The 144,179-nt window shown below is 43.5% G+C and overlaps 5 protein-coding genes across 14 annotated transcripts in view; 3 read left to right on the plus strand and 2 right to left on the minus strand.

The window, feature by feature from the left end:
- Positions 1-6,884: 6,884 nt before the first annotated feature.
- Positions 6,885-8,029, minus strand: dctpp1 (dCTP pyrophosphatase 1). Its single transcript, XM_035418852.1, has one exon. It carries the CDS (start codon positions 7,895-7,897, stop codon positions 7,373-7,375), a length of 525 nt encoding a protein of 174 aa, XP_035274743.1. The 5' UTR covers positions 7,898-8,029; the 3' UTR covers positions 6,885-7,372.
- A 16-nt stretch (positions 8,030-8,045) lies between these two features.
- On the plus strand, positions 8,046-27,548 carry gatb (glutamyl-tRNA(Gln) amidotransferase, subunit B). Of its 2 annotated transcripts, none has more exons than XM_035418850.1 (13): positions 8,046-8,340; positions 8,494-8,650; positions 10,952-11,065; positions 14,403-14,601; positions 15,079-15,201; positions 16,945-17,058; positions 18,131-18,215; positions 20,159-20,203; positions 21,469-21,664; positions 22,906-23,039; positions 24,442-24,520; positions 24,988-25,122; positions 26,745-27,548. In XM_035418850.1, exons 1-13 carry the CDS (start codon positions 8,171-8,173, stop codon positions 26,868-26,870), a joined length of 1,677 nt encoding a protein of 558 aa, XP_035274741.1. In that variant the 5' UTR covers positions 8,046-8,170; the 3' UTR covers positions 26,871-27,548. The 2 variants fall into 2 exon arrangements, with proteins under 2 accessions (XP_035274741.1, XP_035274742.1); XM_035418851.1 differs by having other exon boundaries at positions 8,497-8,650.
- Positions 27,549-30,132: 2,584 nt separating this feature from the next.
- Positions 30,133-63,264, minus strand: fam160a1a (family with sequence similarity 160 member A1a). Of its 4 annotated transcripts, none has more exons than XM_035418846.1 (13): positions 62,815-63,264; positions 49,114-49,219; positions 46,540-46,746; positions 44,793-45,473; positions 43,108-43,266; positions 42,640-42,726; positions 41,857-42,024; positions 39,397-39,476; positions 38,793-38,995; positions 36,442-37,419; positions 35,598-35,776; positions 33,728-33,848; positions 30,133-32,552 (listed from the first exon to the last, which is right to left on the minus strand). In XM_035418846.1, the coding sequence occupies exons 3-13, from the start codon at positions 46,645-46,647 to the stop codon at positions 32,317-32,319; spliced, it is 3,000 nt and encodes a 999-aa protein (XP_035274737.1). In that variant the 5' UTR covers positions 46,648-46,746; positions 49,114-49,219; positions 62,815-63,264; the 3' UTR covers positions 30,133-32,316. The 4 variants fall into 4 exon arrangements, with proteins under 4 accessions (XP_035274737.1, XP_035274739.1, XP_035274738.1 ...); XM_035418848.1 differs by lacking the exon at positions 49,114-49,219 and adding an exon at positions 60,968-61,063; XM_035418847.1 differs by lacking the exon at positions 49,114-49,219.
- Positions 63,265-65,963: 2,699 nt separating this feature from the next.
- On the plus strand, positions 65,964-89,342 carry sh3d19 (SH3 domain containing 19). 2 transcript variants are annotated; one of them, XM_035416443.1, is made up of 21 exons: positions 65,964-66,749; positions 74,055-74,091; positions 76,598-76,638; positions 76,807-76,852; positions 77,706-77,841; positions 77,984-78,134; positions 78,391-79,947; positions 80,042-80,137; positions 80,689-80,813; positions 81,807-81,874; positions 82,736-82,958; positions 83,447-83,515; positions 84,176-84,319; positions 84,515-84,587; positions 85,123-85,253; positions 85,423-85,481; positions 85,609-85,838; positions 86,742-86,788; positions 87,225-87,417; positions 88,305-88,405; positions 88,732-89,342. In XM_035416443.1, exons 1-21 carry the CDS (start codon positions 66,653-66,655, stop codon positions 88,837-88,839), a joined length of 3,732 nt encoding a protein of 1,243 aa, XP_035272334.1. In that variant the 5' UTR covers positions 65,964-66,652; the 3' UTR covers positions 88,840-89,342. The 2 variants fall into 2 exon arrangements, with proteins under 2 accessions (XP_035272334.1, XP_035272333.1); XM_035416442.1 differs by having other exon boundaries at positions 65,965-66,749; positions 77,963-78,134.
- A 4,715-nt stretch (positions 89,343-94,057) lies between these two features.
- Positions 94,058-144,179, plus strand: part of LOC118226887 (lipopolysaccharide-responsive and beige-like anchor protein) — a 212,269-nt gene continuing 162,147 nt past the window's right edge. For 3 of the 5 annotated variants that reach the window (XM_035416849.1, XM_035416853.1, XM_035416854.1), the window contains exons 1-22: positions 94,058-94,517; positions 95,075-95,323; positions 121,337-121,568; positions 124,158-124,258; positions 124,635-124,730; positions 126,094-126,215; positions 127,172-127,298; positions 128,142-128,261; positions 130,085-130,231; positions 130,795-130,992; positions 133,470-133,603; positions 133,806-133,914; positions 134,758-134,910; positions 135,228-135,396; positions 136,169-136,248; positions 136,832-136,894; positions 138,083-138,180; positions 139,164-139,256; positions 140,380-140,488; positions 140,941-141,022; positions 142,447-142,570; positions 143,063-143,255. In XM_035416849.1, the coding sequence (XP_035272740.1) occupies positions 95,135-95,323; positions 121,337-121,568; positions 124,158-124,258; positions 124,635-124,730; positions 126,094-126,215; positions 127,172-127,298; positions 128,142-128,261; positions 130,085-130,231; positions 130,795-130,992; positions 133,470-133,603; positions 133,806-133,914; positions 134,758-134,910; positions 135,228-135,396; positions 136,169-136,248; positions 136,832-136,894; positions 138,083-138,180; positions 139,164-139,256; positions 140,380-140,488; positions 140,941-141,022; positions 142,447-142,570; positions 143,063-143,255 (2,739 nt within the window). In that variant the 5' untranslated portion in view covers positions 94,058-94,517; positions 95,075-95,134. The other 2 variants (XM_035416850.1, XM_035416852.1) reach the window with 2 other exon arrangements.

Here is a 144,179-nt window from a genome sequence, read left to right on the forward strand (position 1 = left end):
CACCCCACCCCCCTCCTCCATGCACAAAAGTTTTGTGCATGTTCATTGGATACCCATACCAGTATGATATGGGAGAAATACCAAGAACATTTGTCCCAGAACCTTGAATTACTGCTATCCATCTTGTCTGATTTTCAGTGACAGTCTCCATTGTTTTATTAAACGAACATGTGCATTGAAGAGAGAGAGAGCTCCTCCTTGTGGTGGCATTTCAAAGGCTTGCTGAGGAGGTGCTAAACACAGCTATGCCGCCAGCCTCTTCCATAGCAACGTCCCTACATAGCAACAACATCCTTGAATACAAGGTTGCTAATGTATAGCTTGCCTCTTTCAAGAGAAATTGATCTGTCTTTCTCACTGAAGGACCAAGCGTGAGGTTAAGACTGAAACTGTTGAATTGCTAAAAACACTCAATTCAGCACTGTTTCATAACTACATTTACAAATGTTTCTACATTGTTGTCATGTCAGTTTCTTAATCAACAGACTGTTGTATTCTTCATGTGAAATCATCATAATGACAAAGAGAGGGGGAAATACTCATAACAGAAACACAACAGTGCAACAACTTTCAGAGCACATTGCATTTTTATATCTGCATAACAAGCTCACCCAATCCCCCCCCCCCCCCCCCCCCCCATGTTATCATTTCAGAGCCTGATCCGTGAGCTGAATCTCTCCCCGCGCTTCGTCAGGGAGCAACCGGGAAAGATTCAAAATCCAAAAGAGCTGAGGGAAATCCTATCACAAGGCACAGGTCCATTGCGAGCCTGATGCAATCAAATTCTGATCAAGCTGTACACTCCGTCTGAAGCAGATACCCATTTGGCCAGCCTCCGCATCTTCATAGAGAGACAGTTTGGGGAAAGCTGGTATGAAACATGGCAGATATGGCTGATTTTGTCAGATTGTATACATGCTACACAGTGCACTGTGTATTTAGCCACAGTCACATTTGCATGAAAACTGATAGATGAAGATATGGAGTTCAGCCAGTAAAATGCTGTTGATTTGATAAATATTGTGGGCACTCCATCAGTCGAGAAGTCTTGGTTTCAGACCCAGCTGTAGCCTTTATCTTAAACTAGGAGCCCCTGGCTTGTTATAGAAAGATAGATAGGTACTTTACTTTCCTCCAAAAGGATATTGTTTCTGCAGCTGTTATAGGTAACCTGATTACAACAGATTCACTTCATGCAACAGATGCACATGAAATACTTTTGGATTTATTTATTCATTTATGTATGTATTTATTAATTTATTTGGATCTGGTTTAGTCACACCTGCTCTTGTGATATTTCAGGAGATGACTCTGGAGAATGACTACAGAAGAGCAATACCAGCATCTCAGTGTACAGAATGTGCCTCCATGTGGTTATGGTGTAATGGAGACAAAGGCAGTCACTGAGGATCTCCAGGGGGCATTTTCAAAAGACAAAATGTGGGAGCCCTTCCTGACACTCGGTGGAAATACTATGGTTGATTTAATTCTGTGGCTACAGCCACAGGAATCAACTGGCACTTATATTTGTGACCAGGATATTGGAAAATCAACTTTAAAACCTGACGTCTCTTTTTTTGTGAGGGGGGTGGGGGTCAGGTGGCTGTGCACCTCCCCTCTCACAAAACCCCATCCATTTTTGAAGTGAAATGATTTACAATGAGCACTTTTGGAATGGAGTTTGACATAAAAGTAATGTCATAGCCGTTGATGCATAGAATGTAGCTCCAAAGAAATTAGGTTGGCGTGTCATACTCCAGTCCTGAAGGGCCACAGTGTCGGTTGGTTTTCTGTGTATTTCAGCAGTAGAGATTCATTGAAGTCTTTCATTGGCCAAAACCAGCACTTCTCCAGGACTAGGGTTACGGACCAATGCTCCAGCCTCTGTACTGCGGCTGCCATCAGACCATCCCATTTCCTATTAAAACGGCAAACGGCAAAACAAAACATGCTCATTAATGACAGGCATCTCACAGCAGGTGTTTCAAACAATTTCACTCTTCTCCCTGGTGGATTTCGATTCTGTCTGACAGACCCCTGCGTGAAAAAGTCTTGTTTTGCGTTTCTCTGTCGATGCCGTCCTGAATTCACTTATGAAACCAGAGGAAGCACATATCCTAGTGGTACATCTATTTGTGATAAACAAACATCTTAATCATACCTTTAATTTCCACAGTTCCATCAACATTTTACACTTGTCAGCAAGATAATTAGAATAATCTGTCAATATATGCAGTAAGGTTGTGATAGTTTTAGAAAATGTAAGTATCACAACCTTACCGCATAAAAACAGTTTTCAAGCATACATTTATCTCAGCAGCTTTTTTCCCTGAATGCAGTCGAAGCGTTGACACGTAAACAATACCATAGTCATAATCTCTGAGATAGACATAAATATAACTCAAGCAGTGTTGGTCTATAGTGAGCGATCACTGATATTATTGCTTGTCTGAAGAGACCATGATGCATTGGTCTGGTGGTGTAAACCTGTGTCTGGGCTTCTGTTCAGGGCCAGCTCTGACTGCAGTGTTTCTATGGTGTGCGAACATTCCATCAGTTGTACAATAATGTGCATCTACAGTAAGCTCCATAATGTCTGGGATAAAGAATTTTTATTTTTTTGGCTCTGCACTCTGCAATTTTAGATTTGTAATCAAACAATTCACATGTGGTAAAGTGCAGTTTATTAAAGAGTATTTTTAGTTTTGGTTCATTTTAGTGCTGCAATTTCTACATGGTGAAACCAAAGGGTATAAAAACACTCTTACATAAAAGCTAAGACTGTGCGCTTTAACCTCAAGTGAATTGTTTGATTACAAATTTAAAATTGCGGAGTACAGAGCCAAAGCAAGAAAAATATGTCTTTGTTCCATACATTATGGAGCTCACTAAGCACACACACACACACACACATACACACACACATATATGTATGTATATATTCTTGCACTGATTTTGTATGGATTATTTACGGATATATAAAGCAGAAAGGTAATGTATAATCGTGCAAGTAGGTCCTATGTACTGATCATTCTAAATCCACCAAAATATCTGCACATATAGCTTTCTTTTCTTATTTTAAACATTTTTAAAATGTGTTTGCATCTAACAAACCAAATTTCAACTTTTTCTATAAACCCTCCCAAAGCTATTTTCTGAGTAAACAGCTTCAAAATGGATGTTCTGCAGCAAATCATCACAAATTGCTGGAAACTAAACTGAGCCTCCAAAGGGCGTTTACCGAGGTGTATTGAGAGAGAGAGAGAGAGAGAGAAATGTATATAAATGTGTACATATTTATTGATTCACTTCTGTTGTTGTTGAAGCTGTTATTGTTGTTATTGTTCTATATTATTACATTTTTCATTATTATTTTAATATCATTATTATTTTACATATTATTTATATATTTGCTTTGGGAATAATTACATTTGTATTTCATGCCAATAAATAGCAACTTGAATTTAATTGAATTGAGAGGGAGAGAGAGAGCAAGTAAAATGGGCCAATTAAATTCTCCAGAATTAGTCAGGAAGAGCTTCCAGGCTGGCAGGTTCAAACAGCACTACACTTACAAAGGAAAGGAACTTACCAGTGTGTTCTTTGGAGACCCCAGGGAGTCACAGCATGGACGCGAAGGCCACTAATGCAATGTCAACTGAGCATTTCATCAGCGACTTCAACTGTATTTTGGAAGACTCAATAAATAATCTAGATCTCAGATTAAGATATTTATGCTTTACAGTACATCCAGGCAAAGTTCTGGACTGAAGCTACTGCACAAAAAACATTATATACAGACAGGAAATCACTTCAATGTACCAATAGTTCTCTTTTTTATCGGAAAGTATCGAGTACAAAGAAGGCTGCATTGTTAGCATGAATAGCAATGAACTTCATTTGGTTGGCTGAACATCTTTTTCGAATCAGCAGTGACACCAGCTGTCTTTCAGCTGTGAAAGACTGATTCCACATTGCCTCCGGGGTATTTACAAATAAAATTTCATAGGGATAACTCAGCATGGGCACTGGAACGAGGAGTTAAGTTGGCTGTGCGTAATAAGAACATAAAGAAAAACTCAGCTGCACACAGCTCCACTTAATGAGACGTGCTGCAATTAATGCACATACAAAAAAATAATTACAAATTGCCCTCATGCCACGGAAACTGGCAATGATTGGTTAATTCTGTGTAATTAGACTATACATTTAGGAACAAAGTCGCGTGAGTGTGTGTCGGGGGAAGGGGGGGCGTGCGAGCCAGCCAGACAGACAGAGGGGGAAGTGGGGGTGGGGAGAGCGTGGGGGCAGAGACAGTTGTCACGGGTGAATCCATGAATATTTTTCGAATTCATTATGCAAACCCGAGTGACGTGCCATTGCTAATTTTCTGAATTCTTACAATAATTATGCCAAGATGTTAATTTCACAGACAGTAAAGCAAACCTGACCTTTATGTTAATGCATTCCCTGGGTAGGCCAACTGTGTCACATTCATAGGCTAATTAACACACCCCAGTCTCCGACACCACTAGACTGGGTCTCTGAAAGAATGGTTTACAAGGATGAATGAGTGCTTGTCAGTAGAGAAATATGGAGCATAATGCACAGAACGCTCTGATTGGCGTGCTCATAATTCAGCATAACCTCTGCCCATGCCGTTTCTTCGGGTTGTTTTTTAACCACAGGGATCAGCATCGCTACACAGATGTTACATTACCATAAAAGAGGAGCTTTTCAATGAACGGGCCCACATCTTTGTAACACAGCTGTCAGTGTGTCCAGCCTGAATGATCCATTCACCCATTCATTCCACAAATTTTAGCCCCACGCCTTGACCTATATACAATCAGTTTACAATTATTAATGTATTTTGAGATGTCACAATTTGACTGCCCGATCTTGTGTAACACAACAAGAACTCTGAGGTAGTAGCCAATCAGGCACCGATTCAAGAAAACAATAGGGTGTGTTTTTCAGAAAATGGGTCTTTTGTTTGAGTGTTGTGGTTCAAATGACAGAGGAAAAAACCATAGTCAAAGCCACAGAGATGGCAGCACAATGGAATCAAAGAACAAGACACCATCTCATTTCCACCTTTTTATTTTTTGGCCAATCACTACTGATTTATTTATTTATTTTATCTTAATTTACATCGCAAGATATGGGCACATTTAAAATCACATTAGCATTAGCCACATTAGCATTACAGGCACAGATGCACCTTCATCATAATGGCAAACATCATCTCCTTGTACCGTCTCTCTGTCTCAAGAACAGCTGCGCAACGCACCAGCTCCGAGCGGCACGCGGCCCTCCTACGGCTGACTGCGGCGGCGCCTGTACCGTCCCGCTGTTTCCACACGGCCCACTGCGTTTCCTCTTCACCGCCGTGCATCGGCAGCACAGGCACAGGTAACCGAGGTCGAATCAGACACGCTCTCCGGTGGTGAGCTCCCAATGCACCCGCTGTGAGGTAATCCGGCAGGTAAAACCCAAAATATTCAAAATGCAAAAAGTTTTCACTGTTTAACATAAACGCTTTCACTCAGTTATCACTACTCTTCCGTACGCTTGTTGAGAGAGTTGGGTTCATCTCTGGAGATGGTGGTTGCAGTGTGACTGTGTGACGCCTGATCAATAAACCAACGTAGCTGCTGGTGACACTCACCTGTCTTATAACCGCATTGTACATAGACCTAGAAATTGAAGATCAAAACAAAAAGCCGTGTCTTCATAAAAAAATCTGAACGGCTTGGAAAATACTTTTAAAGCCTTGTCCCAGTATAACATGACATTTATGAAATCCCTTTTGTGGATAGGATTAAGTTCCAAAACAATAGATAAGCCTTCAGCAACTGTCACAAACACCTTCTGTTTAGTCAATCTTAACATCAGACAATCCAACCAGTGCAAACTAGGCAATCTATTTTTGCAGATCATGTGAATGTGTGACTACAATGGTTTCAGTATTTATTCCCTTATAATGTTTAATGTTGGTTTAACCTAAAATTACTTGAATATCAGAGAGCAGTAAAGTATGTTGTGACAAGAAGTAGGCCTATCGTGATTTACTACCAGTTCCTGCCAGGACTGAAGACATTGAAGTTCAATGTATTGATCCAGGATCGTGGAGCTTTGTGTGGTGACTCGGACATCTGTTAAACCTGTACAAGTGTTGTCTACCTTTTACCCATCTCCAAAAGTAGTTTCTCTCATCCTCTTGATTACATCTTCAACAGAATTTTATTAATACAGGAATCCAACCCACCAAATTAAAATTCCATGAAATGAACAGGTTTTATGACTAAATCAGTGACAGCTGCAAATAGTCCAAGACAAAGCCACAACCCAATTCCCAAAAATGAAAAACTGCAACTGCAGAAAGCTTTGCTTTCTTATACAAATCCTTGTGTATTATGGGGGGGGGCATCTTGTCATTTGACTGACTTGTCCTCAAACCATATTATTTGATAAAAGTGCCTTTAATTTACCAAAAAGGGCATGTTGTAGAAAAGCAACACCTCCACTGTATTTGAATACCAGGTCAGCTTTGCTTTCTAATACAAATACTTGTGTGTATGTAGTTAAACGAGGTGGCCCCACTCCCCCAGGAACACATGATGCTGAAATAATTTGAGGGGTAGCCTAACTCAAATCACTGTCCAAAGATCTAGACTAATAGGTGGTGTGCATGTAAGGCGACTCATAGCATTAGATTATATATAATATTATAAAATATTAGTCCCATTAGTCCAATTAAAACATTTTAAAGATGTGAAATACCCACACACACAAATACCACACACATCGAACTTTTAAAAAACATGGTTTATGTTCTTGTACAGCCGCAAAAGGGGGCGGGGGGGGGGGGGGGGGGGGGGGAACAAACAAGTTAGTTAACTGTTTTATGCTGTGTAACAAATTCTGACTGGAAGTATTACAAGCTAGATCAAGGAAACGGATGGCTTTGAAAATTAATCGATTAATCGAAATCCATTCTGACTGTACATTCCGTCAACTGGTGTGCTAAACCATATAGCCTAAAATCTTGTCAAGTAGATAGAACTGACTCATCTGTTAAAGACGGCTTTAGATTAAAAAATAAAAACAAACCAGCTTCGAGCATTACCAACACAGCTCGGGAAAAAAATATTGGGCTAGCTATAAGTGCACTCCTGTTGAAAATCAAATTACATTAAAATTAAAAACTAAATGGTGGTTGTATCGCTTGTTAAAGTGGTGCGATGAAGTCATGTACATTTCGCATATATCACTAACGTCAGCTGGAGAATCAAACCTTAGAACAGAGAAACCGTGTCTTTGGCTAATAATAAAAAATATATCCAGCGCGGGCCGTTTGCTGGGTATTTCAGTCTTGGTACTCCGTGTATTTCTTCGCCGAACCGTGCACTTTGCTGGCCGGGTACTTGAGTCGGTTAAGGGCCATTTTCTTCAGTACCGCTTGCGGGAGGTCAACGTGGCATTTCTCCGCCAGCTCCAGCAGGTAAATCAACACATCACTAAGTTCATGGGACAGGTGTTCGCGCTCTGTCTCAGTCCAGTCAGGAAGACCCTCCGCCACCTCCCCTCTCCACTGGAACAACTCGGACACCTCTCCGACCTCTCCCACCATGGCTAGCAGCAAGTTCCTGGGCTGGTGGAACTGGTTCCAGCCCCTTTCATCCGTAAACTCCGCCTGCAGCCGTCGGATATCTTCCATGGTCGGTTCCGCGCTGAATGAAAATCGTTGCGGAGGTTTCAGACCGTTTTGCGGAGGACAGGTGTCTTGGCCCCCGTGCTTTGTGTCAGCACCTTTGGGAGTACCGTTAGCCAATCTAGACGGGGCTGTCACAATGCCGCACAAGTCTTCCATTTCTTCCCTGCTCACAGCCATCTCTGAAAATGATGTAAAGCTGGCGAAAACCTCCTCCACGACAACTTGTTTTTCCTCAAGAAACTATGCCTGTATGCACACGCGGTAAACTCCCGCCACTAACCAAGACCTCAGGAAAGATTTTACTTTTAACCCCGGAAATGAGCACAGTCGTAACACATATATCGCTCACTTTGGGACTTGTAGTGTATACATTTCAACCAGTGTTAACATCCAGGCAGAAATCGAAATGCTAGAACTACACATCCCACAATACCGTGGGCTACAGCAGTCATGGCTGCGTCCTCAGCGGGAATGTGTACTGTTGTGTGCAATTTAAACAGACAATTTGCAGTATATTTTCAGAGGATAAACACTCTAAATATTGGTAATAATACATGCAATAGGAATTTGTGGATCTCTGTTCTTCGTTACCATAGTCAGCCACAAATAAAAAAGAAAAGGTATGCGTTTATCATTCCGTGACGAGCTGAATGTCATTTTGGTCAGACAGCTTTGCAAACAAGCAAATAAGCTCGCTGAAATTGCAATTGAATGTCACCCTAATGCCACTGTTAACTGAATACTGATGAACTTGCCGTGTGTCTGTGTGTTAGTAGTGCTGTCCAGGAGCTGGTCGGGGTTGTTGGTTTGGAGATCCACGCGCAAATCAACTCCAGCACGAAATTGTTCTCGGGCTCCCAGGTCGGGTTCTCTGCTCCTCCAAACTCACAGGTGTCCTTCTTCGATGCCTCGCTGCCCGGCACTTTACCGGTAAAGTCAACTGGGTTCCTCCCCTCAATTCTACAGTTATGTAAATGGTTTGGAAGGGCTCATTTTAAAATTCCATTGTGCCTAGGTCTCAGTGACCTGTCTCTATTCTCATGCTGTGTAGGCTATATGTGTCTGTGAATGTTACCTGATCTTCAAAAATAACAGTCAACTTTATATTCAGTTGCAACTATTTCCTTTTGCTGAAGCAATCTGACACTGTTGTGATGAAGCTGTGTTACGGCTTCCTATGTGAACATTACTACAACCAGGCATCCTTGAGCATGAAGCATTTTCCCCTGTTTGAGAACTGAGAAGGAATAAGTAGTGGCATAATATAGAAACTGATATTTATGCTTATAATTGTAAATAAACAATAAAATGTATTTATTCACATGTAAAGCATCTGGAAACTTAATGTTGCTGTACAGGTTGCTTTTTGGAGTTAGTTGAAATATTTTTCTTTTTTTTCTTTAAACCACCATGCTAAAATCTTTATCATTGCAAAGCCAGGTGGTCTTCCAAAACTTCTGTACGTGTCAAATATGTATTTCATTGCATGTAAAAACTATGTGGGCCGACTGAAAATGTGCACTCAAATGATATCAGGAATCCCCAGAAATTGAACTGTCAATTTAACATAACAAAAAATAAATGCATTGCAATTTGCAAGTAGTAGCCTAAGTACTATATTTACGATTTAAATTTGGGTTATGATTGATGGGACAGCTGGTTAGCTCTGCTGTTTATCCTTAACCACTTCACATGTGATGAGTGTGCCTGGTCACATAGCCGTATTTAGTCTAATTCTTATTCAGTTAGCTGTCAAACTGTGCTCAGACTAACTGTTACTATTTAAGTGAGCTGCAATAATCTAACCAAAACATTTCCTGCTATTTTTTTATTGACTTTTTTCCTGCCCCCTTGTGGTGAAATAGTGAATATTAATTAATTCACTCATTCAATGCTTATTCAAGTGAGGTGTGCCTGACAATGGAGATTATCAATTGATCTGGTTTAGAGGGGGCTCTTGTGCACAGTAACTTCCAGTGCACAAAATTGATAATTTACACGTTATAAAGCACCAAAGCCAATGGAATGACCCTGTCAATAAGTAAGGTAATCAGGCGGCTGTGTAGTACAATGGGTAAGGAACTGGTCTTGTGACCAGATTCGATTCCCGTTTGGGACACTACCGTTGTACCCTGAGCACGGCACTGAACCTGCATTGCTTCAGTATATATCCAGCTGTATAAGTGGATGCAATGTAAATGCTATATAGAAGTTGTGTAACTCGCTCTGGATAAGAGCATCTGCTAAAAATGCCTGTGGCGTATTGTAAGTTTAAAGAATGATGTGGGTTATGGGTATGACCCAGGAAGTTCTCAGCCGTGATTTCCTTCATTTTCTCAGGGTGATGGACAATTTTGATTTCTTCTAGCCTATACATGAAAAATTTTCATCTGAATGCAGATGATCCTGTGGGGGAAAATGCATGTGATAAACAAAACCTTTCATGCTTAATTATACTTAATTACTTCCTGCTTGAAAGGTAAAGGAACATTTCAACCCATGATAGGTCTCCATCAGCATGATCCGTTAACCACAAACCACCATTTGGTGGAAAAAAATATATATCATCACTTAATTTTTGGAGAATAAGTAAGTGTGCAGGTTATCATTCTATATTTACAATATAGTTAAATTGCAAATAGCATCCTATTTGGAGGTTGTCTGTTTAGTATATTATGGAAAAACTGATACTGCCATAAGTCTGCACTGTAGGGGCATCAGTTGCTCTATAATACCAGAGCATGTGTAAGCTAAAGATGCCGTCTTCATTAGCCTTTTAGAGGAAAGCACAGTGCCTTTTCCAATAAAGCCAGAGTACTTCAGCGACATATCCCCAATCAGGTTGTAAGGCAGGCATTGCGGCCTCTCGAGTAATTTCAATACGAGTGGTTCCCATGCTCCTTGAAACTCTTTGAAAATATTTATATCTTGGAAAGTAATTGGAATCTCACAGTAAGTGTTGAAATATTCCGACTGAAGTGGGACAAACCTTAAAAAAATGTAATTTATTCTCCCTCTCTGCAAGCAGTAAAATGTATCCATCTTTTTTGTTTCGTTTTTTTGTTTTTGCTAGCAGCCATTGCCTACAGATCGACTGGTTTGCAGGCTTTCGTTTCACCCTTGTGGCTCTACTTTCAAACTCGCACGCTTTGCCAAAAACCAAGCGTGCCTAGCTTGGAGTTCCGTCCGTGATGTCGGTGAGATCTGGTCCGTTGTTCCGTCCCTCTTCAGGTGCTGAACAGAAGATGCGTGGAGGCGGCGGTGATGACGGGTCTGGCGCTCGACTGCACCATCAACAGGAAGTCGCTGTTCGACAGGAAGCACTACTTCTACGCCGACCTCCCCGTGAGTCATCGGATAAGTTGCATTACAAGCACGCCATCACCAGAAACCAAGCGGGCTGCAGTTTTGGGTTTGTTTACTTAGACTGCGGATGAATTTATTACATTCCGCCAGTTTATTTAGAAAAATGTCTATCTTTGGTGGAGCTGTAATTGAGCTATGATTACAAATCTTGTCGACCAGACAGGCGTGCATATATATTGCGTATTAATGGCACCCTGGCTAATACCAGTGGCAGTCAAATGACGGGCTCTGCTTGTAAGTGCTGCTTGCAGCCCAATTAAAGGCCGAGTCATTTTCACCCTGCCGTGGGGAGACGGCTCATAATGGAGGCAAGCTCTGTCTCCATTTTGCATTGCTCAGTGCTCCCAGGGTCATTTAATGGCAATCAATGGCAGCTTTTTGCTGTGTGACAAATTGACACGCTGGAAACAGACTCATAGAGCCGAGACTCCAGCTGTCCTACCAGTCCTTCACCACCAGCAAATAAAGAGAGGTTTTTACAGTGCATTACAGTCACTTGGCAGACTCCCCTATCCAGATGAGCTTACAAACGTGGACAACATCAGTGTTAGTGTCAGGTATACAAAGAGGTGACATCACCAAGAAGGCACAGAACAGGAATTATTGTAAGGCTCACTGATAATTAATAAGTGTGCAGCCCAATGCTATTGTGAACAAAAGGTAAAGTGAAAATTCCCAGAACAAAGAGCATATATATCATGCTGCAATCCTTTTTTCAACCTCAGTAATGTACCAGAGTTGAGAGAAGAGGCAGGAACAGAATGCTTTACTGCTGTGTCAGCATGTAGCCCCTCATTGTTTTTCCGTCTGGTTGGGCTTTATTTTAGGAAGCCAGAGCCTAGTTTGGACCACTCCCAGTCACTTCATGTACGTTAGCGTGACACCCGCTTTAAGGTTCCCACTTAAGACTGGAGCTATCCTCATTATATGTAAATATTGCGGGGATGCCACCTATGGGACTGGCAGCAATGCAGAAAGGACACAGGAACGGTTCTGATCTGTTCTGAAGTCTGCGTTGTCCTCGCTGGCCTCTTAGCGTCCCTCGGTTCTCGGCTCAAGCGGCTAACGCGAGGCTGCTCTTCCCCGCGGCCTGGGTTCATCTTCAATGTGCCGCGCCGCTGCGCCGCGGGCTAGCGCTGTTTGGTCTGATGGATATCGGCTTGCTTTTAACCGCCTGCCTGATTGGCGAGGGGCTACTCGGAACCCGGCGGGCGCAGTGCACTCCGTGATGGAAGAGGATTTTCTTTTGTACCTCGGAAATGGATGTCTGCGAAATCCCAGCTGCAGGCAAATGGATTACTTAGCGGTGTGAGCTGGCTTGGTACATAGTAGGCTACTATTTGCTGTGGCCTCTAGGGGTGATGCTCTCTCCCTCTCCCTCTCTCTCTCTGTCTCTCTTGGTTTCTCTCTGTTTCTTTCTCTCTCCTCTCTCTCTCTCTGTTTTCTCTGTTCTCTCTCTCTTTCCCCATCTCTTTCGAGGAAGCGCAACATTAAACCGAACATAGCAATGTTCTTTACCCACCTCCCACCAGATGAATATAAATTAAACCATAAGACATTTACCTGCTTGTAATTAGGAATTCATAGAGACAGGTTCAGTAGTGCTCTGGTGAAATAGCTGAGGCTGGAATTTCTGCATACACAGGAGCAATTTGATTGGGGCTCATAGAGAATTGGAGCTTCATGACAAGGTCATGATGAGCTGTCAGATTGTGTACATTAAGGTATGCTATGCAGGATTTTTTATCCTTGCTGTGGTCTTGTGTTTACGATCAAAGATGTCTTCTCCTCCTTTCTCTGCAACACTGCCCACTCACCCTGAGTACCTCACCTGACGTACCTTGCTGGATAGCTGGGCCTCTGGCAAGAAAAGGGGAATACTAGTTCAAAAAATTGATTTTTCCCGTATCAACACTCGATTAAAAAAACCCCTCCAAGTTCATCCTGTTAAATAAACACCTCCATTATCCAATTCAGTACTTCATGCTTCTGTCCGGACCGGCGTTTCTCATCTGAATTAAAATGTCTGCTGCCTTCAGTATTTTAACGGCTGCGCCGAACGCCATGCCTAGCCAGCTCTGAGCTAATCTGAAATCGGCGGCTCGCGATGGGGCTGTGCTTGAGAAACGGGATTTTCAGCAGGCCGCGCGAGTTCGACGCGTGTGACGGGCGTATTGATTTCTCGGTGGTACCATGGTTTCAGGGAGAAGCCAGGGAACTCGTACAGGCGAAAGGGAGGAGAAGTCACAAGAAAAATAGCGCCCGTGCCACCACCAAGGAGAACAGGTTGGCGATGGCAAAGCCACGGTTTTCTGTAATGGAATGCCATTTATTCAGCCTGTGTATTATGTATTTACTTATTTTGAGCGCGGACGGAATCCGTCCCTCGGTGAAGAAGTCGTGCGACCGGAACGGCTTTTGGAGCCCCTCTTATCTGGCAGCGGCCTTCAGCTGTTGGAGAGAGAGGCTAGAGCGGGTGACGCGTGCGGCGCCTGCGTTTCCAAGACCCCCGCTAAAATGAGCCGTCTTCCGCGCCTGTTGTATTTGCTTTTGCTCCCATGATGAATTAGCTGATCAGGTACAACACGCAGATGGCAACGTTTAATTGCTTTTTTTTTTTTTTTTTTGGTGCGCCATGCCAATAACTGTGATTAATGTTTTGTCTCCTCTGGTTTCCATTGCCATGGCAACACACAAAGTTCTAGGGCTACTTACTTAGAGTGGGCTCTGTAAATTAGAAGTAATGAAATATGTATGGGTTGCTTGTGTAATTTTGAACTGTGAAGAAATGTCAATATTTTAAGGGTAGATTAATTGGTACAAACATTGCATTTGTCCCAATGAAGCTAATTGGTTTTCTTTGGCATATAAATGAAGTGTCACTTCCATTCTCATAATAATATTTTACCTTTTTTTCCTCTCTGGAAGTGTTGCAGTTCAGTTTGAGGTCATTGGAACGGTAATTTATTGCTGGTAGTTCATTTGAAGTTTGTTTTGTTAGTGACCCTGTACCATTTCATGGAGACCTTCATTAATGTGATATCATGTGCACTAATGATCATATAGATATGGAGTGTTGTGGGGCTGCTGGGTGTCTTGTCCTCTGACCCCTGACATGATGTCATATACTAAATGCAGACTTGGCAGACAGAGTGTAGAGAGGCAGTGATTGGCAGTGATTGGCTGAGGTTAGCATGGCCTGGCCTGTTACTGGTGGAGTATATAATGTGACACAGGACCGCAGATAAGATAAGGTATTCCAAGATTCGGAGACTTGGTTTAAAACGGCATGCTGTGGACTGTGTGTATACTGCAGGCAGGCTACCAGATCACCCAGCAACGGCTGCCCATTGCAGTGGGCGGGACACTCCGGTACAGCCACCTGATTGGGCACAAGCAGGGTCAAGTGGTGACTAAGAGCGTCCGGATCAAGCAGATCCAGCTGGAGCAGGACAGTGGGAAGAGCCTGCACGATGAGAGGCGGAGCCAGACCTTCATTGACCTCAACAGAGCCGGTCAGTGTGTGTGTACGGCTGTGTATAAATGATATGTGTGTGTGGGTGAATGTGTGTGTATAAATGATGTGTGTGTGTGCAGGCGTGGGGCTGATGGAGCTGGTGTGTGTGTGTGTGCGCGCATGAGTGTGTGTGTGTTTGTGTGTAAATGATGTGTGTGTGTGTGTGTGTGTGTGTGTGTGTGTGTGTGTGTGTATATATATGTGTGAGTAAATGATGTGTGTGTGTGTGCGCAGGCGTGGGGCTGATGGAGCTGGTGTGTGTGTGTGTGTGTGTGTGTATATGTGTGAGTAAATGATGTGTGTGTGTGTGCGCAGGCGTGGGGCTGATGGAGCTGGTGTGTGTGTGTGTGTGTGTGTGTATATGTGTGAGTAAATGATGTGTGTGTGTGTGCGCAGGCGTGGGGCTGATGGAGCTGGTGTGTGTGTGTGTGTGTGTGTGTATATGTGTGAGTAAATGATGTGTGTGTGTGCGCAGGCGTGGGGCTGATGGAGCTGGTGATGGAGCCGGATATGCATTGTGGGGAGGAGGCAGCGGCTGCAGTGAGAGAGCTCCAGCTCATCCTGCAGACCCTGGGGACCTGCCAGGGCAACATGGCGGGTGAGTATCGGCCTGACGGGCAGCAGACAGTCACAGACCCCGCACCATTACACGCTTCGCAGCCATAGGCCCCTTCACATATCCAATTAGCACACCTGTCAACAGATCTTGCACCCATCATCTACGTCACTGACCGCACACCTGTCAGCTCCGTCACTGATCCCACACCATAACACTAGAGGCCACATGAAATGCTGGGGGGGACATTACTTCTGTTGGTTGGGTATTTATATGTCAGCCAATCATAAGCACGGCCATGCAGCATGATGAACATAAACCCATCACGTGATCACATGGAAGCTGCATAAGCAGAGATATAGTTTTTTCCCCAGAAGCATTTCATGGGGACTCTAGAATTTGGAGGCATGCATAAACAAACAAATAAATAAATACTTAAGAATGCAAAACATCATAATTGGCCTTCGGGTGATAACTGGAGCTGGGCAGAGAACCACAACCTTAAAGGACCCCCAATTATTTGTTTCAGGTTTTTTTTTAAATGCACAGTGGCTTGTGTTGTATCACATATCCCAGTTGGTAAAATAGGAAATCTGTAAAACATGACACATCACCATCATTTGCGATTGGCGCCAAGAAAAAAAATCACAAAACAAGCCAGTTAAATTTGGCTCCAGATCCGACAGAGTCTGGATTTCAATTGAAGCAGCCAATCATATTTGATCTATTATTTGCATAAACGCTCCCACACGGTACATTGCCTTCCAAAAGAGGAGAGTGTAAGGAGCGGCTGGCTGCAATTTGTATTTGAGGGACACATGCGGGCAAAAATGAGCCCCCATTTGCTGGTGTACTCCACTCATTTAGCCACCGAGCGCTATCAAACCAAAGCACAGTACAATGCTGGCTTTGCAGCAGGGCTGGGGCTCTGACTCAGGCTGGAACATGTATAGTATGCTTTAATGCCTGCTGGGTAATTTACGGACACTATGTTCACTTCCAGAGCAGGAGTTGTGTGCTCAGGAGGTGGGAGGGGCGCTTCTGTCATTCCAAGTCAGATAACCAATCAGGGCAGCGCATATGAAAAAAAACATGCAAAACCCACCCAGCCTGCTCAGCTCAACAGGAGAGGAACTCAGTGGATATATGTATACATGTACTGTATATATGTATCATCTAAAAAAAATGTGTTTGTATTTTTTTTTTAAACCTTATCAACTTTTTTGGTAGACATTGTAGAATACTAAGAAAATTGCCATAAAATGGAATAATTGGGGACCTTTAAGCCTGCCACAGATGACATGCCCCAAAACGCCCATCTGCCCATTATTCTGAACACCCACCGCAAACCTGTTAGCTACTTAAACAGAGACGGCCCACATATAATTGGCGACAACATACAGAGACAACCATTATGTTACAGAGATACATCCACTCACATCTTCCTCCTGACATCTGACTAGAGAAGTATAGTCCCTTGCAGAAATCACTAACAGGAACTGAGTGTTGTTCATTGGGTTTATATCACTGATGTCACCGGAGAATGAAAGCAGTAAGACAACACGCTTCAATTAAAACTCAGGCACTTAACGAGGGAGCGCACAAGCAAGATTCTTTTCCTCTATTAAAAACAAATTGATTTTTAAAAGTGTACCTGAGCCACATGTGACAGTGTGTGGAGTGCACTTGAGAACTGCTTTCAAAAATGCATGCAAATTTCAGAATCAGCATGCGCATTTATGCACAGTTTGGCATGCGTTATCTCTCCTGTGTTCCCGCTGACAGAGGGTCAGCTGCGGGTCGACGCCAACGTCTCGGTGCATCGCCCGGGGGAGCCGCTGGGCGTGAGGACGGAGGTGAAGAACATAAACAGCGCGCGCTTCCTGGCCAGGGCCATAGGTGAGAGCCGGGGGGTCCCCTGGTGGCAGGTCCCTGAACTGCAGGCTATTTCTGAGCCGGGCGCCTTCGCCAGCGGCCATCACGGGGAAATAACCTCATTGACATTCCTCGGTGGTGAGGTGCATTGTGGGTGCACTGAAGTGGAAAGTGTGCTCCAGAGAGTCTGGAGGGAATCGGTTGGCTGCTCTGGGTTACTCTGAGCAGTGTGTGGGAGCACACCTGCGCACACACACACACACACACACACGTTTCCTTTTCCTTGTCATCGGGTTTCTTAAACAGTCACCCTGAAACAATCAGCAAACCTGTCTGCCGGTGTGTAATTATCCATGGGCTCCAAGTTCAGCTGTAAGCTAAAGATAAGACCTGTGCACAATGAAGCATTTCTGCCACTTTGACAAATATTAATCTCTGTCTTGCTCGGTTGAGTTATAAGCTGGGAAAGTCCTGAAATCTTCTATATCTCTTGCGACAGGGGCTAAGTAGTTTGGCAGCATGAGATTTATTCCTGTGGTTTATCCTGGAAGACTTTCCTTTTTAAAAAAAAAAAACACCTTGAGTGTAAAAGTCTGATTTACTAAGACCTTTAGATTTACTAAACCTTTTAGCACTTGCAAAACCAATAATATGACCAGTGATTGGCCATGGTATTTGTTTTGTACCAATCATTGGTGGTGTTACTAGTTTTTCATGTGCTAAAAGTTTTTTTGCACGGTACTGGTTTTAGTAAATCAGGACCTAATTTTTCATTTGGAAATAAAGCAACAGTTTTTAAAAAGGGAAACAACTGTTGTTTGTATGCATCCTCTATTATTGGATGAAGGTGTGAGTTCATAATTTGACTTTAAAACTAGAAAACAATTTAATGACAATGGAAGTTAAAGGGCTCCAAAATAAATGGTGGGCCAGTCAATCCAAATAGTACAACCTTTTTAGAGCCCAAACATTCAGCGACCCTGCAGTCTTTAGAAGTCGTTGTGATGTGGCAGATGGTAGCTTCTAAACAGAGAGAACTGTATGCTGATTGGCCACCCGGCCGCCTGTGACGCTGCTGGTGAAATGTGTTCCGCAGACTACGAGATTGAGAGGCAGATGGAGTTGCTCGGGAGCGGTGGGACGGTGCTGAACGAGACCCGGGCCTTCGATTTCAAATCTGGGTGAGAGCCACAAGCCGTCCGAAACGTTCCCCCGGGCGCAAACGCGTCCGCAGGCTCCAGTCGAGCACTTTAATAAAAGGCCTCCATACTGAATCTTCGGTTTCGACCGCCTGCCTGCCTGCCCCAAAACAAACACGCACACACACACACACACACGTGCACACAGTAGTGCTACTCAGGACACATCCCCCAGTTCAGAAGTCCATGAAATGGGCTGGTTTGTGGGCAGCTGCAGCTACAGCCTAGCCGTGTGCGGAGCCGTTTCAGCCTCTAAGTGACTGAGCACGGCAGCCGCCTGGCCCCAAGTGGGCTTCGTCTGACATGTGGCCCCAATAAAGCATGTAATGGACTGTGGCCTCCCAATGACACGCGTGTCGTACTGTGGAGAATGTGTGAGACTGTTACTGTGTGTGGCGACTACTGGCAAGGGACTGTTGGGGGAGGAAAAATAAATAATTTAGATATATATATATATATATATATATATATATATATATATAGGTTTTATAGAATAAATAAAAGCATACTGAAACAAAAAACCGCAATCTGTTGGAGTGAAATGATTTTGAAATTGAACAGAATTTCATCTTTGTATTTCTTCATTATTGTGCAGAAAAGGGGCTTCTAAACTGAATTATGTCTGCGGCTGTAACTGTGAGCTGTGGAGTTATTGTGCTTATGAAAAATTGATGACGGCCTGCCCGAGCATTTGCTTCTGTGAAGGCGGTAATCTAATCGAAGACAAATGCGGGCAGGGGGATTGCACCACGTTCGAAAATGGAAAGCAAGATGATGGAGATTTATAAACGGAGCAAAACAACAGTGCAGGGTTGTTTAAGTCCAATGCGCGCTGTGCACTGAGGTGCAGATAAGAATGTATGTCTTAATGTTCAGTGAACAGAACACCATTAGTACAGCTGTTGCTATCCTAAACCCTAGAATTTAATAAGAGGAGTAAGTAGTATTAGTGTTAGTATAACACAGCCTCCTGCAGGCTGTTTATTGGTGGTTTCTGAAGAGGGAAATGTAACTTCTCTTCCATAAGCAAAATAACACTGCAGATAATTACAACAGTCAACAGCGGTTAATCACATTCATGGCCAGCTCGTAAGCTGTGCCCAAACAGTCGAGGTTACTTTGGTAGGTACCAAGTTAATTGATCCGTACCTGTGTTCGTAAAGCTTCTTGGCGTAGGAGCGCAGTTGTAAGATCACGTATTGCCTGGTCTTATCAAAGCCTTGTTCATTACGAACTGAAACGTTGGTTCCCAAGCCCTCCAGGCCCACGGCCCTCTTGACGAGCAAATTACACTTTCAGTGACTGATTAAACGGTAGCGACCGCACGCTAAGCGTTTTTGCACACGGTTGTCAAAACAGCCGCACGTACGCTGCAACTCGGGTAGCGCCTGTAACAGATACGGTGTTTATCTGCGTGAGCGACTGTGGAGAATGTGTGATTTAATGTGAGATGTGTTTTCGGTACATATCTCACGACCAGCCTGAAACCTTCTTACAAAGCGCTTCCTCTTAAAGACAGAAATGATCCTGTATCAGTGCTCCTAGCGCCCGTGTCCAAGGATGTGTGTGCGGGTGTGACAGAAGCTCATTTGTCATTTTACTGTTCACTTCCTGAATTTGGATCGGTGTTCACTCATCCCTAATATGTGCTAAATTAATAGAGTTCAGGATTTCTGTTGAATTCTGATTCTGGCTCGTATATGCACAGCATGCTGGGAGTGGTGGTGGGGGTGGGGGGGAGGGTGTTGTATATTTATGTGTTTTCCTGAAACGGTACCTGCTCAAGGGAAATAAATACCGGGACCCACTGAACTGAAAAACATTTAGAATCACAACCGACAACTTCTGAGTTGCAAGCCAATTTCCCCAAACCCGTATACCAGACTGCCAGCCAATCAAATGTCTTTTACTGTGTCTGCTCTCAGGCAAACAATTCCAATGAGGGACAAGGAGGGTCTGCAGGACTACAGGTGAGCTTCCAGCTCTAGAACAGTGACTTCTGAAAGTGCAATATCATTGTGTTAATGGTACCATCTGCTAGCCTGTCTTACTGCTGATTGTTTTTGGAATAGATAGGTAGAAGAAAACGTCAGAGATTTGTGCAAATAACCTGCCCCTGTCCCTTTTAAAAAGGCTTTTAGTCCCTGTTATTATGATATTACCTAATAGAATTGATCAAATATATTATATTAATATATTCTTATTTACTATATTTAATTGAATTTTTATCGCACTATAGCATGTTTTTAACTTGCGTAATTCGATTATTTCCCATTGTTATTATTTTATTACAGTCATTTTATCGCTCTCTACTCCATCTTATCTATACTTTGTATTATTTTGTTTGGTAGTTGCTGGATAATTGTTTAATTAAAGCACTTCCGTGAACTTTTAATTACTGTGGTGGTCTGGGGGCTTTGTGCTTCAGAAAGGCTGAATGAAAGGCTAGATGGCCATAGTAAATTAAGCTCATAACACCAGCTTAGACAAGACAACAATAACCATATCTCAGGACTGTGATAGTGTCAGGCTTGAGACACGAACGTGCTTTTTATAGGGCGAGTGAGAGCCCTGGAGAACTGAAGGAGGAGTGGCCAATAAAGAGGGTAGTCTGTAATGTGGACTATAGAGAGCCATGTCAAGACGTTATATATACTGGGAGGCAGCAGAATATTGCTGTTGATCCTGCAGTTTAAATTAACATATTTATTTTTACCCCCGATAGTTTTCAACTGGGATCTCTGTTTAATGAGCTTTTTAAGTCTTTTTCTCTCTCACTGTTGCTCTCTCTCTTGCCCTCGCTCCCTCTCTCTCTTGCTCTCACTCTCTGCCTCACTGCTGCTCACTCTCTCACTGTTGCTTTCTCTCTCTCTCTCTTTCTCTCTCTCTCTCTCTCTCTCTCACTGTTGCTCTCTCTCTTACTCTCTCTCACTGCTGCTCAATCTCTTACTCTCTCTCTCTCTCTCTGTTGCTCTCTCTCTTACTGTCTCTCACTGCTGCTCAATCTCTTACTCTCTCTCTCTCTCTCTCTCTCTCTCTCTGTTGCTCACTCTCTTACTCTCTCTCACTGCTGCTCAATCTCTTACTCTCTCTCTCTCTGTTGCTCTCTCTCTTACTCTCTCTCTCACTGCTGCTCAATCTCTTACTCTCTCTCTCTCTCTCTCTCTCTCTGTTGCTCGCTCTCTTACTCTCTCTCACTGCCGCTCGCTCTCTCACTCGGTTTTCCCCTGTGAAGGTTTATGCCGGAGCCCAACCTGCCCCCTCTCGTGGTGTACGACAGTCAGACGGCCCCCCCGCCCCCGGGGACAGACCCGGGACAGGTGGTGCTCATCGACGCCGTGCGGGACCGCATCCCCGAGCTGCCCAGCGCCAGGAGGGCGCGGCTGGTGCACGTTTTCGGGATCCGACCCGAGCACAGCCTCACCCTGGTGGTGAGCGTGGGAATCAGGGGACACTCTGTACCTGCAATAAACCAAACACGGTCAACTTTAAACATTTATCCAAGGCCTACCAATAAGCACTTGAGGAAACATAAGTTCCACAAGTATGCTGATTTCCATGTTCCTGAGCTCACAAGCACTAACTACAAGATTATCAAAGTGACTGCACAATAAACAAAAGCTTATTTCCGTGATTGACAACCCTTCGAGCCAATAAGAGTTATTTAATAGGTGCTAATCGGATGTTGACCCTGCAATTTTGAACATCGATTGCCCCCCAAAGAAATTATTAATGTTGCATCGACACAGATCTCATAATCATTGCTTGTGAGCCATGAAACGCGTAAATCTGCATATCCCTAGGATTCTTTCATCTCTGGCGTGTGTGCACCTGTCATCCAGAGGAGAAGAGAAGCTGTGGTACCATAGAGGAAGTGCTTTTTACTAGAGGGCCATTCAGCACGGATAAGGAACAAACGCTCGTACAAAACCTCACACAGGTGTTGAACAATACAGTTCATTCACAATAGATTATATAATTCTCTAGATGACCATTGTGTATTGCCACTGTGGCTCTCGTCCGACCTGATAAACCTAGGCGCTGCCTATCATGTTCATTGAAGCTGCCTTGGCTAGCAGTACCATAAATAGTCCATGTGAAAGATGCCCTAGCCAGGACTTGGTTATGTATTCAAACAGGCCTCCACTGAAATGGCGGAGAGGGATTTGGGATAATGGAAGACTGCAGACAGACCTTCCCCTCCCCACAGACTGGGGGTCTGTTGTCCTCTGACAGCAATCCTTGTTAGTGCCTGTAAGTGCGCGTTTTAGAAGCACTAAATTGAGTTGGTATCAGACTTGGGTCACTCTGTATCCCTGCAATCTGAGAGGTCGCCGGGGGGTCGTGAGGAAAGGAATGTGCCTGTCTGCCGCACTTCAACCTCGATCCAGCAGAGGGCAGCAGAGGTCAGAGGTGATGGTCTGCCATTTGTGGCAAGGCTATGTCATTATCAAAGGGGCATGGGAGCCACACGCAGGCACAGTGACATGGTTTTTAACGCCGTCTTTAACTATTGCACTATTAAAGCTCAGCAATCTAGATGCACACTGGTGAACCATATAACATTTTGCAAGGGCATTAACTTGGCTGATTTTGTGTCTATTTAAAAGTACAGTGGGAAGTAATGTGCCCATGTGAAGTGCTACTGTGCATAAAATGTCTGCCATTTCAGAATGAAGACGGGCTGACTGAGTACTTTGAGGGCGTGGCCAGAATGACCAGGGCGGAGCCAAAGAAGGCAATTGGCTGGGTAATTAAAGACGTGTTGGGCCTCCTGAAGCAGCTGGGACTGAGTGTGAGCCAGAGGTGAGCAAGTCAGACTGACTGAACCCCTCAACACCTCGACCCTTCCTCCTACACCACTCCCCCTTCCTCCTACACCCCTCCTCTTCCTCCTACACTCCTCCCCATTTACCTTACAGTCCTCCCCCTTCTTCCTACACCCCCCCCCCCTTCCTCCTCCTCCTTCCCCACCAACTCCACCAACCAGTTCCTCTCAAGGTCATCCAAACTAGTTTTGAAGGGCGGCGAGACCGCATCGCACCCATGTTGAATTTTAAAGGACGATCTCGACTTGCCGTAATTTCACACTTTTATCTCTGCCACACTGCAGTCTGGGAGATGTAATGGGGGGTGTAACTCAGGGTCTTAAAAGCTTTCTGGGGTGCTGAGGCAGTATGTGTGGTCTTTACCTCGTATTCTGTTACACCCTTTCGGTTTTTAGGGCCATTCGAGCCATTTAGCCTACGGCTCAGCAGGTATTGCCTTGGTTGCGGTGTAATTGGGTGTACCACCTCCAAAATCTTTACATAGTGGCAGCCAGCATTCCCTAGCTAAATTACTCTGAACATTATGCAGTTACCCATCCAAGACTTCTCTTTGATGTGTGTGCATTTGTTAAATTCATTTCCTGCTTAAACCACCAACCAGCTGAAGTCAAAATAAAATCTGTTTCATGAAATGGCATCTTTCATGTGTTTAAATACTTCATCGTTTACTGGGCAAAGCCTGGTATCCATAAATTCTTTCTTGGAATCATATTTACAGTCTTAACACACAAGCGCATATAAATGAATGTTTTCTGTGTTTAAATGACCTTTTCCTACTGTTATAAGGCCATTTTCAAAATATAAAGATAATAGATAATTCACATTTAGTCCTTGTGATTATGCATGATGGACACTGGAAAGCCGAGTGTTAGAATTGGGTAGATTTTTCAAGTTAATGCTTTAATGAAAACTGTGGTAATACATTCAGTGTTGTTTCAAATCAGTGTTTGTGTATTTAAAAGTAACTGTCTAAAATCTCTGACCAGCTGAATTCAAAATAAAAGATATGAAATGGCACCCTTCAACCTTCAATCCTATTTAAATCTTTCATAATTCTTGGGGCACCCATAAAAGTTTAATATTCATTAATCATATTTACGGTGTAACACACAAGCACATATATTTTTGATTTGCATAGTGTTCTTTGAGTTTTGAGTGAGTCTGCCGTAAAGAGGTAGATAGCTTCTCCATTTGTGCTGAGGACACCCGGTGGAGCTGCTCTGGTCCTCAGCGCACTAGCATGGCCAGTTAGCGCTTTCCCGCTCCGCGCGGTGACTCTGAACAGGTGTGAGGAATGGGCCTGTCTGGCTGGTGCGGGGCTCCGGCCAGGCCCCCTGGTCTGACGGCTCTAATGGGCCCCGCGATGCCCTGTCTTTCAGCCCCGTTTCCCCTCGAGCCCTGGCCGAGCTGCTGGATCTGCTGGAGGATGGACGCGTTTCTTCCTCCGCGGCCAAGACGGTAAGAGACGCACATTCACCCGCTCATATCACTCGTTCACTCTGTCATATCCGCCATTTTGTGCGCCTGTGTTAGACTCTGAACGCTGAAGGCTGAGCTGATGAGGCTTTTTGTCTCCGCTCCACCAACAGAGAAAACAACTTGATTTCTGCGGCTTGTTGCGTTAACCCGTATTAAATGGTTCTAATCAAACTGGATGATTACTGATTGTGTGATGTTTTCAGTGAATACACTGTGTGTGTGGGTCTGTGTGTGTGTGTGTGTGTGTGTGTGTTGTGTGTCTCTGTGTTTCTGTGTGTCTGTCTGTCTCTGTCTGTGTGTGTGTGTCTGTGTTTCTGTGTGTGTCTTCTCCTCTGTGTGTGTGTCTGTCTCTGTCTGTGTGTGTGTGTCTGTGTGTCTTCTCCTCTGTGTGTGTGTCTGTCTCTGTCTGTGTGTGTGTGTGTGTGTGTGTGTACATGTGTGCGCAGGTGTTCCAGGAGCTTTGGAAGGGAACTGGGAGGAGTCCTGCTCAAATCGTGAAGGAGCTGGACTTGGGCCTCGTGGACGACGGTGATGAGATCCAGCGGATCTGTCAGAGTGTCATCGACTCGCACCCAGAGGAGGTGAGGGCGCGGGGGCAGAGGTCAAGGCTGAGCTCATGCAGGTAGCCATGGGGTCTTAGGCTTCACCTCATACAGGTAATAATGGTTCTTAGGCTGACTTAATACAGGTAATCATGGCTTCTAATCCTGACCTCATACAGGTAATCATGGGTTCTTAGGCTGACCTCATACAGGTAGTCATGGGTTCTAAGGGTGACCTCATGCATTATGAGTTTTGACCTTGTACAGGTAATTGTGGGTTCTAAGGCTGAGCTCAAACTGGTCATCATGGGTTCTAGGTTGAGCTCTTACAGGTAATTATAGGTTTTGACTTTATACAGGTAACCATGGGTTCTGACTTCATTCAGGTAATCATGGGCTCTAAGGCTGAGCTCACATAGGTATTCACAGGCTGTAGGGCCGACCTCAAGCTGAAAAGGGAAGGGTTTGATTGACAGTCATATTTGAGCGCTGGCAGTAAATGTACTGCATTGCTGAGCTGCAGCTGCTCTCTGAATAGAGACGGAGATTTGAGCGGAACCGAGACTCTGCTGCTAATGTAATGAGTTCCAACAACAGCCGCGTGGAAACGCAGCTCTTAGTTTAATGCAGACCCAGGGCTGGGGGAGAACCGTGACAGCACAAGGTCTTTCCAGCCGTCCCTGTTGCTCGTCACTTTGGATTATTGCGCTAAATGCAACACAGGCTGTATTTCTGTTTTGCGATCACAATCGCAGACTTCGGTCCATTGACCATATTTACTGGGTGTAGTACTATGTGTCTGTTCTAGCCCCACGGTGGTGGAATGACCTTCCTGTGCAAGTCAGAACAGCAGAGACCCTGGCCGTCTTCAAACGTAGACTGAAGACTCACCTCTTCAAGCTACATCTCACCTCATCACCCCCCACTACCCTCTAACATTTTTTTTTCTAAAAAAAAAAAAAAAAAAAAAAAAAAAAAAAAAAAAAAAAATTAGGGTGTACAATTCACACTTATACCTAAGCAAAGTTATACCTATTGTAGCTCTCTTGCAGGAATGTTGTAAAGCACTTGTCTCTGAGTTTTGTAATGCACTTGTTGTAAGTCGCTCTGGATAAGAGCGTCTGCTAAGAACCTATAATATAATAATATAATATATAATATAATAATATATAATATATATATATAATATATATATAATATATATATAATATAGTACTAGATTTACTAATTTACTTTAATAGGACTCGCTGGGCAGTTTTACTTTAGCCAGTTGATTTTTGTGGTACATATATCAGTGAAGAACCTTACCCATTCTGATGACTCTGTGCCTCACCCCAACAAATTACCACAGTACTGTCAAAGCTAATCATGATAGAAACAAGTGTGGATAATGCTGTATCTGGAATAAACACGGTCGCAGTGTGTTTCAGTAACTTGCACACTGTGAGAGGGGATACATTTTAATGGCTCCCGCTATGAATAATTTGCATGAAAGCAGGTGGCAGCAGAAATAATTGGGGCTGGGAGTGATGAATGGGTGGGTGCGTCCCTACAGCGGAGCTGAAGAACACGTGGGAGGGCCACTGTCGGCCCAGCGCAGGCAGGCCCCCCGGTCCAGGGTTCAGCTGACTGACCCCTCCGTTGGTCTCTGTGCCCTGCAGGTGCGCGCGATCCGCGCGGGCAACCGGAAGGTTCTGAACAAGCTGATCGGCCTGGTGCAGAAGCAGACCAAAGGCCGAGCCGACCCCGTCAGGGTCAAAGCCATGCTGGAGGAGGGGACTTCCTGAAAGCTGCCCTGCGATTGGAGCGGGAGAGGGAGAAGGAGAAGGGGCGGGACCGAGAACCAAAGCAGGAGTGAGAGCGGGAGCTCCGTGTGACAGGCAGCTAAATTTACAGCACTTAGAACACTGCAGCAAATCTTCCAGTGTTAAATCAAATCAGAGTTCATTTGAGTTCAGTGGGGACCACTTGTGTGCTATTAGAGTAAAAGGCGCTCTTTTGGAAGTGGATTTTACTGGGAACATTTCGCTGTGCTGTAGTGTGTTGGACTGCTTTGGGAACTGTGAGAGGTTACGGTTTCGGTTCCTCAGGGAGACACTGCGGATGCGTGCGTAAGCAAGGCGCTTACAAGGGATCACTTCAATGGGCTTATCTCGGATTTGGGTGTTTGTTGAGAATATTAAAGAATGATGAAAATGCAGTACTCCATTATTAAGGAAGCAACAGTTATCCAAGCAAATCTGAATCAATCTGCGGGCCTTGTCATTGTGTAAACCCAGCTCGACTGCAGGACCTAGTCCCGCCAATCACTGTGTATCGCTATGGGAATTCGCTGGCTTTGCAACGTCGCTCGACGTGATTTTTGCACTTCGAACTTGGCTTGTCAACACCGGTCAGTGTATGTTATGCGATTAAAAGTAAATGAATGAAGTTTCTGCTGGAGTAATTGGTTCAGCAAAGCTCCACTTTTCTGCTTGGGGGTGAATTTGTGGCCTTGGATTTAATACGCGGTCAAACTAATCTGAACATTATGGATTCCTATGACACGTCCTTCACCGAAAGGATTTGTAATTAAAACGGGCTGAGGCCAGCAGGCCTGTGGAATAATGCGCGGTGTCCTTCACCGCCGTAGTCAAAATAATAAGAGAATAATGTGAGATAGGGGAGTTATCCGCTGTTCCTTTATGCCACAGCGTTCCGATCGAGCGCAACCCCCCCTTTCCTCATGTAGCTGTCCCATTGGTGCAGAGGCCTTTGTTGTCATGGGCAACTTGGTAATTAGTGCATTTGGGGAGGTGCCAGGTGCCCTCAACAGCTTAGACACCATTGAACAAATCGCTGCTCCTTAATTGATGGCCGGCCCATTACGGGGGCCTTTTGAATCACCGATAGCTCGCTCCGGCGATGTTATTGGTCCGTTCTGCTTCGGGACTCCATCAAAAGAGTGACAAATGGGAAGAAGAACAGCATGCGATGCATCTTAAACAGTTTGCACTTTAAAGCAGGGCTGTTTTTCTTCTTGTCCTGTTACTGGGCGGAGTACCCCCTCCTGTGGCCAGAATAGGTTACTGCAGTCAGGGACGGAGGGAATTTTATTGCCTGCTCTGAGAATTTCCTGCAAAACAAGTGGGTAACCAAAGGATTTCAAAGTATTTCAAATAATTGTTTGACCCAAGTCTGTGTGAGTTGTGCATGCGTGACTAAGCTGACCAGAACAAAGCAGCAGCTCATTACTGAATGTGTCAGAGCCGTATGGAATATGAGTAATGCAAGGACGTGAACAGATTCAGTGCTGACAGACTTCTCATTCCACAGTGTGCTTGTTTCACCACTGTGAGAGTCTGCATCTAATCAGCTGCAGTAGGAGACCCTTCTTTACAGGGGCGGCAGCGTAGTATAATCGGTAAGGCACTGGTCTTGTAGCCTAAAGGACACAGGTTCGATTCCCGGGTAGGACACCGTCGTTGTACCCTTCAGCAAGGTGCTTAACCTGCATTACTTCAGTATATATCCAGCAGTATAAATGGATCCAATGTAAATGATGTGTGAGTCACTCTGGATAAGAGTGTCTGCTAAATGCCTGTAATGTAACAATTTTAACATGGCAGTGAGGCTTTTTTATTTCCCGAAGGTAAAAGAAGTAGTTCTTTTATTATTGGTGCTGTAAATACTGTGGATGTGAACTTATTTTGTGCTGTTGTCAAAGCTTTTGATGAAACCTCACCCCATGGGTGTATTACAGTACCAATTTCACATATCAGTCATCCTTTACCTGTGTAAAGGCACTTCAGTTGTATTTTTATGTCTCTCGCTCTCTCTCCTACACACTCTGCTTTCTTCATTCTAACATTCAAGCATTTCTTTTTTCATTCAGTTCTTTTATTTTTTTTTACTCTCAAGCACCCCTCCCCCAGATATCAAGAGAACATATTTCTTTCATTAGGCAGCGTAGGATACAGTACCTTTCTGCAGTGACCTTGTTTGCAGTGAAATTAATCATCTTTGTCCCTCTCCACCAACCCGTTCCTTAATCACCCTGTTTCTTTCACACACCATATCCCATGGTAAATGTGTGGGCATAGGGTAACAGGCATCCTGGATGTACAGTGACAGAATAGATCTGAACACAGAGAAACCGGAGCCCTTGTGACCTGCTGTAGCGTTAGCCAATGTCCCCCAGGCATACCTAGATCTCAATAAAAAATAAAAAATTAACATGAAAACCTGCCAAAAAAAAAAGAAATTGCGGGAAGGCCAAGTGGAGAGGGTGGAGGGAAAGATGGTGCTGGTTCAAGTGTTTCATCTACGTTTTCTTTTCCAGTTTATTATTTTTGGCCTATTTTGGACTTTAATATTATTTTATATTCACTGCCCTCAGTGGCTTTCAGTTTTGTTTTCTTTTTTGAGGGAAAGAAAATTAACACTGGCAGCAACTTATTTGGAGCAATATGTCTTTATAAACTGCACCACTCTCTATGTTGTGATGGTTGAACGACGTTATGATCACACATTTGGAAACTGTCAGGTCTTCAGTTAACGTTTGCTCTGGGAGTTTGTTGGGGTGACGACCGTAGAAACCAGCACAGCCAATCACAGGTTGTGATTGGTTAAATTTCTCGTCTTCCTCAGTCGACGGGAAACGTACAGACAGTTGCTCCTCGTTAGCAGCAAAGGAGGAAAGCAATTAAAAAGCAGTTTGCCGCCGGAAGATGCGGGAGCATTAGCCATATAGCACAGCGTTATTTATCTTTCCACGGCACCTTCTCTTCCTCCTCCGCGGTGCCGAAGACAGCAGGTTACAGCGCGAGCGCATCCAAATTCACCGGGCAGATGCAAGAGGCGGGCAACAATAATACATTAAATTCCAGGCGCGAGTTTGTTCAGTGTTTTTAATCAATCGCATTTTAGGTAGCAGTGCCACTTCAACAGGACAGATAGCAAAATGTCATGTAGCAAAATTATCTCGTAGGAAATTGGAACATTTTTATTTTATGAAAGATATTTTTTAAATGTTAATTAAAGGCAAGGCAAACCGTTTTGTTTCGCCGGAGCACGTTTTTACATGCTTTGCATAAACAGCTGTTGTTGACACGAAAGGGCCGGAGTCGCCAGACCCCTCCCTCTCCCCTTCCCATTAACACCCCTTCAGCGTTTCACCCAACACTGAACATTGACCCTCCCATTAGTCCCGGAGCAGTGCTTGCATACAGTGTACATGCACTCCATGATCCAATCAAACGAAAGAAGTAAAGTAACATATCAGGTTCAAGTAAAAACGTGTAAAAATATGGCAATCAAATTACTCTCTACAAAACATTACATTAAGTTTAAATACCCTCCCCCTTATGAAAAAATGAAAATTCTCTCCCCAAATATTGAATAATAACAATAAAGATCTGCATAGCATTTCCAGTTTCTTTAAACCTTTAATGTGCATTTAGTGAAGGGCACTTAAGTAAGGCTTAATCGGAGTATCGCAACCCGAGAACTGTTTGATCCACACAACTGTCACCAGGGAGATTGTGTCTTTTTCACTGGTAAAACTAGCTTGAGACATTTGTGTGAAGCTATTATGGCTTCCAGCAGATTAACTGAAGGTTGTTAGGTCCATCGCATGTGCTTTCATGAACAGTAGCTGGTAAAGGCTGTGAATAACCCGAACAGTAACAGTATACCCCCCTTGTATTATTCTCTTTGGAGTCAAGATGTATAATTACCATTCAAATGAATATTTTAGGATACATGTCTGGATGATTTTTTTCTCACCGTAGCCAAATTCTCTGAAACTTGGAATGTATAAGGATGTAACTGAGAGGCAGATATGCCTTCCAAATATTTTATGTGAAACACATTCTTTCGGCCGAAACTGCCAGTTAGGAACAAATTCTGGGATTGGGCTTAATGTGCAAACCGGTTTGTTGGCAACATCAATGCAATGACATCGCTTAGACTTGACAGTAAATGACATTCAAGTTGGTGAGCAAGAAAGATAAACGCAGATCACTAGCTTTGAAAGAAAAAAATAAGAATGAACTAAAGGATTGTTTCTCTTTCCTCTTTCTTGTTTCTTTTTCTTTCTTTTTTTTTTGACCTGGCCAATTTTCCAGTGTCTCTTCAACTTTTCAGAGATGCAAATATTTTTCAAGGACTGTGGGAACTCCTCTGCGATGCTCGTTCTCTGCTCCTTGTTGTGGAACTACAATGTGCAGAAGCCAGTGGCCCCTCGGAGTTCAGTAGAGTTTAATGCTCTTGTGCTTTTCAGTCGTGAACGGATCTCGCCATGGCCTCAGCTGGAAACCACTGTACTGCTGTACTGTACAATGACTGTAGGCTGTTCTTTTTTAGACAATAGCATGCTGCTATCTTGTAAAACGTCCTGTGGACATACAGTAACCAGCATGGATAACCCTGTGTGGGAGATGGAACTGACCGACGCCATATTGCATCCGATATCCAGAATTTTCCACTCAGAGTCCAGCAGCCCCTGGGCGACGTGTGCATGGTGCATGTAGGTCACATGCTGGATTCTTTATACACAGCCATTTGTACAGTATAAGGCCTCAAAATTAGGGTCAGTTGGAACACATGGTGCCCATCACTAGAGAAGCTGAGCTCTGCTGGGCTTTGTGTATGAGGGCAAAAAGGTCCACAGATGTGCTCCTTTATATGGTCAGATGAAGGCATTATGTACCACATTGCTTGACATCCTGTGCTCTGTTTCTCCTCCAGTCTTTGGTCAGTGAGCCTCTGGCTCAGTATCATATCCTGATCTGGTGCATTATTAACTGGTACAGGATTTCCCGAGACAGCCGACAACTAGGTCATGCTCTCTGGAGTGGCTAATCAAGTCCTCGTCAGAGCGCTTGCAAAAAATAAAAAACAACGACGTTTTCGACCAATCCTGACGCAGCAGCCCAAGCCAGTCTGGCTAACTGGGAAATTTGGGAAGAAGTGTGCTTGTATACGACATGTTATGTCATATCAAGTCCTGCCGTGCGAGGAAGGAATGGTCACAGCAGTTATGAAAACATACTTCCTGAACAACCCTAAGCAAAATCTCAGGAAAAAGGGCATAAATCCATTAACGCGAGGTATCTCATTTATCAGGTAGTACCAGGAGGAGATAAAAAATGTTTACTTCAGTAAGTGCCTCAAATGTGTAAAATATTGCAGTAAGGGCTACTCTGTTGTGTGCGAGAAGATTGAGCAGCGTTATTGCAGATGGTGAGAAGGCTACTCCTCCATTGGTGTGTGAGATAAGATGGAGTGTTCCTGTGAAATGGCCGCCAGTTCTTTGAGGAATTCAGAGAATAGAACCGTGGCCAGGACCATGTTCCTGTCCTCGGGCGCCAGCTTTGGATTGGCTGCTGGGTTTTTTGGGAGCCTCTCGGGAATGAGTTGATTTCTGACAACCTCTGCATTTGAAGGCCAGTCTCCATTCTCCACCCCATGAGAGTCCAGAAGCGGATCTGAAAGAAGATTGGACAGACAGGTGAGCTAAAAAAAACAAATGCTGCCTTTCACCACAGCACTGATCAGTTTGGCAAGGCCTGCTCAATCCTGTTCCTGGCGATCTACAGCCCTGTAGGTTTTCATTCCAACTCTAAAAAGGCACACACCATTCAACAGCCAGAGATATCATTGAGCTGCCAATTAGTAGACTCAGTTGTGCCAAATCAGGGTTGAAATGAAATCCTACAGGACGGTAGATCTCCAGGAACAAGACTGAGCAGCTCTGATTCAGGCATTTAGAAGCCAGAGCAACTTCTACAGTCTACATTCCTTTTTACGTACAAATCCGTCGCTAGACAAAGATAAATAATACCACAGAGCCCAGTGTATACCCCCACATCTCAACCTCTGCCCATATAATATACTCAGTGGAGACCTGAGCCCAGAGAACAACTCTCAGATAAGATGGCAGGAACAGCAGTGGGCCTTTTTCCTCAACATACAATCGCATTCATTACCAAGCCAGGTGAAGGAGGATCTTCCATGACTATTAAACTGACACTGGACAGAAAAGCAATGGTGAGAAGCAGTGCTGGACCATGAGACTGAAATGGTGAGGAATATAATCTCACTTTTTGACTACTCTAAACCCATTTTATTTCACTAGATTATTCCCTATTAACTATTTGGGAAATTCTCTAGGCAATATCTGACCCCTGTTAGGTAATTCCATTTTATATAATTGTATCTCATGGAAGTAGTCTGCAATATTGGTGGATTTAAACGATAAGATGGAGCTCAATTCAGCAAAATCTATTCAATTATCCGAAGAAAAAAAAAACACTTAAAGTGCTTATTATCTTCGCCTTGCAGCTTGGATCTTTGAGTATACAGATCAAGCAAATCAAATAGAAAATGACTGAATTTGCATGTGATTCTACAAACTACAATTTGCATCAATATACACTGGTTGGCACAAAGAGTGAAGCACAAATGCTGCAAAATTTAGTGAATTAATCTAGATAACTGAGCTCAGTAAAACCCAAAACAGCTCTTTTTACTTCAGTCCATGTTCCAGGTGTAGAGCATTCCGGGTTTTACTCAGTGCTGTTATCCAGCTAATTCTGTAATCCTGCTTTGTGAAACAGGGCCCTGGTTGTGAGTAAAGCTCTGGCCCCACGCTGTATCTCACCGCGGGCCATCTGGACCGTCTCTCTGGACAGCAGGCAGTGCTGTGCCTCCGTGAGCAGCTCTGGGAAGTCCTTCCTCGCTGAGACGTTCCGCTCGATCTGATTCTTCACCGACGCCAGTACCTGATGACAAAACACAGAGTTTATCAGAAACTGCAGGGAGACTACCCACACTAGTTGGATCGCTGCATTTAGATATTTAGCTGCCGCACACATTTTGGTGGGATTTATGTTTAACTTCTGTCAGTAGCCTTCTGGATCCACCTAATGACCTGCCTCCCAGTCGTATACGCTATGAGGACCTAATGAGACAATCACGGATGTCATAAATGAAGTAAAAATTAATTGAGACATAACGAAAAGTGTTATGTCATAAGTACAGTCTCACCTGACAATGAATCCATCTCCTGTGATAAAGGACGGACCAGTTATTGCAATAACCTTTAAATGTTTTAATGATATCTGTTTGACTGGCACATCTACTATAATTAACTGAACGCTCAGGAAAATGTTGCTGAGGGCACATTTTTCTATTGCGGCAATTTTAAAAAAACCATTTGATTGAGCCGCAATGTGTATTCACACTTTTATTAAATCACTTATCCTCGATTTGCCACGTGGGGCAGTAGCATACAGTTCCACAAGTTTATAAATAATTGTCCAAAGGCCTTGACAGGAAGCTCATTTCCATTCCTGATGACAGATAGTAACATGCTCAGGTAGGCCTGCGATCAATAAAGTTACCGCTGAGAGATTTGGCACACCCAGGGACAACACTGAGGCATTAAGTGTTTTAAAAATGAAGTTTCTGTGATTGCCGTTGTGCATTACTGTGGGTTCCTGTTTTAAAAAAAATAAATATACTTTTTCAAGCGGCTTCCTCTTGAATATTAAATTTTTCCTTCAAACAATTGGCTCACTTGATTCAATTTACTTGTTTACCTGTTTCCTGTTCAATTATGCATGAATACGCCACAAAAGCGCTGCTTTGTAATGCTCGCTAGGGAATTGTTTACTGCCTGTAAAGAATTCTGCTTTGCCTTCACGTTTGTAGCGCAGCTTATGCCCGTATGGAATTATGTTCACAACTGATAGTTTATTCGTTGTTTCATGACTCTCCCAGGAGTTGTACAGTTTAGAGCAATAATGAGTAAACAAACTTTAGGGTTTTCAGCCTTAATGGTTACAAATCAGTGGCAGAGGGAGAGAGAGTGAGAGAAAGAGAGACGGAGTGAGAGAGAGCGAGAGAGAGAAATATAGTGAGAGAGGAGAGCAAGGACAGCATGTGCAATACTGCTGCATGCTTCAATCCTGTTGGATAGCACCTCACAAAACAAATGACTCAGCCTGGAAAAGTTGATAGTTTGGGGAAAACAGAATCACACACCAGTGCTGTACTTAGTAGAGGGGACAGTGAGTGTGAATCTCACACAGTTCTGTACCTGGTAGAGGGGACAGTGAGTGTGAATCACACAGTTCTGTACCTGGTAGAGGGGACAGTGAGTGTGAATCACACACAGTGCTATACCTAGTAGAGGGGACAGTGAGTGTGAATCACACAGTGCAGTATCTGGTAGAGGGGACAGTGAGTGTAAATCACACAGTTCTGTACCTGGTAGAGGGGACAGTGAGTATGAATCACACACAGTTCTGTACCTGGTAGAGGGGACAGTGAGTGTGAATCACACAGTGCTGTACCTGGTAGAGGGGACAGTGAGTGTAAATCACACAGTTCTGTACCTGGTAGAGGGGACAGTGAGTGTGAATCACACACAGTTCTGTACCTGGTAGAGGGGACAGTGAGTGTGAATCACACACAGTTCTGTACCTGGTAGAGGGGACTGTGAGTGTGAATCACACACAGTTCTGTACCTGGTAGAGGGAGCGCACGCTGGGCTGGAAGACCATGTTGGTGTTGAGCAGGAAGGAGCGTAGCAGAGGCTGGGGATAGGAAGCCATCTGGGCCAGGATGTCAGTCAGGAGAAGGTTTATGTGGAGGGAGTTCTGCAGCATGTTCTCCAGCCGCGACAGCAGCACACTAATGAATGGCCCTGTGGAGCAGGAGGCCAGCATTAGCCTCAGCATCATCACCAGCGTCAATGAATTCTACAATCAATCAATCAATCAACCAATCAATCAATCAATCAACCAATCAAATTTTATTTATAAAGCACAGCGGGTGCAACTCAATGTGCTGTACATAAAAAGACAAGCTTTACGGGCTTTACCAACACATGATAGTCAATGTAGTTCTACACGCTTTACCAACATACTGTATAACAGTCTTCTTCAAGTCCAGCCAAAGCATCATGAGTATATTCATATTATTGTTGTTATTATCATAATTATATCATTTACATTCGATTCTGCAGGCTTTAATGAAAACATGAAAATCGTTGGCAAAGCAATATAATAATAACAAAAGGTATATGTTAACAGCGGGGCCAGCCCTACAAATGCGAATGTCTGTGACTGAGTGACTGAGTGATGAAGTTACACCATTTGTCGGCCGGATCACATGTGTAGGTCCAGCCATATACTAGGTTTTAACCTGGTCTTGTTATTAGTTGTAGCAGTGCTGTATTTTAATTCAATTCTTCAGTCTTTACTGACATGGCAATGTACCAAAGTCAAATATTGCCAAAGCAATAACATTATGCACAACGCCATTATAAAGAAATATTTGGCAGTGAGAGGGGGGAGAGTACTGGCTCACCTGTGAAGGGAACCTCATGGACTCTGGTTCCCCCAGGGCCTTTTGGCCCAAGGGGCGAGGGGACTTTCTCTGTCTCCGGAGTGTCAGCTGTGAAGGAGGAGAAATCCACCTCGTCCTCGTCCACAGGGGTGATGGGACTCCGGAACTCCGCCCCCGCTTTCACGGGACTCCCCGAATCCGCCCCCAGCGTCCGGATCAGCTCCTCATATTGGGCCACCAGGTCGTCCTGGGTGCCCTGGTCCGGCTTTGCCCCGTCACTGCTGCCCTCCGCCCCGCCTAGCCCCTCCGCTGCGATTGGCTGCGGGGCGGGGCTCAGGCCGTTGCTGATTGGTGGCTGGGGCTCCTCCTGAGGTACCTCCTGCACAGCGGGGGCGGAGTCTGGGCCGGGTGACGTTGCCTCCGCCTCCGTCCTCCCCTCCTTCGCCTGAGGGTCGTTGGCTGCACTCTTGGCGTCCTTCTGCGCTACGAGGTCGTACACCATGACGTCGTCCTGGAAGTCGGACTCCTCGATGTAGGAGCCCTTGATGAGCAAGGTGGCGTTCCTCCTCATCTCCTGGATGTGTGGGGGGGGCTCGGCCGGTACAGGGGGCTGGCCGTCGCCTCCCTCAGCTCCGTCACTTTTGTCGGGGGACAGGGCGGTGTCGTAGCTGTTGTCCCACTCAAGCTCCAGCTGATTGGGCCGCTCCCCAGCGGGGCCCAGGTCCACGGACTGGCGAGGCTGCTGCGGGCCCCTGGGCTGCGGCCGAACCGGCCGGGACTTCCCGGGGTCCTCCCCGGGAACGCTGGGGTGGTACTCCTCCGGGGGAGGGTCCTCGCCGTCGTAGGGGGCTGACCACACCCGGCACGCCCGGATGCAGCAGGTTATCCTGCGACGGGCGTCGCACAGGTAGTGCACATAGCTGATGTCCATGACAACCTCTGACCCCATGACACGAGAGTGCTCGGCTCCACCCCCTTCTGACAGAGACCCATCCATTTCTGAAATACAGACAAGAGGTGACCATACCTAATTGAGTGATGTGAAAAAAGAAAGTATACCCCTCTATATCCAATAGAAAGTATTCATTTCTACGGTTCTACATACTAGGACATAACTAACCCTAGTCCAGTCCTCACGAGTCCTAACTGTAGATATATCTAACCTCCAGAGGTCAGGTGGTTTATTTTTTGTTGAAAAAATAATGACCAAGTAAAATTTGTTATACGTTATTTGTCACATGGGGCAAGATTTATCGACTGTAAAGCAGCTGCCTTCTTAAAATATACAGATATCACATTATAATGTCACTAGTAGGGGGTACTAATAATAGCTTAATTTATATATGCTGACAGTGCGCAGATGTTGGCCTGGACATGGGCAGAATTTATGAATGCATTTTCCCCTCCTCAGTGATCAAAGGGCCAAGAGTCTGTCTAATACTCTGGAGGGCTACATTAGGCCCCAAGGCCGGCAGTTGAATAGGCCTGCTCTAGGGTTCAGGCAACATGAAGCCTGTTACAAAGGAATGCCTTTGAACATTAATCACCATCTTTATCCGCAGATTTATTTAAAAACAGAAATTCTAACAGTCGGAATTAGCATATTTTCATGAATAAATCTCTGCATAAAAGACCTAAATAAACATCCATTCAACTGTCCAGATGGCAATTATGCATATCATTCTAAAATTAGAAAATGCATTCATTGTGTGATATTGCAATGCTATAATGGTAAAATATGCCTGTGTGAATCACATTTAACCAGGACTGCAGTTTTAACAGCATAACCGATGTGGCAGATCTGAGATGGCCATAATGTTTCCATTGCAGTGGCTTGCATGGGTGGCTTACTGGTGAGCAGGCGGGTGGGAATTGAATAATTAAAAGCGCCACTCAATGTTGAGATGTGGCGCTTTTAATTATTCAATTGTGGCTGTGTTATGGCAAAGTTTGCACCATGGACTGCAACTTTGTGATTCGTCAGATTTCTGCACTCATACATTCTAATAAATCAATAAGTAGCCTATTTTATTATAAATATCACAACTGGGTGTCTCATTGTGGTTCCAGTGCCTTTGGTTTTCCATCTCTCCAGTGATATATCCCTAAAAATCATTTGCAAAATCAGTTACAAGAACAAAATGATGTTTGATGCCATGGCAAAATTTTCTCAAAGCAGTAATTTGATCTTACATGTGAGAGAGCCCCCAAGCTCCCATGTGACCAAATGCATTTTCCTGCGCCGCGTCCAAATCAGCGACACTTGCATACTAATGAGTTTATAAGTATATAAGTTTTATATAACTTGTATACTCAAAAGAAGGCAAGTGCACGGATTCAGACACAGTCCTGTTCTTTCCCAGGGCCCCTACCCTTGTTTCCTGGGTGTGACCTGTCCGTGCCCTTTGACCAGACGATGTAATCCAGCTGCTGTCTGAGGGGAGGCGGCCGGGGCTCCATGGAACAGCAGGAGGGTGTGAGAGACAGGAGCTTGGCTGCAGAGACGGAGTAGCAGTCCCTCTCTCGCACCACCCAGCGCTGACTCAGCATCATGTGATTACAGGGAATCAGGTACCTGGCGAAGCAGAGCAGCCAATCATGTTAGGGTGGGGGAGGGGGCTGTGGGAGAGGAAAGGGGTGGGGTTTACAGGTCACAGACAGGCAGTGTCAGTGCTGAGGTGTCAATCATTATTTCCCTCATCACTTACTAATGTGTGTACCTGTGCTCCATGATAAATAATGCCAAAATACTTTCAATTAAAATTTCAATTCACATGTTTTGACTATTTTGGCAGTATTTAATGATGACACAATGTGAGGAAATGCGGGACTAGTATAGTTGAGGTACATTAGACTGAGCTCAAGTGGTATCAAACATTAACTACTTTCTTTATGTCCGGTACCAAAAAAGTGGAGCTGTCACGCTCTCTGTAAACCCTGTTGTACTAACCCTGAGGAGAATGAGGAAGTAGGTACCTTAGGATTAGCTGCAGCATGACGTCTTCACAGTGTAAACCAATCAGAGTATGGAACAGTGCCAGGGATACAGTGCCCAGCTGGAACAACACCAGGTCAAAGGTCAATATGAGAGCTTCACGGGAACAGTGAATAAGGCTAAAGTGTGGCCTTTACTCAAAGTAATAGTTTACATAAACAATAATTGTAACCTAGAATGTCAGAACAGCAATTAAAATAATCCATGAAATGCTTTCCCTTTCATTTTTATTGTATTTCATTGATGCTTCTACTGCTGGAAGCTTAAAAAGACAGTGGGCCTCATTCACGAAACATGCGTACGATCATATCTGATCGTAAACTGTGTGTAAGAACGTTTCCACAAACAATGTGGCATTCATTTCTTATCTGTATTTATTCAAGGCTGTTTCCTTATGCTAATCACATGAACAGGATTGTGCATAAAATTTAGCCAGCATTCTCTTACACCTGGGATATGCATAAAAGATCTGCACGTGTCATGAATTCCATATTGTTTTTTAATAGGAACATTTTTAAGAACAAAAGTAAGGATAATTTAAGAAAAGTTTTGTGAATGAGGCCCAATATCTTTTGTAGTTGTGCTTGCCTAGACATCTTAGTCAACACAACCTGCACCCAAAACATGCCCAGGTACGATTCAACCATGCATCACAATTACAATGAGAGTGGGTGTGACTATACTGGTGGTACAAAATGTCGCATTCGAGAAGATTATTCCAGGAAGGGACATGACTATCTAGAAGATATATTGTAAATGTCGAAACTGTTTACCAGAGCATTCGTGGGCAGATTGGATTTGCCATTAAAAATTGATTTTAGGGTGAAGTTCCCCATTTTTGTTCCTCTTTACCTACTGCTGGTGAATGAAGCATTACAGCCTGTGATAGGCAGACAACATAAACGCTTTTCAAGCCGAAAGAACCAGCAGTTACGAGCAGTCGGAAATGTCCGTCTGCATGAAATGTCAGCCGACTAACAGGATGTTTTGGGATAGCCTCTTTGAGTCTTCCTGTTTTAGCAGCAGATAGCATTGGGCGTGGCATCCTGTTGTCCACAGCAGTGGTTCTCAAACTCGGTCCTGGGGGGCCACTGTGCATGCTCGTTTTCATTCCAACCACAATTGCAATCCCAGCATTTTAACAAGCTGTTAATTTTTTTAATTAGGTGCTTTTCATGTTTTAGAGCTGGGGTCCCCTGTCATATCCAGAAATGGCCAGTGTGGGTGCACACACCTGATTCTACTAATCAACCACTAGAGTCTTTGCTAAGCAACTTGATTAGTAGAATCAGGTGTGTGCACCCACACTGGCCGATTATGCAATGAGAGAATTCCTACAGCAGCATTTGAAAGGAAAGGATCACTGGGGCCTCCATGCCACAGGCAAAAAAAAGGCACATTCCAGCAAAATGGTGTTTGCTACAGCACCCCCCACTACTGCCATGCAACTTTCTCCTGACTTTTTGTGAGTTCAGTTACAGTCCCCGGTGATTTCTATTCTACTCAGGCAGAGCAACCGACAAACCAGCTGTGAATCTGCTGGCTTGGTAGGATTTTGTGTACGCTCATATAACGTGAAAATTGCTGTTACCTTAATTACATTTTGGAAGGGGGACTTGCAGGTTGACAAAAATGAGTTTCTGTTTTATTAATTGATAACAGTTTTCTGACAACAGAACTGGAATAGTGGCAGGTGCTTGCAGCGCTTAAGAATCCAACAACACTTTAAGGAGCATTTGAGCCACTATAAGCCGCACATGAAGGGAAAGTAGTTGAGCATGAAACGTTTTTATCAATGGTCGCTTTTTGGTGTTGACAGTCCTGAAGCATTAAAATGGATGATGCAATGTACACATTGGCAACTGAAAAACCTCTCTTATCAGCCTCTTTGACTAATTGGATCATGACAGCAATTTGCCATGACAACCATTTCCTTTTTTTTGACATTGACAGCTTACATAATTAGAAATAATTCCCTAAGGATAGAATATTTATCTTCCAAGCTAATTTAAAGTAAAGTTTACTTCTGTGTGTGATTTCAGCATACAGGCTATGACTATGGCAGGGATTTGCAAGAAATGAATAGTGTAGTTTTGTTCACCAGTACTGCAGTGTATAATACAATGTCAATCAAACAGTTTCTCCCCAATGATGTCCAGGCTGGACACTGACAATATCCTGCCAATTTCTCTTTCAGCCGTACATGCCTATATTTGTAGAAGGGCTGTATTATCAATGTTTGAGCAACTGTGTGATTTGGAAATTCATTATGTGAGCAAAGTAAAGGGTGCAGACAACATTATAAGGTTTCCATAACCAAGAAAATAAATGCACCACCCAGAACAGGAGAGAAAACACTTAATTTCCCGCAATAAAGTCATTTTACTTAACGACACATCTGTGTATATTAGAGGCTATGCGAGCACATGGGCGGGGCTAACCTGGAAGGGCGTGTTGATGCGGCTGACAAGCGTGTCCAGGATGTGCACCTTCTCGTACTGGTGCATCAGGATGAAGCTGAGGAAGGTCTGCAGCAGGGCGGGCTCGGTCACGTTGCGCAGGAACAGGTCCAGGTACGCCGTGGTGGTCATCACCTCCTCCAACGTCAGCTGAGAACAACAGGGATTCAGGCTTGTACACTGTAGCACAGAGATCTATGACTCCAGTCCGTCCTGAAGCCATGTCTGCTGGTTTTTTTGCCATGTTTCAAGAACACACAAGCTTTATGTATGTCTTTGATTGGCCTGTTTTACAAGGCATTCCATTGGCTGTTGTTTCAAATGAAACCACAAAAGCCTGCAGATACTGTGATACCTGCTGTAGGATCTTTTCCTGGTTCAGCAAGCACTAATATGTAACTGCCAACTGGGTGAGGCATGGCAGCCATTTTGATTTAGAACTTTCAATGCACACACCTTACATCAGCTCATATGGGAGTTGTTTGCTTAGCTGATTTAACTTTGTGGTGTCACCAGGGGAACTCCCTATTGATTTGCAGAATATGCAACGGGAGCTTTAATGATCACAGTCAGGCCCTTTCTCCGGTTTTACTGTTTTCAGTAGATCATTGATACAATGGACATGATGAATGATTGGCAAAGACGTGCAATAAAATTTTGACTCAATGTACCCGGTTGCCATTGATTATGTGCTTTGATTTGATTCATATTTGAGAGATCAAAGGCCTGCTAGAAAACACTCCTGGGTGTGAGGAGGCGACTCACTTTGTGTAGAGCAGGGGCGAGGACGGGCACTAGGAAGCCATTGTAGATGTACCCGACCAGCTGGTCTCTGATGGTAGGATGAGCTACCTAAGGAAAGAGTCAGACTTTATAAAATACAAAATATGTGGTACGATCAGTTGCCTACTCGATGTAATCAGTTAAAGGATCTTTTGGATTGTGAGAAGTCTTTTGATTTGTCCCTTCTTTACATGTTAGTGATTGACAGCATATAATCTATGACAATTATAGTATTTGCAAGGCACAGGCATTGTAAATAGTTTTCAACAATCTTGATTGTATCCAAAACATCAAGTCTGTGATGTGGCAAGACAGACGTGCATGTTTGTTTAAAAAATACAAGAAGGATCCTGCAGGATCTTGGTGGCTTTTACGTGATTTTTTTAGTTCAGGAATATGTTGAAGGGCGCTAATGGACTGTGCTTGGTTTACCGGCGTTGGCAGCCTCACCTGGATGACAGCATTGCAGAACTCCAGGGAGTTGAGGAACTGGACGAGGGTGGGCACCTGCTGCCATTCTTCCCTCTGCAGGCAGTGCCAGTCCTCGCTCTGCACCTCCAGCCGGGTGGGCAGGGAGGAGTACAGGCCACTCAGCCCCGTCGCCAGCACCTGGGAAACAACAAAACATGCTCACAGCGCCGCCTAGAGGCTCCTCGGCTCACTACAGGTAGATTCAGTCAAGGGTCCATACAGGGACTGCAGATGTTAGTTAGCAAGCATGATGCTGATGTGTCAGAAAGCATTTTTGAACAATAATAATGAGATTAATTTTTTATTTATAGATCTCCTAAAGGATTTGCTAAGTGAATATGTACAAGTATGGCTGATGAAAATGCTGGGAAATTCATATTGAAAAACGCAGGAACCTAATCAGATCCACAGACACAATCTATTCACCGTGGCAACCATAGGCCAGCCCTTAATATCAACATTCCACCAGCCATTTAAATAATTTCTGTTTGTCTGTAACACAGCCCATAAATCAGATCTGGGTCAAATATGTATTTGTTTTGGATTCAAATACTTCTCTACGCTTTACTCATCTTGTCTGGTGTATTGGAGCCAATTAAATACTCTCTCAAAGTGCAAACCCCGCCTTCTGGTCATACTGGCAGGCTTAATTACACCAGACTAGATCAACAGAGCACAGGAAATTATTTGAATCCAAAACAAATACGTGACCCAGGTCTGCCATAAATACAGGTGGAGTATTTCTTATTGGGCCAAGGTAATAAACTTTCCCAAGGCTCAAAATGCCTGAGAGAGTTAACCTTCACAGCTTAATTAACGATTAGCCACAAAACTGCTGTGAAATTTATTTCCCCATTTTTTAAGAGCGGTTTAGTACATTGTCCTTGCACTGTGCTCGGACTTTAATGAGGCATTGTAATCTGGATTTATTCAAATGACATAACTCTAAACAACTTTACCAGCTTAGAAAAAACCATGTGAAATAAATGCAGACATTGGGAATTTTGCCTTATAGCCACTGTTTCATGTACAATACAAATTAGATTAGGAAAAACAACTAATTTGACAACTGTCCCAATACTTTTGCATATGGCACATGTAAACAAAAATGTGCACACATAAAGTACTTTGAAGCACATGCACACTGCAGTTCCTTTATGAAAGGAAAATGCTCACCAAAAATGGTTTGAACATCATTTTGAGCTGAAAAACCTTCGTTTATAATGCAAAAGAAGAACCAACTGGTATTTCAGTAAGACATGAGCTGCTTTCAAATTAAATAATCACCAAGTTGACACATGCTGTGGAAGCCTAGACAAAGAAAAAGGAATATATGAGGGGAGGAATGAAAAAAGAGAGGGGGGAAGTAGAGGAAGACAGAAATGAAATGACAGCAGTGCAGAGAGAATAGAAGAGGAGCTAGAAGGCTGGACAGAGAACAAGAGACATACTGTAAGAGGGGAGGAGATAAGGAAAGAGAGAGAGAAGTGGAAGGAACACAGGAAGGAATGACAGCAGAAGAGATAGAGATAGAGAGAGAGCCATACATGTAAGTGTGCATGTCCTAACATCAAAAAGAGAAGACCTGTTCTCCACAGATGCTATATTTGAACTATACATTCTCCAGACAGCTCAAGTGTGAGGAGAGAGAGCGTGCGGCTCACCGGGCAGAAGTAGGTGTTCTGGGCGATGTGCTCGGCCACGGTGCGGTTCTCGGCCGACAGGGACATGATGAGGAGCAGGGCGTCGCGGGCCTGCTGCCCCACCCGGCCCTCGCGGTGGATGAAGGGGATGAGCAGGGAGAAGATGAGGAAGTTGGCGGCGCCCTGGTCCTCGCTGGTGTGGAAGAAGAGCTCCAGGACCGAGGGGTCCTTGGCCAGGATGGAGCAGAGCTGGTTGAGCAGGAGCACCAGCTCGGCCTCCACGGCGGGGGCCCCGGCCCCGGCGCAGGAGCCCAGGAGCATCATGAGGGGCCGCAGGATGGGCTTGTGGTGCAGGAGGGGCTGCCGGGACTGGCCCACCAGCATCTCGTACACCTTGAGCTGCTCCACCTTCATGTCGTCGGTGAACTCTCGCCTCAGGCTCCAGAGGAAGAGCTGCTCCATCACGTTCTCCGTCACCACGAACTCCAGGATGGGACCCATGGCGCCCTCCTGCCCGCTGTCCTCCTCCATCAGGAGGAAGAGCATGTGCTCCACGTAGTTCTGCACCGCGCTGGCCTCGTCCCCCGGGATGGGCCCGAAACGCAGCCCCGCCCCCGCGGTACCGCCCCCAAGTAGGCCGCCGCCCAGCAGCCCACCGCCGCCGGTCCGCAGGGGGTCATGCTTCTCAAGAATCTTCGCCACCTTGGAGGAGGGGAGAGACAAACATCATGACATCATGGAGAGAGCGAGGAACAGTGAGAGAGAGAGAGAGAGAGAGAGAGAGAGAGAGAGAGAGAGAAACATGGATGTCAGAGTGGGTATGTTCTAACATCAAAAAAAGAAGGCTTGGTCTCCAAAGATATTATGCTTAGTGTGTTAACATATGTCTCTATATGAACAACTACACAATTCAAGTGTATGTGTTTCTTTGAGTTATGTCGTTCAAATATTTTAAATGACAACAGTGATGCTTTCGTATCTTATGTTACCCAGTCCATGTCACTGGGAATTAATTTATTCATTTTTCCATTTCCCTTGTTTCATCTTTACGCTCAGATAAAATGTCCTCTTTGTAGACACTGGGTATCTGGTTCCCTTTCTTAATTCCCTCCACAGCTCAGTGTCTCGGGCTGGCCTGTCGTCATGGTAATGGAGTCCACAGAGAGACAGGTAAACAGGCTGTGCACACAGGTGACTGATTGGGGTATGATAACAATGTGTACATGTACAAAAACCAAGGCTGTATTTCCACCTCTATGTTCTCTGTTTCTACAACATGACTATGTATCAGACATATATATATAAGTATATATTCTGAGTTTCTCAGCCATGTTTGCCTGCAGACTGCCATGCATAACATGAAAGTCAGCTCCTTTCACATATTACACCAAACATTTAATGCACTCCTCTCAGATTTATTTTTTCATTACTCTAATTTTGGCATGTTACCAAAGCCCAGCATTCAGTTCAGGCTTAAGCTTCACTGTCTGGTGCCAAAACAGAGTGTGTGTGTGCGCGTGTGTGTGTATATGTGTGCGTGTGTGTGTGTGCGTGTCCAGCTTTCAGCTCCATGAGGAGAAGACCTCAAATGGCACTGGCTCTAATGTTTTATGCAGTAATCACCCAATATGAGAGCAGCACTGTCTGCCAAATTTTACAAGGGGAAGAGAGGACAAGTGCAGACGGCTGGCAGGGCCGACCGCTCAAGCGATCACCAACAAATGACCGCTAAGAGCTCAGCCATCTGAGTAGGGCTGGGGGACCTTACCTGAGCCCAGTGGTTCTTAAACACAATCATGCATGTTTCTGGATCCACCCCTTTCAGATTCAGGGACGGCGCATCATCGTTTCCGCTGGCAACCATGGAGGCCATCATCCTGACTGCTGGTTGGCTAGACCATGGTGGGAGGGGACAATCCTCTCTGGGTTGCTATTGGTCACAGTTCACGCAGGGGCATGTCTGAACGTCGGCGACCTGTGGGCACACAAGAAGAGACATCTGGTAAATACTACAGCTATATACTAGTAGAATCGTCAGCAGTACCTGCCCAGAAAAACAGTCTGATATTCTATCAGTTACACCTTACAGTCTTGTTCAGGTAGAGGAGTTATAAAGGCACTGATACACTTGGCACACCTGTTCCATGTTGCACATAGATGTACTTTTGTAGTTTGTTTAATTGAATGTTTAATTCGAATCCACCAAAATGCACATTCAACTTAAGCTTAAGAAAAAAACTTAAGTTTAAGAAAACAGGTAGTGTAGAATCAATCTGGAAATTGTCTTTTGCTTTAGAGCTACAAGCCATTAAAAAATGCTAATTTTATTTAGACTTTAGAGTACACTATATCTGGCTGCATTACAACCTGGAAATAACAACTCTCATGATACCTTAAATGGGTAAGCGTATTTTTGCCTCAAGCCATGCAATGCAGTTATCATGACTTGTGGAAAATGTGCATTTTATCTTCTAATTGATATGCAACGACAGGATTTGTTGAAAAACACACATTTCTCACATCTATCCATGGCACTGGCAATTTGGGATTTAATTTGGCTCGTTTGCAGGTAATACAGCAGATAGGAGTACAATAATGGCGGTTGTTTGCGGTGCTTGTTTAAAGTACATTCCCCTGATTGTTCACACAGTATAAATAGTCATACTCTTTCATGCCCTTATAGAAACACTGCTCAGACCTCATGTGCAAAGGCTTTGGTCCAAGAACAGACACACAGTATAACGTACATTTATTTTCAATTAAATAAGATACATGAACACATAATAGGTCAGTGACAGTTGTAGCACAGCACAGGAAGTCAACACCGCACTGTGACTCATCTGTGTTAGAGAAGAATAGAAATAGAGGTGGGGCCCTCTTCACCTCTCTCTCTATTCTTCACCAGAGGGCCAAAATAAGAGCCAAAAATACTCCACAAAAACGATTGACCAAGAAAGCACACATTACCGACGACACAAGACTACATGCAGCAGCTTCATCGAAAAAAAACACTGATTCACTTCCTACAAAAGCTTTATGAAGGAAATCAGATGATTCCTTTATAAAAGAAATCAGTGATTCAATCCACACAAGAAGTTAATCAGGAAAATGTTGATTCACTCCCCCGAAAGAGCTTCATCAGGAAATACTGGTTTGGTTCCCTCAAAAGCTTCATCAGGGAAACCCAGATTCACTGCACAGACTTTGCCAGCTTGTGGAAAGTGGCAGGTCTGGTATATAAAAAGCACAGGGGAAACATGTAGTCCCTCACCATTCCCGGACGTCCGTTACTCAAGGGACAGAATGTGGGGTCCTGTGTCATCATACAGTACATGCTGATGTCACTGGTCATGGTCTGCATTCTTTTATGTTAAATGAGAAAAATCTGCCAAACTGTGAGTTTCTGCATGCATACAGCATACATTCATTTAGTTACATTAAAACTACTGTATTTCTAATTCATATTACACTCCATTCGTAAGTCACATATTCAGTTCTGTTTGCATCCTAAAGTTTTTAGGACTATACTGTATTACGTCAGACCTTGCTTCGAAGGAAAGTTCATATTCAGTTGATATTGATATTTCAGTTTTAGCATATGTGTTTGATTGGCCCAGACAGGATTGATGTGCGATGAAGGACATTTCTGACGACCAGTCAACTCTACACTGGCTGGCATAGGGCATAGCATATATCTGCCATTATAAAGCCGGAAAGTCATCAGAATCTTCCAAATATTGAAAATATATCCTTCATCTCACAAAAACTGCCTGGGCCAAACATAAAACTGAAGTCAGCAACAGATTCTGTATAAATCCAGTTGGCCTTTACTTTCCAATGATCATTGATTTTCACAATGCTCATTAAAAAAAGAACTTCCACCTTCATTTTGTCCACCCTTGAGGCTGAGACAATAACAAAATGCTTACATAATCAGCTGAGTACCAGCTATTTTATGGCTCTGAAATATGTATCATTAATGTAATGGACAAATAAAACAATTGCTAACTTTTTTCTTTCTTTTTTACAATGCCAATGTATTACACACACTTCAGGACAACTGAACTGAAAATCACTGCAGCTGCACATACTGTAAAGGCATCCAATAAGAATTTGACCTCTTGTCCCTTCCCTCACATGAGTAACATCTCTCTACCAATCACAGGCATCCCCTTCATGTTGCAAGAGCAGACACTACTCACACACTGAAGTCCACAAAGGAAAAAAAGGAAATGTCTTGGGAGTCAAAAAGAAACATTTGTTTCACTCGCATCTGTTTTTGGTTTAGAAACCGCGCGCTCTGACGACTGCGAGAATGCTCGGGTTAGGTTAAAATTCCTACCTCTGCGGGACCTTAGCCACTGTTCAGTCTCAGTTTCCAGGCAGTGTTTCACCCAGTCAGTTAGAATCGCCTTCCTCTACAGACCCAGCTTCCAGAGGCCGAGCCCCTGTCGAGAGAAACGCAACCACGGTGAGGCCATTTAGCGAAACGCCGGTAATACGGTCCGAGCGCAAGTCGCACTCGCTGTCTCTGACAGAACACTCTGTACGCCCTCCTTCTCAGAGGGGTGACAGAGCAGAGCTCTGGGGGTGTGCTGCAGAAGTATTTTGGAGAGGAAATGAATGTATGGGGCCAGGGGACATGATTAAGAGGGTCAGAATGCTCCAGGCTGGCTGAATAGACTCTACGCAGAACACAGCCAAACACAGAGCCGGGATACTGTGCCCACTCTACGCAGTACACAGTCAAAGACAGAGCCGAAATACTGTGCCCATTCAACGCAGTACACAGTCAAAGACAGAGCTGGGACACTGTGCCCACTCTACGCAGTACACAGCCAAACACAGAGCCGGGATACTGTGCCCATTCAACGCAGTACAGACATAGTAAAACAGAGACCTGGGAAACAGTATGACAGCCCACACCAAGTCACAACGTTGCAAGACAGGAGAAGAGAATCTCTCTGAATGAATGTGTGCCTCAAACTGTAAATCCAAAAATCTCAGCTGAGCTTTATTCCACTGCAAACTAAATACTCTAACAGTATAACGTCTAGAAGTCTGTGTAGAAAATGAGCACTCAAAACTATACTCTCACAATATACCTTCTAGCAATTATTGCAGTAAAATCATCCCTCACAGAAACATTTAAGGAAAATGTTATTGAAATTCTGTGGAAAGGGAAAGGCATGTTTGTAGTTCCATCAGAGAACCAGGGCAATGATTCTTACACATGATCAGTGCTCAGTATTCCCACAATGCAACAGTGCAGAGAAAAGGAAACTGATCAGGAGATATAATGGTTAAGCGCCTTCTTCAAACTGCCAGTTTTTCCAAGTCATCATTCAGATTACCACAGTATGTGCTTTATATAAACATCATCACTGACTCAGGATATTAACGCTAACCTCACATGACCATGAACTTGCAAAAGTGCCCAGCTTTCTCAGAGTCACAACAAAAACAGAATGCATCATTGATTACGATTACACTCCAGGTTACATGGTAAACATACACCTCTTACTTGCTAGAAAAACTTCCAAAATGAAGCATTTAAATTGACTAATTGTTCTACCTCACAAAATTAATTAATGTGGTAACAGGGTAGGGGGAGAAGGTTGGATCTCAGTCATACAGGAAATGACCAATTAATGACACTCTCTTTAAAAACACATTACCATGAATAAATGTAATAGAGCATGTCTAGCAGATCATCTGCTCCAGTGTTCTCCCATTTACTGTAACTTACTGCAGCCCAAAATCCATGCAATCCATGCAGAAACATATGCTTTTTCTGTCAATTTGGACAGCAACGCACACACATACTAACAAGAGACTTCACCGCTTAGGTATAAAACTCACATCAAATACAATCATCCTAGAGTACAGAGAGGTGTGAAAGATCCCCTTGAAGGCAAATTAACTGAAACCCTACTGGAGAAAAGATGCTCTACTTCCTCAAAATAGACCACAGCAATGTTCAGTAAGTAGGGCGTGCACTGCGTGGAGACCGTTTCTCCTGAGAGACCAGTGGCAGGGCTCTCAAAAAGTACACTTTTTCATTCCTTCATCTGAGGTGACAACGCGACCAAATTCGATTCATCCCTTATGCCTCTTTTAATCAATAGTATCATATTGTCATCGCAGTAATGATACCTGATAAGATAGACATAAGATACTGAGATAAACATAAATTAGTACACTCAATATTATGTTTGAGCATGAGAACGTTAGGCAGTCAGACATAAAAGTGTCTGTTTCAACAGGTGTGTGTGTGTTTGTATGCACGTGTGTCCATTCCGATCTGTGTACATGTGGTCTTCATAAATGGAGGAAAATACTCTCAAGTGCAGAGTATTTAATCTATCGCAGTTCAGTAGAACCTTTAGCCCTCAATCCTTGTTATTGCATAAAAGATTCATCTGACAGTTGATTTTTGTTGCTTGTGTCATCACCCAAACAGATATATTGATTTATGTCAAGAAAATGGATTGTGATGAATAGGGTGCACTCTGTTTGGTTTAATAAGCAAGCCCTTTAACTTATCAATCTGTCTCCTAGGCTGAGATGCCAGTTCTTTGATGAACCAGCAGGCATGGCAACACAGGGGGAAGGCCTTCTATGTGAGTTTGGCCATGAGAGGGCACACGTCTCAAACAAATGGCTCTGCCCAATGTGGAGAGGTAACAGGAAGAAATCCCCACTCCCTCACTGACACCATCACAACAGCATTACATCATGGAGAGAGGGGGCCTGGCTCATCTTGCAGTACCTTTATCAAAGAGCAGAACAGTGGTGGGTGGGGAGCAAATCCCCAGGGGAAATACAGAGAAAAGGATCCCTTTAGAAGATGAAAGGGTGAAAAGATACAGGCCTGAATGATGTGTTTGTCAGAAGAGATACAAAAAACTGCTTTGAGAGAAGAGCAAACACAGTATTAGCTTTTTTATTAGGCTGGTACCTCCCCAGGAATGTCACGCCCTTGGGCGAGGCCAACATAACCCAGAGTTTACCAGGCTTGCCTCTGTAAGGAAGACAGAGCTTGTGGGAGCCAGATATAAATGCCTACAATTCCCAGAATTCTACTCTGCACACAAAGTACACATACCATTCTATTTTCACAACATGCCAGGGTTGATAATATTCCGTTGTTCAAATACAGGACAAACAGCGAGCATGTGAATGCTAGGGGGAGGCACTATGTATAAATTCACTATATGTACTATTGGTTTTTCAGTCATCTGCTTTGTTTTTCAAAGTGTGTCATAGTAATGTATTACTACAAACCATTTATGATTGTTGGTTGTTATCCAGGATTGTTGACAACCCTTCTGCTCACACACTACAATATTCCATGCAGGGCTCAGCATTAACATATATGCACATAATATACACTGTACACACACTACAAGCAGTGTTGTACACTGACACACATACATAACTACAAGCAGTGCTCTACACCCACAGTACGCATACCACATGCAAAGCTATACATTCCCTCTGCGCACACCACAATTCTCATACTGATGACACACACCACATGGCATACTAACTGGACATATCAGTGTTCCACAGTCTCTGAACACATACCACACAAACATGGCAAGGCATGTTTGAATATGAACAGCACAGGCCTCATTTTCTTCTCTTGTATGAGTGATGGCTAGTTCTTTAGCACAGCTCTGGAGCAGGGTCTCGGAGGTCTAACCATTTTTCCTCCACAGAGAATCAGAGGCAGCATGTGGGTCACCATGGTGATGGGGTCATGCACTGGCCATTAAAGTGCCAGCAGCCCCTGAAATATATCCAGGTGCAGCAAGAGGAGACCAGATAACCTTGGCCATTTATAGGCGAGAACGACTCTGACATTTACAACAAAATCAAAGCCGCACATGACCGCAGACAACACCTATTCTTGCCCACCAGTTCTATCGATGACAAACAGCTGTTTCTCCTGGCCTCTGCCTGGGAAATATACTGGGTAGGCCTACACCACTGCAAGGCATAACCTCAGAGGAACTAGTGATAATGTTCCTTCAGCCATTTCCTAAGCCTTTTCTGTGGTATCAGGAGGCCTTGTATGAGGCTAACTTCTTAAGACTACGTCTGACTCATCAACCACCAGAGGAAAACCAAGAGTCAATACTGTACTTTCATTTTTTAAAACATAATTGTGAAGCAGATTTGTATTATTTCCCAAATAGCTAGCTAGTAAATATATTTGCTTCCTTTCAAATTTCCTCATAACTTACACGTTTGTGAGATGTTGGACAATGCAAGTTTCAGAACAATACAGAGTCAGTCCTTGTAGCAAAATGCTGCATTTTGCCTGTTCTTGGGTAAGTAATACTCTGCTCAGGTAGGATCCAGCACGACTGAGGGCCCAGTATTCATGTTTTTTAAAAGACAAGGGAAAAAAATACTGGGCCTTCCTGATTTCCTGTTAAAGTTTACAAATCGATAAGAAGCCCTGTTGACCTGTAGGATTGTTAACCTGCTTAGGGATACAGAACAAGTGACTTTATATCTTACAATTTTGGTTTTCTTTAAAATGGTAAGATGTAAAACACTGGCAAAAGACCATTAAAACCATTTTGTAAAATGATATTTTTTTGTCCAATAATCCAATGAAAATGATTTGAAATCAAACAAAACATGTAACTTATCGTCAGGGTCAAACATCACCTGGAGACCCCTGAGAATAAACGCCGTTGGCTTAGCAGGCTTCAGACAAATCGGACACTAAACCTGATTATGAAATGCTAGACTGTGAAAGCTATGCTGCGGTACTTCAACTGAACTTCATATTCAGACTGTTGTGAAAGCTATATTATAGAATGCGATAATGGAAGACTTTGGTAGTAGATTGAAACTGATATTTAAAATTAGACTGGGGCCCTGACGGTACACCCTAATAGAACACAAATATGATATAATAATAGATTCATAATATATTACACTGTACAGCAATTATTTCAACTTCAAGAGATATGTTTGAATATAAACAAAGGAATTCCATTGAGCAAAAATATATTGGCATGTGTTAAAAAAAAACATTTTAGTGTACATCAAGTGTACTAGTCTTATTATAGTATTACAATGAATTACAGTATATTTTTAATATATGACAATATATTTTTCTTGCATAAGGGAGGGAACTGAGACACAGATGATGACTGTGATACATTCTCTCCTTATGGAAATTAAATACACAGAAAATATATTGGAATAATATGGCAAGATATTGCAACAATATATAGGCAAATATACAAATTATTTCCATAGCAATATTTTATTTTTTAAACACAGTGCTGTGAAACATACATTATTTATCATGACATTTTCAGAAAACTCTACATATACTGCAATATATCCCATTTCTGTTAGGGTCCTGTGAGAAAATAAACACTCAGGGCTATTTTTGCATGACTCCAGGCTCATTTGCATGTTCAGACACAACCTGGCTTCTTTAACTAAAGGAACCTCTGAGGCATTGAGGTGACGGGCGCCCATAACAACATGTCAGCCAATACAGTAGTTCCAGCCCCGCCCCACAGCACAAGCACACACCCTCCTGGCTTCAGTGCCTGTCAGCAGGACTGACAGGCAAGGTGTGGTTGGGATTCAAACCAGACAGACCAGATTGGCAGAGTTTAGCACATTCCTTCGGCCATGACTGCATATCCCGACTTGCTGTTATGCTGAATAATCCAAACTAACTTCTAAGCAATAATTCCTAGTCGGTTCTTCATTTAAAGGCATGGCAGATTTGACAAAGTGCAGGCTGTTTGAATGTGCTGTGAATGTTTGAATGATTGAATGTACTATGAGTTAATGCTAGAAGTTATCTTGATTCAATTGTAGCTACATCATCATTGTACATCCACTTTAAAATATAAATTATTTGAGCTATCCACATTAAGATATACATTATTTGAAATAACTGTCTTTACTGAGCACATTTCCTAAAGGCAATGTAAATATGTAAATGCTGGGGCTTTTATTATTATTGTCATTATTAGTAGTAGTAGCAGTAGTAGTAGTAGTAGTAGTAGTAGTAGTAGTAGTAGTAGTAGTAGTACCACATAATATTATGTCTCATATGAAGTGCATTTCAGAATAATATCAAGAGCAAGGTCAAGGGCACAGAATAACACATAAGTGATTGGACACCAAACTGAAAATAGTGCTAACATGCAATCACACTCGTAATTGTTTCAGCATACATGTAGTGCCAACGAGAAAAAGGCAATATATCATACAGTATATTTGTCTATAAATGTCTACAGCAGTCATTTGTACTATGTGTCTATGCAATGCAAATAGAGCCATGAATCCATCCTTTTCTTTCCAATAATTGAAACCTGAAGTTCTGGCCTGCAGAGATAAGTGTGGCTCGTGAGAGGAAGGCCTTTCTGAACAGTGATAGATGAGAGTAAAAAAAGAGATCCTGCAAATGTGTTTATCTTCCCCGCTGCTTCCTCCCGTGAGCTCTGTGTCAGTGGGAAGGGCGTGTCTCTGTATTTGTTTACAAGCCCTGAACAGGTGGAGCAGGGAAACCACACGGCCATTGACTTATTTCAATAGACCTATTTACAGGCGGAGTTGCCAAGAACAAGTGCATAGCAACCAACCACCTGGGTATCGCGGAAAAAGGAAAGCTACAGTGCCAGGCTTGAGGTCTTAGCTGCTGTGCTGCTTACCCTACAGGTTTCAGTAAATGTATGCAATGGAAAGTCTCAAGGAGAAGAAATGTACACCCATAGCTCGCCTGTGCCGACAAAGCACAAAGCCGCCATTTTAAAACAGCAGTGACAAAGTGACTGCGGCACAGAGAACCCTAAACAGCAGACAATAGGCACATTCACGGCAGAGGTTTGGCGAAGGCAGCTCTATCACTGCTTCCTTGGTGGCCTGTTTGCACACCGCACCGCCGAGCTTGCGGAGAGATAAAAGGCCATCTGGGTTTGCATGAGCAATGCGATCTCACCACGCCGAGTTTCGGAGAGGCACTATCACAGGAAGTAGATCTCCGGGCTGCGATACCTCTTCCACGCCGTCGTCCTCCCACAGTAATTACTCAATCAGATTGGACCGATGTAGGACCACCGGACTCCGAACTAACCGCTCACTCCTCCAAAGCCAGCAGGAGGCGAGATACTGATCTCTAATCCCAACAGTTCTTTCATATTCAACACAACAGACAGAACCAAAAGACATTCTCAACATGAAAACAAATAAGTAGATTCAAGCAGTTGAACTATCTGAAAACAAACTAAGCAGATTCAAACATAACTTAAGAAGTTTGTTCTCTCTCTGATGTTTTCAGATATCAATAGGTCCCTCTCTAGGTTTTTTGGGATTCCCAGAAGAAGTTCATTTCCTGTTTTAGACTTGAGGTGCCCACACCGCTGTTTGCCATGTGACTCCAAAATGCTCCTCAGAGCTGCAAATTATAGCCAGATAAAGAGCTTCTTTGGGTCACATTCCTAGTGGCCTTGCAGTGGACTTCCCTGTAATCGCATTACTCCGTCCAAAACAAAGTCATTCTGGAAGCAGGGTCACTGCAGACAGCTGAACTCAACTGAACAGAACTTAGTGCTGTAAATAGCCTTATTCATATCCAGAGGTGGAAAATCCAGGTTCAGAAAGTGAAGGTCCTCGTCGGTATTTTGTTCCGGTCACCTGGATTTGCTAATTAGCACAATTCTTCAGCCAGGAGGTAGAACTAATTAGTGAAATTAAGCTGGTTGAGTTCATGGGTAGAAAAAGACAGGGCAGGAAGAAAGGCAGGACTTTTACTTGCTGACCCTTGGACATTTCTACCTCTGTACTTATTAGTTATCTACTGTGATTTACTTACTGTATAAAGAGGTTGCACAGTGATGGCCAATGTGTTTCAGGATTTCTTAATTATTCAATTAGCCACCAATCATTTATTCAATCTGATGGTTTTTGTGAAAGTCATGATCAACATCTATAGACTGCACATTCCTTTGGTGCAAATGTCTAGTAAAAAACATGGTGTCTTCTCTAACTCTGTTGACTAAGACAAAAACGTTCTCTCCCTGTCTTAGATTACAGCACATATTTCCACTGCACACAACCAATTTTCATACAATAAAACAGGTCTCTGAAATGCAGTGGATTAAAAGACTAAAATGACTAAACTGGAATCGGCTGGGAGAATATTTCGCAGGGCAGTGAGTTCACAGGGAGGGGGGGAAGACCAGTCCACCTTGTTTTCACCCAAAATGACCGAATGTAGCATGTAAATAACTTGCAACATAACATGTACAGTGCACAGGGCCGCATAAATCCAGGAAAGCCTCCTTGTAATCAATTCTGTCACCACTAGCGGTTTGTTTGCCTCTGTTGAGTGGAGCTAGCTATCCTGGGGGCTTTCAGAGTGAATTCCACATGCCAGCAATTTTTGACAGCATGTGGAGACTGAAATCAAGGTCCTTAGGTGGTAGAAGTCCCAAAATAACGGTACAACTTCAACAGCAGTTTATTTATTTACACAGTACTTCTCCAAACAAATGTATCCAAAAGCCACGAAAAAATAAAAGAGTAAAGGAAATGTATGCATGCCCCTGTAATGCATAATTTATGTGAATTAGATTATAGCCGAAATCACATAGATAATTATTTTCTCTGTTCATGCTCAATCCTTTCTAAAATATCTTCTTGGGGTTCTGTAAAAATAAGATAAGAAATAAAATCTTTAAAGGAAATACAATATACACTGAGTATTGAATGACGGAAGATGATTTCAATACACAGGGTACATAATTTATGGTACTTAAACAAAGCCCTCAGCTGTGCAAACTGTATCATATGCAAACAGGTACACGTTATGCGCATGTAAATATTATGAGCCCTCCTTCATCTGTGCTATGAAAGGCTTAGGACAGTGATCTCAGACGCAAATCCTGGAGGACCGCAGTGTCTGCTGGTTTTTGATGTTTCAGCACTTGATTGCTTGGCTAAAGCATCAACACATCTTGTTTCCCAGGCTCAAACTTGCTGCTGAACCTACAGACACTGTGGCCCTCCAGGACTGGAATTTCAGATCCCTGCCTTTGAAAACGTTCCCCTCGTCCCTTGCCCCCCCCCCCCCCCCCCATCCCCCCCTGAAATCCCCACCACACCAGTCACCGTTCTGTTCCGTGCAACGATAGCTCAGCTCCTGCTTGGCAATGATTGTCTCACAGAGATGCTGTTTACAAAAATCTAACAGCTAATAACTCATGCAAAACTGCCCCCGACCCCATATCTTCCCTGGGTTGAGTGACACTGTGGGTCACCTGAGGAGGGTTTATCCCACGCGTGGGGCTGGGGTTCCGGCAGGGCCGGCAGCTGTCACTCAAACACAGATCAGCATAGCACCTCGATCCTGCTCCAGTCACCCTGCTTTGTTTCTCAGCCCCAGGGATCATTCTCTCAATGCAAACACCAGCAAATTAGTATTTACATGCTGCAGTAGATAAACTTCAGTACGGGCGACCATTTTGTTCTTAACCAGAGCTCGGACTCATGCGCACAATGAAGTTTGTTACACTCTGCCCCCTCCGCAGGACTGCAGGAAACCGGAGCTGTTAAATCTAGTCTCAGGTGTCCAGGTTTCCATGACGCCCCCGTAACCGATAAGGTCTGAGCAGGGATCAAACCTGCAGTCTTTGCGAACATCACGGAACTATTCAATTGACAGGATTAGTTTTTTTTAAAACCTGGACACCACAGGGGACTAAGCAAGCCTCCCCTAGGGTGGGCAAAGATGGCCATATCTGTTTCTGCATTTCAACGCAACTCCTACTCTTATATATTTAATTAACCCAGCCATTTCTGTGATCTCACAATTCAGATAAATTCCTTCCTAAGGTCATGAATGGCAAGAACATCCCCACATGAAATTTAACTGCGATATAGTGTATTTGTGAATTTGTATTCATGTGTACTTCTAATTAGCAGTTAGCATTTGGATTGTTATAGACTTATTTTTAAGGTCAGTCTGCAAAACAACACAGACACAAAAACAGATATGAGGTAGTATTATTTCTTCATCCATATCTTACATCAATAATCCCATTGGCAAAAGTGCAAACTGGATGTTATGTACTTTCTACTAAGAACATTAAGTACCGATTGACCCAAAACAATTGACAACAATACTATTGTTCCTCTTCTCAAATTTTCCAAACATTTAACTTCATATGGCATACTTTACCAGCTGGCCATGGTAAATGTTGTTATTCATCCACATTTTCATTTAAGTATACTATTCAATTCAAAAATGATTCTGGTGTTATGTAAAACCAAAAAAAGGAAACTTTATGTTTGCAAAAAGTGACCAGTGACATTGTTATGTGATGTCATATGTCACATTTCTGCTTGGTTCCATTACCTATCAAATGAATCCCTCTTTATGCTACACAACAGGCTCTCTGCTGGCCGTACCACGGTGAGCATAGGCAGCGTGTTTATTGAGAAACGCGCGGAACCCTCTCCGAACACAGCCTGCCACTGTGGGCCGAGCCGGGGCGGCGGTATTTGATTAAGCCGCCCCGTCCCTCTGCGTGCCAGAGTCCGGTCACACGGTGCGACACCTTCCCCCCGCGCAGTCATGCGGTGCGGCTCGCCAGAGGCCGGAGCGGGCCCTGAGAGCGCTAGGTGTGTAATGCCGGGGCTGACCTTCTTTTCCACGGAGGGCCGCTCCGGGGAACAAAGCCGCGTTCTCAGGGAGCTGTAATCCCTCCCGATACGCCTCACAAAAGGCCAGGCATTACACCGAGTCTGGTGCACCACCTTTAACCGATTCAGTTCCTTTTTAAACCAGGGCTATTCAACTAGAAACCTGGAGGCCAAATAAGGCCAGTCGCAGACTTACATTTCACCCTTTGATTATTGAAAAGGGGGGGAAAAGCATTGTCCAGATGCATCAAAAATGGTGAGCAGTACTGCATCTGCATAGTGTTGGCATACCTCCCACAAGACACAGAATAATCAGAAGTAGTTATGCATATTTTAAGAAGGCATATACTTTGTTTGTGCATACAATATACAGTATTCATAATACCCTTGTAAATTGTATGTGGAAAATGTTTGGCCTGTATCCAACAGTTTGAAAAGAATATGGCCCATGGGAAGAGGTACAGTGCTACTGCAGTTGAAGTACCCTGCTGTAAACCGTCCCTATAGCATCGCAACATGTCATTTAAATGTGCTCTGCACAATCATTTAAGAAACAAATGCTGGTCAATTCAACAATTTATCTACACCAGATACATGGAAGCGCAAAGCTTAAACCATAGATGTCTTAGGTCAATTAGAATGGTTCAGAAACAAGGTACACAAATGGACATGGTTTAAACCAGAGGCATTAGACCAATCACTCCCCTAGGGTTCAGTGAGTTCCTTTGGCTCCTCCTCACTGATTGTCCTAGCATCTTTCACTCCAATCGACCATATCAGCGGAAATCTGATACTACAATCATACTACTTTTGCGTAGTCAGAAGACAGCCAACTGACTGATAAGAATCCATAGAGAACATATGGCTAAGTTTCATCTAGCCTTGGAGCCGGCCCCAAATGAGGCGCTATCATTAGCCGCCATGATGCCGACGATAGAGCCGGGATGTAGGAAGGCAGGCCTCAAAGTCATGCGTGTGGCCTCCAGTACAGCGACAAAGATTGCCTAACTAAACGTTTCCTGAGATCCACTTCTTCAAAGGGCCTTTCTGCTTCGAGAGCTGGAGGGTTCGCACGAGCCAAGATCATTTTCCGCACGGATGCAGGACCTAAAGAGGCTAACCCGTGACATCAGTGCCCCACGAGAACGGCTTCGAAAAGACAATGTACGAAGGACCCGAAACAAATGTCCCGTCATGTACAATGACAGACTAGAACTGAGATTTATGGTGTTTAAAAGATTTCATATGCTCACAGGTTCAAGCAGTTTAATCATGGTTCTAATATTGTGAAAGCTCTTATCACATGGGGAAGATTGGAGTTACTGTTTATTCAACCTTGCTTTCTTGTCCTTGTGCTGAGATGTTAAAGCAGGGGCTGTTATTTAAGATACCATAACAGGAGTTGACTGTGGACAATCTGGCTAATGGCTGTTCTATTGGTTATTTTCTGTATGGTGTGGAAGTCTGTAAGCTTGGCTCAATACTTGTGGTGCAGTCATTACCTGGACAGGCAGGTACAGCATCTTGCCATCTTGCTAGGCAGGTATATCATCTTGCCATTCACCTTTCTGTGGCGTAATCAGCCTGGCTCTGATTTGCTGCTGGCAGACAATGTTGTGCATTAACCTCTACTGGCACATGGTGTACATCTAATGGGAATCTGGTCAAAAGATAATATAACATGAAATAAAGGTTGGGTTCATCCAACAGATATCACCAAGGCAATCTAATACAAGTGCTGAATTCATCACAGAAACCTGAGCTGTGCTATCCAAATCCTATGCAAATGATAGGTTCGGTTTCTCTGCGTATTAGCTTTCAACTACAGGAGCAGATGTCTGTGTGCTCCAAGGGATTTTTCTTGGGCAAGCAAACGTTAGTTAATCCGGTGAATCACTTCTTCCTCACTCGGATCACGCCTGAGCATAGTGCGATATATCACCAAGGCTTAGTATCCCACACCAGCATGCCATGCCTCTCAGAGCGCGTTTACGTCACGGTCCGCCTGAACACGCGGCAGACCGGCGGAAAGACTGTTTACGCTGAGAACTCTTCCGCAGCTCAGGGAATTGAATCACCTATCCGTCCTCATGACAACCAGCTCGAGAAACAGGAACGTGGTGTGAAACCAATCACATACACGATGCACACACATGCATGTGCACACAAGCAATCGCACAAGGACGATTTGATCTCACTTGACCGAAGTTTTTCTTAAACCATCTGAATAGCATTTTTACGGATGGCTTTAGAGATTAAAATGTCTCTGATGTCTCTTCAACTCAAGTCAGAGACTGACAACTGCTGTCAACTGACATCCAATACTAAATGTTATTTCGAGTGTGTACTCTAATTTGTTCGGCTTCCTGGTTTGGTGATTCTTCTCGCCGGAGCCTGACTGCTTCTAGGCAGCTCCTTCAGTTTATGTTCAACACTGAAATGCTCACACCGTAGTTTGACAATTACAACGGGATGAATATGCACCTGTGACAGTTATTTTGTCCCACGATGTATCCCCATTGTCAGAACTTAAAGGTATACAATGTGAAAGATTTTACTCCTTTTTTAACTTTTATACTTCTTAAGCAGGTTTTATTTTAAAAAAAATCACATTTGGCCTGGTACCTTACGGAAATTGGTATTGGGACCATTACGTACTGAGACCATTATTTATTTTTTATAAACAGGCTGCCTGAAAAAAAAAACCCGCCTAGGCTACTGTAAGTTGTCACTGTATTTCCCTCTGAGGGCAAGTATTGCCTCGGGATCCCCAGAAAAGCCTATACGGTCTGAAAAAGCTGTAGGTTAGTTTTTAGACAAACTTACAACTACAAAATACGTGAATAATCACATATATGTATAATCATATGTGTGTCAGGACAAAAATATCTGTTTACATTGTACAGTTTTAATAAAACTGAATGCACTGGGAGAAGAACATAATTCTACATGGCAGTTGCAGAGTACAAAGTTACCTTGAAGTAGGGTGACGCATCAGCAGCTAAAAGTCATGGAGAGAGGGATAGCCTATCGCACGTCCAGGATGACGAATGTGAAATAAGGAAATATATGTAAAATTGCATTGTATGTAAAATTAAAATTAAAAAATTTAACAAATAAATAAAATGAATCAGAAACTTAAATCACATTAATAATTCGAATACTGAAAGTTTGCCTTTTCGCCAACTAATTCTGCACAAGAAGCCACAAATGTGGAGCCTACTTTTCTCCGTTTCGTTCGCACTAATATGCACTGGTTGTCATTTAGCATAAACACAAACAAATCAAAACAAAACACAACGACGACTACAAACGAAAACATTTCGAACAAAAAAGAAATTATTCTTACTCTTGAATGAAGTTTCCATGAGGACTTTGATGTAGCGACCGATTAGACCGAAGGGGTTAAAATATTCCAGGGGTTAAAAAATGTCAAATTAGAAACGATATCCTTGAATCAGCCACAAAAGTACTTTGCCTGCTGTGTCACCCTCAGTATAAAACTGTAGCCCAAGTCCAATATAATGTATTAATCTCGAATTTAGAGGGAAAAAACTGCTTGTTTTCTTTGGATGTTATACGAGCTTCCTTTCTTCCAATGGGAGTCGGTAACCTGGTATTCACTGAAAGAAAGGTGAGCTCCGAAACTACCGCTTCGCTCCTCCCTCCTCTTTCAACTGCTTGGTGTGAAGGACTCTCCGTTGAGCGCGGTCGAAACATGTCATAATGGCTTCACCCACATTGCCAGAAAGCTGCATATTCCCACTGTTGGTAACATCGTCCTTCTCGCAGTGAATTACCCATCTCCATTCTCACCAAGTAAACATTACGCGCGTTTCCTGTGTCATCGTGAGTAACTGTACATGAAACTTAGGAGGTCTATAAGTCTATAAGTGCTAAAGCGTAGCATACACACTATGCGACTTTTCGTTGTTGGACATTAAAGTTTGCTGGGAAACGTTATTTAACCATCGTTAAATCTTTCCGGGAATTTATTTTTTAGTTCATATCCAGAAGTTTGAAAAGACTTGTAATTTGTCTTCTGCACTCAGAACTATTCAGACTTGTAGCTGAGGTTGCCAAAGTTTCAATTGTTTGCTTGGTACAGTGCATCCAAATAAACGTGCACAATATTTACTTATTTTAAAGATGTATTTATCATGCAGCACAGTATTACAAAACAGGTTGCCAAAGTTTCAATTGTTTGCTTGGTGCAGTACAGCCAAATAAACATGCACAATATTTACTTGCTTAAAGGATGTATTTATAATGCAACACAGTATTACAAAACATTTGTTTTAGAATGACACAACATGAAATCTCATCCTCTTCTTGGAGTTTTTGAAAGGCTAGCTGATTATTTATTTTATTTTATTGTTTTTTTAACAGAAAACTAAATCCATCTCAAGTTACAACAGATAATATTTCTGGGACTGTTTGAATCTCTCCTGACGAGACATTGCAGCCATTTCTCGCAACACAAATTACAGACAATTCTATAGCTACTCTGTGCAAAGCATCACCACTGTACTCTAGTAAAGTACAGGTGTGGGTAATGGGGTGGTAATGCATTTTCATGAATTTAAAACAGAACAATAATATATTATTTTTTAATACAAGCTACATGCGGTGTTCATAAGTACCTGCATTTTAGCTATAAGTACTACAGAAACATTCACAGAAAACATATGCTGTGTAAAACAGACTGGCACATCGTGGTGTGCTGGTATGTTATTGTAATGTCCCTGATGATCTGGATGATGATGCAGCAAACACTAGTATGTGTATAAACACGGGTATTATTTGGCTTACGCATTTCATCAATGTGTATGTCATGCTTGTAAAAGGCTTATTCAGTTACAATGCATGGCAGCGGTTCTGCAATGCCCTCTCAAAAAGATGCCTTTCATTCTTTGTAACTGCTAGACTATAGCCTACGGGTTATTTATCAACAATGATAGAAAAAATCCCTCCATTAATGTACAGACACAAGCAAGCAGGTCAGTGATTGACTTTCGAGTTAGGAGTTGGCAGAACAAATGTCAAGGCATAGAGTGACATCTAGTGTTATGAAAATGAAATAGACTCTCATTGACTTTTGAGACATTTGAACACACACTTCTCTGCTCATAACAGGGACCAGCAGAACAGTTTTGGGAATGAGTGTTCATGTAACCTTAAAATCGCTATAATTAGTACATTATTTCATGTGAAAGTCCCTGCTGAATAAAACAGCATCAGTAAAGATGGATATGCTGTTGACCAGCATGCTGGAACCAGCTAGTCTAGAGTGACCAAATTGATCTACCAGCATGACCGTCATATTTACCTGCTTGACTATTTTCACTATCAGCTTGACTCAACTGGTCAACCGGCTTAGCTAACATAGGGACTTATTCTGGTCTATGCTGTTTTGGCAGCAGGTGGTTTTTGACTGTGCACATTAACAAAACAGCAAACAGTGGCAAGCATATAGGCAGAAGTGTATTAGTGTGAAGTGGCAAATCCAATGCTTGGTAGTTCACCAGTTTTGAACTGCATCTTCTGCACATAATTGTCCAGGCCACAATAAGGAATGTGTAGGTTAAAGGGTATCTCACCTTAAAGGCAGTGTTGACAGACAAGTCTCAGCTGTCATTCAGCACAACTCTGATTCATCATCAGATTTAAAACAAAACCCCAGAAGCATCATAGTGGGGAGGAAAGTGAAACTGATTACCCAGGGTCCCATGGTTGGGTTGGGGTGGGGGGGTCTCTAAAGGCCTGGACCAAAAAGTTTTTGTTGTGTCCCACAGAGACTGCATATGAACAGGGCCCACAATTCCACGCTAAACCCCTGCAAATACCTATAGTGTCATTACCGCCTTATCTTATATTGCATCGCCATATCTTGTGGAATAACCTATACATTGAAAATCTATCAAGCTAACTCCCTTGCGACTAATTTAGAAGAATTCATCATTTTAACCGGCAAAATCAGTGTCACCTATGATATAATTAGTTATACAAATATAATTAACAAATAACAGAAAGATACATCAGAAGAACATGCATCAGCTTGTAGCCAACATTTAACACCACTAAAGATCCAGTTGAGTTCCAAGCCACTTGCATAATTAGAAGTGTTCAGTGTTTCTGTAGGTAGCCTATAATAGTACAGTAAAACTCCACTCTCACTCCCTGTTTCCCCTTTAGAATGGCTGGTGTAATTGTGGTGAAAAAGATCATGCTGCATAGCAGTATTAAGAATCGTTTTGAGATTGGATTCTCTAAGATATTGGCCTGTTTTTAATTATTTTTAGATTGTATTATTCATAAATTGGCAGTCTGTGAGTAGTTCTATGGTAGTGCTACACTCTTAAAACAGATGTGTTAAAACAACATTATATTTTATTTTAACACACTTCTCTGTCTAGATTAACAAAAATATTTTTTCCTTTAGTTTTAATACAAGCTGAGTTCAAAAGTCTCCCTTCGTAACATATAAATTGTAGATTTGTAACACAAACATAGTAACTTTGACACAAAATGTATTGAAAGTAACAAAAAAGTAGGAACACAAAATGTGTGTTGGATATCAACACATCGTTTTTGCGTGTAATTACCATGCGAGTTCGAATAATACAGCATACAGAAAGGTAGGGAAAACGACCGTTCTATACCCTTTAACATTTAATTAAAAGTAAATGTACTGCCAGTAATAAATTGTATCCTCTGTCCACAAGCTTAAGCGAGCAGACCCATTATTAGGCCTACCCCTTTATTACCCTAGACACACATTAACAGTCCTTTTGCAGTCTTCTGGTCAGTAAATTCCTCTGTGTTCGGACTAGGCACCACCTCCATTTGTTGAACGAAAACCCTGGGTTTCCTGTTGACGTCGGAATATCTCGACCCTGGAAAAGTAGACTAGTTCTAGTTTTTTTCGCTATTACTGACATAGCTGTCATGTGGGAAAACTAGAAGCAATGCCGCTAAGCTCTGAAGTACATTTGTATGGATGTTAAGTTTTAACAATTTAGGCGCTGTTATTTGTAGCTTGCAGCTCCGCCTGACCGTACACAGTGCGTTTCCACGGCAATTGAGACCATTTGCTGGGTCAGCAGATAAGCGAGCAAGGCTAGTTAGCAACAGGTTTGATTTTCTGTTAATTAACGCAACAGGTTCCTCACTGTTTTAAGTCCCTGATGGCAGAAGCTAGGCTTGAAGCGGAGGAGGAGCCGAGAGAGTTCAGGGAACTCGTAATTTTGCGGAACCGAAGAGGACAGTCAAACCCAGCAACAGGTAAATGAAAAGAAAAACACTAACAAAAAAGAAGTGAATACAGCAAGCTAACTAGAGATCTTATAAGATTTTCTCCAGTGTCTCCGTTTGGCTTACATGGTGCTGTCATTTGAATCACGGCTTTCAATTCGTTACAATTAATGTCGCAATTGAAAGTACCAGAATAGACAGACACACTGTTATTGTAATCATGCACCTAATTGCTTTGTTTACGATTTGACCAAAACAATTATTCTACTGTTATCACTTTTTTTTATTAAGCTCTACAGCACTGCAGTCTCATGCTCGAAATATTTGGTATGCAAGGCTGCTTTCTAAAGAATGAATCACGGTTTCACAATATTCAGCTATGCTGCATAGCATGTCCATCATAGTAACCTGTAGAGTCCAAGTCTTTTACAAGTGTCATGCTCTAAAGTAGACTAATCTAAATAGTAATCTAAAAATATTCATTTACAGTGATGTAACTGCCTCATTCATACATTTCAAGACTTAAAAAAAGACGAAAAGTCTTGGTGACAGAAATAACAGTGATTTTAAAAAAAAAGTGTTTTCTTCCACTGCGAAAATGATATTCCTGTTTTGGAAATGTGTCCACTCGACAGGTTTACAAACCTGATGAAACCAGCCAAGCCTGTTACAGAAACTTCTGTTTTCACGGAATGACCATTCTGTCTTTCGCTTCACTTTAAGTTGTCAGTAATGTTTATTTTGATTTATTTTTCTGGATACACAGATGATATGATAAGTGCATGCATTCATATATAATCCATGAGAAATAGTGTTGGGTTGTATGTAAGAAACCCACCACAGAGTTAAAGGTTTGTTTTGTTTAGTGAAAAGACAGGATTATTGAGGTAGTAATCAATTTGAGCTGAAATGTCATGTTTATGTTAGAGGAAAGTTATATTAATGTTTGCACTGTTTATCGCATAGCTCAGATTGCACTGCACTGTGAAAGTTTTGTTTTTATTCGCCTCTATGTACTGCTACATGGACCCATGATAACAGATCTGAAGTGACTGTGGCTCTTATAGCACCTTCCCAATGACTACAGTGAAGACTCTTGCCTGGAAGTCTTAATCTCTTAATCTGAGTCTCCCAAATTATTCTACCGGTTTATCAATCTAGTGCCACTCATTACCTGTTCATCCAAACACACATATTTCCGCTGGGTGTCTCGCCATCCAGGGGTGCTGCTTTCTCCTGACAATTTTGGCAATTTAATCAGAACAAGTTTCAGAACTATTTTACAGTGGGAAACATACATTTCTTACTTGAGTGAGAGCTACATGTTTATTAGTTGTTTCCATTCAGACATTGGGCTGTTGACTAGTTCTAAACTAGTTTTGTTGATGTTTGGAGCTTGGAGGACAGAAAATGCCTGTGGAAAGTGTTTTTTTAATTGAATCAAAAGGCAGAAGAGCTTTCGAATAACACAGAGTAGAATCACAGAAATTTGTTTAGTCAGAGCTGGAATTTTTTTGCACAAGAGAATGTATTGACACCTGATCAGCTGCAGATTTACTTATTTTCTTTAAATAAAACTTAATTTGTTTCTCTCTGTGTGTTGAATGGGCAAGCCTGTTCACTCGAAAGCACAAAACCCTCTATCGCTGATTCACCGTTGCTGGCGTTTACTTAGATATATATGCAGCTATCCCACCATGTTTTTTTCCCCGAAGCGTCAATGCTTTTGTGAACCCTCTGATCTCAGTGAAACCTGATGCTGAGAGGGCTGGAGCCCATTTCATCCCACGCGATCAGACAGGTGCGACGCTCGCAGCTGTTTTAGATTGCGGCCCCCCTGCTGTCTCTACCTCGCAGGTGGGCTAGGGTTTGATCGCAGCAGCAGCATCGGTCTCTGTCAAAGAGCAGTGCAGTCCTTCAGTTGTTATCCACTTTGCAGTTAAGCTCATTTTTTGGAAGATTTTTTTTTTGTTTAATCTGTGAAAAATGTTTCAGATTATGCAGAGTAACAGTAGTTATGCTGCCATATACTGTAAACATGTATATAATATCCTTTAATCTCCAAAAAATTAAATCAAAATGAGAAATAACTTTTCTCCTGGGTCTCCAAATATGACAGCTACAGGCGCTGTTTGCTTCTTCTTCACAAGTGTTAATGATCAATGTTAGCTAGTAATTACTGTAGTGTAATGTTATTTTAGCATTTTATCTGCAGTTGGAGTGCACCTTTCTGCAGGACAATGGTACTTTGACAGTAAATCCTTTGAAAGTGATGCTCTACCTCCAGTCAAGTAGATTCACGTTATCTGTTCCATTAATTTTAGCCTCTTTCTTTCAAATATGAATCATTTTCATATTCACATTTCCACATGCATATCCGGCCATATTGTTAGTTGGTTGATTCATTTACAATGTATTTTAACTGTTGGGCTGATGTGGAGGGAGGAGGAGTTAAGTAGCTGTTCAAACAATCATTGTTTGAACAATCATAACTTTGAATTTGGATAACTGTCATCCTTCACCTAAACATTTAATGAACATTCAGTTCTAATGTATCTTTTTTATCACAGGAAGTATTGCCAATTTAATTTCACAATTGAATTGGTTTGCTTTTAATGTAGTCAAAAGAAACCCCAGTGTTTGTTTACACTCATTTAAATAGTCATTTAATAGTAATTTAATCATGAGGCATGGTTATTGCTTTGTGATATGATCTTGTAAATATTTTTGTACGCCATTTTATCACCCAGAGAGAGAAAGAAAAGCACAGTGGGACACACAGAAAATTGCCTCTGTTCCTTTTACTATAAAGAGTGTCTTCAAGCTGCACTAATCTTACGAAGAAGCAATTCTTCAGATAGTTTTTTTTCCCCCATTTGTGAAAACCAGGCTGTGTTTCTGTGTGTGGAACTCAAGAATGTAGAGGTCAGGGAAGCTTGTTGAGGCTGACATTTTTAAACTCAGTGTGAGAAATACTAAACTCGCTGTATCTGGGACACTCAGTGAAGCTAATCTAAATCCTTGATTTGGCTGGACCAGAAACAGCTGTTGCTCACCCTGATACTCCTCCTGCCCCTTCCTACCCCCCCTCCCATTACATTACATTACATTACTCTCCCCCCCATATTCTGTAATGTGTTGGCTTTGGCTTGCCTCTGACTCCACGGTTTGAAGCCCGGCCATGACGAAGGAGAGGGTGATGTTTCTGTGAATACTCCCACTTTCACCTCCTCCATGAACACGTCCTTCCTGTATGATGAATGTGAGCATGTGCGGAGGCCGTGCTGGGGAGTTAGAGGTTGTGGTTGGGTAAACCAGTTGCGATGGTGTGGTGCTGTTGGGTTAGTGCTGTGGTCAGGGTGTGGTGCTGTTGGGTAGTTCAGTGGCAAGGGCATGGTGCTGTTGGGTAGTTCAGTGCTGAGGTTGTGATGGTGTTGCGTAGTTCAGTGGCTGTGGTGGTGTTGGGTAGTGCAGTGACTTACATGTGATGCTGTTGGGTAGTGCAGTGGTGACGGTGTGGTTGCATTAGATATTGCAGTGTAGAGGTTGTAGTCATGTTGGGTTGCTGGTTCAGGTCTGGTCCCCTGGATGTGAGAGCGGTAGTCAGGGTATGGCTTTGTGTTGCATGTGTATTTTGGGTTACTCTGTCACTCACGCCAGTGGGAGTGGGAAGTGACAGTACAGCATGACGTCCGCTGTCTGAGGGTGTGCTCAGCCTCACAAACAAACACTGTCCATCAAAAAACCTGGAAACTTCTCCAATTAAGAAATGGACAACACGGAAGTGGACAGAGGGGCACAGCGATGAAGAGATTTAGGGGGATTAGTGCTGCTACAGTATTACAAAGTAAGGAGAGGTCTTTTTTCAAGAGAGATGATATGAAATTAAATCCTTGCTGAGACAAAAAAAGCCTTCATTAATGAGGATAAAGCTAACTAAACAAACCAACAATTAGTACCATAAACAAAAGTAAATCCCACTTTTACTTTTTTTAAAAGAACTTTACAAGTAACTGCCCTTACATAGTTTTATCTAGAACATTATTCCAAAGAGAAATTTAAAAAGAAAGAAGGAGGGAGAAACAAATCAGTAAAACTTGGAATAGCACACAAATTTGTTTTTTTATTTTCGATTCCGACCGATTTTATTGTTCGTGGCGTTTGCTGGCAGTGTAAACAGCCGCAGTTTCCTGTCATGTTCTGTTGACCTTCTGCTTTTGAAAGAACAGGAGTGTGACTGAAAACAGGTGAGAACTTCCTGAATGGTCACATTCCAGTGAATCTGATTGGCTGGAGTCAAGGGCCCTTCCCAGATGCTGTTGTCATCTGTGACCGCGGTTCTGTGTTTCGCCACATGCCACACGATAGAGATGGAACATAAGGAAAGTGGCACATTGACTATGGAAAAGCTTTGGATATTAACTTAACTTATCAGGTAGGATATGTTTTCTGTGCTGTGGAGTTTTATTATGGACTACTGCAACATAAATGACTTGATGTGAACTCTGTCAGTTTTGTCAAAGCATCCAAATTCTAAATTCAGCATAATAGCTTCTGAGTTCACGGTCACTGTATAGAAGATTGCATGGGTGGACTGGCATGTCAAAATGGCTACCTTTTTCAAAGTAGTTTCTCTCCATGTAGTAAGATTGGCTTTTCAGGTGATTGTGTTGAGATGCGTACTTAACCAGTCAGTTAATGAGCTGGCGGGGAGAAGAAAGCTGAACTTTCCACAGTATAAGTAATAATAGGTGTGGTGTGAATCTGTGAACTGTGCTGTAGGTTGTACAGTAACACAATCAGGGCACCGCTGCAGGCAAAACATCGGTCTGTAAGAAGGCCTGTCCTGCCTGACAAAAGGCTTCCTTGGCAGCACTTAGACCACAGCTCTGAAAAAGCTGGCCTGGTTTACAGATCTTGCTGCCAGGTCTGGTTTCAACACTGAATATTATATTTTCTCTGTTGGGAGCCAGCTTTAACATGGGTGAGAGCGGGTCATACAGACGAGCTGATGAGGTTTACAAGGAAGGCCTGTGGCTTTGCTTGAGTGTTTTCTTTTTCCTCCGGGGAGTTATTGTTTGACCTCACATACTGTTTTATGTTGGAGGAACAGGCCCACTCTTTTCTAACTATTTTGTATAAAGCATTTTTTGTGACAGTGTCTTTGTAAACAGTTCTGTACAAATTAAATTGAATTGTTCTGCTGTCATTTGGGGTAGCTTGATGAAGCATCTGTGTGTGTGCGTGCATTTGTATATGTGCGTAATATATACACGCATATATGCTGTTGATGAAGATATGAATATGTGGCTGTATTGCAAGGAATGTGCTTGAAAACATCTGAAAGCTCGGTTAAAGCGTGATTCAGTGTTTGGTCATTTATTTACAGCATGCTGGCAGTGTGATGATGGGGCATGTATTGTATTGTTCATTAAAAACCAATCTCACGAGTCATTCCGGTGCTGTGACAAAACATCCGCGCCAGTAAATTCCAGCAAATTCAGGTCAGGCGACAGTGACACAGAACTGAGCGGAATGTGGCCTGTTCATGGTTTCAGATGCAAAGTGTTTGGAATAGCAGACCATTCATGTGGCCTGGAGGAAAGTTATTGTAGCAGTGATTCTGAGAGACCTGTCAATACAGCTTTGAAGCTTGGGCTGTTAGATCAATCTTGAAATTTGAGGAGTTTGAGAACAAATACATTTATGCTTTGAGTTCCAGTGGCACAGAAACAGGATTACGGATGTTTTGTTTGCTGTGATTGACATACATTATGTTTTATTATTCATATTATTTTACCATATGCACATGAGCTACAAACATTTTATGAAGGGTTCATTATGAAAGAGTTCCTTATGAATACATCCTTTGTCTATATAGAACTGTAGCTTGTCAGAATGGAAACACCAAAGTCATCAGAAGGATTAAGGGACCGTGGGTTATATGCTCTTTCAGTTCAACAGAATATTCCAGAAAGAATCCAAATGCATTAAATCAGGCATCTGAAACATGCAAGTACCAAGCCTTCAGTCCACCCCCACCCCCCCACCCCAACCCCACCCTCTTCTTCCTCTCTTTTTGAAATGTGACTTAACCGGTGTTGGTATTTAATGGGCCTTGTGCAGCTATTGCAAGTTTGAAGTTTGTATAAATTTACAACCAGGAATCTTAACATCAAAGGGAATTTTCATCTTGAGACAACTCGTTCATCATTATTTCCATGATGCCAGTTTATGGTCTTTACTGCCTGAACTCCACCATTTATCCACATATAATAAGATGCTTCCCATTGGTATTAATGGATGAGGTGGAAATTATTCATTAAAAGAAAATGAATTTAAAATGACGAATTAACAATAATCTATAAATAAAAATTAAAGGTTTGATTTTTTTTCTTTTTGATAGAGAAAGATGCAGTCTGATTCATCGTGCTAGTTCTGCCAGTTTGTGTGTACAGAGAGTGTGACTGATTTAAACTGGTTGATCGAGAGGGGACCTCATAGCTGAGAAAGGAGTAGGGACGAGTTTCTCAGGTTTTGCTTTGTATATGAAAAAGAAATTAACACAGCGTCAGCCAAAAGTAACACAGGCTTTTGGTAACTAATTTCTAATGTTATAACTGCTGCTTGTATATTTAAATTCTAAACAGAGATTGTATTGTGAATCAATGATATATTTAGAGAGGTATTAGTGTATAGTGGTGAGACAGAAAGAATCCATGTAAGTGGAGCCTTTGGCATTTTATCTTCAGCTCCATGATGGATTTCAATCTGCCAAAAGTAACACAAGCTTTGCTGACTAATTACAAGTGTTATGCCGCTGCTGGTATATGAAAATTTTAAACTGAGATTTTATTGTGAATCAAGTATATATTTAGAGCTGTATTGGTGTATGGTGGTGATACAGAAGTAATCCAAGTGGAGCCTTTGGCATTTAATCTTCAACACCATGATGGATTTCAATTTGGCAAAAAAGTGAGAAGTCAGATTTATATTAAAAAACTTATGGTTTCAGTTTATATACTAGTCCACTGATTGTTATAATGATAGTTAAATTTAGGTCAGGTAAGCCTGTCAATGTATTTCAGCTTTGTTAAATGAATCCGGTGACAGCAGGTTTGATACTTTGAGTGCTTCCCATCTGTGTTGCAATAGGGGAAAAGCATCTAAAGTATTGTGAAGGTATGAATAGGTATGAAACAAAAGGCATAATTGTGTGTTGAGACGTTGCTTGCTCACGCAACCTTTAGTGATCTGGAAGTGTAGAGTGAAACTCTTTGAAAAGCCAGTGCAGAGGCACATGAGGCTGAAATCTACCTCCTCCTTTTTTATCAGATCACTCAGAGAGGAATAAGCCAGAACGTCGTCTCAGGTAAGACCCCTCTACCTTTCCTTCGCATACGAGCAAGACCTCCTTTTCATTCAACTACAGTTGTGAGACTGCCTCTTTACATCTCCTACCTTTAAGTCTACCTATGAAGACAAGCCGAAGAACCCTTTTCAGAATCCTTTCTAAGAGTGATATGAGAGTAAGACATCTTTAAAAATGTTCTGTTAAATCAACTCTGAAGGAGTCCATTTGATCCCTCTTGGACCCATTTAAACGATTAGAGTTCATTGAACATCAGACCTTTTGCTGCATGCACATATAAGAGCAAGATCTCTCTATATCTCCCTTAGCTATGAATAAGACATCTTCTCCAGCTTATAAAGAATTCTGCTTTATGTCTTATTCAGCTATGAGGGTAAAACATCTGTGTCTCTCGTATAAGAGTACGACCTATATATCTTTGTCCACCCAAAGGATGTGTTGTGTGGTTGTTTACTGTGACTGGCCATACCGTTTTACCCTGTGAAGTTTCCTGGATGATGACCTCATACACAGTCACAGGTCTGCAGTTTTGTTCTGGCTGCTGCCTCGCTCACAGACGGCTCTGCTTATGTGAGACAATAATGTTTTGATCCGTCCTTTTGAGTGAGGCTGTTGGAATGATGTCATAGGCCCCTGGGTACGGGCCCACAGAGGCCGCCATCCTCTCTACAGCTCTGGACTAAGATGCTGCTGTTTTGTTTCTATCTGTGAATGAAATGTATGATGTCATGTGTTTTGTCTGTGAACTAAAAATTTGTTTTACTGTTTTTGTGTCCGTGAACTAGTGTTTTTGTGTCTGTGAACTAAGAATCCGTCATCCTATTTGTGTCTCTGAACTAAAACTTTGTTGTTTGGTTTGTATTTGTGAACCGATAATTTGTAATCCTGTTTCCGTCTGTGAGCTGAGAGGCTGTCTGTCTGTCCTCTTTCTATTATCCCGAAAGATTTGCATCACTTCCCTGATTGGGATGCAAAAAGCATTCATTTGATTATTTTATTTGGTTATTGGTATTGTGGAAACACGGATAAGGCAGTGTATTTATAGGGCATATACTGTGCTTCTTCAGATCACAATGCTGAATTGAGCACCTAATCTGTGAAGCTATTGTGTTGTTTCCTTATACTGTAGTCTATCTTAGACTGCTGCCTCTTTGTTTCAGAGAAGAAGTGAACAGGTTTTGCAGTCAGTAAAATGGTGTTCTTTCCACTCAGTGTGAAATGCAACCCACTGTTTTTGCCATTTAAATCCACCTGAAACAGTAACATTGTTTTTTCACAAGGCATTAGATGTGTGAGGCTCAGCTGGTGGCCATGTGGTTATGGTCCCCCGGTGGTTTATATCCCATATATTTATATACAGTGTGAAGTGTTGTTTTCCTGTGGTACTGATGGAGCTGACAGATCATAGGGGGCGGGGCCTCCGGTCACACAGGACACACATTGTTTGGCCGTATAGTCCACCAGTCCTAGGAGGGAGGGGTGTGTCCATGGCAGCCCTGTGTAGTCAGGAAGTCCATCCAGCCATATCAGCATGAGAAGGGTTCTGTGCTTTTCCTTTTCACTTGGGCCTGCTTTGTGTCTTTACCGTCCTGGGTTAGAGGTGCAGTCTTGACTCTGTCACTACTGTGTGTAACAAATACTAACAGATCTGTACTGCGTATAATCTCAATAGTTGTAAGTGTGTATGTGTGTGTACGTGTGTGTATATGCATGTGAATAATTTCTATTTAGTAGGATTATTGAACAGCGATTTAAAATATAGTTTGTCACCTCCAAAATCTTTGTCACCCTTGGTAAAAATGTACAAAAACAGCACAAGAACGAGTAAAGAATGTACCCTAGAATTCTATACCCTGTCCATTCACATGGATCAGTTAACTATTTCTTTTTTGATTTTTATGGTGTGCTTTGGATCACTCTCTTGCTGTAGGTTCCAGGACCAGTAAATGCAAAACAAGCCTTTACTGGTCCTGGAACCTATAACAATAAAGATCCACCACAGATGTGTGTGAGTTCATACATCCAATACCCACGAATAGGTTTTGTCATAAACTTGGCTAGCAGCTAATCTGTTTCAGTGTTACTCAATAGGTTTGTTTTCTAGATAGGAATGACTTTTTCCTATCAAAGTATGAAACACACGTACATAAACCATTGCATTTGGTGTACTTTGACACTAAGTAATTGGCTGTATAAACAGTGAACGTATTGCATTCCAGAGAAAACATGAAACTAAGACTTGTGGAACCTGCTGCTTTCAGTCAAACCCTATGGCGGGCAGCCAATATTTCAGCCATTTGTTTATAAGACAACAGGATACATTTTATTATTGTATCTGTTGATGTAGCTGTATGCATATTTTTCTTTGTGTGGGTGTGTGTGTGTGTGCACGTGTGCATGCATGTGTGTATGTGTGTGTGTATGTGTTTGCGCATGTGTGTATTGAGCGGGTAGCTACAGTGGTAAATGAACCCCTAACTGACCCCTATCTGTCCATCTCTTTTAGTCAAGGACCTCTGTCCTCTTTACGAGCTGTCATCAAAAGAAGTGAGTTATTAAAATTATTTCTGTTAAATATTGGTTGATTCATTGATTGACTCTTAGGACTCATGAAAAGATGCATGATGCGAATTGAATTATCACAAAATAGCTAAAACCCAGTGTTTTGAAAATAATCTGGAAAATTGAGCTGAAAGTTTTGTGTTGTTCTTGCAGCATCGTCAAGAAGCAGCTCTCAGGGCGATAACGCTCGAGATCGAAGGTATGCACCTGTTCCCATGATACCTGCATCCCTCAGTGACCCGCATTACTGTTTATAGCTTATAGCTACTGTTTTATCAATAAACTATAAGGGTTTACACTGCAGAATTCAAATTAACTCTTGATATTGCCACATGTAAGTGTGTGTGTGACAGGACATACTGTATAGTTTGGTAAATTATTGCTTTTTAGATAACTTTTTCATACCCAGTGTAATAAATAAAATTGTGATCCAAATATTTTGACTAACAGTACAGATATTCAGAGGTGGAAATCCAGGTTCAGGAAATAAAAGTCCTCCCATGTGTTTTGTTCCAATCACTTGGATTTGCTAATTAGTACTACAATTCTTCAGCCAGGAGGTGAAACTGATTAGTGAAACCAGCTGGCTAAGTTCATGGGTGGAATAAACACATGGCAGAACTTTTGCTTTTTGACCCCTGGACTTGCCACCTCTGCAGATATTTCATATAAAATAAGGCTGCTGAAAAATGTGTTTATATACATTTAAAAAATATCTTTAACTTTCAGTAAATTAAGTGGTACTTATATTTCATTTATTTAAAAGTTTATAAGTTTAATTCATATTTCGAATTTAAAAGTTTATCTATCTTCCTTTAATCAAGTCAAACCACATAACTTCAAATGAGAGATTATAATGTTGCCAGGCCAGGAAAATGGGTCTTTCAGAGTGGCTTGATAAGATTTGGATTAAATACAGCACCAGTGAATGATATGATTTTAGTTACATTCAGAATTTGATTTCATTTACAGTATATTGCTATGGTTGTCGAGGAGCAAGCTGCTATTTTAGCTTAACCATTAGCACCTCTAATGAATGGCTAACTTTGCAGACGTCCAGAGATAACCATCGTATCGGCTGAGCCCTTAGCGGCGAACGCCTGGTTCCCAGGGGCTTCTGGGGGATTTACACCAGCCCCACCTCCTGCTCAACCAATCTGGGGTGGGAACATACCGGCAGCTGCCCAGGTAATGCCTGCTTTGTGAGTGTGTGAGTGTGTGTGTGTGAGAAAGTGTGTGTGTGTAGTTTATGCCTCCTCTTCATGTTGCAGTGCAGTGTTCTGAGATACAGTCCTCTCTCTCAAATCAGCCCCCACCATCATATGACCAGGTGATCAAAGAGAAGACCCAGGAGCAGGTTCCCCCACCGGTTGCCACCCCACGACACTCCACCACCATCGCCACACAGACTGACTTCCTGCTGGAAGCTGGCTCAGAATGCACTGCCTCTCCACAGCCCGCTGAGAGGAAAGGATTTTCTGGTACGCACACAGCGTCTCTGTAATCCAAAATGATCTCGTTAGCTTGTTGGATACAATGATTCTATTGGAGAAAGTGCATATATCCAGTTTACCTTTTTCTTGTGACATTGACCTACTTTTTATAATTATCTCCCATAATGATATTCTAGTAGAAATAGTTTCCTGTGTTTTTTTCCATGATTTTAGGCATTCTTCATGGTAACTATTTACGTGTTGTCATAACCAATGTCAATTTTCTGTGCTTTTACTCTTTTAGTAAAAAGAGCCCTAAAGCCACCAAGGCCATCACTGCCAAAGGCCAAGCCTGAGCCAGATGACACTGCTGTTCTTGCAGACCAGCCTTGTCCAATCCCGGTAGAGCCCCTTCCTGTCAGAACTGATACGACCTCTGCAACCAATCAGCAGGCAGCTGAAGCCCAGCCTCTCCCTGACCACAGCTGTGTGACTCAGAGCGACCCCTCTCCACCTTTACCTGTACTGTGTGATGAGACAGTCGAGCCCTTCGACCACGGCCTTGTTTCTGAAGACAGTCCTTCTGAACCAATAGAGGCTGATCCCGCCTCCTCACGACCGCAGTGTCCAATACCGCTCCCTCGCTCCAAACCCATCCTGCAGTCCATAAGCAGGGAGGTGAAGGTTCAGACTTTGGTCCGGATTAAGGACGACGGGGAGCGCCCCCAGACAGCCCTCTCTCAGGGGGGGCTTCCCTCAGGTAAGTACCTGCAGGAGCTCTTGGACGTTTTCTGCACGGATGATCAGTGTTACCAAGGCGACCCCAGCGACCACACGGACCCCAGTGACGACGGTGAGCAGAGCGAAGAGGACGACATCATGAGCGTCTCCCACAGCCAGAGGAACATAAAGGCCAAGATACATGCCTTCGAGCAGCAGTCCGCCACGGACGCCGGGGACGAGGCGCCCCTGGTGAAGCCGGAACCCCGCCCCCGCACGCAGTACTCCAGACCGCCTGTGGCCGCCAAACCTTCCTTCACACGCCGGCCGTCCGGCCTGTGGGAGCAGATCAATGCATCGGGGTCGAGCATGGAACAAGGCCAGAAGGAGGCGGTCACCCCACCGACCCCTGCACCGAGGCCCCTGCTCCCCAAAGCCTCCACCGAGGCTGAGATCAGCGACGTCCCGGAGACACAAGCGGGAAAGGTCCCGCTCATCCCCCCCTCGCGTTCCTCCGTAATGGCCAGGGCCAAGGCCTTCTTGGCCCAAGAGGAGGGGTCTGCCGTCTCCCCACCCACACCCCCACCAAAAATCAAACCTGTTACAGACCCTGTTGGTCTCACCAACCATGAGAACATAGTTACCCCGCCCAAACCCCCACCAAAAATCAAACCTGCCGCGGACTTTCTCAACCTAGCCAACCATGGGCCCGAAGTTACCCTGCCCACACCCCCACCAAAACTCAAACCTGCAATGGACCCTGTCAGCTTCACCAACCACGTGCCTGAATTTACCCTGCCCACACCCCCACCAAAACTCAAACCTGCAATGGATCCTGTCAGCTTCACCAACCACGTGCCTGAATTTACCCTGCCCGCACCCCCACCAAAACTCAAACCTGCCGTGGACCCTGTCAGCTTCACCAACCACATGCCTGAATTTACCCTGCCCGCACCCCCACCAAAACTCAAACCTGCAATGGACCCTGTCAGCTTCACCAACCACGTGCCTGAATTTACCCTACCCGCACCCCCACCAAAACTCAAACCTGCCGTGGACCCTCTCAGCCTCGCCAACTATGCCACTCCCCTTCGGCCGAGCAGGCCCAGCATGGAGAACGGGAACGGGGACAGACCTGTTGGTGAGTGCCTTTGCCCTTTGGACGCTTTCCAAACGGCCGCGGTTGCAAGCGCCCTTCCAGAAAAACCTGCCCTGTTCCTTTCTTCTTCCTCCAGCCCAGATCCCGGTCAAGCCGCGGAGGTCGGTCACTTTCGGTACAAATCCTCCGAGCGCGTCTCGCAAGCCCACGATGATCAGAGTTCCCAGCAAAGGTGAGTCTGTGTGATCTGTGGCCTGCGGTGAAACTGGGTTAGAATAATGAGCCATTGAGACTGCCGCTGGGGAGAGCCCGACCCCCTAAGAACTGATGCGAAATGATGTGCCCTAAAACCCAATCAGGCCTTCTCCTCTTGGCTGCTGTTTAGTCCAGTCCTCTCCAACAAACATATCTGGAGCAGAGCAACTTGACCAAGACATAGAAGCACACAAGTAAAAAGCATAAAGTTCATAAAGTTTAAATTATTCTGCATGAATTTATTGTCGTGTACTGTCATTTATTTTCTCTTGCTGTAGTGTGTGATGATTTTAGTGTTCTGCACAGAGCAAATCACTCCAAATGAGCAGTTTGGCTCATCTATTCATGTGTTTGCTTTCTGCAATTTGAAGCCATCTTTCCTCACATCCAGGATTGATTATAGCAAATGCTACAGTTGTAGCGCAACAATCATCTATTTGGTGTTGAATGTGAGTTGAAGTGCCAGTGGAAAGGACTGTTGACTACATGCTGTAATTCTCCATGGAACTTGTGTTCTGTTGCCTCTAGCGGATGAGAACGAGTCCCAGGAGGCCCCTCCCGCTCTCCCATTTAAGAGGCCCATTGGAGGAGTGCCCCTCCCAGTGATGCGGAAACCATCCCTCATCTCTAGACCCACTCACCCACCACCTGTGGTAAGACCTGCCCAGACCCCCAAAGCAAATCTAATACCCTGTTAGGTAAAGTAAAATAACATGTAATTTTAATTAAATTAAACTGAGAGGTAACACTTCTGTAAAGACAAGAAAGTAAAAATGTCACTGAATGTTGACAGTAAGACTCTCTTTCAAATGCACCATGACAGCACGGCAGTTCCACAAACTTTTGGACTCAGCGTTGCTCATTCTTTATAAGGGCAGGCAGTAATGCGTAACTCGCTCATTTCAACGTGCAGTGAGGGGTGTGTGAAGTGCGGAAGCAGCACAAAGCCATCTTTTCTTATTACCCCTACTGCACCGCGAGAGGCAGGCAGGCAGTCCAGTCCGCGGCACAACGGGCCTTTGTCCGCTACAGAAAAAATAAAACCACTTTCCATTCTCTGCTCTGAACTTCAGTGTCACACTGCACTGGTCCTTTGTCATTTCGCCCTGCGCCGAAGCCCGGCCCGGGCGCGGACCCACAAACGAGCCTTTTTACCTGTCTGCCACCCACCTTTGACCTTGCTGCCCGTCGTCCTGGCAACAAAGACCGCCTTGTGCCATGGCACAAATAATAACGGCACTGATAGCCGGAATGACGTGCTCGGCATGCATCTGGTCTGTTAGTGATGCAGAAATGCACCATAAGGAAGAACTGCACTCATTTCACAATACAGAGAGACAGGACTGTGATGCACTTGTTACCCTAAGCACAGCTCATTGTATACATTATATAAGAACTCTGAACCTTTAACCTTTAATGTCAGTCCAGTATCTGAACAGATAGAGTAGATAAACAATCTCAGGTACCATTTTTAATGGCAATTACTCCACAACACACACAGCAAACCAACAGAGTGCATTTTATTCTGACAGTACATTTGATCTCAGTTGAAATGACCCTGAATGTTTTACTGCACATCTGTAGTGCAGACCCATGTTTTTACCTGATGGCATAAGGAGCATTCATTCAGTTATTTTTTTCACTAGGAGCCCAGTAACCCTGAGGGATTTAGTTTCCAGCCTGCTTCCACCCCAGTGTTATCACTTCCACCCCGGTGAGTGTCACCTTCCTCTAAGGTTCTCCATATCTCCACCTTCTAGTTTCACTGCAGTCTTATTCCGTGCCCAGTTAACATATTAGGCTTCAGTCTTATTCCACTGAGTGGTCAGCATATACAGTTTATTTTGTGCCTTGTTGCAGTTGGGATTCACATTGGCCTGTAGATTGGTTAGGGAATACTGAAGGCCTTCGTTCTGTTATGTAGAATGGTTAGATTATTCTTTCGGTCTTATTACTGTTCTTGGGAGTGGTTTGAATATACTTTGGACTTCACTTATGTCCTTTAGTGTGGTTAGATTATACTTAAAGTCTTGTTCCTGGTTTGTTGAGTGGCTAGATTGTACATTTGGCCATGGTCCTGATCTGTAGGGTGCCTTGATAATAATCACCTTCAGTTCTGCTCTGTCGAGTGGCCACTTTATACTGTAGGCCAGAGGCGGGCAAGAAGATATCTATTTCTGGATTATCTGTTTCTGGATTTCCTGACTTATTCCATGAGGCCGATCTTTTACAAGATCTGACATGTTAGCTAAACTCTTGATAAGTTCACGAATGATAGGGGAAGGCTGTTATTGGGTATCTTTATGTTATCTAATCTGTGCATACAGAAATAAAACAAAAACAAAAACCTGCATACATAGTTCTGGAAAGGGATTATCCACCACTGCTTCAGGCATTGAACGTATTCAGTGGAGCACTTAGATTATAATGTAGACCTCAGTTCTGTTTGACAGTAGTTGGTGTTTACTGTAAATCTCAGCCCTCAACCTTCATTGCCACGCCCCGTGGACTGCACACGTGCAGTCAGTCGTCCGTCAGCTCCACTAAATGTTCCCCAAACATCCTTGTCACCCAGGCCCGTCGGATCTAAGGTCCTGCCCCCTCGTCCCCCTCCTGCTAAAGCAGGACCCAGCAGGCCCCCCCCACCTGGAAGTCAGGGTTTCCCCAGGTCCTCCTCCCAGGCAGGACGGGAACCGACGCTGCCCCCGCGATCACAGAGCTTCAAGGGGTCAGTGAAGAGAGGACCCGTTCAGCCCCCCAGGCCCAACCCCGGACACCCCCTCTACAACAAATACACAGTAAGAGCGTAGGCTGGGGAGCCAAATCCCAACCCATACATCATGCAGATCTTCCCATATGGATGGGGGTTCAAATCCCCACCATGGAGCTTTCTCCAACACACCGTTTGTGTTACTACTTTTGTGTTACTTTCAACACATTTTGCCTAAAAGTTACTACTTTTGTGTAGCAAATAGACAATTTATTTTGCAAATGTGCTGAAAATAACAGAAAATGCATTGTCCTTAAGTACATACGTAGGTGTGTTTAAAATGAGCCGTTGTTTTTAACCAGTCTGTTTGTGATTCTATCTCTGCCTGTAAGCCTCTCTGTTTTTCCCCCATCTGAATTTAAAAAATGCATAAAGGAGGGTGGACTCTCTCCCAGGGGGTACTCTTGGTTTCCATTAATTTATTTATTAGAGATTGAGGTAACTTACGGTATGTTACTGAAAACAGGTCACCTGATCTTCTGTACTGAATTTTCTCTTAACCATGTCTTCCTCAAGCTGGAAATACCACATGCGATAGCAGAGTTTGACTACAATGGCAGTAACACTGGAGAGCTCTCCTTTCAGGTAAAAACCTTCAAGTCCTTACACTTGCTAGATGTAAGTGCAAGACTGGGTGTTTGTCATGGAAAATATTAGCTGAAGTCACAGAGCAGTCACGGCAAAGTTTTTGAAAAACATGTACAAACTGAAAAAAGAGCCAGAAATCATGGAGTGTTTTACAAGACATTAATTTATTAACCAATAGATCTCATGCAGAAGTGGGAAATGATTGGAATACCATGTGCAACTCTTGCAGCAATAACAAGGGCTTAGGTTTCATAACAATGAGCATGGAGTTGCCACTAATAACAGATAAAAGGGAAATGCATTGACAGGCTGGTGCAGTCAATGCCTTCGGTCCAGCATGGAAAGAAAGAGCATGCTGTTTTGCCTTTAACAGAACCTTATTATAAACAACATGCTGAAAATGCATTACAGACATGTTGTAGCCTACATTGCAAGGTTTGAGTCTTTGATGGACTTGTCACGGACAGTGTTACTATTTTGTGCCAACTTTTATTCTTAATAATTTGATTAGCTCAATCTTGATTTGTATAAGCACCAGCTACAGCGGCAGACTGCAAGTGTATCCTAAAGATTTTTGTAGAATTATTCTTTCCAGTCTGAATAACAGGTAGGAACAGGTATAAAGAATTAACCTCTCTTTTATTTTCACATGTGAAGAAAAATGAGGTTCTGGTGCTGCTTGAGCAGATGGACAGGAACACGTTTGAGTGCCAGGTGGGAGACGCCAAGGGCCCAGTTCAAAAGTCCTACCTGAAGATTATCACTCCCCTGTCCAGTGCTTCCAGCATGCCATCTCATCAGGTAATGTCTGGGAGGGGCGGGGAATTCCATTAAGTCACAGCTCTCTCCTCTCATTACATTCCAAGCTTTGTAATTCGTGTATGTACAAAGGTATGTTGTGGAACAGCCATTTACTGTCATTTATGACAGTGACTGTAGCTGTGACCTCACTTCCTGTTCTGATGACTCTCCCTGCATTCATATTCCTCTCCCCAGGTCCTTCCCTCTGCAGAGGTTCGGAGAGGGAGCAGTGGACTACAAGCACAAGCGCTGCATGACTTCACTCCAGGTAATGCTACCAACACAGTTCCAATGACCCATATTAAAATACATATATGCACATCTGTTGCTGTGGTAGCTGCTTTTCTGAAAATGCAGATGCTTGCAAGCCTTTGCCATTGAAAATCAGAAGTAAGAGGAGGAGGTAAAGATGGTATTCTTGTTATGAGAAAGTTTTCTCCTGCAACAAACATTCTTTGAGAGACACACTTTTTTGTAAATGTTGACTCCGCTTTCTCCTTGGATTGTAAAATTTCAGAATGCTTGCTTTCAGTTGTTTTTTAAACTAGTTGTGGTGGGATTCTGTGCAGTAAAGTTGAACTTCTCTCAGGTATCTTCAGAATGAAGAGAGTGGTTTATGTAAAGGGTAGGAAACTTGGTTTGCTAGATGAGGCATTGCATTTATACCCCTAAGCAAGGTACTTTAACCTGAATTGCTGCAGTAAAATATCTGTTTAAATGGTAAGTCACTGAGGATAATAGCACTTAATTTCTTAAAGAGGTGCAGTATGGGTAAGGGGCTGATGAGTGTGGCTTGTTTTCAGAGAGTCCTGAGGAGCTTGCCCTGAAGGCAGGAGATCTGGTGTCCATGGTGGAGCGGGTGGACGATGAGTGGTGTCGCGGAACCGCCCGGGGCTCCACAGGAGTCTTCCCCGTCAGCTTCGTCAGAGTGCTGGTGAGACCCACACACCCTTTAACCACACCCTCTCTCGCACTACAACCCCCACACCTCCCAAGGAAACAGGGCAGGAAACAGTAAAGAAGCTTCAACGCTATGCATCTGTATTGTTTTTCAGTTATGAGTTACCTTAACGTGTCTGTCACATGTGTTTGTCTCCAATTAGTCCACCATTCCGGCTCCGCCCAGTGGGCAGAAAGCACCCCCGGCGCCAGCAAGCGTCAGGTCAGTTTCCACAACGTGACATATTACAACAGCATATAGGTTCTAACAGTCATAACGGTTAATTATGGAAGCTCTCTTAGTGTGGCAAGTGAGCGGTGAGACGATTTTTGCGACTGTCATCCTGCAGCGGGCCCAGGTGCGTGGCGCTGTTCGATTTCGAGGGGGAGAGCAGCGACGAGCTCTCGTTCGCCGAAGGAGACGTGATCGGGCTGAAGGAGTACATCGGGGAGGAGTGGGCCCGGGGCGAGCTCAACGGCTACGTCGGGCTCTTTCCTCTCACCTTCGTCGAAGTCGTGGAGGACCTCCCAGCCCCGCCGCCGGCCCAGCAGAACGTGCAGGCGAAGATCCCGCTTCCTGGTAGGACAAAAAAAAAATTTATGCGAAAAGTTTTTTTTCTCCGGAACTGGTTTATGTCTGCAAACGCAGCGAAATGAAAACGCCTCTCCCTTCTGGAGGAATGGTGGGCGCAGACATGCCAGGAATGTGGACATGTGTTTATTTTTCATTAAGGGCTGTGTTTGGTCCAGACTATGCAAAGACTATTTCATCAAACAGCGCTACATAGCGAGGTCCTCCTGTGTGTTTCTACAGGTCACCCACTGTCCTGTAAAAACACTAACTTAATCAGTAGTAACATTCACGACAGAGACAAACTCATGGTCACACTTTATAAGTCTGCCCTCACGAGATGTCCATAAACAATTAATCACACCTTCATGGGCATAGCATTATGCTTATGATAAAAAAACCAAAATGTCAGTTCCTGGTATTTACTGATTTCATCTACCTAGAAAAACAACTGTGACATCAAATAAGCACCTAACAGAATCTAATAAAGCGCTGAACCCCATTTTTAACCACCTAAAACATAAATAAAATATGACTTCATCTACATATTCAGTAGTTAAGTAGTGCCCCAGTCCTGATCTCCAGCTATGTGTTGTTGTGTGTCTGTTTGTCTGTCTGTCTGTTATTATGGGATTATGGGTAATGGGAAGTGAACTGTGCCTGGTAGCAGGGAAATGTGGTGATATTGTGTGAAGTGCTGAATTTAGGAAATATTAAAATAAGGAAAGCATTAGTGCTATGATGGCGTTTTAACATGCATGGTTTTGTGTTCACACAGACATCTATTTTTATTGAGCCTTGAATTGCATATTAAATGTGACATAGACTTGGTTTCTAAGCAGTTATTTGAGTGCTGGATTCTATTTAAGGAGTCCCAATCAATGACAGGCCTCTGACCTTCTGCTTTTTCAGGAATGGTTTCTGCCTCTAAGAACCATGAGTCTGCTAGGCCCACTCAGGTAAGAATCCTCTGGCCCCTTTGGCCATTACAGATCCCTCTGGATTTGTGTCAGTATTTTGACACACTGCATTCTTGAAGACCCATCATTTGAAAGATGATGACAAGGATTCTGAGATCACTGTGTTTCTTGGATAGGCATTAAATTGCTTGCGGCCAAAAGAGTCACCTAATATCAAGAGGTGCATTATTTTTTAAAACAGTCTTTGGCTGTTGCACTGTCAAGAAATTAGCTAAAATGTCAGATGGCATAAATGTTATGGCTAATTAAGTAATTAAGGCCAGAAGTTGGCATGAAGACCGAAAACAGCTGCTGCCCTCATTTCCCCTACTCTGGACTAAGGCAAAGAGCTTGACTAGATAGTCTTTACATCAGTGGTACTGGAATGTTTCTCAGTCTCTGTAGTGTCCGTCAGTGATAATCTCTGTGTTTGCAGTTACAGTCCGCTCCAGCGGGGGCAGAGTGGGGCCGGGCCCAGTACGACTTCATCGCGGAGACGGACAATGACCTGCCCTTCCAGCAGGGGGCGGTCATCCAGATCATGGAGCGCGTGGACGCAGAGTGGTGCCGTGGGCGTCTGGATGGCAGGGACGGGTACTTCCCGGCCACGTTCGTGATACCCTGTCCAGGTAAGAGCTAGGGGCTGTCACAGGTCATCCGTTTGAGTTTCACCTTGCCCCATGTGTTGCTCAATTAGTACTTGATCAGAAACCACTGGTATCAATACAACCGTTACCACTAACTAAAACTGCTTTGCCTGCAGGGGTGGGCAGCATTAGAAATGCATTTATTTGTATTTGTTTGTAATTATGTCTTAATTAATACTGGTTTCTCACCTCTTTTTTTGTATGGTCTATACCTCCGTGCCACCTTTTCCACATTTTACAACAAAATACATTTTAGTGTATTTTTGGCCATCCCTGTACTGTACTTCTTCACCTCTGCTGCTGCAACAACACGGAAGAAGACAGTTTCAACGTTATGTGATTAGTTCTGCGCTTGACAGAAAATCAGAGATAAAGTTCAGTTTACATTTGACATCTTTGTCATTGGTTGGGATATTTGCTGAATTCAGGTTTAGTAACCTGTTCAAAAACACAAGTGCAGTACCCTTCCTCAGAACTGTGCCTACAACCTCCCTCTGTTCCCACATCTTTATACTCACTGCCACCCCTAAATGATAATTTTGGGAGGGTCTACGTGTTGACTAAGTGTTTTGTGGTGGCTAAAGTGGACATTACAATAACTAAAGCTAAATTCCACACAGATGTAAGGATGTGTTGTTTTGACACAGTTGTCCACTGAACAGCTTGTCAGGCCTTGTAGCAGGGGCATCTGGGCATTGAAGTCTTAAGGGTGGTGCAGTGCTGATACTCATTAGAACAGGCTTTACTGCCTGTTCTTATCATAGATCTGGATAATTATATTGTTATATAGTTGTATTGACTGATGTGGTGCAGAAAGAGAGATTTCATTGTAAAACGGGATAACACCGCGCTGGCCAATCCCCTTGCAGCACCCCCTGGAGGAACGGAGAGCCAAAGCGGTGGGGGCGGGGGAAGAGCGAGAGTCCTGTTCGACTTCGTGCCGGAGACCGAGGAGGAGCTTTCTTTGAAGGTCAGTCTGTCTGAGCGGGCTGTCTCAACTACTGAGCCGTACAGAGACCCTGAACTCCTCCTTAAAAATCCACCCACTGAATTCTTGAGAAGTTCTATTTACATTCAGCAAAATTATGGACGGTAGGCAAATATCCCACTGTCCTTGAAAGGGAAAAATTTAAAAGTTGCAGCAAGTGAAATACATTTATCTGTCATTTATTATAAAATAAGCAGTTTGTGAAATTGAACCTTTTTCTATTGTGCCGATTGACCCTCAGTACAGTGACTGGTGAATTTTGTGATCATTTTATAGCGATCTGTTTTGTCTGTGTGTGGTCCCTGCAGGCCGGGGATATTATAACGGGTGTGGAGTCCATAGACGATGAATGGCTTCTTGGAGAACTGTACGGGAGGCGTGGCTTGGTGCCTAAAAACTACGTCCAAGTGCTGTAAGGGCCACGAAGCATTGCTCTGGACCAAAACAAGAAGAGAGTGCTATTGGTGTGTGCGGGGAGGGTACTTTGTAGTTTGGATTATTGGTGCCCAGAAGAGGGGCATGGAAAGGTGTTAAAAAATGACAATGCAACGGGACCCTTATTTTTCATGACGGGTGTACAGGATGTTGAAGCTGCCACTGAGAAACTCGCTGCCTTCCGGAAACAGTATTTCTTTCTGCTTAAAATGGAATGTGTGGAATCTCCTAGCTTTCAAGATTTCAAAGTGTTATCACGCAGAGCTACTGTGTCTTTTTAATGTCAGATGATTTTCTTTGTTTGTAAAGTTTGTATAGGAATATTAAATATTTCCAAGTGTAGTTTCTTTATTAAAACAGATCTCCTAATGAATAACATGTTAACGATTTATTGCGATGGTTTGTTGTATCTTTCGGTGTGCCGAGCAATTTTTAAAGATAAGTTTGGACCTTTGTATTTGCATTAAAAACAGTCTTTATGCTACATGGTGAAATCCTGTTTAGAGTCACATAATGCACTCACTGTAACATACTGTGCTGTGAGAAATTTGGCTCTCCCAAGTTTAATTAAGATAGAACAATATAAATTATAGCACAGCTGTATTCAGATGAAACAAATGTATTCACATTTGGCTTTAAGACTTAAAGAACCATCAAATTTATAGGTTGTCATACGAATGTCATAGTGACATTTCTACAGTGCTAATGCTGGCTGTGGGCAGCAGCCCCACATGGTTTTGCATGGTTGACTTTATCATCACTTGGGAGGGGGAGGGGGAGGGGGGGGGGGATTTCAGAAGGTGGGATGTTTATGTCTCCCTGCATGCAAGCAAGCCCCCTCTGGATAATCTGGCATGGCCTGTTCTTGAGGTGGCGCATGCTTGTCTGCACTGTTCTATGATGGGAGGGGGGCGTGCTTTGCCATGATTAGCACTGACATTAGAACTTCAGAATGCACAATGCGCCAAGTATAATCTACTCATCAACAAAAAGGAAAAGTGAGTGCCAGCTTGTGGCTGAAAATTAGCTGCTATTATATTTATTTTTCAAATGTTTTTCTTCTTGAATATCAGTCTGTTCAGTGTTTTTTCGCAGAGAAAATCCTTTGGTAATAAATGACAGAATCAGATTCTTACTCAAAAGTGTCAAATTAAGGCTATTCTGTATCAGTAACATTTTTATAATCTTAAATTGTGATTTTAAGTCTTGTTCGTTAAATCATCTGTGCTAATGCAGACCAGGAGCAGAAACGGATACACACTGTGTTTTCATACGAATGAATGTGTGGTGCTGCCATGCCACCTGCCCTGTGAGGGTGGAGGTCACCGAATCCATGTCGTTTACACCCTTGTGACTACTTATGGTACCATTAACACTATCAATTTAACACTGGGTAGATATGTGAAATGCACTATAGTGTTATACCAAGCGGAGTGTTTACATATCCTCCATTTACTAATGCAGTTTGCCTGTATAAATCTGCTTCTAAACCAATTAGTCATCATCACCTTATTTCACCTGTCAATCATTAAAATGGTAATTGAGCATCGCTTCCAGAGGTGTAAACTCTAGGTTCAGAAAGTAAAAGTTCTCCCCAATATTTTGTTCCAATCACCTGGATTTTCTGTTCAGTGTAATTTTTCAGCCGGGAGGTAAAATAGAACTCATTAGTGAAAACAGCTGGCTGAGTGGACCACTGGTTCATTGGTGGAAGAAACATATGGCAGGAATTTTACTTTCTGACCCCTAGATTTTCTGCCTCTGGATTTTCCATCACTGTGCAAAGCACCATTCAAAGTCATTGTTTTGATGTGTAATGCAATTGCAAGCACACCTTTGATCCATTGTGTATGTTTATGGAAGTATGCATACTACTGTTTATATAAGGAGGTATATTTTGCTGACAATCTTAACAAGAGTGACTTGCACAGCTTACATGATAAACAAGCCATTTGTTCAGCTGAATATATAGGTTCAAGCTACGTACCTTTCCCAAAGGTACATTGACAGTGCCTCACCTGAGAATCAGATTTACAACCTCAGGTTAACATTTCTTCTCTATACAGGAAATGCGTGGTTTATATCCATCTGCTACCATACTGTTACAATGAAATTAAAACCTAAATGAAACATTTGCTTGCTGTGCCCCGCATCAAATTTGCAATCAACTCTAACATTATGTTAGCCTGAACTCTGAGGATGCACCTGGCTAAGACAGGCTTGTAATCACTGACTGCACTACACTGGTCACTGTCAGCAGCAATTTATGTGATAGACTGTTACCAATGCAGGAACTGAGCTCTTTTTAAAATACCTAACGCCCAAGAGGACTATCTCAGACATTACCTTTGACAAATTCTCCAAATAATCAGTGTTCCAATTTAAATACGATCTGTATTCCCCATTATTTTTAGTGACTTTTTTAATGATACATGGAAGGGTTGTAAAAATAATAATTTGCTCTACTTTGAACATGGGAACAAATACTTTTCTTGGGTTATTAATTTCAAAATTACAGATATACATTTGTGGATGCCTATGACAGTGAATTCCTCTCACCAACGAGTTTGGAAAGGGTTTGTGTTTTTGGCTTCTTTGCTTGATCAAGTCAGCGTGTGGCTGGATACCTGGATACACACACGCACGTGCGCACACACACACACACGCACACACACACACAAACACAGTCACTACAGTCCCATCAGCATGACCCCACCCACCCACATCACAGACTTACTCCAGTTTCCTCACTGTAACGCATGCAATCGATTCAGCACCACCAATATGACCACACATAAAAAAGTTTCACTAAAAGTGCACACGTTCACACAGGTTCCTCTACTTGTACATTGTTTTGTTAATAAAACTGTTGACAATGTAAATTGCTTTAATGCTACTCTTATTTCACAAAAGTTTGAAGAAAATTACTTCAAAGTATATTTTATTCTGAACATGTTATACTTTTATATATTTTATATTTCAGCAATAGCAAGCCATTTTTGATACCTGAGAGAGCTGAAAGTGTCTAAAAAAATATCCTTAACAGTGTTTTATAAACTTTCATTCCTGAATTTAAACTAGCCGCAATAAATCATGTCTACTGCACAATTGCAAAGACATCAATAAATTAATACTATAATCAGAACATAAAATAACCGGTAATGCAATGTGAATATTACTTTTGAATGTTTGTTCAATGAGGTCACGTCCTTGGTATTGTAAATACCAATGCTTTCGTTGGGGGTATGCAGTCAGTCTGGCTACCGGCTGTCATTTGCACAATTTCATATTGACCACTAGAGGGCAGCTCAGTTATTTGTCTGCAACTAATAAATGGAAATGTCGGAAGAACAAAGGTAAAACCAGAACACTAAACACTAAAATTTTATCTTGTTGATATATATTTGCATTTCGATTCCAAAGGACCAGACTGTGCTGTTGCTGTGACAGTCAACCATAACTCATCTGCCTAATTCCTCCAGTTGTTACAAGCCCCTTTGGAAAAATGTCAAAACTACTCAGTTTAATTTTTCAATTATTTTATGGCTCATATATTTAAGTTTTATTGACTTAATTCTTTTTTAGATAGGAATTTTACAAAATATTTACAGTTGTCTAGCATTAGATTATGAACCATTTTAAACAGATTTTTCCATCAAGCTAAGGGAAACACTACATCAGAATTTTTAAATCTTCTCAAATTTAAATATCCATATATAATTCAATCATCGTTATCCCCTTGTGTGACATGTGAATATAATAACTAAAAATAAAATCCAAAAACATATAATAATATTAACTGACCAGCAAAAAGATGGAGTGTTTCCAGAAGTGAGATGACGGGAACAGAGTTTACTAAAGGATTGACAATGTGTTCAATTTAGCATACTGTAAACAATGACGTAGCTCCAACAGTATGACTCCTCCAACAATAATGTGACTGCAAAGAAATAAAAAAATGGACCACACCACATTATCAAATGAAGACTGTGTTTCTATGTGCTTAATATTGTGTATTGTGAAATATTGTGAAAACAACTGCCTTGTTTTCTTTATTCATTTTTAACTTTGGTAAAATGTTCTTTGGGCAACTTATATGAAAGCTGTTGAAATACGCAGAAAGTGCAATGGCATTCAGCATTCTCTCTGCCAGTGTGGATCACGGGCTTTTGGGGGATGGGATCTGAAGATGTTATCACTTTGCTGTCAGCAGTACATTTTCAGTCTCCCATCTGTAAAAACGCTGCATGGAATTTGTTCGCAACTGTATTTGAGTTACACTGGACCCATCCTGTTTAAATGCCTAAAGTGAATTAAAAAATTCAACTTAATGTTTACCCCACTACATTATCTCAGAACCACACTGAAAATGGCATTTCAGAATTTCCACAGAAACCAGCTCCATTATAATTTTACTTTCCAGCTAAAGTCAGTCAACTGTTTTTTTTTATATAGGATTCTAAGGATTACCACATTCTTTCTTTTGAATTCACACAATGTAAATGAGGAATGGTAGCTCTGACCTAGATTTGAAATATATACTGTATAGTGTTAGCAAAACCAAAAACATTTCATTTGGTGAATTAAAAGAAATAGGTAGGTGCAGCACGAATCTGTTCTAAAAAAAAAAAAAAAAAAAAAAAAAAAAACATCTTCTAGGTCACTGATTGCAAAATCAAACATTAATCTAACTGGCACGACTGACGTGCCTAGTTTATAGTGCCCTCGGGGGCTGCTGGTGAATTCACGAGCTTTCTTAAGGAACAACTATGGTCCTCCCATGTAGATGCGAATAAGGGTCATATCCAAACAGGAAAAACCTAAACTCAAATGTATCTCGAGCACAATTTCCGTACATGTAGATAATTGCTACAGATGCACATTTACTTAATAAAATGTATAAACATGTATTAAACAGAATGGGTCACTGACTTTAAGAGGCTAGCTGAGAAGAACTGTCAAGTCGTTTTAATATCTAGAGCTCTCGCTTGCCTAAGGTCACGCGCATCTGTCCGTATTCCACCGATTGCACAATACAAGAAAGGAACAGTAGCTTATATTATTTTACAAGAATAATGTTTATTGGGCCTAGCATATGTTCGTGAAGCCGTCATACATTTCCGTGATTTGAAGATTTTTCCCATCCCTTTTTAATGATGATTTATTTAAAAATAAAATGCAATTTTATTATTAAAATGCCCATGACTTCATTCGTATTTGCATTTAAATGGAAACTTATATCCAATGCAGCACCTCGTTCTAGTGAGTCTGATCTCTCCTTCGCAAATTTTTGTTGGTGTTCACATCCGCTGATCCAAACGGCATGATTTCTTCTGCGCACCTTCATAATACGTGAAAACGGTGTTCATTCACTTTCCCCGTGGTGAACAGTCTTGTCTTGCGCTCTTATAGATCTCTTCTCAAGTTCTCCCGAAGGCACAAGACACTGTGCGCTAAACTCGTCGCGCTGTCCTCGCAGCCCTCAGCAAAACCAGTTTCTACTACCTGGGGCACACCTGGACCAGGGTGGTCATTCGCCGCTCACTGCGCATGCTCAGCCTGCTGTACGGGCGACACTATCATGGCGGAGACGATCAAGAGCAGGAGGTGAATCAGGAAGATATGGCGCTGAATGTGGGCTAAGACCGAAATTAAGAAAGTCAGTAGACCGCTAGCTGTTCTAGGAGCTTTATTCGGCGACTTGTCCCGTGGCAAGTAGCATTGTAGTTGTATTCGAACTTGCACCTGCACTCTATTTCGGAGTTTTGCAGTTTACCCGTGCGCGTATTTTACCTGTCTCCTGTCCAAGCTAGCTTTATAACGCAAGTCGCAGTTTAGGATACTACGATCATTTATATTTTGACAGTGCGGAAGAAGAGCGAACCGTCCGATATTTGATTTTGTAGCTATTAGCTGTGCTGCTAGGGAGCATGACTTCAGCTTTTCCCAGCACAATTCTTTTTCATTCTTATCAAGTTTCTTTGGTATAGGGGTTGTGCAGGGTAACGCCGCAGTAACTCCCAGGTCTCGGTGTCGCACTGGAAACTCAACGCGTGTAAGCCGTCTTAGTATGTAACAGAAAACGTTTATTTAATGCAAGAATACCATTCGTAGGTAGGGAAATACTGAGAGGGGAAATATTTTGTGCTGTTAATTTAAGACTGTCATTTTAAATAACACGAAAGGTACACTTTTCTTCCCTTGCCGACTTTCCAGTTTCACCACTTTGGACTAACAGGTGCCATACCTGTAAGTTGCACCTGTCCTTAATTTGCCATGGCGAGCGAGGGGACGTCCACTCTCGGACTCCCAAATGATGGATCAAAAAACGAAGGACCGGCTATTCTGCCCATCAACGCCGGGGTTCCGATAAGGGGGATCAGAATGAAATTCGCTGTGCTCACCGGACTGGTGGAAGTCGGAGAAGTTTCTAACCGGGATATTTTAGAAACAGTCTTCAATCTGGTAAGCTGCACGACTGTATGTTTAATTGGCAATGTGCGGTTAGGTAATAGTTATATTTCACCATTGTATTGCATGTAAAATAAATGAACAGATGAACGAAATATAAGTGTGCATTTCCTGGTAATTTTTAAAAAGTGAAAGCATGTCACAGATTGTTCGCAGCCTTCTCTTCTCCAACAGCACGCTTTACATAAAATGTAAATGAATCACATACGTCCCTGTGAGGTAGAGAAGTACTTCTAAAGGGGAACCATGAAATCGTACTGACGTCGAGATTAATTTGAGGCCTCGTTCTTTTGTCGATTATAATATATTGTTGGTGTGCTACAGTAGCCTAGTTTTCTCGTCGTGGAGAAAATGACAGTAGGCGATATAAAAGAAACATGGACATGAAACACACCTATATTTCCTCTGCCTCAAATTTCTGTGCCCTTCGCCAGTTAAGCACAAACCGGTTCATTTCATTTTGTATTTGCGGATTTTCATACCAACTGATACTGGGTAACAGCACAACGCTCGCGTCATGCAGCTTTACTAATTCAGAATGTGCAGATAGGGTTTGATGATGCAACCGGCCCATCCCTGTTTTACAATTAAGATTTAAACTTAAAGGGCGTCAAAGCCGGACTAACACATTCTTGCCTCATTCCAAACTAGACTGGGAACTCAATGAATAAGCACACCACCCTTCACAATTGAGGAAGTCAAGAAAATCCCGTTTGTGTAGTCCATTTATTGTTGGTTTTAATCACTTGAATTGTTACACCAAGACTCATACACTCGAACAGTTAGTTGGATATATTATCTAGGTATAGCCCATTGCTTAACGCGTTTATAATGGAAGCATTATTTAGCTGATGATTACCTTCACCAATCAGTGATCATCTACCAGACGCCCAACAATATTTACCTGGTGAATCGGTATAATATGTATGTCTTCGTGATGATTAAGCGTCAACCCACCGACTGGTTTGCCAGTTTAAAGTAGTGAATACTAATAGACAAATTTTCCTGCAGAAATAAACAGTTTTACATTTTCGATGTGGCGCCAGTAAGATTGTTATCGTGCTGCGGAGTGTAATTTAATATTAGGCCTATTCAATGATTTATTCGAACACTGAATAGGACACATTATAGCTGGAAATTGAGTTTGTTCCTGTTGACCAAACACTGCATGCCATACGTATTTTTTTGTTGAATCGATTTAGAGAGAGACGAGGCGTTTACCAATGTAACAGTAATGAAGACACATTATGGGCTTGTGAGCCAATAGCAATTTTGTGAAGGGAGTGCGGCGTAATTTTGTCACTGGCATTGGGGTGTGTGGAAATTACGGACAAGCGAGCACATTTAACTTTTATTATTATTATTATTAGTAGTAGTAGTAGTAGTAGTAGATGTAGTAGTAAATACTCTGATTGGGATCTTTGTTTAGTTTTAAAATACGGGTTTCAGTCAGACACCTGTTCACATGACACCGGGTATATTCCAGGTTTGAAGCTTGATAATGGTAGCTCACCTGGAGTCACCCATTTATGAATACGTCCAGAGGTAACTTTTCCCATGCTTACTATAGTTTACAATGGCCTCTTCATCACAGCTTTCTGTTCTGAACTGTTCTGTGTAGTTAGAGCAGGGCAGCAGGTTTATATTTTCACTAGTAGCCTAAGTAAAATGAGACAGTCTTTTTCACACTAGAAAGTGTGTTGCTATTTTCAATCTACCTTTTCCCTGAATCTGCATGGGTGTTTACATATTATTCTGTAGTACAGCCTAATACTGATTAATAAGGTTAAATGTAGTGTACTGGGGGTGCAGTTTGTGTGGCTAATAAGGGAGGTTGTGAGCTCACATTGTGATGGTGGTGGGGGGGGGGGGGGGGGGGGGGGGGAACTAGTAAGGAAGGAAGGTGATACTGTCTTGTTCATGAAAGAGGTGGAAACCAGCTGTGCTTTGTCACTGGAGTGGCATAATGTTGCTTCTCAGAGGCAGGCTATTACAGCTGCTGCTGTCATCCTGTAATAACCTTGCCCTAGAGGGCAGATCCACAGTGTACAAACGCTTACTCTCTCCAATATGCCACATGCCCGAATTTCCATCTCACTCAAAAACCTGAAAATCTTTGGGGGGGAAAAAATGACCAGAAGAGACTGACTGACTGACTGTCTTTTTATGTTCATAGATACAAACCCGAATGATTTTATCTTTAGATTTTAGATTTGACTTGCATTTACAAAGGTACAAGGTCCGTTTTATTCTGGCTGTTGTTGGACACAGTACACCTGCTTGAAATTTAAGAGAATGAGGGAAGATAGCATTACTGCCATGAATTTTACATTAAAAGGGATTTCTTTAAATTTTCAGCAGTTTTGCAAATTCAACAGTGCGCATTGTCGCCATAATTAATGGCTTTGTACTAAGTGGAAGGAAACAATAGTAGCACTTGTAGGAGAGTTCAGCTGAAAAGAAAAATGAGTCACATCAGGGCGGCAGTGCGGTATAATGGGTAAGGAACTGGTCTTGTGACCTAAAGGTCTCAGGTTCGATTCCCGGGTGGGACACTGCCGTTGTACCCTTGAGCAAGGCACTTAAGCTGGATTGCAGTATATATCCAGCTGTATAAATGGATGCACTGTAAATGCTATGTAAAAAGTTGTGTAAATCGCTCTGGATTAAATTGTGTCTGTTAAATGCCTGTAATGTAATGTAAATTAATCCCTATATGCTTAAAATCTTCTGTTGTTTTCTACAGTAGGCTCATGCTGGGATGGATTTTGCCTACTGGTTCCATTCAGTTCATGTGTGATGTTTTGATAGGACAGTAGTCTGATTTACCACTGAGGCCTGGGCCCCCTGCTGAAATATCTGTTGGGGAGTTGTTCACCGTAAACAGTCTAAATAAAGCGCGGATATCATACCTGGTGTCAGTGTCACCTGTGCACTACCGTTCCGTTTCTTGGCATAGGCTTCGCAGGGAGGGCACGTGCAGTATGTGGGAGGCCGACCCGTTTGGCACGCTCCTCCTTATGAGAGACAAACCCGTTTCGACCTCGCTCAGAGCAGCTCTGCCTAGTCATGTTTTGTGTAAAGGCACTTGATTCAGCACTCTAGGCATATTCTGAAATCGTCTTGGTAAAACACCATTGATTCACGCTAATGCTGCAATGCCGGTCCTCCCAGTTTTACCCAGGAAACGGGTGGATTGGCGCCGTGAAATTCCTTCCAGGCAAGGTCAGGGGTGTGGGCCATATATTCCGTGCTGGTAATTGCGAAAGAGGAAAAAACTGGCAGTGTTTTTATATGCATCATTTTAATCAAATATTTTAATGTGGCCCTTCTGTTTAAATTCACTGGGACAGTAACGCTGTCTGGACGTTCCCCCTGGTTTTCAGACGCTCTCTAATCAGGCACTTAAAGCCGTTTCCTTTCAAAAGCAGACAAACTTTCATATTTCATTTTCACATTGGGGTGTGATGAATTGGAGAATCTCCATCCTTGCTTGATCTCTGTGCCTTTTCCCTCCCCGAATATCGGAAACACTGTAGTTTATGTATTTCGACATTCCCTGTCAAGCTTTCATTGTTGTGTAAAGACCCCCTGAGTATTTTGCCTCTGTGGTGGCAAAAGAGATGGAGAGCCGAATATGACTGCCTCCTTGTCTCCTCAGTTGCCTCCAAGTTTTGGCTTCTTCCTGTTGTCTTCTGTCGCTGTATTGCGAAAGCATCACTCTTTTCAGCCAAGGGCGATCCTTTGATCTGGGATTGTCCGAACCTTTGCCTTCACTTCCAGTAATCCTGAAAACTGTGAAATTTTCATTGTGAGACGGCCTGTCGGGAGAGAAGTGAGTTGTTCTAAACTGGAGCATTTTCAGTTGCTTTAAATAGCCCATCTGTACCAGTTCCCCACATCACACCAAACTTCTTTTGTCAGGCGAAACAGCTGTGTGTGCTCTCCTCCAAGGAAGTAGATTCAAACCTTGAAAATGTAATCCTGTCTTTTCTTTTTATCGTTTCACAGATTTCCACCCATTTTATCAGGCCTTTCTTTTCAGTTTGCGTGGGGGTGGTCTTGAGATTTTTAGATTTGGCATTGTTATTGTTCTTCAATTATTTGGAAAATAAACTTGTTAACATGTTAACTAGCCAGATTTTCCTCATATTTGTTCTGTATTTGCTGTGCTCTCTCGATGCACACCCACGGAAGGTTCACCATCTAAGGAACCGCTGCTGTACTATTTTCTACCATACTCTACTTATACATTAACCAGCCATTCAGAAACTTTGAGGTGAAAGTAAAGCCCATAATTTCTGATACACTGCTAAGCTTGTATATAGGGCAATCAGAGTGCTTTTAAATTGGGACTCAGTAGCATATCTATGCTGTGTGCCTTTTTTTTCTTCTTATTATGTGTCTTGACTGTTTTGCTGTGATTATTTGCTGTTCTGTCATGAGCACACTGAGGCAAATTCCTAATAACTAAGTTGTATGGCAATAAAGTATTGAATCTTGAATCTTGAATGTGGCTGATCAGAAACAGCATGGTGTTTCTAAAGTGGGTTGCAGACAGATCTCAATAGAGCCATGGACAGACTGACTAGAGTAGCTTTTATGCTGTTGTTTTGTTTAATAGTCCTGTTTAATAACACACTGCTCTGTCAAGGCTTGTGTTTGTTTACACCTCTAAAAAGAAGAGCTTATTTGTTTGATCACTTTTGTTTGGCGGATTCTTATATTATGAATGCAGCAGTCAGTTTGTTTACATCGCAAGCGCTTTATCTGGGTTGACTGTTTAGCCCACGTTTGAAATGTTATCAGATCATACAGATGTGTGTTTACTGAAGTGGCCGAGGCTAACTGTCTGTCTTGCTGAATGGTCATGCAGCTGTTTTTCAGCAGTCTCTGTTCTCTTAACCAGTGCGCGCCCCTCAAAACTGTGTGCGTGTGTGCACACGTGCTTGCGTGATTGATGCATTGGAGCAGTCTAATGGTTAATGAAATGAGCTTGCAACTCTGGGGCACTGCCATTTTACCCTTGAGTGAAATGCGGTACATAACCCAAATTTCTTCAGTAAAAAAATATCCAGCTGTATGAATGGATTGTATGGCAAAGTCTAAATCGCTGTAATTAAGTCTGTTAGAAGACCGTAATAATGTAATGAAATCTTAATGCAGTTATGCTATGCTATGCTATGCTAGTATCTTCTGAACAGATATCGCACTTCTGATGGCTGAATTTGTCTCTGCCGTGCCAGTCTTTGTCGTTGTTTTTGAATGCTAAATTGTGTGCAAGCAGCACGCGTTTCGCCATGTCCTCACGAGGTTCATTCCATGCTTTTCTTCATTTTAAGAAACTGCTTTCGGTTAGTTTTGTGTGCTTACATTTGGAGACGTTCACAGTTGATAGAAACTGATAGTAGAAGAAGCAGACTTTCTCTAAGGGGCAGTTGTGCCTGTTATGAACAACATTTCATCATTTTTTCTCCTGGATGATTTTCCCCACTCTGAGCTGTGTGACCAATAACTGCTCACTAAAAGTCATTAATTTACCATTCGTGCTTTATGCTCTATAATAAGGAGTATCGTGTGCTTGCATGGCCTGGTGTAATGTTGCAGTAGAAGCTGGCACAACATTTTTTATGCCTGTGAGCATTTTGGGGAAAAAAAACTGAACAGACAGGATCACAACCTTGCTTTGCAACAAGCCACTTCTTATCAAGAAGGGACAAGGGCAAGGAACAGAAATGATAGAATGTAGACTACGTCTTGGTTGAGGTTCTCTATGGAATGGCTGCATGTTTCATATGTGAGATCATTATTACATAAATATTACATAATGAAATATATGTACATTGGTTGGTTAACTACAGTTATTTCATGTTGTGGCATGCTCAAGTGAAATGGAATCCAAACCAAAATGGAACTGGTTTTTATTACATAATTATAATTTTAAGGATTTTTTTCCTTTGTTTTCATAAGAATATAGAATATTGGATAATTTGATTAATTTATTTTTACAACAATGTCAGCCCTTGATAATGTATGTTCTAGTGTAATATTTAAATAACATAGTTCTGTACTCTGATAGGCAATGTGTGAGTATGGGAACCTAGCCAACGACCTTCACAACAATAACTTGCTGATAAGAGACAGTGCATGTATGCTGCATAAAGGCACAGTGTCTCTTGTTTGTAATTCCTGAGCTCACACGAGTGTATATGGCATTTCTGTGGTGCTGCTAAGTCAGGAGTGTCAGACTTCAGTCCTGGAGGTCCTCAGTGTCTACTGGTGTGTCTACTTCAATAATTTACTGATATGGGTTGAATGTCCACACACATTGTTTCCGAGGCCTGAACGCGTTGGGGAATGAAGGGAAAACCGGAAAAACCTGCGGGCACTGCGGCGCCTCCAGGTCGGACAGCCAGCCATGGTGTCGGGGGTCACAGTCCCAGAGGACAGTGGCTGCAGTTGGTCACAGGGAGCAGCTGTAGCGCTGGCTCTCCAGGGCGCAGTGGAAAGGGTTAACCCCCCCCCCCCCCCCTCCCGGGGCTGTGTGCTCATGCGGTTTACGGTGTCGCTTGCACGGTGACGATTCGGCACGATCCCTCCCCTCCCCTCCCCTCCCCTCCCCTTGGCTCGGCTTGCTCCTGCTCGCTCAGCCAGTCGAAAACCCTTCCGCCAGTTCCAAATGCAAATTCATTGGACGCACGCCCAACCCGCTGTGCCTCTGTCACATTTGTATGCTGAAGGACGGCGTGGATGAGCTCCGCCACGTGTCTCTGCCGGGAGAGAGGGCAGCTGGAAATGCATGCTGGGACTGTGGAATGGCCGAATGGCCTCCCAGCGTGGCCCTGCAGTGATGGGCTTCTGTTCGCCAGCAACACCAAGCATCCCGGCAGCACTTTCAGTATTCTGCTTTAATTACTATTAGTGGAAATATGTGTTTATAACTGTAATATAGGAAATGGGAAAACTATTGTTGTAAACTGCAGAACATCTCTGTAAATGCACATATCCATAATCAGTTAGCTCATTATTAACTTGATTTATCTTATGCCCTGGTCAATGGACGTGAGCAGGAAACGATTGTGGACTTGAAGGGGGGGGGGGGGGGGTGTTGGCTGCTGACTGACTGCAACGCATAGATTTTGTCACTTAGGCCGGAGTGAAACCATTAGTTCCATATAACTATTGAAATCAGTTTTTCTGTGGTTCCTTTGTAGTCTGTGTTGAAGTACTTGTAGATGGATTGAACTCCCACAGTGATGTGGTTGAGTGTTCCAGGAACACTGTTGACATATTGAAAACCAAAGGAACCATTGCGCAAAATGCGCATGAATGAGGGAATTGAGTGTAAAAATGAGGCTCTTAGAACGCCTTTTAAAGTACATTTAATAATACCTAAATTTTGTCTCGCACAATATATTTGTGTGCGGTCTAATCGTGATGCATCCACTCTTAACCCAGAGTGTAGAAGTGCTTGCCTGAAATGGTTGTTCTCCTAAAACAAATGCTCCATGGTGGCTATTATAGCATCCTTTTTTCTACGAGGCAAAGCTGTTCTCAAGATAAACCTGCCTTGCTTTGCTGCCTCAGAAAATTATTTTCGAATATTTCTTTCGGGCAGATTAAATACAAGCAGTCAACTGGCCCGAAACACAGAAGCAATTTCTGAGGGTGTTCAGAACATCAATTTTTCTATTCATGCATCTCCTGAAGCAAGCCTTACACAGCTGTAAACAGATTGGATGCTTTGTTTTATTCAAGGTTTAATACTGAAAGAGTATGCACTCCTAAATATGAACAAATGCGATCTGGACTGCCAATCTCATGTGATATTTTAATGAGTTTTAGACAGTTTGGCTGTTGTTCTCTGCAGTCTGTGTGGGCTAGAATTGCTCATTCTTTGCTTTTTTCCCAACTGAAAATAATTTATCACTGAGATTGCATGCTTTCCAAATGTAAACTAACCTCTTGTTTTTGGATAGTACATTTCATATTTTATATTTGCATGTGAAAGGTGATCATTGAAATATTCAGTTGCATACCTAGTAGTACAATAAATGACCATTGGTTGATGTTGTATATGAAACAATGCCAACACATCTGCCAATGCAATTTGTCCATATATATATATATATATAATGTATATGTGAGGTGTGAGTGGTTTTGGTGGGTGCAGTGGATAGGTCGAATGTAGGGCAACTGCTTAATAATTAACTATCATTCCATTGTCCAAGGCTGCATCAGTTTGTTGTGAGTGTCTGTTTTAAAACCATGAATTATTTGCAGAGTAACATGGTAGTGCATGCATTAGAGCGGAGTTTTGCATCCATGTTTTTTGGAAGAAGTGTCACCACCAAAGGGCCTTAACTGAATATTGTGCAATGCAATGATACAATGAGTGAAAGTTATGACAGAGAGAATATTATGAATAATGAATAAAAACGAATGTCGGTCGAACACAGATTTGTGAAGGACGTGTTCCAAGAGGTCTATAGTACATGTGGATATTGGCTTTAAGCAGTGCTAGTCGATTCCTCTCATTTGCTGATTTGCTGTGAAAATGTTTAGCTCTTGGTATTTACCTGGCGGGATTGGGAATTATATTGTAATGCTGTGGACATGTATAGTTTACAGGGCTCAGCCTGTTCTTGTGGCAAGTGGCTGTACTGACTGATCTACTCAAGATGAGAATCTTAGAACAAATATTATCTTTGGCACTGCGTTGACCCCAGTCCATATCGCTGCCGTTTTACCCCCAAAAGGCCGTTCTAGTTATTTTCCTGAATGTTTGCTGCAGTCAATTCTAGGGAGAGACGCATGGTTTTCACAGACCTTTGAACCATAATGTTGGTTTTACTCTGGAGCTCGTGAATGGTTTCGGCACGTTTCCGAGCGTCGCGGATGACAAACTTATCTCTCGCTCGCCATCTCCCTCGCGCTCTCCGACGACCGCGTTGCTATTTTTGTGAAGAGCTTTCGGAGAACCAACCGCCAACCACTTTCAGCCTCATGAATAGAATCTCGAGAATGACGCTTAATTGCGGTTGCAGATAAAGGAGCCGTTTCGTTCCGTGGAGAATCGTCACGTGGGACGGTGGTTAATTCTAAAACGGCGCAGTAGACGCCTGTGCCGTTATCGTGTTGACAGTCTCCGAGCTCTTCTGGGGCACGGGCCCGTTCTACTGTGCACTGCTCTTGTGGGTCATGCTTTGACAGCAGCCCATTTGGTAAAGAGCTTAAAAAGAAGGCGCATTAACGCGTGCACTCGCGTTCATGAATCGCAGTATCGATGAGGTAAAGGTGACTAAGCACTTTTCAGGTCACGTTAGAGCATACCCATCATTTTCCTCGCATTAGTATATGCAATTTATGCAGATCACCTGTTCTTTTTTGCATTATAAGATATATGTGCAGAATCAGTGTAGAGCTGACGTGTAAACATTTATATGAAAGATTATGTGAATAATTGTAGTGTGGAATATGTTTATTTAATAAAAAAAAGACATTTGTTCTGAGTTCAAAATTGTGTATGCATTACATCATCACACTATTATGGTATAGCTGGGTACACCACTGCTGATTATCATGGCTGTCACTTTCAATGAAAGTTTGGAAAAAGCAACCAGCTTCATAAGTGACTTGAATATTGTTTGCTTGGGAGGGTGCTTGTGTTGTTTCTAATATTTTGGACTTGGTATTACAACAGTTTGCCAGAATTAGTAATATGACATCTGTGGCAGTTGTAAACCATACGCCAACCTGAATTTAGGAATTCCAAAACACAAAAAAAGTGTGAAATATGAGACAGAAGGCAAAATACAGCACAGAAACTCTAACCTTAAAGCGATCCAAATTTGGGAAGTTATTCCCCACAGTTCAGACTGCGGGACTACAGGGTGTCCTGTGGAGGACACATCATTTTGGCTGAAGTGCCAGGACGTCCCGGCTAATACAAGACAGCCGGTAACCTTATCGCTGACCGTCGCTGTCCTCTCTGTGCTATTCCATTCGATCTGATAGACCACCGTAGGGACTAATGCACTGGGCTCACACACAGGGCACAGTGCACAGCGTTTCCTCCGCTCTCTCTTGGCTGCCTTCCGCGTTAAAAAGCCCTTAACTCAGCGGGTGAATGCACCCTTCTCTCCTTTGCACGCGAATGAAAAGATATCGGCAGTGTTCAGTTCGCAACCCTCTTTCCTCTGAGTATGATTCACCCTCCTTCACAGCGATACAGTATAATGCAACATCGGTGCGCTACGCAGCTCGAAACACAATGAGGTATCTGGAAGTGCAAACAAACAATACAGTATTAGAGCTGTGTAAACAAATCATGCGTGAGACTCATCCGAGCTCATTTTAAATGGGACACGCTGATTCATGCATAAACCGGCGTCCTCCGTCCGCACATTAAAAACCCAGTTTAAAGGGACCGTGGCATTTGCGTGTCCTTTAATATTCAAAAGAGCGCGCTCCTCATTGTTATTCGCGCTCGGTTCGCGGGCTCTCGTCTCCTCTCCTCCTCCCCGCGCGTCTCTGCTGAGAGCTTCGATTGTGCAGCGAACACAATGGCGTTTTCATTACCGAAAAAGAGTTCCTTTGTCTACTTAAAACACTCGTTCATCGACAGACAAGTGGAAAATGCAGAATGTCTCGTATTGTGATATGCTGTGGAGTGTTTCGGAAGTGGATGGGTGCTAATGATATATATATATTTTTTAGGAATCTGTATAGTACATCTGCTTCGTTGCCTGGTCTCCGTGGATACTCTGTGGATGCATTTTGCTGAATGCTGCTGGCCTGGAAATGAGGGATAGTTTCAAAATTGTACCTCTTTGCCAACTGCACATGGTTCTATGTCTTTCATTTCTTTCAAGCTGAGGGAATGTTTGATTGCTGTATGAAGACTCAGAGTCTAGATATTATGAGTGAACTGAAATATCTTTGGAAGGAGGGGTGTATGTGCGGGCTGGACCCCCTGCCCAACAGCTTTGTGAGGTCATCGAGCCAGAGATTGCAGCGTTGGCCTCCGACGTTCCCGGAACGGCTCACCGACGTCACGGCGACCTCGCTCCCCTGCCGACTTGGACTCGCTTGCCGCTCCGCAGGCTAATTATTCACAGCGTGATCCAGCCGAGGATAAACAGATCCCATCTCTATGCCAGCTTCACACACCGCAGGGCACGGGCATCATGCCGCAGCACCTTCTCGCTTGCTTTCCGCAGGGTTGTGCCCCGAGCACACACACACACACAGCTGAGGAAGTGACTTAAAGTCGTTGCTGTCCACGGGCCTCAGTTTCCTCTTGGTGTGGCTATGTGGGAAAGATGCGATCCACCCACTGAATTATGGGACAGAGAGACAATGTGAGGTTTGTTGTGCATCATGCTGCATCAACTGTAGATGAGGTGGACTGCTCCAGTTATACATGTCAGTGGTCCCCAATGGTCGTGCTCTTCACACCTGTGATAGGCTTACTAATAAAGCATGTAGGCATTTGATATACATTTCTATCTAGAGTAGCCTGCAGTGCGCAGCTTGTTTTTGTTTTACATGCAATACTGCTGGATATTTTCTGAAGAAATGTGTATTGTATTGCTGTGCCCCCACCTGTGTGCCAAACCTGCAACCTCTGACTTACAAGCCTAGTTTCCTTAACATTATTCAACACTGCCACCTGTGATTCCTCACAGAATCCTGATTCATCTTCAGTATTCTATAAATAAGATCTTGGCAAATGGGTCCCATAATCTCCCATCTGCCCTATTTTGTTGACCGATCAGATCCCAGAAACCATCTTGTCAGGCGGCTTGGGCTTGGCATGAACTCCCTATACCAGAACTGCAAGTATTGGAACCAGAGCATACTAGGGTTTTTTTCCCCACAAAGAGCCACGTTCACACTCCTCCTATTATCTGACCGAGAAGGATCTTGAGTACGGAGAGGATTGAAACGGATATAATAATAAAAAAGATGCCTTTATTTGTCTGACCTTTTCAGATCATGGGCTGTTGGCTTCCACTGCAGCCCTGGCTTTGAACGCTTCATTGAGCCCAGTAATGTGTAATGAGTCATGTAGCGGGGAGGTTGTTTGTAGCATCCGGAGTCTCCGCAAACATTTTTACAGCACACGCCCGGGCACCATGAGGAGCTCTCGCCTGGAAGGGACTCCGTTCTTGCAGCAAATCATTTTGTGTGGTTTGCTAACATGGGACAGCCCAACCTGGCGTAGCCGCGGTTGAGACGAGCCTCATTTTGTGCCGCAGAAGCCAGCGATGTGGCTAATCGGCCATCTCCCGTCGCGTTCGCCAAGCGTGCCCCGCTTCTCAGTGATGCGCGGTAGAGCCTCGTTAGGTGTTCCAAAAAACGCTCGTCTCCGGCGACCGATTCACATCGGAGATTTGACGTTTGTGAAGATCACAGCACGAGGAGCTGTGGAATTAAATCGAGTGTGGCTCTCAAATCGGCTCATGTGCATCCAAGAGGGAGATGGCCTCAGAGGGCGATGGCCTCAGATGTAACCGTTTTAATGGGGGTGCCAGCGTTCTCTTACCTAAATAAGGGTCCCAACACTGTAATGCCAGCTAAGGTAACTTAATTCCACTTTCTTCTTCTTTTGCGGGCGCGTCATGTTATATTTTTCATTTGATGCTATTTAATACTGGTTGTTCAGTGAATTAATTAAATTTGAGTTTGCCCTAGTCATACGGAAACCAAAAGTAGGTACGCCATTCCTCCCATCCCAATAAACAGGAAGAAGGGCATCCTGTACAGTACATAACATACTTTTCTTCTGAAATATTGGACGTCCCAGGTAAACTGGCCTGTTGGCGGCCCTACTTCAAGCACATAAATGTAGTCACAAGGGCTGCAATGTAGAGATGTGTGTGTTGAGTGTGTGAATAGAGTCTATTTCCTCCAAATACATTACCCTCCTCCAACATTATGCTACATTGTGTTCCAGAGGTATTTCACTGCATGGTAAAGTCCATTTAAAAATAGAAAGCAGTGCAGTGAAAGAAGTCAGGTTATAGGCGTAGGTCAAAAATCATCCTGCCACCAGGAAAGCGGTTCCTTTATTAGTTTTTGGGAAGGAACTGTCAGCTTGACAGCCACAATCAGTCCCAGGAGAGATTCTTTTTCAGTGCACAGCAAGACCCTTATTTAATACAGGGAGTGGGAACCTTGGTGTGAATAGCATTTGTAGGTGAGGTCAAAAGATCTGTTCTGGGTGGGGACAAAAGATTTGTTGAATGAATCACTTTTCATGTAACCATATATCTGTTAATTTTCTACAGTACATACCCATCACTGTAGAAATAGCCATTTGAGGTGTGTTGGGATGGAAGTAGTGCAGAATGAGAACAAATACATACATAATACATAATGAAGAAAACTGGCATTCAGCCCATTTGGACTCACCTTTAACCTACAGTCTAAAGCAGAGATGTCCAGTTTTTTCCGGAAAGGTCCGGCGTGGGTGCATGTTTTTTGTTTTAGCCCAACACCAAGGCATCTGATTCTGCTAATCAAGGTCTTGTTTGAAGACTATGACCAGTTAATTAGTTGAAACAGGTATCATAGTGATGATGTCTGTGGTCACATTTTCTCTTGGTCTGAAGAGGAAAAGCAAGACCAAAATCAGCAGAGACAGCTGGCGTTATCAGGATAAGGATATTTGACTTGCTATGCAAACACTTCCCTGCATGGTTTGCTAGAATCAACCTTTAGCGTTTGACCCACCTTGCTGTGATTGGTTTGAAAATATTGATTATGTCTGGTGAAGTGGGCGGTCTTACTGCTCTGAACTTGTGCTGAATTCCCCTGGCTTCCAGCGGAGAGGTATTAGCCTAGCATGTCTGGCTAGTGGGAGACAGGCGGTTTGAGGTTGGGAATATAGAGGGCTTTGAGGTCCCTGCTATGCTGCTGCCGGACAAAGGGCACAGTTGAGTCACCCCTGGTTAGCATTCTCTCAACAGCAGCCCTTCACAGATGCCCTCTCACTGTGGGCCACCCTCTGACCTGCCCCTGGCCCTCTCTCCAAGCTTCCAGTGCTCTCTCAAGCACAGCATCAGGACAGGCCAAAAATCCTGTGTTTTATGCCATTTTAGAATGAAAGTCGAAACAAAGTTTGTGGCTATGATAAATGAAGGGTGCTGTCAGGTTGTGTTAGCAGATTGAGCAACAGCTGTCAGTGCACCGATTCCAGCAGTATGGGCAGACTTTGGTTTGAGTGGAGGGAGGGCTTTAGCTGCCAGGGTGTTATCAACCCTTGATTGATAGGTTGAGCTGCCAATGAAATGGGTTCCTCCAGCACATGGGGCGTGAAGCACAGCTGGTAGGCTACATTATGAAAAGAAGCAACACTCAGGGAACATGTGCGTTTGTCTGCATCCTACGAATGCAGCTGGCCATTTGAAACTGATGAGAAATGATAATGGAGATCAGTGATTTCCCAGAAAAATATAGCTTTTTTTTGGAGATGGATTATTGAGGCAGTTTCTTGATCTCTGCACCCCATCCTGAATCTCAGAAGGGCTGCTCGGGATTACAGATTAATCTCCCTCTTTTCTCTGATGCCATCTTAGAAAGCACAGAAGTCTGTGCTGAGCACTGTGGGTCCTTCTCCAGGGATAAATGGACAGAAATGTGGTCTTTCCAGCAGATAAAAGGGCCAACAGTGGCATGGGGAAAACAAGCGAAGGCCTGAACTCGGAAAATGTGCCACAATTAGTATTCAGTGATGATTAAAAGCTATTTCCAAAGTGAAGTTAGTCAGATATCACCACATTTGATCCCTGTAAATGTATGTGCTGTTCTTAGAGAAAATGTAAGATGGTGGATGACGGTTTTTTATGTACCATCAGAGGTTAAAAAAAACAAGTGAATGTTTTGCAGGAAAGGTTACAAAATGTATCCGTGCCATACACAGTGTGCCAGCTCTGCACATGCAATATGCGATATTAAGGTACATGGCTCTGAAAATCCTATTTTTAGTGTTACAGTGTTCTGTTTATTATCTTGTATCTGGGGCATGGTGGAGCTGGGAAGTCTTATTGGAACTCTGTGAGATGTTATTAATCTTTGTCAGCTTTTCATTAAGAGGAGTGCATGTACTGTAAGGCCATACACATATTAAATGGAAATGATGAGGTGAGAGAGGTGTTTTAACACATCGCAATATGCGGCATTATAATGACATGTAGGAATTTTGCCGGCGGGATTTGTTTTCCTTGTACAGCACACTCTGAAACAATATATCAGGTAGATGAAGATATCAGTATATACACACAGGCGAGTGGCTGAGTACAAAGTCAAAATCATGATGTCATATCGCGCCGCAGCCAACTTCTGATCAAGGCGCTGGAGTCTGTGTGCTTTGGCTGTTTCTTTTCCTGTGCGAGAGGGGACTTGGGACGTCTCCGTTTTCTCTCTGCCTCCCTGTCCGCGTTCACGTCAGTCGGCGGGCTGGGGCGGAAGCTGCTCGGAGCGTCCCTGCGATCTCCGCGCTTCGATCGACGCGCGCCGCCTTCCACCGCCAGACGCCGTCAGACCCACCGCACCGCGCGTCCGACAGTTGCGCTTTTTTAACTCTCGAAAAGAAGCGGAGACTTTTTGCCGTCACGGGGAAAGTGTCACAGTGCCTGAAGGAAGTTTTATAGAGCTCTGTGCAAAGAGAAGCGCTGATAACACTGTCATAAAGGTTTGAATTTACTCTGAGAGAGGGGGGAGGGTAACTCATCGGTTTTTTGAACAGACAGGATGGCATGTATCTTCTCACTGTTACAGTACCTGGGCGGGGAGCCATGTTGGCTTTCTCCAGAGGCCGTCTGCCTGATTGATGTTGCGGTTTGACTCGTTTGTGGCGGTTGTGCCAGTGTGGTCAGGAAATTGGAATACTGTGGTTGTTGTGGTAATGATGACTCTCTGAGCTGAATGGAATGTGCTGCTCTCCTGTAGTTGGCGTTTATACGGTGGTGTATTCCTGCCCCAAGCACAGCACAGCACTGCAGGCTGCCTGCAATGTGTACCAGGCTCCTGAACGGCTCTTGCCATATGACAGGCTAGGAGGCTGTTCGTTAGCTTAGCTTCAGCAGCTGCCTGGGTTAGCACAGAGTGCAACTGACAGAAGGAAGAATGGGGAAGGAGAAAAAGGGAGAGGGAGGGAGAGAGGGGAAGAGGGATGGAGAGTCAAAAAAGAGTGAGTGTGAGAGAGAGAGAGACTGGGCACAGTGCTTTTACAGAGACTTGAAGTCTGTTTTGATAACACGATCCGGGGCCAACCCTGAGCAATTTGGCCCCACGTCAAGTTTGCCCTGCTGAGCCAGTCTTGTGCGTAACTGACGGGGTGTTGCCTGTCCATTACACCTACATGAGGAGAAACTCCTATGCAGCTGTGATTGGGTTGGTTACAACCCAATCACAGCTGGGTTGGGTTGGTGATTTTGTTTGCCAATTTAACAGCCAAAAAAACTGGTTAAATGATATGACTAACTGCTGTAATTGGTCAATTAAACCAACAAGTAACAAAAAAAAACTGGCATAACCTGTTGCGCATTAGGACCAGGGTTGGCACCTGCAGGTTTGAAGCTCAGTCCCGTATGAAGTTTTTCTATTTATACATTTTTAAACAGACGGGGTGGTTAATTGCCTACGTGTGTGGGATCAGCAAAACTGACGTGGGCTCACTCCTCGGAAGAGGCTGATGATGTAACATGTACAGCAGGGCGGTTCAGCTGGTGGCCTGGCCTAAATGCAGCCTGGACCACAGCAAAGTCTCCGATTGGCCATTAGGCTTTACGCGTAGCTACAGATCTCAGCCTTCAAATATAAGTTCCTGTCAGGTTTTGTCAAGTCATGTAGCACATCTACTTCTTCCATGGATGTTGAAGATTACATTTGTTCTATAGCCTGCTAATGTAAAACAGGTGGGTGAAAAAGGGCAGCACAGTATCGGTTGTTGATATCGGTATCGTAAATTCAATATGATGCGTCTGCACCCCAGTACAGATGCATCAAAAATTGTGCAGATGCTGTCCATGTCTACACCTGCACAGTGTTTGCATAGCTGTCTGGTGACAGAAGAGTACCTTGTTTTCACGCATGTGCAATACATCTCACTGTGACATCATTTTATGAATAGTACTTGGACAGATTTCGGCCCGTGTGCACCCTTTTTTGAATGCAGCCTTAGGAAGGAAGTGGTAGCCGAGGAGCCGTGAGCCCGGCTGTTGTTCCTGTGAAGCTTTTGCTGCCGGAGCCGCGCTGCAGCCATGGATTTAATTCCCTGTTGTCTGCGGCGGGCTCTGAATAGCACTGTTTACCCAGGCTAGGCACACCCTGCCTCAGCGAGGAGCAGCGCATATGGGACCTCGTTAAAACGATCCAATTAAGAGGACTGATGGGAATTCAAATGAGCGAAAAAGCTTTATCAGTTTCCATCAAGTCCGCCTCGGCCCGCCGTGCTACGTGCGCTGTCATAATTCGCTAGTTTCGCCCACTTATTACGCTGATATTTGACAGTTTGAGACTCAGGAAAATGATATGAGCGACAGCTAATTATTGACTTCTTGCTACTGCGCGGTAATCTGAATTGATGGAATGGGATCGGACGTTACCCTGTACTGATGGGTCCAATAAAACAAACCCCGAGGTGTCTGTTTATCTTCTGTACACACCATGCGCTGTCTTACTTTGAGGCTTTAAAATGAGATAAAAGTTATTAGAATAATCACTAGAATTTGAGAAAGAAAGTTCTGATCACATTTGACTGTGGGTGTTTTCATGTGTGCACACACCTATATGGCAAGACATTGCTGCCATTGTGAAAGTAATTTTCTGCTCAGTATCTTGTTATAACAAATATCACTTCTTATGACCAGAAACATTTTTTGCTATTACTTATATGACTTTCACATACCAACTTGAACATGCTAATGTATCTCCTTATGACAAGAAAATGATCTCATTGTCACGAGAGACTTTATTCTTGTTATAATGAGAAAACATTGGAAAAGCTATTGAAAATGATACACGGAATTTCTTCACTTGGTTTGTATACATGACAACCAATTTTACTTTGGCCTTGGGTTGAGGCACGGCGAGGTTCTGCTGTCTTTAAGCTCTTTAGATGATATTGTGAAAAACATGCATGCACTAAGAAGAATTCTCAGATTTCTTGTTAAAATGAGATCCTTTTCTCATTATAACAGCATACCAACATATCATTATAAGGAGATTTTGTTTAAACAAGAAAAGTTTCTCATTATAATGAGATACTGAGCTAAAAAAATGCATATATATTTTTTTACTGTGGTGGCAATGCACTGCCTTACACATGCGTGTTTTGTTGATAGGGGGCCTTGTTCATGGCAGGCATGTTAATTGGAATTCATCACATTCTTCTCGGTTGCAGTCAGAAATCCCAAATTGATGTGCTGGAATAACAGAACACGACAGTCTGTGGACATCTTGTCATGGTGGCAGATGCGTAGAGAATGATGACAAGAGCGTTTTACTGAAGAAGCCAATCTACACGTGCCTTTCAAAATAAAGCCCTTTGCGAAAATGCTTTGCCACTTTGTCTCCGTAAATCTACACGTGCCTTTCAAAATAAAGCCCTTTCCGAAGATGTTTTTGCCACTTTGTCTCCATAAATCTACATGCGCCTTTCAAAATAAAGCCCTTTGCGAAGATGTTTTTGCCACTTTTCCTCCTTAAATCTACATACGCCTTTCAAAATAAAGCCCTTTGCAAAGATCCTTTTCCCACTTTTCCTCCTTGAATCTACATGTGCCTTTCAAAATAAAGCCCTTTTTGCGAAGATGCTTTTGCGACTTTTCCTCCATAAATAGACACGTTTACATTCATATGCTGAAGGTATTTGAGTAACCGCTTCCAGCTCAGACTGACGCTGATCACCTCGATCACAGGAAACGATTGCGTCCCGCCCGTCAGGCAAAAATGAGGTCGGGTACAAAAATGAGACGCGGGACCCTCTAGCCTGGGGGAAAACAAGGTCACAAATTGACAAAGGGAGCGATCCCTTTCTCCATTGTTCCTCTGCGCCCCTGCCGCACTCTGTAAATTAATTCGAAGCGATCTCTCTCGCTGGCACTAATTGCTTTTTCATTAAAGCAAATAAATGGACACAGGAGCATCAATGATGCCCACGCTGACAGGAAGTGTGTTGTTATCTGGGAGGGAGAGCCACGCAGTTTAGTTGTTTTATCATTGAGTGCCAGTGATTCTGAAAAACGATGCACTTGAAAAGCACTTTTTCAGCGCTATTGTTTGAATGTATGTGTTTGCTGTGACATCTGGGCTCCTTTGAGCTGTGTTGCTGGTATGATATGTGGTTTGCGACCTCCAAAGCTTCTTCTGGCTCTCAGCTGTGACCGTGACTTCAGGAGCACATTTAAATTTTGGCATTTATCCGGCACTTTTATCCAGAGGAAATTACACAGCTTACAGTTTTTTATTTTTTTATCATACTATATAATCCGTTTTTATGGCCGTTTTCCTGAAGCAATTCAGGTTAAGTACTTGTGAGTGTGACGCTAATGCCCCCACCTGCCGTCCCTTAGATACGAACCGTGGTTCCCTACCATCGCCCTACGCCGCGGAGAGCAGCTCTTCCCGTTCCACATTGGACAGGGGGGATACTGTACCGCGGCTCGCCCATTACTAATTCACGGCGTCCCCAGGGCGTACCGGCAGGGTAGGGTTTCCTCCGCGGGGTCCGGTGACGGCAGGGACGGAGCGGGGGAAGAAAGGGACGGTTTAATGTGGCGCGCTGGTACAGCGGGGTGCCATTGTCTCGGAGCGGGGCCTTGTGACCGAAAGGGAACTGGTTCAGTTCCCAGATAGGGCGGCGTTGTAACCTTGAGCGAGGAATTTGAATTGCGTAAAACTGTGTGCGTACAAACATGAAAGAGGTTACAGAAGTTAATGTTTCTAGTGAGAATCTGTGGCCATTGTAGTCATTTCTGTGGGAAACCCTTAAAAATGGCATACTCTCTATTGCCAGTCTGCTATTTATGCAGTGGCGTAGGTTTCGTTTGGACTTTGGGGGGGAGACATTGAGCGAGGGGGGTCTGGGGATCCTCCCCCAGGAAATTTTGTGCGTCAAACACTTCATTTCCTGCATTCTGGTGAATTTTAATGCACCAATTTGTGCGTTTTCTGCATCAGTTTATGGTGGAAATGTCTTTATTTATGTAAAGGAAAACACAAAATTCAGGGGGACAAATGCACATGTTTTAAATATTGAGGGGGACGTATCCCCTGCGTCCCCCCTGAAATCTACGCCTATGTATTTATGTATGGGGTATGTCCCACCAACCCATTTAATAATGCTCCTGTAAATTGCATTAGATACTGTAATGTGCGCCATGGATGTCACACCAGATAGTTTTAGTTATAATGTATCTTTGGGAATGGAAGTGATTAATTAGTTGAACACATGGTTGAGGCAGGTTTTACAAACTGTCACCCGTGCTTTGTCTCCTGAGTTTGTCACCAGCAGCTGCGGTCGGTGAATTTGATTGATGGAGAGAATTGGTTCTTACCGTTTAATTCACTGCATATACTATAGCATGCACAGAGCTGGAAGTACTGCCAGTGTTTCAGAATTGTTACAGAGCATACAAGAAGAGTTTCTTTCAAGGGCAGCTGAATGAAATGTACTTGTGGATTAAGTGCTTATAATAAATCACTGTCACCTGTTACTGGTCTGTTTAGATTTGATCAGACATGCCCTGAAACCTGTTTGTTGGATTGTTGTACTTCTTTCCCTGATGGCTTCCCAGTCAGTGGCAGTCACAAGCATACTGTCATAAAAAAGGAGATGTCTACACTTGTGAATGGAATGCCCATTTTAAACAGGTCACTCTAGACACATTCGTTTTTGTCATAATGATTTAAACATATTATATTGTAGTGAACGAAAAAGACAACCAGACATGTTTTTATTAGAGCTAGAGCTAATGTGTTTTAATTATTCATTTTGTCATTCTCAAACAATACACTGACTTTTATTAAAAATTTATTTTGACATAATTCATCCCAAGAAACATCTATATCTCATCCAAAGGCATTATGGCAAGATGCATGTTCCACAGGCAAGGAGAGTTTTAGTAACGCAGTGATTTAACGTCACTGCTAAAATGCAAATTCTTCAGCATACTCATAATCACGCACAGATGTCCTTATTATTACCATATAGTTGTGGTAGCTGAACCTAATAACGATATGCAAGTAATATTATTACAAAGGAAAATTATATTTAAATAAGCCCAATTTATGTGCTGAATATCAATGTGATTAGTAACACTGTGATGTATATGCTATAATTGATTGCATCTGCTGTCTGAAAATTTACAGATTGCAGATTTTTATATTAAATGGATAACAGAAAATGATTAAAATGACAAATTCCTTGTGTGATTAAGCTGATAATTCAATTGCTTGTGCGTACGCTGGCCCAGAACGAACTGGAAATAGCCGTGCCACTCTTAATTGCGAGAAATAATAAGGGTTTCACTGAAGAGGCAAATATTCAAAAAGAGTGTTACATTAATGATCGCGATGGAATAATTATAGTCAATTTATTCAGCTAATTAACTCGTGAAGGTGTGAAGATGGCTCATATTATGAATATCATTGCTTCCGATCTCTAAATCGGCCTTGTTTTAGTGCCGCGAAGTCTCACAGCATATTGTCGTACCGTGCTGTGAAAAGGTATCTGCCCCCTCCTGACTTCCTGAATGGTTGTAGATCTTTAGACAGAATGTAATATTAGACAAGGGGAACCTGAGAAAACACATTTTTAAAATTATTTAATTTATTTAATGGAAAAAAGTTATCAAACACCCATATCACCCATGTGAAAATGTAATTGCCCCCTTAAACTTAATAACTGGTTTCACCACTTCAGCAGCAAAAAAACTGCAACCAAACCCTTCCTATAATTTGATATCAGTCTATCACATCGCTGTGGAGAAAATTTTAGCCCAGAACTGCTCTTTGCAGAACTGCCATAATTCAGACATATTGCTGGGTCTTCAAGCATGAAGTGCTTGTTTCAGCTCTTGCCACAGCATCTCTGTTAGATTCAAGTCAGGACTTTGACTAGGCCACTCAAAAACCTTCATTTTGTTTCTTTTCAGCCAATCAGATGTGGACTTGCGTTTTGCGTCTTGTGTTTTAGATCATTGTCTTGCTGCATAAACCAATTAAGCTCACGGACAAATGACTGGATGAGACGGACAAATGGGTGATATGGGTGTTTGATAACTTTACATTAAATAAATCATATTATTTTAAAAATTGTAATTACCCAGTCTCCATTTGTCTTCTATTACATTTTGTCTAAAGATGTAAAACCCTTCAGTGTGACAAATATGCAATAATGGATTAAATCAGGAAAGGGGCAAATACTTTTTCACAGCACTGTATGTAAATCAGGCAGAGTTATTCCTATTGCATCTGAGAAGAAAATACACAAATTCAGTTTCCTGTGATCTGCTGTGCAGTGAGGCTTTTCTCCATGGATAGAGTGCAACCCCAGTTCTGACTGTGCTTTCCACATGCACAAACCTATTCACACACACGCAGAAACTCACACACACATACACAGAGTCTGTGTCTATTCCTGCTGCTTCAGCTTGTGCAATATAAATGACCTTGCGATGCCTTTATTCAGAATTCTTGAAAAGCATCCAAAAAAAAAGCTGAACAAGGTTGGATACCAAACAGCAGCGAAGAGGGGGTTTCACCTTGAAATCCTCGGGAGTCCTGATTGGTAGTTGCCCGGTGAATAAAAGCATGGTTTGCTGAGGGGAGAGAGGGGCACGGTGAGCTGGATGAATGGCGATCCTGGCCTGGCGTTCGGTATTTACCAGCGCTACCGGGGCTTCACGGGCGCGGCCCCGACTGCGGGGCCGCCGTTTCGGAGAGGCCCGTCACCCTTGAGTGACTCTGGAGCGCCCCCCCCCCCCCCCCCCCCCCCGTGACCGTGACGGGTCCGCGGCGTCGGAGGCCGTAAATCAGCCGAACCCGCGGCCCCGGCAGCGCCGCGACTTCCATTAGCGCGCCTCGCCGCGGTCCACGTGTTCCGGAGGCTGCGGCGTCTGCGGCGGTCCGTGATGTATCAGAGCCCTCAGCAGGGGGTTTGCAAAGGCACGATCTAATGGGAAGGAGGGAGAGATCTAATGGGAAGGGAGGGAAGGAGTGGGAGAGGTAGAGAGAGAGGGAGGGTGAGGGAGAGCGAGAGAGAGAGAGAGAGAGAGGGAGCACTGCACTTTTTACAGGCCTGTTTTGATGACATCATCAAGCGTGCACCCGGTGTGCAAATTTGCATAAGCTTGACATGGCATTTGCCTATGCCCTCTCCACGTCAAACAGTCAGTCCTAAGGAAATTGATGAAAGCAGGCTGTTGGGGCCACTACTCATCTAGCCGGCTGAAGGCTACTAGACTGCCGTCTCTGGAAATCAGGCAGGTCTGCCAGTCTTCAGTTCTGCAAGTCGAATCTTGTTTGGACATCGGCGAAGAACCTGCTGACGCTGTGCAGTTAGATAACCGGAAGGCTCAGGCAGCAAATGTCACAATTCGTTATCCAGAAATCCTGATCTGATGTTTTGTAGAAATCAGCAAAAGCAAATTTGCAGGGGCTTAGGCATGGACACTCGTATGGAAATGCACAGTCGTTTATGTTATGTTATGTTAATTTTTATAAATGAAGCCCTATTTTAAACAAAACCAATTCTAGATATTTTAAATTAAATAGGATTCCTTGCACAAAAAAACAGCATAATTATTATTTTTCTCTCGCTAATTATAGCCATTACATTTGTTTGTGGAGTTTGGAGATCTCGTTATGGGGGAAAAGAAAGAAAGAAAAAAAAAAACTTTTTCTAGAACTTTCTTAACGACCTAGTTCTGTGAAAATGAGAGAAGAATGCTGTTCTTCCACTGCCTCCCACACTATTTAGCTCTTCTAACACAGACTGTCTACAGATTACGGAAAGGACACCTCAGGCCACTGTCTGGCCAGTGTCCCCTTCTGCATATTGTGCAGAGGGAAAACCATGTTGATTCGTCTGGAAGAATACACAGGGGTGAACTTGGTGCCAAAAATCGGCTAGATTTGCTGAAGCCTTTACTGTTCTCCTGTTGCGTAGTCTGCGTGTGCCAAGAGCTGCTGCTCCTTGTGTATGTACACGCGCATGGGGATGGATTTATCTTGTATTGTTAAACCAGGGTTTGCTCACTGGTGCTTTTTAAAGTCCGCTTTAATTAATTCTAATGGGGCAGCTTGCCAACTGATGGGACCGGATTCATTCAGGACCACTGGGCAGTGTGGTTCACAGTCTGTGTAATGGCAGTCACTGATTTGTCCTTCTCGGTTTTGTTATTTAAAAAGTTACTGCCTCAGAGTGCAGTTTCTTGGAACCCTTATGTTAATCCATAATGTTGATGCAGAGACTGCTTAACGATGAACACTTAATGATTGGGCTTGATTTTCAGCACGTATTTTCTATTCTTTCACATCCTCACCTCTAAACTCATCCCCCTCTGGCAACCATTTCATGGGGACCGAGAGCTTACACAGAACAAAAAAGGGGGGAAATTTATGAACATACATTAAGAAAGAGAATATAGGCTACTGTTTGAGGCTGTGGGCATATTCAGGATAGGAGTGAGTTATGTTGCAAGGTGTGGGCTGTAGAATGCCTCCCATTTCAGTGTGTTATAGCTCCACATTTCACATCATAGCTCTAGCCACTGTCCCTGGGTGAGTGATGGTACAGTGACATATGAGATCTACAGTGGGCTGTCTGTCACTGACTGAACCAATCAAAATGATTTACCTTGTGAGAAAAAGTCAATGATTGGTCCGTATCAATGAGCATTGCAGCAGAAAATACTCGTGTTGCCCATTTTAGTTTTGTGAAGACTGAATGTTACATCGCTGCTAAGGATTATAGTCAAGAATGTTGTTCTATTGGTGCTTAATGAGAGGGCTGAGAGTTGGAGCAATGTGTGAAATGTTTTTGTGAAAACACTATTAGTAGAAAGGGCAATTTGCTGCTCTGTCTTGGGAAACAGACGGAGAGGCAAATGGCTTTTTATGATTTCACTTTTATCACTTCATCAGTTACTCTCTGAAAATATCTACTTGCACTGTATTATAATTAACATGCTTTAAAATAATAATATTTTCAAGAAAATGAGAATCATTTATGACTAATGATCAGTAGTAACTAAAGACTAGTGTAAAGCAGCCAAAGTAGGCTACTTAGTGTCTTCAGGTCAGCATGGTTCATGAGTGTCCAGAGCCTTACTCATTCTTAACGTTCCATTTTATCTAGTACTGTCTGTCAGTGTTAAGCTCTTTCTGAAGAGGGTTCTTTGAAGACTAGAGTGGTAGAGAGCAACACTGTACTGCACAGTCATGTGCAAAAGTGAAAGAACAGTGAAAGTGTATGGGTGTATAGCAGACTCATTATTTACATTCTATATATCCTTTGTATTCTTGAAGCATATTTCTATAATCCAGACAAGGTTTTTTTGTTTTGTTTTTTGTACATTTGGAGTTACTCAAAAGGTTAAACACTCTTCCACTTTCGTTCTGTAATCTGATCATTATTTCCTAACAGTTTAGGGAAGTATTTAAATTCATTTTCATGGGTCACTAAATCAAATCTAGCTGTACGATTTGGTCAATTAAGCTGAAATTAAATCTAAATCGAAACAAAAACTCCCACACTGTGTTTCTTGCAAGTTTCACTTGTACACTTTGGTGCATTGAAAAGCGCTAATTCTTTGATTTGTGGACCTTCATCAGAGCATTTTTGTTAACTGAAATATCCACATAGGACGTAATGGGCATTTTAGCATTTTTAAGTTCACAAACTGAATTTAATTTCCTTAACTGACTGAAATGGAAATGGGTGGCCCCAGTTCTGACCCTGCATGTTTGTTTTTACCTCCCTGTCACGTGCAGCTGGTGGGTGGGCAGTTTGACCTGGAGCTCAACTTCGTCGTCCAGCAGGCGGAGAGCGTCACCTGCATGGTGGAGCTTCTGGACAAGTGCGAGCCCACCTGCCAGGCGGAGGTGTGGAGCATCTTCAGCGCCATCCTCAGGAAGAGCCTACGCAACCTGCAGGCCTGCACGGAGGCGGGCCTGATCGAGCAGCTCCTGACCCGCCTCCACAGGGCCGACTGCGTGATCGCAGGTGAGGCCCCGCCCCCAAACCCCTCACCCCCCTGAGAACAGGAGCTTATTTAATAGGCCGAAAGCTGACAGTGTTACATTTCACTCATTCCATATATTCAACAAGTTCACTCGGCTGCGTTCTGCAACAGTCCTTGGGGGATGTATTGTGTGTGATGTCGGAGACAGAATGTTGGCACCGCTCAGTTGGTGGTTGGGTAACATGCTACAACATGCAGTAACGTGGGCTGTTCGACTGGTGACTGCTGGTTTGAGCCCCTGGTGGGCATACAGGGATGCGGACTTGTATCTGGAGAGGTGAAGTTGGGTCAAGAACTTTGGGCCCTTGAGCAAGTCCCATAAACCAATAAATTGCTCCAGGGGCTTTAGTCCTGTTCTCACTCTCTGACTCCCCACTCGCAACTGTTCCCTCTGGCCTCTTTCCCAGGTTATCCTTGACAAAGAGAAACATGTTCTCAATGGACCTTCCCTGCTTAAATGAAGGATTAAAAAGCTAAAGTGTGTCATTGTGCACTTATAAAAGCCACAGCACACTACACACGGTCACACCACCAGGGGCCGTGCCTGTGACGGACGTTCTGCACCCGGGAGTTCACTCCAGCCACGTTTCCGCCATTAGATTTTTAAAAGCCTTCGTGTAAATGCTGTTGTGCTCTTGGTGCTGCCTCCTTACCACCACTCTCCCAGGGGAGGGCACAGACCATCGACGTAACCGCTGCTCAGCATAGTCACAAACCTGTCAGAGCAACCGGCTGATCCACTGCAAGTCATTATTGGCTTGAGTCCAAGATGCGCGCTACATCAAGGGCGTAGTTGCAGAATAACAAGAAAGGCACTCGCATTGGCTGCCTGTCAATGCGTATCACTGGGCGACCAAGCATCTTGCAGCCTTTCGACTTTGCATTTTACCAGTTGTACATTCAGGAGACATTTAGTGGTGACTTACTGAATGTGCATTTAGCATTGCTGAAAAATGGCCAGTGTAGCTAGAGATAAGTAAAGCTACAGTCGTGTCAGTGCCATTGCAGAGATGCATGTCACAAGACCTGCAAAAAGCCATGAAAGAGAACGATTGGGTTTGCTTTACTGTAAAAGGATGTTTCATTATGAGCATGGAATTGGTTCTCAGAAAAATCTAAAGATAGACATAGTACTGTGAGGTTGCTGTTCTTTTCCAAGATTGTGTTATTTGCTCTTTGAATCGTTCACACTCTCCTTTTGCTGGCTACTGAAGGACCAGACTGAAAATGGGACAGTTTTGTCTCAGCATGTTCTGAAAGGTTGCGTCATGTGAGAGTTATTGCCTGGAGTCCTGTGGGATGCCGATTCACGTCCTTCATTTGCTGAAATGAAACATTTTTCACGACCGGATCAGCCAAAAACCTGTTATCGAGGGCCTCGTGAAATGTTTCATGCTCCATTGGCACAGCTTTGTATCTGAATTTACTGCTAGGGAGTAGCAAAAACCCCAATGGCTGACCCGGGATCAGTTTCAGATTTCTTCACAAAATGTTTTGATGTAGATTAGGGTAGGGTAGGCTTATCCTGAATAATTTGTTAAGAGCAACTGCTTCCAGAGCTGTAAACTGGGCCAGCTACGACTGTAAAATATGAATGATATTTCTTTCTCCACAGGAATGAAGTGTGTGTGTGTGTGTGTGTGTGTGTTTGTTCCCACAGGGCGTTGTGATGCATCTAGTGCAGTACACAGTAAGCTGAGGAGCTTGTCAGCTTGCTGCTTCTTGCTTTTCATCTGCTGCTGGCTAGCCCTTGTAGCGAAAAGGGAAGCTAATGCTACATCTTCCCCTGACAGTACAGAGCCTCTCCTGACCCCATACTGTGCCTCACCGTGATGGCACATGACAACTGGGAATCTCATGACCTCGGGCTAAATCTGTCGGGGGTCTCGTAACAGCAATGGGCCCAAGAGGTTAGACAGTCAGGGTCGGCCCCCTGCCTGATGTCTGCCATCCACTGCCTTGTGGCTTTGTCCAGTAATGACGAAGTCAAGGGGAGCTCACCCTGTGATGACAGCAACGTGCTGGTAGTGCACCGCAGGAGGCCCTCCGACAGACCGGAGCTCCGGCAGCACTCCTGGTGCTGTGGGGGTTGCTCACTGTACCGCGGGTCCCCCCGTAGCATCAGAATGAGCCCCCTCACAGTGGAGAAGTGCTGGAGCGACATGGGCACACCCCACAACTTCCCGTGCCAGTCTCCATTTCTTCATACATGCCTCAGAATACACTGCCCTGTCTGCAATAGGAACTATCTGACTATAGGAGAACTCCAAAAGTGGAAGTCATTATCGGACACAATGGAGTACACTAGGCAAAGAAAAGTGTATTTTCCTGCCCAAACAACAGCCACACAGTTACTCCAAACAGGACAAGTGCTGAACTGAACTGTATCTGTCTCTGTTGTCTGAGTATAATGGTATCTTTATCTTTCTGTCCTCTGATATTCAGTACTGTTCTTCCCACAATTCAGAAATGAATAATAAGCTGTGACTGACCTTTTGGAGGGGTTTCCAGTATGTGCAGTAGCCCCGTGGTATGACCTTTGACCTCTCTCCCTATCCTGTGGGTTACAGATCTGATGGTGGACATGCTGGGAGCCCTGGCCAGCTACAGCATCACTCCGCACGAGCTGAAGCTGTTTTTCAGCAAACTGCAGGGAGAGGAGGGAAAATGGGTACGTTTGTCCTCCTGCTCAGTCTGTCTGTGTGTAAACTGCCTTAAGAAATATGCCAGCAAGACTTGGGAATTTGACAACAACAGCAGTTTCCACTGTCAGTGTTAGCTGTGTTTTAATGCCCGTCTTGGATTACTTTTTGATGACTCGGACACAGAATATCATCTCCATCCTATAATGTAGAAGGAGATTCATAATTTTTTTGCAAAATGCGATGTGAAATGTTATAAATGAATCCAGGTTTTTGCTTTGTATGAGCTCAAGAACTGTTTATTTGTGCCCTATTTTTGCGGGTGATAATATTTTGTTTGGGGAATTTTCTCTGTGTGTATGTGTCTGTGTGTGGTGACATGGCTGCTCTCCATCTGTCCTGCAGCCTCCACATGCTGTGAAGCTGCTCTCGGTGTTGAACTGTATAGCTCACAGAAACGGACCAGACGCCTTCTTCAGCTTCCCTGGGAAGAGTGCTGCGGTGAGTATGCACAGACGTGCACACACACACACACTCACACACACACACACACACACACACACACGCAGACGCACAGACACTCGGGCATACAGACACACAGACGCACGCACGCACGCACCCACTGCTTACTTGGATGGGTTGATGACCCACTACTCAGCACTGTTGTCAGCTTTACTCAGTCTATACGCACTGAACTGATCCAGCCAGGCCTGGCCAGCACTAGGTCATGTAGTAGGTACCTTCATCCACAGTCTTACAGCAAGGCGCTATCGTAGCCAGACTCACTACATCGGTACCATTTTTTATAAGATTTCTGTCCTTCCTTACTCCATTTAGATCATTTCTCTGTCATGGTAACCGTATTAATGAAGTTATTTTTGTGATCAGACAGTAATAGATTGTAGACATTACCTGGAGCAGTCTAGACAGCACGTTGCCATTAAAGAGATTCACAGGATAGCTTGTTATTAACAGACTGTGCTCTCTCTCTCAGTATATTTTCCTATCTGATCTCATTAATGAGAGAAGTCTTGTCGCACTTCTCCCTATTATTGTAGACATTATTTCCAGAAAAAAAACCCAGTGTTGTCTTGCTTTTCCACGAACAAGGATGTAGTGCAGGGAGCAACAGTTTTTGCAGGCGCGAGTCAGGTTTTAATTCTCAAATTCCCTGTGCACCATTTGGGTGAGCGATTGTTAGCTTGAGATGTCAACACAAGCCTGGTACAGCTGGTACGTGACTACGCTGTAGCTGCAGGGAAAAACAACAGAGACTTGAGAATTGGATCTCTCTGCCAAAATGCACAGAGAAGGACTGTGAAGACAGACTCAACTGCTCCTATTTTATTTAGAGACTGACTTGATTGCTTCTGTCTGATTGAGAGAATGATTAAATTACTTCTGCCTGACTGAGGGGACTGCTCGACTGCTCGTGTCTGGAAGAAACGGACTCTGCGGATCCCGTGTGATGCACACTGTTTCAGCTTGAAAGAGACATGTGGATTTGACTACAGCTGTTTGATGGGGAGATTTTTTTTTGTGGGGGAATGACATGGATGAGGACTTTGAGAACCGAGATTCCGTTTTGCCCTATGGTGTACTGAGAAGAAAAACCGGATCAGGGAAACCCTACATGATCTGAAAGTCTTTTCTTCATATCCTTGGACACAAAAGTTGGGCCCTTGCTCATCCATGTAATTTATGAGCCTGATTTATGAGGGTCATAAAAGCCTGTCCGATTTGGCTCAAAGTGCTGTTGCATGTAATTCCAGTGTGAATACTGCATAGCACATCATAAAGAAACACTGGAAATCTGGAAAAAAAGCTTTCTGGAAAATGCTGATTTTGTGTCTGCGTTCCCCAGGCTATAGCTCTACCTCCCATTGCAAAGTGGCCCTACCTGAACGGATTCACCTTCCAAACCTGGATGCGCTTGGACCCGCTCAACACGATGAATCTGGAGAATGACAAGCCTTACCTGTACTGGTGAGTGGTGGAGGGGAGGGCGGGCCCCACACTGTCACCTGCACATGCTCACAAGTGCCTCTTTTCACTGCTCTGCTATATAGCGGTATGATTATACTGTGGCTGCCACAGATTTTGTCTGTTAGCGTGTTGTTTGTACTTATCAGGGTGGTGTAAGTGTACCACTGCGTGTATTGCCCATGTCCCATCTTAAAACCCAGAAGCTTGTGTGCTTTACCAGTGCTCTGCATTGCTGAGTAGTGGCTCAGCTCCTGTTTAACTCAAAATGCCCTGAAACCGCGGAATTTACTTGGGTTTCCACTGGTAAAATTTGGTTAGCGCCATTTCTAAACATGCGTCTTACATGCATCTTAAGAGTTAAATTATTTTGCATTATAAAGTATTTGAACCAAGTCTGGGTGGGGGTGGTGCCTGAGATGAATCAACAGCTAGACCTCTGGGGCTAGACCTTGGGCAGAATGTTCTGGTAACTCTCACTGTAACTCTGTGCAAGTCACTGAGCCTGGGACTGCTGTGGTTGTAACAGAAATAAAAATGAAGACATAATAAATGAGGCTCCGCTGTGCCGTGCGGAAAGCACGCCGGGGCTGCCACATCCATCTCACCCCCCTCTCTCCGAGGGCCTGGAAACCAGGGTCTTCGCTGGCCTATTTTCATCCCTTAATTCATTCCTGTCACAAATCTCATTTATGCAAAGGAGGCTGTTTAGGTTTTAAGAGAATTGCAGCCGCGCGGCTGATAAGGCGTCATAAAATTTCACCGCGGCACTGACTGCAACCTTTTAAAACGAGATTACTTCAGTAAATTACAGGTGTGGTCGCCGGCGAGATGCAAATTCGTTTCGCGCTGGCGTCGCCCGCTTCCTTCCCCGCGGCCCGTCTCGCCGCTCGCCAGCCGCCGCGGATCGGCCTTTGTCCGTCCAGCAGAAACGGAGCTGCTGTGCTTCTCTCTTTCAGCTTTCGCACCGGCAAAGGCCTGGGCTACTCGGCCCACTTTGTGGCCGGCTGTTTGACCGTGACCGCGGTGAAGTCCAAGGGGAAGGGGATCCAGCACTGTGTGAAGTACGACTTCAAACCGCAGAAGGTAGGCAACACTGTGGGGACACTAGCGACGCTGTGGGGACACTAGAGACGCTGTGGGGTCACTAGAGACATTGTAGACACTAGAGAGGTTGTGGGGTCACTAGAGACGTTGTAGGGACACTATAGACACTGGGGACAATAGAGACATTGCGGAGACACGAGAGACATTGTGGAGACACTACAGACACTGTGGGGACACTAGAGACACTGTGAGGACATTTTAGACACTGAAGGGACATTTGAGACACTGCAGGGACAGTAGAGAAACTGTGGGACAGTAGAGACACTGTGCAGATGCTTTCAGGATTATATCAATCTGTCCTGCCCTCTTGGAGACTGATGCAGGATTGAGCCTGTGCTTGTAGGGAATATCTGCTGAATCCAATCTGCCCAGGGAGGGTGGGGGGTGGGCTGGGTAATGGTGCAAATAGCCAACTCAGGTTTACCATTTACTCCCTTACTGTTTGGAAGCAGTCCCCAGGAGGGACAGGGCCACCTCATTTCATGGCATCTGGATCTGTTCTTATCTGCCACTCCACTCACTGCCCGGGAACATTTCTCCCAAAGGGCCTGTAATTGCAATATATATCCTCCCAGTAGGCCTCCAGACCGCTGATAGCAGAGCTGGTGGGAGAGTAGCCCAGGGCTTTGGATTGTATTTCTCCACCTTGGGGAGTACGGCTCACTGGAGGAGTTTAGAAATGCGGTTCCACAAGAACTGCTTCTCTGACTTCCATTACCACTTCCTGTTTGGCCTGCATCAGCACTGGTTGTCTGTTGAATGTAACTGGATAAACGTGTGTGGTAGTTCTTTCCAGTTATTTTACATATCTGTGTTTCTCAGTGGTACATGGTGACCATAGTGCACGTCTACCATCGCTGGAAGAACAGTGAAATCTGGTGCTATGTCAACGGGGAACTGGCGTCATGTGAGGACGTAAACTGGTCGGTCAGCACCAATGACGTAAGTATCAAATTTTGATTCACCTTTGCTTAATACTTACTGAAGTTAAGTTGCAGTGCCTGGATGCCAAATGGTGTTTCCCACCGCATAAACAAAATCATCCGTCCATATATTGCTCAACTTTCTTATAGAGGAAACAATTATACAATTTCAATGTTTTTTCCAGATTTCAACTTTAATCTGACCTTTTATTTGGGCATAAATGTTTTTTTGGAGTGATGAATCGGAAGCCAAGAGAGAGGGTTTGTGGAGCAGCAGGATAGGCTAAACCTGAGGTTACACAGTAGAGTGTATAATGTTCATTAGACAGAGGAAATAAGTGCAGACTGATCTGTTATCTCATAATAAGTGAAAATAAAGAAAGTATCGCTCTCCTCATACCAATTTAACTTAATTTGAAACAGAACAAAACAATACGTATGCAGAAGCAGCGCTGTGATCAGGGGACAGAGTTATTGTGGAGTGGCTTTTGCTATTTTCAGGAAAGATGCATTGCATGCATGCCAGAGGGAGTGTGCAACTTTTATTTTCTCCTTCGTCGGTTGAATGTTAACGACATGGCATGATTCATAAGGGCCTTGCCTTTGTCATTGCAAAAGGCAAACAAACAAAAAAAAAAAAAGCTAGAAAAACCTGCACATGTCTCTTGTCCTCTCTTGTTGCCGTTCGCCTGTCCTCCTGACGCGACCACGCTGGATCTGAGCCGTAATGAAGGCTGGCTCGCGAGCCGCGCGTAGTTTCCTGTGAAGTGATAAGAGTTTAATGAGGATCATTTATATTGCCGGAGAGATGGCAGGTGTTTGAAAACACCCCGAGGTGCCGTGCGTGATAGACATTCGCTTCTGCATAATGGCTGAAGTGGCTCAGAAGTGGGGGGGGGGGGGGGGGGGGGGGGGGCTGGAATGGTGGTGGAAAGGAACAATGTTTGATAACATACCGCTGTGATATTTATGTTGATATTTTTGCCTTTTTTATGCGATTGTTGCTACTGTGGAAAATATGATTGGCAGCTTACACAACAATGAAGACAGCCTTTGTGCTGTAATGCCCTGTTTAATGGAGCGTAACAAGATGAAAGGCCACACACACACTGCGTGAGGTTGTAGGCTTCAGGGGAGTTTGACGTGCAAAGAAATGAGTAAAGCAGCGCACGCCTATACACCACAACTTTGAACTGATTTTGCGCTCGTCTTCCGCGTGTTGTGAGTGACTCAAACCCTCTCTCACTGTTAAGAACTGTTATAGAGCATTATTGTGTTCTGTTTCATTATTTGATTCACAGTTCTTGTTGTCTAGGTTTTCCTGTTGGTTGTATTTTCTCTTGTTGCTGTCCCTGCCTTAACTTTGTTTGCCTTGAACTTCTACGATCCTGTATCGTGCAAAACACCCTTGGGATATGGAAAGGCACTCTATCAATATTAAATATATTGCCTGATTCACCCTGACAAAACTTCACAGCCAAAATGTTGGTGCAATAAATTCAATGCTGCAATGCGCATTAGAGAGACGTGTGTGGTTTTGTTAATTTATGACAGAACATTATAATTCTGCAAGGACCATAATTTTTATTGATGATCGTCTGTATTGGTCCAAATTCCCATTCCAGAATAAGTGGTCTGCTTCTTCATAGAAGTGGCTTTATGTTCGCTGAAACATCTCCTTTCAGTTATACCAGTTCATCTCACATGAGACTGAGAATGTCCACGTGCTGCTCAGTAATGGTGCATATGCTAGTGAGGGGTAACCTGTAGCTGAATTCTGCTGGTCCAACGGTAACACCGCTATCCCTCTTTGCAACTGTCGCTGTCCCCTTCATCACGCAGACGTTCGACAAGTGCTTCCTGGGCTCATCGGAGACGGCGGATTCCAGCCGTGTCTTCTCTGGCCAGATGGGGGCGGTGTACGTGTTCAGCGACTCCCTCAATGCCGCTCAGGTCCTGGGAATCTACCAGCTGGGCCCTTCGTACAAGGTTTGTTACCCCCTGAGAGTCAGGGGTCACCTGATGCACCTCTTGTGGACAAGCGTACATCTACTTCTTATCCAAGTGACTCATTTATGACAAATATGCTGACACAAATAAAATGGAAACTGAAAAATACATGAGGGCATGTCTGTTTTGAGATTTCATACTATACTAATTTCTATAATTTAATTGGCTGAGAATTTTTGTTTGGCTGTGGTCTTCAAGATTCAACATGTCAAGTCTTAGTCCAGACTTGAAGTCAGAATGAATCTGCTCAACAATCTTGAAACTCTTCATTATGGAAGAGGCTAATTAATTTGGGGAGGGGGCATGGGTCATGTGAGCAGTCTTTACTCATTCTCAGATTAAAAAAAATAAATAAATCATCAATGACAGTGATGCTACTGTCGCTCATTTGATCCAGTGGAGTTATTAGGCTTGGGCTCCTCCTGTAGCCTTCAGTTGTGCATATTGACTTGGTGTTCTGGTAAGAGCGTGTAAAATTGGCTGTAAAAAAGGACTAACATGGACCTTTTGCCCCCCCCCCCCCCCCCCCCCCCCCCCCACAGGGCACGTTCAATCACAGCGCCGAGAGTGACCTGATGTTGGCCGAGCACCACAAGATGGTCCTGTACGACGGCAAGCTCCTCAACTCCATCGCCTTCGCCTACAACCCCCGGGCCACCGACGCCCAGCTGTGCCTGGACTCCTCCTGCAGAGGCAGCCCCTCCATCTTCGTGCACTCGCCCCATGCCCTTATGCTGCAGGTACGAGGCTCGCCCCTCCTAGGGCTGGGCCATATGCCCTAACGATAACTGTCAAATATTTTTGAGTGCAATAACCATCATAGCCAGCGTGGGGTGTGTTGTCTTTCTTTCAGTCTTTTTTCCTTTAATTATACCTCATGAGGTAGTAAACATCCAAATGAACAAACATCCATGAAATACTTCCGGGGCAAAAAAGCATTACCACTGGTATCTATTGGATGTTGAATAAGCAGCCAATCAGCAGCAAGATCATACAGCTTCCTTGTGATTGGCTTGCTGCTGATTGGCTGTCTTATCCACACCCAGTAGATATCACTGGTGATGTTTTTTTTTCCCCCTGAAGCATTTCACATGGCCTGTGAAATTTTCATGTTTACTACCCCATCAGGAATGAAGAAAAGAAAAGATGAACGAAAGCTGGTTAAAGTAGAGACAAAAGAAAGCTGAAAGCCGATTGGCGGGCAATGATTGTTATTACCTACGATAATCGTCCGATTTAGCCCTAGACCCTCACTCTTGCCCAGAGTACCTCTGATTCCGGTTCTCGCAGCCTGGGGCAGCTCAAACTGCCCGGTCCGGTGACACGTCTCATTAAGTAAATGTTTAATTAAGACCGAAGATCAAAAGAAGACCCACAGCACCTGTGTCATATGCTTTATTTCCACTCTGACAGATAATTAGGTTCACTGTGAGCGGTGTTCTTAAATGAACTTGCGGAGCCAAACTGCTGTGCAAGCTGCATAGTGATTCACTGCACTGTGAGCCTGAGGTATTTAGCGTTTGAAGGTAGAATACATTATTTTATTGGAGAATATCTGCAGGGAGTGCACAATCTGGATTTAATGCGCATTAAGAAAACCTTTCCATAAAAATGTATTTTCCATAAAATAATTTAGTTTCTTTTTTGTAGCGAATGAACATAAACCAAATGATGTTACAGCTGAAGGATGTTCGTGGTCTTTCCAAATACACGCAACACACACACACACACGCACGCAGGCAGAGAACTCGCATATACATGCACATGTGCACTCGCATACGAACACAGACAGAGAGACAGACACACACTTACACACCAGGCACAGAACTCGCTTATCTATGCATATTATGTGCACACTCGCATACAAACGCAGACAGACGCAGACACACACACACACAGACACATACACACACACGCGTGCGTGCACACACATACAGAGCGGTCTGTAATCATAATTTAACTGAACTCTTTAACCTTTGGAAAGGTTTCATTCATATCGCGGTGAGGTTACAGCTCATCCCGATCAGTTTTGATGAATCACTTCGTTTACGGGCAGGAAGTGAGCAGTGACCCTGTTAGTGGGTTGAGCGTGACATCATGACTCTGCGCGTGATTTTCCGCTCCAGCTGCGGATGCGTGGCGGGGCGCGAGGGGGTCTGCGGTGGCGTTTCTCCCAGTCGCAGGGCGCAGTGGCGCAGCACACTTAGTGCCGCAGCCTCGCCTGCAGGAGCCACGGGCTAATTAAAGTCACATTAACACCTCAGGATGCTCCGCCTGTCACTGTGAATGATGGAACTGCAGCAACCTATTTAGAGCAGTGCGGCCTCAGAGCAGAGTCGCTTCTTACACAAAGAATATGTTCTCAGAGCTGAGTCACTCATTGTACTGTGCGTAGGATAGATTCACTGAGCCGAGTCACTTATTGTACTGTGTGTAGGATAGATTCACTGAGCCGAGTCACTTATTGTACTGTGTGTAGGATGGATTCACTGAGCAGAGTCACTCATTGTACTGTGTGTAGGATGGATTCACTGAGCAGAGTCACTCATTGTACTGTGTGTAGGATAGATTCACTGAGCCGAGTCACTTATTGTACTGTGTGTAGGATAGATTCACTGAGCAGAGTCACTCATTGTACTGTGTGTAGGATGGATTCACTGAGCAGAGTCATTTACCATATGTAGGATAGATTCACTGAGCAGAGTCACTTGCTGTTCGTCTGATAGATTCACTGATCAGGGTCACTTATTATATGAAGGATCGATTCACTGAGCAGGGTCACTTACTGTACATTGGATAGATTCAGTGAGCAGGGTCACTTACTATACAAAGGATAGAGTCACTGAGCAGAATCACTTACGGTACATAGGATAGATTCACTGAGCAGTGTCACTTACTATACGTAGGATAGGTTCACTGAATGGAGTCTCTTACCTTACATAGGACAGATTCACTGAGCTGAGTCACTATACCTGTACAGAGGACAGATTTACTGAGCAGAGTCACTTACTGATGTAGAATAGTTTCAATGAGCAGAGTCACTGCACGCTCTCTAGACCCGTGCACACAAGATTCACTCAGCAGTAGCACTTAGACACTGTAGACCTACCGAGCAGAGACACTTACATTGTGTGCGTGTGTGTATGTGCGTACGTGTGTGTGTGCGCATGTCTGTGTGTGGAGCTCTAGTGAATCCCCCTTCTGTCTTCCTCCGCAGGACGTGAGAGCCGTGCTCGCGCCCTCCGTACAGAGCGCCATTCACTCCATCGGCGGAGTCCAGGCCCTCTTCCCCCTCTTTGGCCAGCTCGACTATCCCCAGCACACCACTGACCAGCTGGACACCTCCATCTGGTGCGCACTGGCGTCTTCTGTTCTGGTTCTGTTCTGTTCTGAAACATTCAGAGAGCAGATTGTTTACACTCGTACTCATGGCATCAGACATACTGTAGTATTAACCAACTCATGGGATTCCGAAGAGCTGAATGAAGAAGTGAATGAAGTGCCTAGGGTTTGCTGCTGAATTGTTCGACTGTCTGTTTTTTTTCTCCCTCAGCCACACGCTGCTGTCATTTTTGATGGAACTGCTGAAGAACTCCGTGGCTATGCAAGAGCAGCTCCTAGCCTCCAAGGGCTTTCTGGTTATAGGATACTCTCTAGAAAAGGTGAGGGGTATCAGCTGTGCTTACAGAATTTGTCCCATAGGGGGAGACAGAGTCACAACTATTTAACTAGTTGAACAGAGGAGGTGTAATAGAATAGAAATATTGGCTGCAACAAACTACTTGTATAAAAAATGAGAATCAGAGCCATTGACTGCAAGCAACAATCAGGCAGCTGGGGCAGTGTTTCTTAACCTGAATTCCCTTAGTAAATACTGTATTTGGCTCTATAAATAATGGTCTAAAATATGTGCTGTGTGAGTCACACTGGATTGGGGCTTCTGGTACAAACACAGATGACAGTTTTCACTGCTGTGGATTGGTCATTTTCTCAGAAATAATTTTGAAGTCCTCCACTTAATCTCAGTTTAAAGGATGCTACACTTGTTCTTTGTGGTTTTTCAAATTACATCTTCCAGTATTTACAGTAAGCATTTAGCAAATACTCACATCCAAATGGACTTAAAGAGCTTATACTCTTTTTAGATACAATCCATTGATACAACTGAATATTTACTGAAGTTAGATTTTGGTTAAGTACCTTACCGAGGGTTATGATGGCAGTGCTCTTCCTGGGAATTGAACCGAAAACCTTGAGGTTGCTTTGTTAGTTGTTCTTTGAAGTTTTTAACTATTTCTACACTGTCTCATGACACTGATATCTGCTGCTATAACGCACAAGAATTTAGTTGTGGCGTTTGTCCTTTCTTTGTAAAGGCCCGGAAAAACAAGGTGATCAAAAGGAGGAATGACATCATATTTGTGCTCTCAGCTGTTGTAGGGAGACTTTATTCCTCCACCAGCTCACCGTGTCTCCTCTCTCCTCTTTGTCGCCCGTCCCCCCAGTCCTCCGAAGTCCACGTGACCCAGCCTATTCTGGACATCTTCATCGCCTACGCCCGTTACCTGAGCAACCTGCCGAACGGCGTCGTGCTGCTCAAACAGCTGTGCGATCACATCCTGTTCAACCCCGTCATCTGGATCCACAGCTCTGCCAAGGTGCCCTCTCCCCAGCCTCATATGGGGGCAGTACATCACTCTTTCCCTGCTGTCCCGCAGAACAGTTCTGTTATAAAGCATTAACGTGACTTTGAGCCAAATCTGTTTTAAGGTTACTAGTGCAGTAGATTGCATTAAACTAATAGCTAATATAGTTGTCTGGGTTCTATTATGATCATATGATGCATGAAATGAGTTTTTTTAGTACAGCATTGCATTTTTTGGTGCTAAATGCATGAGGAGCCTCACTGTTTAAAGGGTCTTTGCGCACAGTTGCGCAGATTCTGAGTTTCTGAGTTGCATGGTGTTCACCGCAGGTGCAGCAGACCCTGTACACCTACCTGGCGACGGAGTTTGTCAGCTCGGTGGCCGTCTACAGCGCCGTCCGCAGGGTGGGCACGGTGGTGCAGATCATGCACACGCTCAAGTACTACTACTGGGCGGCAAATCCTCAGGAGCGGAGCGGGGTCACGCCCAGAGGCCTCGGTGAGAGCATTTCCATTCGCGTTTGCATTTACGTTCGCAGTCGTTCTTTATCCACAGCAACTTACATAGCTTCGTTTCTTTTTGTGCACGGTGTGTGCAACGGCCGTTTCCCACCTGAGATTCAAACCTGCAGCCACCCAGCTTCAAGCCCAGTTTCTGATTTAGTTTTTCTGTTCACACTGTGTGCATGCTATTGCTGTCCACTTTACCGTGGGATGCTTTTGTCAATGTGCTTTATGTGTCATCTTTCCTGTTCAGTTGCGTAGACGGTTTCTTTCTGATTAATTGTATGGTGGTAAGGTCATTTAAGAAGTATGTGAAAGGATACTTTTTATGGATGTATGCATATATATATGCTTTTAGACTCCTAATGTGTAGTCTGTGAACATTTAGAGCCCTGGAAATGATTTCACTCAATCGCTTGCTCACTCACTCACTCACTCACTCACTCAAGACTTGCTCACTCACTAACTCACTCATTCACTCATTTACTCACTCAAGACTCACTCTCTCACTTGCTCACACACTCAGATTCACTGAGACTCACTCACTCACTCTCCCTCTCACCCTTTCTCATTAACTCATGCTGTTTCATGCTCTCTTACCGGCAGTCTTTATCTGGCCTACTTTCTGTTGCGTGCATGCACACACATACGTACACGCACACACACTCACACACGCGCACACACACACACTCACACAGGCACACACACACACACACACACACACACAATCAGACCCACATGCTGACGTCTCCTCCCTCTCTCTTCAGACGGGCCCAGACCCACTCAGAAGGAGATCCTCTCCATGAGAGCCTTCCTGCTTTTATTTATCAAGCAGCTGATCGTGAAGGTGAGTGTGCACTGCGCACTCCTTGACCCCACTCTCCGCCCCACTCTTTATGCTGTGTGGAATGCTTCCTGTTGCTTTATACAGCAAACACATCTCAAACAATTAAATTTAGCAAATCAAGCAAAAACAAGTGAAAACTATAAGACAAAAACATTTACCAAGGTATGTAGCATGTGATGTCTTATAATACAGTATGCAATTGAATTTTGTGCATCATATACACTTTTAGTTTACAACCTCCAGACAGAGATGAGTTTTTGTTCTGAACTGTTTTGAACTTTTATGATTTATAGGAGCATTGCAGTGCTTAATTGATGTATCATAACTATAATTTAATAGTGCTGACAGTGAAAACCGGTCTTGGTAATAATAAATTACAGTACTTTGATTTTGGACGTGTAAATCTAGTATTGGTTGTCAGGATTTTAAATGTATGAAGGTGGACGTTTTGCATATAATGTAAAGCATAATGTCATGTGGTAATGAAAATCGGAACTGGAAGATATCTAAGGGTGTGCACGCAGTAAATAGTGTTTGTTGTGTACCAACTCAAGGACATAATCCAGTTTTACCTCTGATACAGGACCATGGGGTGAGGGAACAGGAACTGCAGAGCATTCTCAACTACCTGCTCACCATGCATGAGGTAATCTCACACATATTCCAACTATGTGCTCACCATGCATGAGGTAATCACACACATCTATCCAACTACTGCTCACCACGCATGAGGTAATCACACATATCTATCCAACTACTGCTCACCATGCATGAGGTAATCACACACATCTATCCAACCACTGCTCACCATGCACAAGGTAATCACACACATCTATCCAACTACTGCTCACCATGCATGAGGTAATCACACACATCTATCCAACTACTGCTCACCATGCACAAGGTAATCACACACATCTATCCAGCTACTGCTCACCATGCACAAGGTAATCACCCACATCTGTCCAACTATATGCTCACTGCGGACATGGTAACCACCCGGCACTAGCGGAGTTCTGTACCATTCAAATAAATGCCTTCAAGGTGCCTGTATACACCTTTGTAAGAAAACCATTGCTCAAATATTTGTGTACCATACTGTTCTTCTTAGCACCACTAGCTACCACTAGATGGGGTCATATACCAACAGCTGAAGTGCGCCAGTTTATTTGACTGCTCTATATTCTGTGTACATACTGTGTATGTGGTACATACTCACACTGCTGAAATGCATTCAGTACTTTCTGATCCAGTACCCTATAGAGAGAAAGCAAGTTAAAGCTGCTGGATTTTTACCTCACGGAAGTGTTATGAAATGCAACTACTAATAGAAAAACACAAATTTCACAAAATGCACAAAAAATGAATGTGTCCTGGAGAGGATCAAGTATCACACAGATTTTTCAGTTTCTTAACTCTCTGGTTTGTTTATAATTTGTGGCCACTGTGTTTTTTGCACATTATAGACTCAATGTTTTTCCATAAGTCTTTTCATTAGGTCATCACACCAACTCATACATAAGTTGATTTAGTTGGCATGCTTCGGTGGAATGCCAAAGAACAATGCTTTCAATGTAAAAATGCTAATAAAATTGGTGAGCAGAAATCTAATTATCAGTCAGATTAATAATTGATGTTTATTTTTTTTGGGATATGGAGTCCTGCCACTTCATTGACCCGTGTGATGCCCATGCACAAATGCCATTTACTTCCTGAAAGGGCTGTTTCTGTTTCCTGAAGGGGCTGTGAAGGCCCGCTAATTGAGCTGGTATTAGCGAGTGTTTATCATATTGCTAATGATGCTAATGGCCTGCGTCTGGGTTTATTGTTCCAGGATGACAATTTAATTGACGTGCTGCAGCTGCTGGTGGCTGTGATGTCAGAGCAGCCGGGCTCCATGGTGCCGACCTTTGACCGGTGCAACGGAATACGGTAACGGCTCCGGTGTCCCGCGGCAACGGGGCCTTTGACAGAGTCATGACACGGGCCACCGTGCGAGCCTTGCTGTATTAAGTGCTGCAGAGCTAAGCTGGACTGAGCCTCGGGGTTGCTGGAGTATGCACAGGGCTGTCAGACCTGTCTGATATTTCTACACTTGAGTTTAGGTGTCTGAAATTTACACATCCCCCAAACCTATTTGCTTAATGGCTGTAAAAATATATAAACTCTCACTCGCATATATATTCCTTTAAATCTGTTTATATTCCGGTAAAGTAAAAATAAACAGACGTCTATACATATAAATACACATACACACATGCAGGCGTGCACACGCGCACACACACACAAACTGCTAGTTAGAGCAGAGCAAAGAATATCCTTCTCTGAGCTCAAGATTAGTTCTTTTGTAGACTGAAAACGGCATAGTGACTCATGGTACTTTTCCAACATACCAAGACACCAGACTTTTATTTTAAATTTCCTGTTATACCATTTAGTAATACATTCAGAGTTGCAATACTTTACACAATGATAATTAATATTAATTAATCATATGTTTGTCATGTTAATATTGCATGTTCAAGGGAACATAATCTATAATAATTTATATTAAATTACTATAGTCCCAGTAGAATGAATATAGGCCATTGGTTGGTCCCTAGGTAAGAGCATTCCTATTAATAGTTCATTGACTGAACAGATTTCCCTTAAGGGAAAATGTTATATAATTATTAACAGTATCAATTAATGGAAAATCTTGATTCAATTATAAAATGTTTGAATATTTTCTATATTTTCAGATTTTATCTTATACATAAACACATTAATTTGCTTATGATCAGGAAGTAATTTTAACAAATACATATTTGTAACAACATTATTGTATTTTAATTGAATTTGTTTGTGTGAATAGAGTAGTTGCATTTTTATGTCTGAAGTGTGTATATTTATGTTCATTTTGTGTTCCTTTTTAGTGTGATCTATAAGCTTCTTGCTTCCAAAGATGAAGGGGTTCGAGTCCAAGCCCTTAAGGTGCTGGGGTACTTCCTAAAGTATCTACCTCCAAAGTAAGTGCAGTGTCTTGCGTTTTCTTTTCTATGTTTTGGATCTGAATCTGAGATTCTTGGAGCCACACGCTGTTTTTGACAGTTTTAAACATGTTCTATAAATATTTTTTCAGTCCATACATTTTTTTAAAATTTTCTTTTATGCATTATTATTTCCATCAAAACAAATCAGTATGTACTATTATCAGTAGATACTGTTTCACCAAATATGGATACATATATGTGTGCTGTGCAGTTATTAATATGTTACAATTGTTCATAAAGAAGAAAATGACCACAGCACATTGTGAATAATATACATACATAGCACGCACATTTAAGAGTATTCATAGGAACACATGCGTGTGAGAATATTAGTATAAAATAAAGAGCACATGAGAAAATGCATATTTAAGATTTTATGAAAGGCACCTTTTCTTCCATGTTGACTGCTCGGGTCTCTCAGAGCTGTTTGAATACCAAATTAGCCTCTTCGAGGCCTCCCATTGGTCCGCGGCGCAATTAAAAGCACGTTGGAAGGAAGCGGTTGATTGGATGCCAGTCACGGGCTGTAGTTCTCGCGCCTGGTTTTGATCTCCGAGCTTTGATCAGCGCGTCTCGGGGAACCGGAGGAGACTTCTCAGACGTTTCTCAGGTTCTGCAGCGGAGCAGCGCGCTCGCCGCTCTCCGGGCTCACACTAGGCCCTGCGCTTCACACTTGTTTTTAATCCCCTTTGATCTCAGCAAATACGGAGCAGGCAGAGTATTAATATTAACCATCTGAGGTGGAATTAATATATTTTTTTGTGGGGGGGGGGGGGGGGGGGGGGGGGGGGGGTTTGGGCTGTGGAGGTACATTCAGGCAATGTTTTTGTCTTTGTCAGCTGAGCTGCTGCAGTGTTGATGTGGGATGGGTGGGGTGTGGCGGCGTTTGCACGCCTGTTTGTCTGAGTCTATTTGTGTGTCTATGTGTGTGTGTGTGTGTGTGTGTGTGTCCATGTGTGGAGCTGGACATGACAAGCTGAGAATCTATGTGTGTGTGTGTGTGGAGCAGGGCATGATGCGCTGAGAATGGATGGCTGTGTATGCGTTTGCGTGCTGCAGCGAGTTGAAAATGGATGACGGCGTGCGCGTGTTGTTGCAGGAGGAAGTCGGAGATCATGCTGGGTCACGGTCTCTTCTCCCTCCTGTCAGAGCGGCTGATACTCCACGCCCACCAGTCCACCCTCACCACGTACAACGTCCTCTTCGAGGTCAGACCCCCCTGCACCCCCTCCACCATGTCTCTCTGCCCCTTACCACCGTCTCCTTATGTCTCCTGTCACCGCTGTTGTTTTTCACTTCATTCCAAAACAGGGAATGTTCACATAAGCAGCTACTTAAAATACTTCATGTCTTTGATTAATCACAAGAGTTAAGGAATTCCACTTCAGTTCACACTCGCACCATTCACACAAGCCCATTCCAAGTCAGTCGGTTCAGAAAATCAATTGGAATTTAACTAATTAATTTTAAAAATTAACCCTTGTCGAACATTATGTCCATTTTCATTCAGTTCAATGAACTGGAATTGACCTCCTTTTCTATGCTTATTGTGCTCATCTGTGGATAGTACAGCACTCTTTTATTTGTGGTATTATCAAATGTGGAAGTGGTGTTGCTTTTAGTGAATGCTGACATGCTGTATGTCCCTGTGTCTCTGTAGATTCTCACTGAGAAGGTCAGCACGCAGGTGATTCGCAAACAGCACCTCGATCCCGACTCCGCAGTGAAGATCGTCAACCCACGTGAGTGAGGCTTAGCGTACCCGTGTCTACGAGGGCTTCAGACCACGCCCATTGAGATAGCACAGCTGAGCGGGTCCAGACCACAGTCTGAAACCACATCAGACAGCTTGTTGACGTGTTATTCATTTGGTTTGTCATTAAACAGATCAGTTTGCTTTTCATGATTCATTCTTTTATATGCAGTATATAGATTTATCAATGGAGGGTTTTGGAAGTCAATACAATGATTAAATGTTCCTCTGAAAAAGCATTTGAAGTACTGAGGAGGCTTTGAAGGTAAAGTGCGCTCAGTGAGTACAGACTGGTACTGCAGCACTACGGTCGTGTTTTTATACGCGCGTCTCATTAGGGTCAGAAGCGGCTTTTGTTTACGAGGCTGCGTAAGGAGCCTGAATAACGCCGCTGGCTCTGATCCCTCTTTCATCACTTCCTGTCGGCACGCCGAGGCTTCAGACTGCATCGCACGCTGGGCCTTTGATTTCAAACGCCAGCTCTGGAATCCCCCCGCCTCCCCTTTCATAGGACGCCAACGTCTGCCCGTCGAGTGAAACTCCAGACAAAAATCTCACATGGAACCAAGAACAAAATTCTCGCGTTCACGCGCTTGATTTTCCATGTTATCTGGAGTATTATACGGTTGCGGTAATCTTGTGTAGAAGCCAGACGTGCTGCACGTGTGGTAGAATTAAGGCCAAAGCAGTGCACACTTACTAAATGGGTTTTTATGAGGATGGTAGATGTCATTTGTTTCCACTCTCTACATCAGTTTTTGCTTTTGAATGCTGAGAAAATGTTAAATTAATTGTGGGAAGATAAAACGATAAATGGCAAATATGATTTGTCAAAGCAGTAGCATAGTTGAGAATCACCTGTGGCAGGTGGAGGTGCACTTATAGGGGGGAAAAGATTGTGAGTTATGATGCAGTGAAAGTGATGTGTGATGAAGTGAATGGGGACAGTGACACAGTTATAAGGGGTTATGATGCAGTGAACACGGACAGTGACATAGTTATAAGGGGTTATGATGCCATGGAAGTAATGTGTGATGAAGTGAATGGGGACAGTGACACAGTTATAAGGGGTTATGATGCAGTGAATACGGACAGTGACATAGTTATAAGGGGTTATGATGCAGTGGAAGTAATGTGTGATGAAGTGAATGGGGACAGTGACGCAGTTATAAGGGGTAATGATGCAGTGAACAGGGACAGTGATATAGTCACAAGGGGTTGTACTGCAGTGGAAGTGATGTGTGATGAAGTGAACAGGGACGGCGACGCAGTTATAAGGGGTTATGATGCAGTGAAAGTGAATGCTGGTGCTGATTAATAGGACATTGTGCAGTTAAACATGGTGCAGGGTGGTTATGCAGTGTGGCTGTGTGGCAGCAGACGCACTGGAAGTCCTCCCCGCTGTTTTGACAGAGATCCTGAAGGTGATAGCGGCCCTGCTGAAGAACTCGCCCCAGAGCCCCGAGAGCATGGAGGTGCGGCGGATCTTCCTGTCCGACATGATCCGGGTGTTCAGCAACAGCCGGGAGAACCGCAGGTACGGAGATCTGCCCCCCCCTCCTCTACCTCACCCACTCCCTCTCACACTGTGTTACAGCACGTCACCCTGCTTTTGTCTCACCGGCCACTCACGTGCGAAATGTATGTGATGCCATGTGATTTTTTTGTGTATTTGTGTGCACGTGTGTGTGTGTCGTCTCATTATCGTTATTTCCCTGTGTGCACATATGTCTGTGTATTTGTGTGTTCATGTGTGTATCTCACCATCGCTCTTTCCCCGTGTACGTGTGTGCGTGTGTGCGGGTGTGTGTGTGCGTGTGCGTGTGCGTGCGTGTGTGTGCGTGTGTGTGCGCGTGTGTGTGTGTGTGTGCGTGTGTGTGTGTGTGCGTGCCTGTGTGCGCGTATGTGTGTGTGTGTGTGTGCGCGTATGTGTGTGTGTGTGCGTGCCTGTGTGCGCGTATGTGTGTGTGTGTGTGCGCGTATGTGTGTGTGTGTGCGTGTGTGTGTGTGTGCGCATGTGCATGATCAGGAGTCTCCTGCAGTGCTCCGTGTGGCAGGAGTGGATGCTGTCCTTGTGCTACGTCAGCCCGCGGAACAACGATGAGCAGAAGGTCACGGAGATGGTTTACGCCCTCTTCCGAATCCTCCTGTACCACGCCATCAAGTACGAGTGGGGAGGCTGGCGCGTGTGGGTGGACACGCTCTCCATCACCCACTCCAAGGTTAGAGCGCTTTTACTGTACCATCAACCTCAAGCATCCAAAACGGAACCCTGCTCAACAGACATCCTTCCTGCTAATTTTAGCATCAAACAGCTTTAAGTTTTGCGTCAAAATATGCTTAAACTCTTCAGTCATACTTTTGAAAACTTTTCTGTTCATATTATAATTCATACTTTGCTCCGGGGCAGGGAAGTAATTTTACTGCTGTCAAATTATGGTTGTGGCGTTTAAAGATGGCAGATTGGAGACTGAACCACCACGTTATATACATTATATTTTTGTCTGTGTTGCAATGAATATATTTGGTCACCAGGGGGCACAGCTGCTCTGCTGGGCAGTGAAGTGTGAATTCAGACAGCCAAGAGACTCAACGCCCTGCACACCATGAATGTATCTCACACTCCTCTTAACATACCATACGAGCACTCGCATGTTAATCTTGTGTCTACTTAGTTATGATTGCAGCAATTTCATGGATTTAAAGCTGTAGATATGACTAGATTGAACCATGTTAGTGCTAATGTATCCAAGAAAATACATTGCCTAACATGTTTTTCATTTTCCTTTGAGTGCTTGTTTGTCAGATTATATTAAGTTGCTACTTTAGAAAAATATTAATGTCCTCTTACCTGATGAAATTATTTTGATAACACCATTTTATTTCGGGTGTGTATTTGTGAGCGTATTAACGGCTCTAGCCCTGTATTTATTTATACACTGTAGATTTATTATTTTTAAAAGCAAATACATATGGCCAAGCGTACAATTTAAACTGTTGAATTGGTTTACTAGGTGTACATTTTCGTAAACAAGCAAAGGTTTTTTCATAATGGACTCTTGTTCATATAAAGAGGTTTGTCTGGTTTCTACACTTGTTTGTATATAAATAAGGCGTTTATCTTTACACACACACACACACACACA

Source organism: Anguilla anguilla, chromosome 5, assembly GCF_013347855.1.
Source record: "Anguilla anguilla isolate fAngAng1 chromosome 5, fAngAng1.pri, whole genome shotgun sequence".
Lineage (NCBI taxonomy): Eukaryota > Metazoa > Chordata > Actinopteri > Anguilliformes > Anguillidae > Anguilla > Anguilla anguilla.

Bases quoted from the DNA above. Each gene is read 5' to 3' on its own strand.
- dctpp1 (XM_035418852.1), bottom strand. From the start codon at position 7,897: ATGGCTGTGAGCAGGGAAGAAATGGAAGACTTGTGCGGCATTGTGACA.
- sh3d19 (XM_035416442.1), top strand. From the start codon at position 66,653: ATGGCAGAAGCTAGGCTTGAAGCGGAGGAGGAGCCGAGAGAGTTCAGG. The intron at 76,853-77,705 runs GTATGCACCTGT...CTAACTTTGCAG, and splicing joins GATAACGCTCGAGATCGAAG to ACGTCCAGAGATAACCATCG. The intron at 85,839-86,741 runs GTAGGACAAAAA...CTGCTTTTTCAG, and splicing joins GGCGAAGATCCCGCTTCCTG to GAATGGTTTCTGCCTCTAAG.
- fam160a1a (XM_035418847.1), bottom strand. From the start codon at position 46,647: ATGATGGCCTCCATGGTTGCCAGCGGAAACGATGATGCGCCGTCCCTG. The intron at 42,025-42,639 runs GTGAGTCGCCTC...TGTTGTTCTCAG, and splicing joins TCGCCCCTGCTCTACACAAA to CTGACGTTGGAGGAGGTGAT. The intron at 33,849-35,597 runs GTACAGAACTGT...TTTTGTCATCAG, and splicing joins GCGTGCGCTCCCTCTACCAG to GTACTGGCGTCGGTGAAGAA.
- gatb (XM_035418850.1), top strand. From the start codon at position 8,171: ATGGCTGCGTCCTCAGCGGGAATGTGTACTGTTGTGTGCAATTTAAAC. The intron at 8,341-8,493 runs GTATGCGTTTAT...TCTGTGTGTTAG, and splicing joins CCACAAATAAAAAAGAAAAG to TAGTGCTGTCCAGGAGCTGG. The intron at 15,202-16,944 runs GTGAGTATCGGC...TCCCGCTGACAG, and splicing joins CTGCCAGGGCAACATGGCGG to AGGGTCAGCTGCGGGTCGAC.